A 144,179-nucleotide genomic window follows, 5' to 3' on the forward strand; every position below is an offset into this window, starting at 1 on the left:
AAGACCAAGGAGCTCTCCAAACAGGTCAGGGACAAAGTTGTGGAGAAGTACAGATCAGGGTTGGGTTATAAAAGCTTATCCCAAACTTTGAACATCCCATGGAGCACCATTAAATCCATTCTTTAAAAATGGAAAGAATATGGCACCACAACAAACCTGCCAAGAGAGTGCCGCCCACCAAAACTCATGGACCAGGCAAGGATGACATTAATCAGAGAGGCAACAGAGAGACCAAAGATAACCCTGAAAGAGCTGCAAAGCTCCACAGCGGAGATTGGAGTATCTGTCCATAGGACCATTTTAAGCCGTACACTCCACAGAGTTGGGCTTTACAGAAGAGTGGCAAGAAAAAAAGCCATTGCTTAAAACTTCTACTTCATCCCAATCCCGGATCCGGGAGCACCCCCATCAGTAAAAAAGCTGACTAGCATAGCCTAGCATAGCGTCACAAGTAAATACTAGCATCTAAATATCATTAAATCACAAGTCCAAGACACCAGATGAAAGATACACATCTTGTGAATCCAGCCATAATTTCAGATTTTTAAAATGTTTCACAGGGAAGACACAATATGTAAATCTATTAGCTAACCACGTTAGCAAAAGACACCACTTCCATACTCCACCATTTTCTTACTGCATCAGTAGCTATCACAAATTCGACCAAATAAAGATATAAATAGCCACTAACCAAGAAACAACCTCATCAGATGACAGTCTGATAACATATTTATTGTATAACATATGTTTTGTTCAAAAAATGTGCATATTTCAGGTATAAATCATAGTTTACCATTGCAGCCACCATCACAACTCTCACCAAAGCAACTAGAATAACTACAGAGACCAACGTGAATTACCTAAATACTCATCATAAAACATTTATGAAAAATACACAGCGTACAGCAAATGAAAGACAAAGATTTTGTGAATCCAGCCATTATTTCAGATTTTTTAAGTGTTTTACAGCGAAAACACAATATAGCATTATATTAGCTTTCTACAATAGCCAACCACACAACAGCATTGATTCAAGCCAACAATAGCGATAACGTATAAACCAGCAAAAGATATGAATTTTTTCACTAACCTTCTCAAACTTCTTCAGATGACAGTCCTATAACATCATATTACACAATACATATAGAGTTTGTTCGAAAATGTGCATATTTAGCGGCACAAATCGTGGTTATACAATGAGAATAGTAGCCAAGCTGCCAACAATATGTCGGGAGAAGTCTTGGAAGAGGCACCTAATCTAATCAGTAACTAATCATAAACTTGACTAAAAAATACAGGTTGGACAGCAAATGAAAGATACATTAGTTCTTAATGCAACCGCTGTGTTAGATTTTTAAAATTAATGTTACTACGACATACAGCGTGCATTAAAGCGAGACCGCACCGAAATGAATAGCGGAATATGAGTTTTACATTTTTCAACAGAACAACGAATTAACATCATAAATAGTTCTTACTTTTTGATGAGCTCCCATCAGAATCTTGGGCAAGTTGTCCTTTGTCCAAAAGAATCGTTGCTCGGTTGTAGATTGTTGCTTTCAACTTTGGAATTAGCAGTAAACATTAGCCATGTGGCTAAGACGTGTCCAACTCACTAGAACGCAGCACAAATAAATATCCGAAAATCGCAATATACTGATATAAACTGATATAACTCGGTTTAAAATAACAACATTATGATGTCTTTAACACCTATATCGAATAAAATCAGAGCCGGATATATCTAAGGGCTATAACGGGAGCTTTCTAGAACGCCATCCTGAGGTCTGTCTTGCGTCATGGCGAATGGTGGAAAGGGAGGACACCACGTTCCGAGCCTATTTATAAGGCCTCAGATCTGCCTAGCAACTCCATTCCAATTCTCACTATTTGCTGACATCCAGGGGAAGGCGTATGCAGTGCATCTCAACCAATAGAAGACAGGCCAATTAATAAACTGACCTCAGAACAGCTTGCAGATTTCAGATTTCTCACTTCCTCATAGGAAAATTGCTCCAACTCGAGTTCTGTTTTACTCACAGATATAATTCAAACGGTTTTAGAAACTAGAGAGTGTTTTCTATCCAATAGTAATAATAATATGCATATTGTACGAGCAAGAATTGAGTACGAGGCAGTTTAATTTGGGAACAAATTTTTTACAAAGTGCAAACAGCACCCCCTATTGACAAAAGGTTAAAGAAAAGGCATGTGGAAGAAGGTACTCTGGTCAGATGAGACTAAATTTGAGCTTTTTGGCCCTCAAGGAAAATGCTATGTCTAACACCTCTCATCACGCCGAAAACACTATCCCCACGTTTTTCATCGGCAGGGACTGGGAAACTGGTCAGAATTGAAGGAATGATGGATGGGCGCTAAATACAAGGAAATTCTTGAGGGAAACCTGTTTCAGTCTTCCAGAGATTTAAGACTGGGACAGAGGTTCACCTTCCAGCAGGACAATGACCCTAAGCATACTGCTCAAGCAACGCTCAAGTTGTATAAGGGGAAACATTTAAATGTCTTGGAATGGCCTAGTCAAAGCCCAAAGCCTAATCCAATTGAGCATCTGTGGTATGACTTAAAGACTGCTGTACACGAGCGGAACCCGTCCAACTTGAAGGAGCTGGAGCAGTTTTGCCTTGAAGAACGGGCAAATATCCCAGTGGCTAGATGTGCCAAGCTTATAGAGACATACCTCAAGAGACTTGCAGCTGTAATTGCTGCAAAAGGAGGTTCTACAAAGTATTAACTTTGGGGGGGGGGGGGGGGGGGGGGTGAATAAGTTATGCACGCTCAAGTTTTCAGTTTTTTTTGTCTTATTTCTTATTTGTTTCACAATAAAACATATTCTTAATCTTCAAAGTGGTAGGCATGTTGTGTAACTCAAATGATACAAACCCCCCAAAAATCCATTTTAATTCCAGGTTGTAAGTCAACAAAATAGAAAAAATGCCAAGGGGGGTGAATACTTTCGGCAAGCCACTTTATTGAAAACCAGAAAATATTACATAGAAAATATAAATATGTTGGTTTATTATTTTCCCATCATCATCCACTGCATGTGAATGATAAACATAATTCACTGGATAACTTCCAATTACTCAACTATCATTATGCCGTAACAGAGGAAACATTATTATGGAAATGAGTAATGAGCATTCTTTTTGGACAGGACTAAATTTCAAAATGTTAGTTCCTGTTTTATTGTTCGTTCTGAATGTGAACCTGGCCTCATTCAACGTTCTCCTAAGTATTTCCAATCTGCTGTTGTCCTATAGCGTCCCCTCTAGGGATCCAGGAGGAACAGCAGTCCCATACAGATGACCAGCAGTAGAAACAACAGGTCAACTCACTCTCATATAAAGTGCGCTCCTTCAACAACCAGGTGTAGTGTATCCTGGGATGCGGTTGGAGGTACAGGTGAAGGTTGTCTTGAATTCAGCTCTCACTCGACCCACATAGGACAGAACTGTTAAATCAGGTCAACTTTCCAGGGAGATTGATTTACTCTTCACTTCATTGTTACAGCATAATAACCACTGTCGCAATGTCATAACAAAATAGCGAACATATAACACAATGCCAAATACTATGTTACTACACATATAATAAAATGTGGCTCTATATAATTGGGAGTTAACATAATTGTTTTGGTAGTAATGGTAAGAGATTAGAGGTAGTGTTTAATGGTTTTAGGTAGTTGGATACTGACTTGGATAAGTAGATGCTGTTGAGACACTGGAAGGATCAAGGCCTCCCAGAGAGAGAGAGAGCGAGAGAGATCAAGCGAGAGCGAGAGAGAGAGAGAGAGAGAGAAAGCATAAATATATATATATATATATATATATATATATACTGTATATATACATATATATATATATACATTCAACTCATTTCATCAACAAAAAATAGTTTCCCCTCCTCCACAAAACAAACTGCTCCTTCATAATCCCACTTCTCCTCAAACACTGGGAGATCTTTTACAGGCGAGAAGAACTCAAAATCCACTTTTATTCTCGCTTTGACTAATCCTTTAAAAACAGATCTTACATCCTGCCCATATCCCGTGCCTATTTTATGTTTCCTACTCAGATAAATTGACATCTTAGTCCCAAAATAAAATGTAATAGTTGACATTTTCTTTTCTGTTTATTACTATATTGACACCCCCAATGAAAAACAATTTAAAATCTCCCCTACTGTCACGCCCTGATCTGTTTCACCTGTCTTTGTGATTGTCTCCACCCACCTCCAGGTGTCACCTGTTTTCCCCATTAGTACCTGGGTATTTATTCCGGTGTTCCCTGTTTGTCTGTTGCCAGTTCGTCTTGTCTTCTCAACCAGCGTGTTTTTCCGTGCGCCTGCTTTTTCTTATCTCTCTTTTGCTAGTCCTCCCGATTTTGACCCTTGCCTACCTTGACTCTGAACCCACCTGCCTGACCATACTACCTGCCCTGACCTCGAGCCTGCCTGCCACTCTGTACTTCCTGGACTCTGACCTTGTTTATGATCTTTTGCCTGTCCACGACCATTCTCTTGCCTGTCCCTTGGATTATAATAAATATCAGACACTCGAACCATCTGCATCCCGTGTCTGCATCTGGGTCTCGCCCTGTGCCCTTATACCTACAGCTGTAAACAAAGAGAGGCTTTATCCTCTCACACTCCGTAAAACAGTGAACAATTGTTTCTCTTTTGTTACAAAAAGGACATCCATCTCCAACATCTGAGTTAATAACAGATACAAAAGCAATAACTGCAATGATGCCATGCAAAACCATCCATTACATGTCACCAGTGCCCTTTTGTAACGGTGGCTTGTACAGTGCTCTCCATGCTGACTTTACCTTGTCACCAATACCCAGTTTTCCCCTCCAAGAAGTGTCTTTTCTATTCTTCAATTTATCTTTATTCAAAACATTGACACACCCCCTATATAAGTCTTTCCTATTCACCTCATCCAAACCCACCTCTTCCAACCCTCTCAAATTCAGTAATAATGCCTTTCTTTCTGACTCTGGGATATTGGGTGTAATCCCTATTCTTGGAAATTGTACTTTTCATCTTGTACCTTCTTCTTGTGATTATTAAGCAGAAACCACTCTTCTACTGACAGAGCCTTCCTGCAGCTTCCCGACAATTCTTTCCGACCTGACCCCCAAATGTTTAGCCACCCGTCCTCCATCCATTAAGCTGGGCCCAGCCATGACCATTAACTGTTTTAGGGTGATGATTTTCCCTTTCACCAGAATTTTGGAGAAATGTGGAACAGCTGCAGTTGTACAAACCAGTCTTGCCCCATACACCAGAGGTTCCTCCAGCAGCCAATGCACTGACTCCGCTGGAGTGCTTCTGGACACCTTCATTATGCTCCAAATCCTAAGAAGGCCTCTGTAAAACGGAGGTATTCCCTCCCTAGAAATCTGGCTACTATCAAACAAAAGCGAAGCCTTCTTTAAACCTAATCCCGACCTTCTGTAATACAAGACCTGTCACCCCTCTCCAAACCACATTTTCCAGTCCATAAAGCAACCTTTGAATAAACTGAAACCGGAAAGCATCAGCCCTACTAGCAAGATGTACAAGACCTTGATCCCTCTCATCTTTTGACAAATACAAAACACTTTGTGGAACCCAATGATATTTATTCCAAAAGAAATCTACAACAATCACCGGTATCTTAGCCAGAAGTCCAGATGGTGGGTCTAAACATGACAACCGATGCCATAGTGCAGAGGCAACCACATTATTAACAATAATAGTACGCCCCCTGTATGACATACGAGATAACAACCAACGCCATCTCCTCATCCTCCTTTCCACTATTCCAATGTTTTCCCATTGTCCCCTCATCCCCTAGGTACACTCCAAGATACGTAAACCCTCCTTTATACCATTCCAGCCCCTCTGGCAAAGCAATGATCCCTTCAGAACATTTTCCAATCTGTCAAGCACAACTTTTTCCCCAATTTACCTTTGAAGTGGATATTCCCCTAAACCGATCAACCACGAGACTCAAACTATCCACCTCTGCTTGATTTTTCACTAAAATAACTACATCAGCATAAGCTGAGAGACGAATAGGAGGAATATCCTCTGAAAGGTACGCCCCTTCAATGTGACTTCTAATGCTATTTAGTAGTGGCTCTATAGCGATGGCATATAACATTCCTGTCAGAGAACACCACTGCCTAATACCTCTACACACTTTAAATGGAGCACTCAAGCCACCGTTACCTTCCAGTACACTTTCAATGTCACCATATATATCACCCTGATCATGGCAATAAAACCAGAGCTGAAACCAAACGCCTCAAAAGTGTGCCATAAGTATTGATGTTCAACTCGGTCAAATGCCTTTTCCTGATCAATTGAAATTAGACCAGCATCCAACCCAATAGCCTTAGAGACGTCCAAAAACTCCTGAATCAGGAAAATGTTATCCCCTATCTGCCTGCTAGGTCTTATAATCAGTGCACAATAAAGCCACCGGCCTCCAGTTCTTCACCTCCCTAGAGTCACCCTTTTTTGGCAGTAGGGTGAGGACAGCCCTCCTGCAGCTTATCGGTAGTAACCCTCCGGTCAAACTATTGTTAACTACTGCTAGCCAATCCTCTCCCAACATGGCCCAAAAAGACCCAAAACAGTCAATGGGAAGCCCATCAATGCCTGGTGCCCTTCCATTTTCCATGCCTTTTAATGCAGTGTATAGCTCCTGCAAAAACAATGGTTGCTCTAGCTCAACCTGAGCTAATGCAGCCAGCAGTGGGAGTCCATCAAGGAACTGTTGTGTCACTGTTTTATCCTCTTTGTACTCACACTTGTAGAGCTCAGTGTAACGGATGTGAAATGGCTAGCTAGTTAGCGGGTGCGCGCTAGTAGCATTTCAATCAGTTACGTCACTTGCTCTGAGACATTAAGTAGGGTTGCCCCTTGCTCTGCAAGAGCCGCGGCTTTTGTGGAGCGATGGGTAACGATGCTTCGTGGGCAACCGTTGTTGATGTGTGCAGAGGTTCCCTGGTTCGCGCCCGTGTCGGGGCGAGGGGACGACGTAAAGTTGTACTGTTACATCAGCATAGAACTCTACTGTCCTCTTTCTAATTTCACTAGGGCTAGTGAGCTCTTGTCCAACAGCTGATTTGAGGCAACGAATAATTCTTCTTGGTCCATTCTTTTTCTCTAAACCGAAGAAAAATTTGGATTAGGCATCCATTTCAGAGATTCCCTGAAACGTACTTCTCACCAATGCCCCCTGTGCTCTGATACCCAGCAGGTCTGCTAACGCCCCCTGTGCTCTGATACCGAGCAGGTCTGCCAACGCCCCCTGTGCTCTGATACCCAGCCGGTCTGCTAACGCCCCCTGTGCTCTGATACCCAGCAGGTATGCCAACGCCCCCTGTGCTCTGATACCCAGCCGGTCTGCTAACGCCCCCTGTGCTCTGATACCCAGCAGGTCTGCCAACGCCCCCTGTGCTCTGATACCCAGCAGGTCTGCCAACGCCCCCTGTGCTCTGATACCCAGCAGGTCTGCCAACGCCCCCTGTGCTCTGATACCCAGCAGGTCTGCCAACGCCCCCTGTGCTCTGATACCCAGCAGGTCTGCCAACGCCCCCTGTGCTCTGATACCCAGCAGGTCTGCCAACTCCCCCTGTGCTCTGATACCCAGCAGGTCTGCCAATGTGGCTTTTTTTTCTCTTGAGGGCCTAAATATGGCCTCGATTTCCTGTGGTCTCAACCAACGTCAGGAGTTCCGTTATTTCAAACACTAGGGCGTTCATTGATCTGGTGATGTCTCTGGTGACATTCATCGTGTACTGATTACAGAATTGTTGAATCTGGATTTTCCTTATATCCCACCACTGTTGAAGGGATACAAAACTGGCCTTTTGAGATCTCCACCTCTTCCAGAAAAAACATTTCCTGAAGTGAGCATCACTCAATAAATGTATATTAAAATGCCAGTATGCACTTTTGGGTTTTACAGCATTAATGAACATCACCTCTGTTATTTAACAATGATCAGAAGATCCAACTGGGGTTATCACACTTGATTTACAGACCTGAGATTGATGCTCAAAACAATAAAACCTATCTAATCTTGCCAGAGAGATGGTGTTCTCCCTCACATGGGCCCATGTGTACTGCCTCCATGTTGACTCTGTCAAATATCACACAGTTCATGTGTTTTTATTTATTTATTTATTTCACCTTTATTTAACCAGGTAGGCAAGTTGAGAACAAGTTCTCATTTACAATTGCGACCTGGCCAAGATAAAGCATAGCAGTTCGACACATACAACAACACAGTTACACATGGAATAAACAAAACATACAGTCAATAATACAGTAGAAAAATAAGTCTATATACAATGTGAGCAAATGAGGTGAGATAAGGGAGGTAAAGGCAAAAAAGGCCATGGTGGCGAAGTAAATACAATATAGCAAGTAAAACACTGGAATGGTAGATTTGCAGTGGAAGAATGTGCAAAGTAGAATTATGGGGTGCAAAGGAGCAAAATAAATCAATAAATACAGTAGGGGAAGAGGTAGTTGTTTGGGCTAAATTTTAGATGGGCTATGTATAGGTGCAGTAATCTGTGAGCTGCTCTGACAGCTGGTGCTTAAAGCCAGTGAGGGAGATAATTGTTTCCAGTTTCAGAGATTTTTGTAGTTCGTTCCAGTCATTGGCAGCAGAGAACTGGAAGGAGCGGCGGCCAAAGGAGGAATTGGCTTTGGGGGTGACCTGAGAGATATACCTGCTGGAGCGTGTGCTGTAGGTGGGTGCTGCTATGGTGACCAGCGAGCTGAGATAAGGGGGGACTTTACCTAGCAGGGTCTTGTAGATGACCTGGAGCCAGTGGGTCTGGCGACGAGTATGAAGCGAGGGCCAGCCGACGAGAGCATACAGGTCGCAGTGGTGGGTGGTATAAGGAGCTTTGGTTACAAAACGGATGGCACTGTGATAGACTGCATCCAGTTTGCTGAGTAGGTGACGCAACACAGCATGCCTTGTGGAGATTGAGCAATGGAGAGTTGACCCACATCAGCGGCAAAGGTATGTATACATGAAGACAACACGTTAGTACATTACATTAGAGTTGATAGTACACTACTCCTTGTTCAGATTTAAACCCTAATGGCTGCACAGACCCATGGTCCCACGCCTGTTCCTGGGCCAAAAAGCACTTTCAGTATCAATCATTGAACATGCTTTTAAATCAAGTGGTATGAATGAAACTGCCCACCAAGTTGATGTTTGTGTCTCTGCCTCCACCAGGTTGTGGTGCTGTGGGTGGGCACCAATAATCATGGTCACACTGCAGAACAGATCTGTGGAGGCATCATGGCCATAGTCCAACTCATCAAAGACAAGCTGACTTTGCAGAGGACACACTGATTCTGTAGCCGCTGATGTTGTGACTTGTTTATTCAACACTCGTTGCTGTAGGATTAATATATAAGTGCCCTCTCAGAGAAGCCCGTTAGACATTTCTCTTGGCTTCTGTTCTGGAGATGTTCTCCTTGAATTCTTGTAATAAACTGAAAGGATTTAGATTAATATGATTGACTGCTCTCTGTTTTGTTCACCTGGAAAATCCCCTTTACAACCATTAACCTTTTTGATAACACAAACTTAAATTATGAACTGCATACTTTATGGACTCCATTATCATTGCTAACCATATTGTCACATTTGTCCTTTCTAGCATGGGAATCTAGTGACTACAATGCACAGGAGGTTGGTGGGACCTTTAATTTGGGAGAACGGACTTGTGGTAATGGCTGGAGCTGAATCAGTGGAATGCTATCACACACATGGTTTTCAGGTGTTTGATGCCATTCCATTTGCTCCATTCCGGACATTGTTGTGAGCTCTTCGCCTCTCAGCAGCCTCCTGTGCTATCATGTATGTTTCCAACCACAGGGAGTGCTACCCAGGGGTAAGATGCCCAACTCCCTGCGGGAGAGGAACGCCCAGGTTAACAAGCTGGTTCAGGAGGCTGTGTCCTCTCTCCCCCACGCCTCCCTCCTCAATGTGGACCCCGGCTTGGTGCACTCGGACGGCAGCATCTCCCACCAGGACCTGTATGACTACCTCCACCTCACCCCGCAGGGCTACCAGGCTGTGTGCCAGCCGCTACACGCCCACCTCAAGGGCCTGCTGGAGAAACAGGCTGAAAACTGAAGGCCAAAGACCAACTGATGGAGAACTGATGGCCAATGACCAAATTACTCACTACATCAGAGGTAAAAACACTGGTCCTGGAGAGCCACAAGAGTACAGGCTTTTAGCACATTCACTACTTTAAGAACACTTTTTAGTATTTTAGTACAGCCTTTTGTTCCATCCCATGATTCAAATAATATCTAGTCCTTGATTGGTTGAATCACGTTTTATGTTTTAAATACTAGGTTGGAAGTGTAAGTAACCGACGCTGGTGATGAGAAGCAGGTACGGAGAGCCAACATATAATCAGGAACAAACGGGTAACAATACAGGCACAGCTTCAGCACACAGGTGAACAAGGACATGCGACAAGCAATGCTGCAGCAGGGAACAGAGTGGGAAATCAGACAGATATAAAGGAGGTAATGACAGAGGTGATTGAGTCCAATCGCTGACGCACGTGACGGGGAAAAGCAGGTGTGCGTACTGTTGGTGGCAGGAGTGCGTAATCCTGGGGAGGGAGAGCGGGAGCAGGCGTGACAGGAAAAAATCCTGCTCTAAAAAGGCTTTCCTGAACCAGGGTTGGTAACCACTGCACTACTCTATTCTATGGGACGATACTGTAACTTACCACCAAAATGGCTGAGTAGAAGACCACTAAGCACTAATAGGATCAAACATCTGTGTTGCTAGTCAGATTTCACTGCTTATCACCAACTGAGATTTGATTGAGCTGATTTGAGAGATTATCCTTCGCTTTAGTTTCATGCTGTATGGTGGATATGATGAATAATATGCCAGGATCTCTCCTCTGGTTGATAGATACATTATAAGAGCTTCCCCACAAAGGTTAGGAGAATCTGAAAAGCTACCATACTAAAGGTTTGTTTTGTTTCCTCTGTCAAATAACCACATTTCCTGTCTTTTTCTCTTAACTTTGAAAACATGTACAGTCCTATTGATCTGATTTGGTTACTAATAATATAATTTAAAATCCCTTTAATGGTGTCATGTGTTTAAACACGTAGACCATTCACGGAGACGGTGCAATAAGGCATCAGTTCGCTCTACTGTTAAAGCATTACTAATTTCCTGTATCTGTTTACCGCCGTTGCTATTTATTTGTGAAGATTTACCCTGAATGTCTTATTTTGGCTGCACACATATGGGGAAGGGTATGGTGAATGATGAGGGCATTTCAATGTAGCGCTGAGACTGGTGGGTATTTGGCTTGGATATAATACTATAGTCAGTGTGTATGGATGTCTTGTACAGTAGCTGGCTTATACTTGTCTTGCACTCTTTATTCAAAGGCAGTCACCCCACGAGACCCAAGACTCCCTATAAAAGGCTGCTTTGACTGTTTGTATATGTACTGTGTATGTAGGCCTACCAGCCTCTGCACTTGACCATGTTTGTGTTGTTGATCTTGAATGGTGATTGTCAAAATGCAGTGCATTAAAACCAATGAAAGCTTGCAGTGTGTGTGGACATTGCTTTGTTTGCAGCTTCCAACCACTGAATTGTGTCTGCATGATGGCTCTGCTAAGAAGTTTTTTTTAAACCAAAATAATTGGTTTAAACCAAAATAATTTTTAAACCAAAATAATTGACCTTTAGCTGTAGCTTGTCAAAACATCCAGTGTGTTTGATTAATGTACTCAAACTAATGGGTGCAGCAAGAGTACACTTAAACACAACAATGGAGTGATGTATTGGATTGGGATGACCAAACAGTTTTATACCTGCATGTGATGTCCTGAGCACATCCAAGATACGGTACCTGTACGAATTCATTTATGCCTGAGCAGAGAACCACAAGAGAGCTGTCTAGTGACACACTGTACTGTGATGAGACATTGGACCCACTTCTTCGTATGGTTAGTTGGCGTTGTCAGTTGTTAAAAAGTATTTATTTACCTGTTCCACCATATAGCTTCTAACATGCCTGAAAATGGAAGCTCAAGAGACCAAGTGTAAATATCTGTTTTTAAGTTGGTCTTCAGAGCTATCATCGACATGGGGGTGAATGATCCAGCCAATCCAGCGTAGCGGTGTGGATCCCAATACCGTGACTGATTTCATGGAATCCAGCAAGCACCAAACCATTATGCCGTGAAAGAATGTTCATGTCCTGTAATAGTCAATGTGAGATTTGACTAGGTGCAAACAGAACTTCTCTAACCCTTTCACACAAACTGTCATTTTAGTTTGGCCTAATCGCTTGAATGATGATCTGGGCAGCAAATTGACCGATCAGATCAATGATACTTTTATTTCCTCATTACTTTGCTAGAGGAATATTTGATCATTGTCTTAATGTTTGCCAAGGAAACGCAATCAGTGTCTGGCTGACAGTTTCAAGCGGCCTTCAAGTCTTCAGGTGAACATTCAACCTTAAGAATGTTATTTGTTTGCTCTGATAAAGTATATTTATTGAACATAAGCCATGAAGAGTCATGAAGAGTGTTTTGCTATAGACACTTTCACAGGTCAGTATCATAAGGGGCCCTCATCCACCTGTCAGGCTGACTTCACTCATCAGTAGCACTATGAGGTGTTGTTTTGGCCAACGTCCACTCTTTCCAAAACGCTTGGCGTATATAACACAAGCCACAAGGCAGGTGTTGGTTTAGGTAGGGGCACGCGCTTCACACAACATGGCCCTTTCATCTCAGACTGAGACACACGTCTATATAAAGGGCTGAAGTAACTGCAGAGGTTAGTTGTTCATTCAGCAGAAGCTGCAGAGGTTATATTGCACATTCACAAGGATATTGTGGCCATAGGAATGGGATTAAAGATGCTAATGCTGTTCTGTGTATTGGCATTCACCGGTCAAGGACAAGGTAAAATATTGAACATTCTGTTTGATTTACTGTTGAATGTATTTGGCTTCATCATGTACAGTGAGTTAGGTTACACGTAATACAACTGCTACTGGTGTGCATTATTTGAAGTGTCTGTGAAAGCACTACATTTAACTCTTAACTCATAGGGAGTCTTATAGACAAATTGACATGTGAATTTGATTGTTTCTTTCTGATGTTTTGAGTGTTTCATGAAGCGTTGCAGACAGACATAGCCATCTCATAGTAGTTGCATACAGACATCCATCATACATTAATATTCATCATACAGACATATCCATCATACAGAAATATCCATCATACAGACATATTTATCATACAGACATATCCATCATACAGAAATATCCATCATACAGACATATTTATTATACAGACATATCCATCATACAGAAATTACCATCATACAGAAACATCAATCATGCAGAATAATCCATCATACATACAGTGCATTCGGAAGGTATTCAGACCCCTTGACTTTTTCCAGTTTTTGTTATGTTACAGCAGTATTCTAAAATTGATTAAATTGTTTTTTCCCCTCGTCAATCATAAAGACAAAGCGAAAACAGGTTTTTAGACATTTTTGCAAATAAAATACAAATTAAAAACAGATACCTTATTTACATAAGTATTCAGACCCATTGCTATGAGACTCAAAATTGAGCTCAGGTGCAATAATGGCGCCAGAGGGGATGGCTGCTATTTTACGGGCTCCCAACCAACTGTGCTATTTTGTTAGTTTTTTCGCATTGTTTGTAACTCATTTTGTACATAATGTTGCTGCTACCGTCTCTTATGACCGAAAATAGCTTCTGGACATCAGAACATCACGACAATGATGAGACAGCCTATAGGGGGGAGGTCAGAGACCTGGCCGTGTGGTGCCAGGACAACGACCTCTCCCTCAGTGTAAGCAAGACAAAGGAGCTGATCGTGGACTATAGGAAAAGGAGGCCCGAACAGGTCCCCATAAACATTGACGGGGCTGAATAGGAGCGGGTCAAGAGTTTCAAGTTCCTTGGTGTCCACTTCACATCACAAACTATCATGGTCCAAACACACCAAGACAGTTGTGAAGAGGGCACGACAACACCTTTTCCCCCTCAGCAGACTGAAAAGATTTGGCATGGGTCCCCAGAACCTCAAAAAGTTATACAGCTGCACCATTGAGAACATCCTGACCGGTTGCATCACCGCCTGGTATGACAACTGCTCGGCATCTAACCGTGAGGTGCTACAGAGGGTAATGCATATGGCACAGTACATTACTGGGGCCAAGCTTCCTGACATCCAGGACCTAATGTATATACTAGGCTGTGTCAGAGGAAGGCCCAAAAAAGTGTCAAAGACTCCAGTCACCCAAGTCATAGACTGTTCTCTCTGCTACCGCACAGCAAGTGGTAGCAGAGCACCAAGTTTAGGACCAAAAAGGCTCCGTAACAGCTTCTACCCCCAAGCCATAAGACTACTGAACAATTAATCAAATGGCCACCAGGACTATTTACATTGACCCCCGGCCCTTTTGTTTTTTCAGTGCTGCTACTCGCTGTTTATTATCTATGCATAGTCACTTTACATATTACCTTGACTAACCTGTACCCCAGCACATATACTCGGTACCGCTAACCTCTGTATATAGCCTCGTTATTGTACGGAATTTTCTTGTGTTACTTTTTCATATACAGTTGAAGTCGGAAGTTTACATACACTTAGGTTGGAGTCATTAAAACTCGTTTTTCAACCACTTCCCAAATTTCTTGTTAACAAACTACAGTTTTGGCAAGACGGTTAGGACATCTACTTTGTGCATGACACAAGTAATTTTTCCAACAATTGTTTACAGACAGATTATTTCACTTATAACTCACTGCATCACAATTCCAGTGGGTCAGAAGTTTACATAGACTAAGTTGACTATGCCTTTAAACAGCTTGGAAAATTCCAGAAAATGATGTCATGGTTTTAGAAGCTTCTGATAGGCTAATTGACATCATTTGAGTCAATTGGAGGTGTACCTGTGGATGTATTTCAAGGCCTACCTTCAAACTCAGTGCCTCTTTTCTTGACATCATGGAAAAATCAAAAGAAATCAGCCAAGACCTCAGAAAAAAAAGTGTAGAACTCCACAAGTCTGGTTCATCCTTGGGAGCAATTTCCAAATGCCTGAAGGTACCACAATAATCTGTACAAACAATAGCACACAAGTATAAACACCATGGGACCACGCAGCCATCATACCGCTCAGGAAGGAGACACATTCTGTCTCCTAGAGATGAACGTACTTTGGTGCGAAAAGTGCAAATCAATCCCAGAACAACAGCAAAGGACCTTGTGAAGATGCTGGAGGAAACTGGTACAAAAGTATCTATATCCACAGTAAAACGAGTCCTATATCGACATAAACTGAAAGGCCGCTCAGCAAGGAAGAATCCACTGCTCCAAAACTGCCATAAAAAAGCCAGACTACGGTTTGCAACTGCACATGGGGACAAAGATCGTACTTTTTGGAGAAATGTCCACTAGTCTGATGAAACAAAAATAGAACTGTTTGGCCATAATGACCATCGTTTTGTTTGGAGAAAAAAGGGGAGGCTTGCAAGCCGAAGAACACCATCCCAACCATGAAGCATGGCGGTGGCAGCATCATGTTGTGGGGGTGCTTTGCTGCAGGAGGGACTGGTGCACTTCACAAAATAGGTGGCATCATGAGGAAGGGAAATTATGTGGATATATTGAAGCAACATCTCAAGACATTAGTCAGGAAACTAAAGCTTGGTCGCAAATGGGTCTTCCAAATGGACAATGACCCCAAGCTTACATTCAAAGTTGTGGCAAAATGGCTTAAGGACAACAAAGTCAGGGTATTGGAGTGGCCATCACAAATCCTTGACCTCAATCCCATGTAAAACGTGTGGGCAGAACTGAAAAAGCATGTGCGAGCAAGCAGGCCTACAAACCTGACTCAGTTACACCAGTTCTGTCAGGAGGAATGGGCCAAAATTCCCCAAACGTATTGTGGGAAGCTTGTGGAAGGCTACCTGAAATGTTTTACTCAAGTTAAACAATTTAAAGGCAATGCTACCAAGTACTAATTGAGTGTATGTAAACTTCTGACGCACTAGGAATGTGATGAAAGAAATAAAAGCTGAAAAAAATCATTCTCTTGTCACGTTCCTGACCTTATTTCCTTTGTTCTGGATTGTTTAGTTGGTCAGGACGTGAGCTGGGTGGGCATTCTATGTTATGTGTTTCTATGTTGGGTTCATGGTCAACTAGCCTGATATGGTTCTCAATCAGGGGCAGGTGTTTTACGTTTCCTCTGATTGGGAACCATATTAAGGTAGACTGTTTCTCACTGTTTGTTTGTGGGTGATTGTTGCTGTGTCTGTGTTTGTTCGCCACACGGTACTGTTTCGTTTCGTTCGTTCGTTTGTTCCTTCCTGTTCGTGCGTTCATGTTTTATTGTGTTCTCAAGTTCAGGTCTGTTCACGTCGTTTTGTTATTTTGTATTTTGTCAGTGTTCTGTTTTTGTTGGATATCATTAAAATTCGACATCATGAACATTCACCACGCTGCGCCTTGGTCCTCCTCTCTTCCACCTAAAGACGAGCGTTACATCTCTCTACTGTTATTCTGACATTTCACATTCTTAAAATAAAGTGGTGATCCTCACTGACCTAAGACAGGGAATTTTTACTTGGATTAAATGTCAGGAATTGTGAAAAACTGAGTATAAATGTATTTGGCTAAGGTATATGTAAACTTCCGACTTCAACTGTATATTTTTTTAACTTTAGTTTATTTTGGAAATATTATGTTATCTCTATTTCTCGAAATACATTGTTGGTTAAGGACTTGTTAGTATGCATCTCACGGTAAGGTCTACACCTGTTGTATTCAGCATGTGACAAATTACATTTGATTTGATCCTGTTTCCATTGATCATTGTTGAGATGTTTCTACAACATGATTGGAGTACACCTATGGTAAATTCAATTGATTGGACATGATTTGGAAAGGCACACGCCAGTCCATATAACGTCCCACAGTTGACAGCGCATATCAGAGCAAAAACCATGCCATGAGGTTGAAGGAATTGTCCGTAGAGCTCAGAGAGAGGATTGTGTCAAAGCAGAGATCTGGGGAAGGGTACCAATAAATGTCTGCAGCATTGAAGGTCCCCAAGAACACCGTGTCCTCCATCATTCTTAAATTGAAGAAGTTTGGAACCACCAAGACACTTCCTAGAGCTGGCCTCCCGGCCAAACTGAGCAATCAGGGGAAAATTGCCTTGGTCAGGGATGTGACCAAGAACCCGATGGTCACTCTGACAGAGCTCCAGAGTTCCTCTGTGGAGATGGGAGAACCTTTCAGAAGGACAACCATCTCTGCAGCACTCCACCAATCAGGCCCATATGGTAGAGTGGCCAGACAGAAGCCACTCCTCAGTAAAAGGCACATGGCAGCCCACTTGGAGTTTGCCAAAAGGCACCCAAAGGACTCTCAGACCATGAGAAACAAGATTCTCTGCTCTCATGAAACCAAGATTGAAATCTTTGGCCTGCATGCCTAGTGTCACATGTGGAGAAAACCTGGCACAATCCCTAAAGTGAAGCATGGTGGTGGCAGCATCATGCTGTGGGGATGTTTTTCAGTGGCAGGGACTGGGAGACTAGTCAGGACCAAGGGAAAGATGAACGGAGCAAGGTACAGAGAGATCCTTGATGAAAACCTGCTCCAGAGTGCTCAGGACCTTAGACTGGGGGCGAAGGTTTACATTCCAACAGGACACCGACCCTAAGCACACAGCCAAGATAACGCAGAAGTTGCTTTGGGACAAGTCTCTGAATGTCCTTGAATGGCCCGGACTTGAACCCGATCAATCATCTCTGGAGAGACCTGAAAATAGCTGTGCAGTGCCCCTCCCCATCCAACCTGACAGCGCTTGAGAGGATCTGCAGAAAAGAATGGGAGAAACTCCCCAAGTACAGGTGTGCCAACCTTGTAGCGTCAAACCCAAGAAGACTCAAGGCTGTAATCACTGCCAAAGGTGCTATAACAAATGACTGAGTAAATGGTTTGAATACTTATGTAAATGTGATATTTCTTGTTTTTTTTTAATACATTTGCAAAAAATAAAAATAAACAGTTTTGTCATTATGGGGTATTGTGTGTAGATTGATGAGGGGGAAAAAATAATTTTATCAATTTTAGAATATGGCTGTAACGTAAAAACAAAATGTTGAAAAAAATCAAGGGGTCTGAATACTTTCCAAATGCACTGTACATATCCATTCTGATCAACCTTTCTCTCTCTCATCCTCTCTACCAAGGGATTCCTGAAACTGATGTACAGCGTTCCGGTGTCAGTCAAGCTACAGGTACAGTGGAGGACCCAGGGAGAGTTGGAGATCAGATCAACCCCCCCAGACACCATGACAGACTGTGTGACTGTAAGGGTGAGTGATTAGGAACTCAGTGCTATTTGTCCAGTAAGTGGATACAATCCTAGCCTGCTTGTCACTCTGTTTCTGACAGCCCATGATAGTAATGTTTTTGGATGTCAAATAGTTGGCAGAAACTGAATGGTACTCAGACTAATACAGCAGTTTGCTTTGTGTCACTCAGGGAGGAGGAGAGAGGGTTTGAGTGGAGGCTGCCTCTGCCAGGAATCCTACCGCAAGCCCAGGAAGGCCTGTGAGTAGTCCTGTGTTTCTGTAACACTAACAGCAGTACATTGAAGAGTTTCTACAATACTTGTTACCATGGACTCTCCCAAAGTCACCAATCTGTGTATCTCTCTCCCATCCTCTCTGACCTATACGCAATCCAGTTGTGGCAATGTGCCTAAGGAAAGGATTCCAGAATCATTGGAAATACCAGAAGATCATGGAAATGTTAGAGATGTCAAAGGGTGATCAAGGCAAAAACTTCATGAGTATCCCAATTTAAAGAGTTGACCTTTAATAACTACTTTATAAACCTTGTAACCATGTTTCGTAATCTCATGTTGCTCTCTCAAGAAATATGACTAGTTTAAAAAATATATATATATTATATAATTATACTCCTTTGTAATACATTTTTTTTATGTGTATGTGGAGTGATTTCCAATGTATTATTTTAGCATTTTATCATTAGATTTTATATTTCCTTTTGCGTGTATCATGCAACTCTAAATCCCTCTGTTGCTACTTCATTAGATCCACATTATTTCTGTGTTTTACCCCCTTTTCTACCCGATTTCGATCTTGTCTCACGCTGCAATTCCCCAACCGGCTCGGGAGGGTAACGTCGAGTCATGCGTCCTCCGAAACATGACCCGCCAGACCGCACTTCTTAACTGCTTAACAAGGAAGCCAGCTGCACCAATGTCTCGGGGGAAACACCGTTCACCTGACAACCAAGTTCAGACTGCAGGCACCCGGCCCGCCACAAGGAGTTGCTAGAGCGCGACGAGCCAAGTAAAGCCCCCCCCCCCCCCCCGGCAAAACCCTCCCCTAACCCAGTCGACGTTGGGACAATTGTGCGCCGCCCTAGGGGACTCCCAATCACGGCCGGTTGTGATACTGCCCGGGATCGAAAGCGTGTCTGTGGTGAAGCCTCTAGCGCCTGCGATGCAGTGACTTAGACCGCTGCGTCACTCAGGAGGCCCAAGATCCACATTTCTTCACAGCAATTCTGCCGATAAAGAAATCAACCAAGATTGCACCATTCAGTAGGACAGGTGTGAAAAGACAACACTTTATTTAAGACAATAATTACTGAAGAGGAAATATAAACATAAGACAAGAGCACAAGCCTTCATCTCCTCCGAGAATTTACAAGCTTATGCAAAAACAAGCCATATTTTACATAAACACCAGTTAACTGTACTATCAATTGAAATGTTTACCTTTAAGGTATTTACAAGTTAAATACACCTGAATTTGTACTTAAATAACAGAGTTTACATACATGATCAAACACAGAACAACACAGAAAGGGACTTAGTGAATGGACTCCAGGGCAACAGTCATCACAAGGGCAGTGAATATCTAAGAACTTTTAGAAACAGAACTGCTGCTGCTGCTGAGCAGTGGATGTTTGCCCTTTCATTTACCATGTTGAAGACCAGTTTTCAAGATTTTTGTTTTTATTTATAGAGATGATTGACAAAAACACACTGTCGAGGTGGGTTCTATTCTAAGGGGATAGACCCCTCCCTTCTGACCTCTTGTTCTCTCTCCTCACAATGTAAAAGCATTGGAAAGGAGCTAAGCACACTAAACCCAGCCCTATAGTGGCAAGATGGGGCAATTACAATATCAACAAAACCACTTATTTCTATCCAGTCCTTTTTCAGATCAGTGAGGGGAGTCAGTGAGGGTAGAGGGAAGGGAGTGATTGGCTCCCAGCCAGCAGACAAACATGCAGTGTGCTTACTGTGGTGGTCTCAGTGGTTGATCAGAGGCAGAGAGAGAGGGCTAGCAGGGCCGTCAGCATCAGACCAACTCTGGACAGGAATGGAGGGGCAGGCGAGTGGCCTGGGAGAGAAAGAAGAAAGGGAGAGAAGGGGAACAAAGAGATTGGGAGAGGGGGGGACAAAGATAATGGGAGAGGAGGGGGACGAAGATAATGGGAGAGGAGGGGGATGAAAAATGGGAGAGGAGGGGACGAAGAATGGGAGAGGAGGGGGACAAAGCGAATGAGTGAGTACGTTTTTTGAAAAACTGTATTTGTTTTTATTCCTGTCTGTACCCCCCCCCAGTTCAGAAAATGTCTGTATTGCATTTCCATGATGTATGAAAATTATCCCTGCACAAACACGTACGCAAACTAGAACCATATTAAATTCAACGTAATAAAAACAACTTTGTGACATTTAATTACTCGGTACATCCCACCTAGGTCTTACTACAACAACCCACCCACTTACCAGTGACATTCAGACTAATGGTCTTGGACATTGAGATGTTGGTCACAGGGTTCTTGGCCACACAAGTGTAGTCCCCTGCATTCTCCAAGGAGGCGATAACAGACATCATAGGACCAGTCCCAAGCACTGATTGGTTGTTGAATATCCACCCGTACTCGCTGGTTGGCCGGGAGTCGGCAGAGCACTTCAGCGTGACTGTGATTACTGAGCCAATCACCACTGAGACTGGGCCAGAGACATTCACACTCAGAGGGCCATCTACGGAGAGAGGGGGGGGGGGGGGGGGGGGGGGGGCGGTCATAATAGGGAAATAGGGAAATGTCTAAAAAGGATACTTGGGACATCCAACTCTTACATCAACCCATTGAGGTTGAAATTTAAAACAGTTAATGTTAGGGTTTAGGCTAGGGACATTCCAAGTATCCCAGATAGCACTAACCATCATACCAGTGGTGGGTTTCTGACTGTTTCTACATTATATAAAGGTGTATATTTTAAATATTACTAAAACACCAGTACTTACAGTTCACCAGTAGCTGGTATTTAGGGCTGATGTGTGGACCAAAGAGGTTGGTGGCAACGCACTGATAGTTTCCATCGTTAGACACCTTGACTGGACTGAAGTGCAGAGAGTTGTTAGAGATGGTGATGTCAGAGTTCAAGGTGTTGTTCAGGACCAGAGACCGGTTGTCCTTCATCCAGTAGATGGTGTCATAACGCCCGGTGACATCACAGGTCAGGGTTAGGTTGTCAGATGATATTGGTATTTTGTTTCGTTTCACCATCACTGACGTTATAGCCTCTGTGAGGACAGAGGAAGTGTATTGCTTTATGTACGGTATCAAGATTTGTCATTTGATCAAATGGTTAGTTCCAGCGATGCAATAGTTGGATACATAAAACAAATATATAATATATATATATATATATATATATATATATATATGTGTGTGTAAACTCAGCAAAAAAAGAAACGTCCCTTTTTCAGGACCCTGTCTTTCAAAGATGATTCGTAAAATCCAAATAACTTCACAGATCTTCATTGTAAAGGGTTTAAACACTGTTTCCCATGCTTGTTCAATGAACCATGAACAATTAAAGAACATGCACCTGTGGAACGGTCATTAAGACACTAACAGCTTACAGACAGTAGGCAATTAAGGTCACAGTTGTGAAAACTTAGGACACTAAAGAGGCCTTTCTACTGACTCTGAAAAACACCAAAGAAAGATGCCCAGGGTCCCTGCTCATCTGCGTGAACGTGCCTTAGGCATGCTGCAAGGAGGCATGAGGACTGCAGATGTGGCCAGGGCAATACATTGCAATGTCTGTACTGTGAGACGCCTAAGACAGCGCTACAGGGAGCCAGGACGGACAGCTGATCAACCTCGCAGTGGCAGAGCACGTGTAACAACACCAGCACAGGGTCGGTACATCCGAACATCACACCTGCGGGACAAGTACAGGATGGCAACAACAACTGCCCGAGTTACACCAGGAAAGCACAATCCCTCCATCAGTGCTCAGACTGTCCACAATAGGCTGAGAGAGGCTGGACTGAGGGCTTGTAGGCCTGTTGTAAGGCAGGTCCTCACCAGACATTATCGGCAACAACGTCGCCTATGACCACAAACCCACCGTCGCTGGACCAGACAGGACTGGCAAAAAGTGCTCTTCACTGATGAGTAGCGGTTTTGTCTCACTAAGGGTACTGTTCGGATTTCGCGTTTATCTTCAAAGGAATGAGCATTACACCAAGGCCTGTACTCTGGAGCGGGATCGATTTGGAGGTGGAGGGTCCGTCATGGTCTGGGGCGGTGTGTCACAGCATCATCGGACTGAGCTTGTTGTCATTGCAGCCAATCTCAATGCTGTGCGTTACAGGGAAGACATCCTCATCATGTGGTACCCTTCCTACAGGCTCATCCTGACATGACCCTCCAGCATGACAATGCCACCAGCCATACTGCTCGTTCTGTGCGTGATTTCCTGCAAGACAGGAATGTCAGTGTTCTGCCATGGCCAGCAAAGTACCCGGATCTCAATCCCATTGAGCATGTCTGGGACCTGTTGGATCGGAGAGTGAGGGCTAGGGCGATTCCCCCCAGAAATGTCCTGGAACTTGCAGGTGCCTTGGTGGAAGAGTGGGGTAACATCTCACAGCAAGAACTGGCAAATCTGGTGCAGTCCATGAGGAGGAGATGCACTGCAGTACTTAATGCAGCTGGTGGCCACACCAGATACTGACTGTTACTTTTGACCCCCCCTTTTGTTCAGGGAAACATTATTCAATTTCTGTCACATGTCTGTGGAACTTGTTCAGTTTATGTCTCAGTTGTTGAATCTTGTTATGTTCATACAAATATTTACACATGTTAAGTTTGCTGAAAATAAACGCAGTTGACAGTGAGAGGACGTTTCTATTTTTGCTGAGTTTATATATATATAACAAATGGTTGTACGATCTGATGGATTGTAAAATACTGTTTTATATTACTGTTTTATATATTTCCTGTTTTATATCATAATATCCTCTTAGTATGAGTTTTTATATCTTTAGAGATTAAAAGTAGTGTTAGGTTCAAACTCTGTGTATGAGAAGAGTTTAATTATTTAGTGGACTACAGTGGACAGTAGGAAGGCCTCTCCTGACTGATGAGAAGTCTTGTGATATGCACGGAGGAGCACAGATAAATCCTGACTGATGATATGCACGGAGGAGCACAGATAAATCCTGGCTGATGATATGTGCACGGAGGAGCACAGATAAATCCTGACTGATGATATGCACGGAGGAGCACAGATAAATCCTGACTGATGATATGCACGGAGGAGCACAGATAAATCCTGGCTGATGATATGCACGGAGGATTACAGATAAATCCTGGCTGATGATATGCACGGAGGAGCACAGATAAATCCTGGCTGATGATATGCACGGAGGATTACAGATAAATCCTGGCTGATGATATGCACGGAGGAGCACAGATAAATCCTGACTGATGATATGCATGGAGGATTACAGATAAATCCTGGCTGATGATATGCACGGAGGAGCACAGATAAATCCTGGCTGATGATATGTGCACGGAGGAGCACAGATAAATCCTGGCTGATGATATGCACGGAGGAGCACAGATAAATCCTGGCTGATGATATGCACGGAGGAGCACAGATAAATCCTGGCTGATGATATGCACGGAGGAGCACAGATAAATCCTGGCTGATGATATGCACGGAGGAGCACAGATAAATCCTGACTGATGGAAAAGTACATCTTTGTGGAAGGAAGGGGTGAGAGCTCAAGGTATAAGTGAACACTGCACTGTACTGAATGGATGTATTTTGCTGTACATCTTCACTGAGTAAAGATTTGAAATGTTTGGGCTCTTTTGTATAATAAGTATGTTTATTGTAATTCTTATCAGATTGTAAATGAACACAACAAAGCAAAGAATCTGAAGTCTGGCTTACCAATGACGGTGAGCATCTTGGAAGCAGTGCTGTTCCTGCCATTGATGTTGTTGAAGGCCACACAGGTGTACTCCCCTTGACTGGCTAAGGTCAGTGGGCCAGTCTCGTACACTGAGCCAGTTGCTACCTGGGAGCCGTTGAAGAACCATCTGAACTGGCTGGGAGGCTGAGAGGAGGCCAAGCAGTTTAAGGTCAAGTTGTGTCCTGTTTCTCCTATTGCTGGTCCCGTTATAACAGGCATCTCTGGTCCATCTATAATACAAAAGACAATCAGCTAGACCCAACATCTGACTGTCACTCAATAGAGGTTATTGGCCAGAAGGTCAAGGGTCATCAAAATATTTTAATGATGTTAGAGGTGGGATCTAAACATTTACATTGACTTTACTACAATATTTAATAAGGAAGTTCTCAAAGATTCCACCTTAAGCCGTGGGGTTAAAGTTGAACTTTATAGCACTTGTTAACTACGCTCTTGGAAAAAAAGGTGCTATCTAGAACCAAAAAAGGGTTCTTTGGCTGTCCCCACAGAATAACCCTTTGAAAAAAACCTTTTGGTTCCAGGTAGAACCGTTTTGGCTTCCATGTTGCACCCTTTCCACAGAGGGTTATACATGGAACCAAAAAGAGTTCTACCTGGAACCAAAAAGGGTTCTCCTATAGGGGCAGCAGCAAAACCATTTTGGAACCCATTTTTCTAAGGGTGTACTCACAGTTCACGATCAGTCTATAGTTTGGGCTGGTCATGTTACTAAGGGGGTTGGAAGCAGAACACTGATAGTCTCCGTTGTCAGAATGCTGGACAGAGTTGAAGGTCAGTGTTTTGTTGTCCATAGAGAAGTCTGTTCTGTTGTCAGCATACAGAAGCCAGCCGTTCCTCATCCAGTGAATGGAGTAAACCATTCCTGCGGTCTCACATGTCAAAGAGAATCTCTCATTCAGTATTGGCTGGGCTCCAATGACTTTCACCATGGTCATGGTCACAGGTGCTGTGGAAAGTAGGTCAAATGGTTTTTCAGCACTTTATATCTCAACTTCCATCTAATTATACTGTAGGTTCAACAGCACATATACTATCTAAAACCAAATGAACACAAACAAAGTAAAGGAAGTTTTAGTCCCTTGATTTTAAGTAGCAGTTACTGACTCACCAATGACGGTGAGCATCTTGGAGACAGTGCTGTTTCTGACAGTGACGTTGTTAAAGGCCACACAGGTATATTCCTCACGACTGGCTAAGGTCAGTGGGCCAGTCTCGTACACTGAGCCAGTCGCTACCTGGGAGCCATTGAAGAACCAGCTGAACTGGCTGGGAGGCTGAGAGGAGGCAGAGCAGTTGAAGGTCACGGTGTGTCCTGTCATTGCTATATCCGGACTCATGATAACAAGTCTCTCTGGACCATCTGGGAAACACAAAATAATGAAGATAGAAGTATTATATTAGCTATTGGAACTGCCATTAGTGCATTGGCTTGGTCTGACCCCAGCAATACCCAACCATCCCCTTGACTTTATTACATTGGTGTCAGAAGTGGGATCCAAACTTACCCCAACTCCATTACTATGAATTCCATCTTGCGCTCATTATAGGTCAAATGTAGAATTTAATTTGCAGATAAGTTTGGTTTTGGGCAATAATAACCACTCACAGTTGACGATCAGTCTGTATTCTGGGCTGGTCATGTTGCTCATTGGGTTGAAGGCAGAACACTGATAGTCTCCGTTGTCAGAATGCTGGACAGAGTTGAAGGTCAGTGTTTTGTTGTCCATAGAGAAGTCTGTTCTGTTGTCAGCATACAGAGGCCAGCCGTTCCTCTTCCAGTGAATGGAGTAAATGGTTCCAGCAGTGTCACAGGTCAGAGTAAACAAGTAGTCTGCTATTGGCTGGGCACCCATGACTTTTACCATGGCCATGGTTACTGGGACTGTGAAGAAAACATCACTGTCACGAGAATATTGACTACATTCACAATCACTGTATGTTGAATGGCCTATATCTACATGTACAAGTTAAACAGTTTGGATGTCTCTTCTGTCTTACCAATGATGGTGAGCATCTTGGAGACAGTTCTGTTTCTGCCAGTGACATTGTTGAAGGCCACACAGGTGTATTCCCCATGACTGGCTAAGGTCAGTGGGCCAGTCTCATACACTGAGCCAGCCGCCACCTGGGAGCCATTGAAGAACCATCTGAACTGGCTGGGAGGCTGAGAGGAGGCCAAGCAGTTTAAGGTCAAGTTGTGTCCTGTTTCTCCTATTGCTGGTCCCGTTATAACAGGCATCTCTGGTCCATCTATAATACAAAAGACAATCAGCTAGACCCAACATCTGACTGTCACTCAATAGAGGTTATTGGCCAGAAGGTCAAGGGTCATCAAAATATTTTAATGATGTTAGAGTTGGGATCTAAACATTTACATTGACTTTACTACAATATTTATTAAGGAAGTTCTCAAAGATTCCACCTTAAGCCGTGGGGTTAAAGTTGAACTTTATAGCACTTGTTAGCACCTTTTTTTCCAAGAGCGTAGTTATCTAGAACCAAAAAAGGGTTCTTTGGCTGTCCCCACAGAATAACCTTTTGAAAAAGCCCTTTTGGTTCCAGGTAGAACCGTTTTGGCTTCCATGTTGCACCGTTTCCACAGAGGGTTATACATGGAACCAAAAAGAGTTCTACCTGGAACCAAAAAGGTTTCTCCTATGGGGACAGCAGCAAACCCATTTTGGAACCCATTTTTCTAAGAGTATACTCACAGTTCACGATCAGTCTATAGTTTGGGCTGGTCATGTTACTAAGGGGGTTGGAAGCAGAACACTGATAGTCTCCGTTGTCAGAATGCTGGACAGAGTTGAAGGTCAGTGTTTTGTTGTTCATAGAGAAGTCTGTTCTGTTGTCAGCATACAGAAGCCAGCCGTTCTTCATCCAATGAATGGAGTAAACCGTTCCAGTGGTGTCGCAGGTCAGAGAGAATCTCTCATTCAGTATTGGCTGGGCTCCAATGACTTTCACCATGGTCATGGTCACAGGTGCTGTGGAAAGTAGATCAAATGGTTTTTCAGCACTTTATATCTCAACTTCCATCTAATTATACTGTAGGTTCAACAGCACATATACTGTCTAAAACCAAATGAACACAAACAAAGTAAAGGAAGTTTTAGTCCCTTGATTTTAAGTAGCAGTTACTGACTCACCAATGACGGTGAGCATCTTGGAGACAGTGCTGTTTCTGACAGTGACGTTGTTAAAGGCCACACAGGTGTACTCCCCATGACTGGCTAAGGTCAGTGGGCCAGTCTTGTACACTGAGCCAGTCGCTACCTGGGAGCCGTTGAAGAACCAGCTGAACTGGCTGGGAGGCTGAGAGGAGGCAGAGCAGTTGAAGGTCACGATGTGTCCTGTCATTGCTATATTCGGACTCATGATAACAGGTCTCTCTGGACCATCTGGAAACACAAGGTAATGAAGATATTGATAGAGATTAGCTATTGGAACTGCCATTAGTGCATTTGCCTTGGTCTGACCCCATTACTACCCAACCATCCCCTTGGCTTTATTACATTGGTGTCAGAAGTGGGATCAAAACTTACCCCAACTCCATTACTATGAATTCCATCTAGCCTTCATTATAGGTCAAAATTAGAATTAAATTGGCAGATATCAAGTTTGGTTTTGTGCCATAATAACCACTCACAGTTGACGATCAGTCTGTATTCTGGGCTGGTCATGTTGCTGAGGGGGTTAGAGGCAGAACACTGATAGTCTCCGTTGTCAGAATGCTGGACGGAGTTGAAGGTCAGTGTTTTGTTGTTCATAGAGAAGTCTGTTCTGTTGTCAGCATACAGAGGCCAGCCGTTCCTCATCCAATGAATGGAGTAAATTGTTCCAGATGTCTCACAGGTCAGAGAGAATGTCTGGTTCAGTATTGGCTGGGATCCCATGGCTTTCACCATGGTCATAGTGACTGGATCTGTGAAGAAAACGTCAGAGTATCACAAGATATTGACTTCAACCACTGCATGTTGAATGGCCTATATCTACAAGTTAAACAGTTTAGATGTCTCTTCCGTCTTACCAACAACAATGAGCATCTTGGAGACAGTTCTGTTTCTGCCAGTGATGTTGTTGAAGGCCACACAGGTGTACTCCCCATTACTGGCTAAGGTCAGTGGGCCAGTCTTGTACACTGAGCCAGTCGCTACCTGGGAGCCATTGAAGAACCAGCTGAACTGGCTGGGAGGCTGAGAGGAGGCTGAGCAGTTGAAGGTCACGATGTGTCCTGTCATTGCTATATCCGGACTAGTTACAGCAGGTCTCTCTGGTCCAACTATTAATAAACACAAGACAGTATGGTTAATCTTATGGTTTTACTATTTTGACAAAGTTTAGTAAATAAGTAGTCTTCCACAATCCTTGGCTTGTGCAAGTCGGAACAGCTCATAGGAGCAGGAGCCTTCAGTATCTCCTATTTCTGTAGCGTGTTGCAGCTTGATTTACAAGTACATCCCCTGGACAGGATGCTAGTCTATCACAGGCCTTTACCCCCAATCTATCTCCTTAATGCTGAGCGCCAAGTAAAGTCATATTGGGTCCTATTTTTACAGTCGCTAGTATGACTCATCCAGGGATCAAGCTCCCAGTGGTGGAAAAAGTACCCAATTGTCATACTTGAGTTAAAGTAAAGATACCTTCATAAAACATGACTCAAGTAAAAGTGAAAGTCAGCCAGTAAAAAACGACTTGAGTAAAGGTCTAAAAGTATTTGGTTTTAAATCTACTTAAGTATCAAAGTAAATGTAATTCCTAAAATATACTTAAGTATCAAAAGTTAAAGTTAAAGTATAAATCATTTCAATTTCCTTATATTAAACAAATTTGACTGCATAATTTTCTTGTTTTTAAAATTTTACGGATAGCCAGGGTAACACTCAAACATCATATACAAATCAAGCATTTGTGTTTAGTGAGTCCGCCTAATCAGAGGCAGTAGGGATGACCAGGCATGTTCTCTTGATAAGTGCGTTAATTGGACCATTTTTCTGTCCTGCTAAGCATTCAGAATGTAACAAGTACTCTTGGGGTCAGGGAAAATGTAAGGAGTAAAAATTACATCATTTTATTTAGGAATGTAGTGGAGTAAAGGTTGTCCAAAATATAAATTGTATAGTAAAGTACAGATACCCCCAAAAACTACTTAAGTAGTACTTTAAAGTATTTTACTTAAGGACTTTACACCACTTCAAGCTCCCAACATTCTAATCTCAGGGTGGACACTCTTAACTACAAGGCCATTGAATTGGTTTTATCAGACAAAGACTACCAGCTCTTGTAATACTCACAGTTCACCACAAGCTTGTATGTCATGCTGGTCAGGTTGCTAACAGCATTAAAGGCCTCACAGAGATATTCTCCATTGTCAGAAAACTGGATTGGGTTGATAACCATTGTGTTGTTGTCCGTAGAGAAGAATGTTCTGTTGTTTAGGGAGATGAGCTGGCCGTTCATCAGCCAGTGAATGTAGTCTACAGGTCCAGTCACCTCACACCGCAGAGTGAAGGACTGATCCAGTATCGGTAGATTCCCATCACGGTTCAACGACACCGCTGATATCGGCTCTATGGTAAAAAGAAGAGGAGAACTTCACTCGATTGGTGGTAAAAAATACCATGATATAACATTGTATTCATAACCATCAATAATCAAATATTCACTACCAACTATATGACATTTCGTAACGATGAATGTTGCCTTACCCACAATCTTTATCATTGTGCTCATGGTGGCGTATCGGAGTGTGACATTGTTGTAGGCTAAGCAGGTGTAACTTCCTGTCTGGTTCTCCCTGGTGTTCTGCAGGCTGAGCTTCGGGCTTTGCTCATTGAGAAACGTCCCATTAAACCTCCACTTGAAGGACTCAGCGGGTTTGGACTGAGCGGAGCAGGACAGAGTGATGACAGAGCCCGTCTTGTAGGCTGTATGTCCTACGGTCATCTCAGGAACTACCATCATGGTGAGGTTACTTGGGCCATCTATGGGAGGAACAAATTACAATGAAGTGTTGGGTAAACATTACCTAGAATATGTTTATGTCCTGCTCTACTAAATACAGTCTACTAATGATCTCTCCAAATAATGACCTGGATCATGTGATCACAGAGGAATGGTTTGAGATGAAAATAGGCATATTACATCATTACATGGAATGCTGGATGTCAATGACAAGGTACAATCCATGTCTGTTGTGTATGATTAATGTACAGTATACTGCATACTCTGATACTCACATCTAACATTGAGGCCGATGGGCTGGCTGGTGCCATTGCTGATTCCATTGATGACCTCACATCTGAACGGCCCTTCATCGTATCGTGTCACACTGACTATGGTAAGAGTGTTGTAACCAACACCAAGCCAAACTCTGTCACTGGCTGTGACCTCTGAGCTGCCATTCAGCCAGCGGTAGGAGAGGGAGGTGCCAGAGGAGACAGAGCAGGTGAAAATTGCAGTGTCGTTTAATTCCACTAGATCAGTGGCGTTGGCCCTTAGAGTCACGTTTGAAATGGGCTCTGTGGGTGAGAGAGTAGATGGCAGTCAAGATAAGATGGATGTGTCTCAAGAAAGTTTTTTTTGTGTCTTACTGAATTACAACCATATAGTTGATATTGCTTTCACACTGTAAAACTTGTTTTGGAAATCAATCTAAATATGCTATTTTGTTTACTTATCATGGAGACTAAGTTTCAGGATTGAGCCTTGTAGAACCCTTAGTCTCTTTGCACACACATAAAAAGTATTGTGTATGTCTTGAAAAGAACAGTTTGCTCTGTGATCTGTTCAGGTTCATTCTTTTCAAAGGTATTATGTTGGCCAACTTCGCTATAGGTTCAGAAAACATTGACACATTTAAGTGTTAGCTTTCCATGTCAGGAAAATGACTTTTATTATTGTGACAGAGATGAATCACTGATAGATAATGTATGCCCATCAGTGGAGGCTGTTGAGGGGAGGACGGCTCATAATAATGTCTGGAATGGAGTAAATGGAATGGTATCAAAACATGGTTTTCATGTGTTTGATACCATTCAATTCACTCCATTACACTCAATTCCAGCCATTATTATTAGCTGTCCTTCCCTCAACAGCCTCCTCTGATGTGCAAGTATGTTTGCATGTGAACCTGCTTGCAATAAAGTATGTGAATGGGTAAGTAAGTGTGCGGGTGAGCATGTGTGCGCATAAGTGACGATGTGTGCCAGTGAGTGAGAGTCTACAATCATAGAAAGATAAACAGACAGGCAGAGGTCAGTTCCTTACCCTGGACAGACAAAGTCACCACAGCTGTCAGGGCTGGCTCCATTCCCTGCACGGTATATCGTCCTGAGTCGTTGAGTTGGAGAGAGCTTATGGACAGCTCTGAGGAGGAGCTGTTGAATGAGACTCTGCCTCGATAACTTGTACTCACACTAATGCCACCAGGATAGAAAAGTGCGATGATTGTAGTTTCATATGACCAGGTCCCTATGTTGATGTGGCTTTGAGGAACTAGGTTCAGTGTGACATTACTGCCCACAGCTAAGGGGTTCATAGAGGGAACCACCACCTGGCCAGAGACACCTAGAAGAGTATGGATTGATGAGTTTAGTTCATGTTTTGAGATATTATTAATCAGTACAAAAGTCTTTAAAGTTCTTTAAAATATTTTAATTGAGATTAATCAAATCTTTAGACTATGTCACTTTAACAGAAATACAAGCTTTTGTTTAAATTATTGCCTTCAAGTTGAACACACAATTTACAACATGACCTACTATCTATTTCTAATGTCTACTCTAGACATTGTTGTCAATGGCAGATAAATAGAAATCTCCACCTTTCTGACTTGATACTGTTTGACTGATGTGCATCAACCAAACAGAGACATTTGAACAACCTGTTACTTATTTAATCAAGTGTTTGTACCATAAAGCACAAATAGGCATCAATATATTTCCAGAATGAGCTTATTGTCCACTTTACCTGTAGTGAAGTTGAGCAGCACCAGGATGAGAACCCACACCAGAGGATACTCCATAGTTCTGCCACTTATCAAACACCACGGATCAGAAGTGAACGGGACACTTTCCTATTAAACAAATGACTGTCCAGACTTCTTGGTAAATCCGAAAATGTCGATACTGCTCAGTCACAGTCTCCTCTCAATCAGCAAATATTTATTCAGGATCATGTAATGTTGCTGGAGTCAGGTGATGCAAATGTACCTATCCACCCTACCTGTCGCCAGAACACACTCACACACACCTACCCAACTACCCACGCCCTGTTTTGCCCACACACATTTTTCCCACTGTGTTTTCTGTTGACACAAAGGGGTGTTTTCATGTTGATTATGGTTTACTGTAAATCTGATCAACTCTGTCTGTCCTATACGGGTCCTGGGAGAAGGCTGGATGGTACATGGCCAATGAGGCCGGGTATAGGTTCTCTGACCCTGTTGAAACTCATGATCCATCCACAGTGGCTAAGGCAAAGTGGGCTCATAAGACACTGTTCACATTGAACCTGTCAAGAAAACACTTACAGCGCCATGAAAAAGTATTTTCCCCCTTTCGGATGTTCTGTATTTCTGCATAGTTTTGATACTGAATGTTATCAGATCTTCATCCAAAACCCAATATTAGATAAAGGGAACCTGAGTTTACAAAAAAAATTAAATAAATTGATACTTATTTTATTTATTTAATCAAAAAAGTTATGGAACACCCAATTCTCCTGTGTGAAAAAGTAATTGCCCCTTTACACTCAATAACTGGTTGTCCCACCTATACCTGCAATGACTGCAAACAAACTATAGTGCATCAACCAAACAGAGACATTTGAACAACCTGTTACTTATTTAATCAAGCGTTTGTACCATAAAGCACAAATAGGCATCAATATATTTCCAGAATGAGCTTATTGTCCACTTTACCTGTAGTGAAGTTGAGCAGCACCAGGATGAGAACCCACACCAGAGGATACTCCATAGTTCTGCAACTTATTACTGCAACCAAACGCTTCCTGTAGTTGTTGATCAGCCTCTCACATTGTTGTGGAGGAATTTTGTCCCACTCTTCCATGCGTAACTTTTTTTTATTTAACCTTTATTTAACCAGGTAGGCTAGTTGAGAACAAGTCCTTATTTACAACTGTGACCTGGCCAAGATAAAGCAAAGCAGTGCGACACAAACAACAACACCGAGTTACACATGGAATAAACAAACATACAGTCAATAATACAATAAAAAAAGCCTATAACATTTTTGACATGCGTTTTTCTGGATTTTTTTGTTGTTATTCTGTCTCTCACTGTTCAAGTAAACCTACCATTAAAATTATAGACTGATCATTTCTTTGTCAGTGGGCAAACGTACAAAATCAGCAGGGGATCGAATACTTTTTTCCCTCACTGTACAAGGCAATAAGGCAATACATAGGCCATAGTGGTGAAATAATTACAATATAGCAATTATACTCTGGAGTGATAGATGTGCAGAAGATGAATGTGCAAGCAGAGATACTGGGGTGCAAAGTAGCAAAATAAACAAAATAAATAACAGTATGGGGATGAGGTAGTTGGATGGGCTATTTACAGATGAGCTATGTACAGGCGCAGTGATCTGTGAGCTGATCAGACAGCTAGTGCTTAAAGCTAGTGAGGGAGATATGAGTCTCCAGCTTCAGTGATTTTTGAAGTTTGTTCCAGTCATTGGCAGCAGAGAACTAGAAGGAAAGGCGGCCGAACGAGGAATTGGCTTTGGGGGTGACAGTGAAATATACCTGATGGAGCGCTTGCTATGGATGGGTGCTGCTATGGTGACCAGTGAGCTGAGATAAGGCGGGACTTTACCTAGCAAAAATAACTGTTTTAACTCAGAGACTTTTGGGGGTTTTCAAGCATGTACTGCTCGTTTCAAATCCTGCCACAACATCTCAATTGGTATTAGGTCTGGACTTTGACTAGGCCATACCAAAACATCAAATTGTGATTTGCATGCATTATTCATGTTGTAAATGACTATTGTAGCTGGAAACGGCAGATTTTTGTTATGGAACATCTACATAGGCGTACAGAGGTCCATTATCAGCAACCATCACTCCTGTGTTCATTAAATAATACCCTCAAAACACCAGTCTCAACATCAACAGTGAAGCGGCGACTCTGGGATGCTGGCCTTCTAGGCAGAGTTGCAAAGAAAAAGCCATATCTCAGACTGGCCAATCAAAATCAAAGATTAAGATGTGCACAGAACACAGACATTGGACAGAGGAACTCTGCCTAGAAGACCAGCATCCCGGTGTCGCCTCTTCACTGTTGACTTTGAGACTGATGTTTTGAGGGTACTATTTAATGAAGCTGCCAGTTGAGGACTTGTGAGGCATCTGTTTCTCATACTAGACACTCTTATGTACTTGTCCTCTTGCTCAGTTGTGCACCTCCCACTCTTCTTTCTATTCTGGTTAGAGCCAGTTTGTGCTGTTCTGTGAAGGAAGTAGTACACAGCGTTGCACCAGATTTCCAGTTTATTGGCAATTTCTCGCATGGAATAGCCTTCATTTCTCAGAACAAGAATAGACTGATGAGTTTTAGAAGAAAGTGCCCTATTTCTGGTCATTTTGAGCCTGTAATAGATCCCACAAATGCTGATGCTTCTTTAGCCTACTCAACTAGTCTAAAGAAGGCCAGTTTTATTGCTTCTTTAATCAGCACTACAGTTTTCAGCTGTGCTAACATAATTGCAAAAGGGTTTTCTAATGATCAATTAGCCTTTTCAAATGATAAACTTGGATTAGCTAACACAACGTGGCATTGGAACACAGGAGTGATGGTTGCTGATAATGGGCCTCTGTACGCCTATGTAGATATTTCATAACAAAAATCTGCCGTTTCCAGCTACAATAGTGATTTACAACATGAACAATGTCTACACTGTATTTCTAACGGACAAAAAATGTACTTTTCTTTAAAAAACAAAGACATTTCTAAGTGACCCCAAACCTTTGAACGGTAGTGTATATATATAAACTCAGCAAAAAAAGAAGCGTCCCTTTTTCAGGACCCTGTCTTTCTAAGATAATTTGTAAAAATCCAAATAACTTCATAGATCTTCATTGTAAAGGGTTTAAACACTGTTTCCCATGCTTGTTCAATGAACCATAAACAATTAATGAACATGCACCTGTGGAACGGTCGTTAAGACAATAACAGCTTACAGACGGTAGGCAATTAAGGTCACAGTTATGAAAACTTAGGACACTAAAGATGCCTTTTTACTGACTCTGAAAAACAACAAAATAAAGATGCCCAGGGTCCCTGCTCACCTGCGTGAACGTGCCTTAGGCATGCTGCAAGGAGACATGAGAACTGCAGATGTGGCCAGGGCAATGAATTGCAATGTCCGTACTGTGAGATGCCTAAGACAGGGCTACAGGGTGACAGGACGGACAGCTGTTTGTCCTCGCAGTGGCAGAGCACGTGTAACATCATCTGCACAGGATCGGTACATCCGAACATCACAACTGCGGGACAGGTACAGGATGGCAACAACAACTGCCCGGGTTACACCAGGAATGCAAAATCCCTCAATCAGTGCTCAGACTGTCCGCAGTAGGCTGAGAGAGGCTGGACTGAGGGCTTGTAGGCCTGTTGTAAGGCAGGTACTCACCAGACATCACCGGCAACAACATCGCCTATGGGCACAAACCCACCGTCACTGGACGGACTGGCAATAAGACAGGACTGGCAGGACAGGACTGGCAATAAGTGCTCTTCACTGACGAGTCGCGGTTTTGTCTCACCAAGGGTGATGGTTGGATTCACGTTTATCGTCGAAGGAATGAGTGTTACACCGAGGCCTGTATTCTGGAGCGGGATCGATTTGGAGGTGGAGGGTCCGTCATGGTCTGGGGCGGTGTGTCACAGCATCATCGGACTGAGCATGTTGTCATTGTAGGCAATCTCAACGCTGTGCGTTACAGGGAAGACATCCTCCTCCCTCATGTGGTACCCTTCCTGCAGGCTCATCCTGCCATGACCCTCCAGCATGACAATGCCACCAGCCATACTGCTCGTTCTGTGCGTGATTTCCTGCAAGACAGGAATGTCAGTGTTCTGCCATGGCCAGCGAAGAGCCCAGATCTCAATCCCATTGAGCACGTCTGGGACCTGTTGGAGCAGAGGATGTGTGCTCGGGCCATTCCCCCCAGAAATGTCCGGGAACTTGCAGGTGCCTTGGTGGAAGAGTGGGGTAACATCTCACAGCAAGAACTGACACATCTGGTGCAGTCCATGAGGAAGAGATGCACTGCAGTACTTAATGCAGCTGGTGGCCACACCAGATACTGACTATTACTTTTGATTTTGACCCCCCCCCCCCTGTTGTTCAGGGACAAATTATTCAATTTCTGTTAGTCACATGTTTGTGGAACTTGGTCAGTTTATGTCTCAGTTGTTGAATCTTATGTTCATACAAATATTTATACACGTTAAGTTTGCTGAAAATAAACGCAGTTGACAGTGAGAGGACGTTTCTTTTTTCATGAGATGTGTATTCCACCCCTACCTTTATATATATATAAATAGTAACAGTCAAAAGTTTGGACAGACCTACTCAGTGTTTTTCTTTATTTTTACTATTTTATACATTGTAGAATAATAGTGAAGACATCAAAACTATGAAAAAACACAAATGGAATCATGTAGTAACTTCAATGTAGCTACCCTTTGCCTTGATGACAGTTTTGTACACTCTTGGCATTTTCTCAACCAGATTCATGAGGTAGTCACCAGGAATACATTTCAATTAACAGGTGTGCCTTGTTAAAAGTTGATTTGTAGAATTTCTTTCCTTCTTAATGCGTTTGAGCCAATCAGTTGTGTTGTGACAAGATAGAGGTGGTATACAGAAGATAGCCCTATTTGGTAAAAGACGAAGTCCATATTATGGCAAGAACAGTTAAAATAAGCAAAGAGAAACGACAGTCCATCATTACTTTAAGACATGAAGGTCAGTCAATCCAGAAAATGTCAAAAACGTTGAAAGTTTCTTCAAGTGCAGTCGCAAAAACCATCAAGCGCTATGATGGAACTGGCTTACATGAGGACCGCCACAGGAAAGGAAGACTCAGAGTTACCTCTGCTGCACAGGATAATTTCATTAGAGTTAACAGCCTCAGAAATTGCAGCCCATATAAATGCTTAACAGAGTTAAAGTAACAGACACATCTCAACATCAACTGTTCAGAGGACACTGCGTGAATCAGGCCTTCGTGGTCAAATTGCAGCAAAAAAAACACTGCTAAAGGACACCAATAATAAGAAGGGACGTGCTTGGGCCAAGAAACACCAGCAATGAACATTAGACTTGTGGAAATCTGTCCTTTGGTCTGATGAGTCCATATTTGAGATTTTTGGTTCCAACCGCTGTGTCTTTGTGAGACCCAGAGTAGGTGAAAGGATGATCTCTGCATGTATGGTTCCCACTGTGAATTATGGAGATGGAGGTGTGATGGTGTGGGGGTGCTTGCTGTTGACACTGTCTGTGATTTATTTAGAATTCAAGGCACACTTAACCAGCATGGCTACCACAGCATTCTGCAGCTATACGCCATCCTATCTGGTTTGTGCTTAGTGGGAATTAAATAAACAATTACCAAAAATGGGTTCTTCAGATGAAAACGGTTCTTGGCAGAACCCTATCCCTTAGCAAAGAACCCTTTTGGAACTATTTTGTCTAAGAGTGAATATGCCATCTACATCAAAGCTTTTTGCAGTATTTTTATTACTGCGTGTTTGCACTCGGTAATATTGACTGTGATTTAATAGAGACATTAATCCATCTGTCTCTCTGTTTACCCTTTATTATACAAACCCACTAACCACAGGTGTTGCCTCCACACATATCACTCTAGTCACTGTATCTACACGGTCCAGCTGTAACTCTTCTAAAGTCAGATATCATCCTGGTCAGGAGAGATGAATGGGGTTACGATACAAGGAAGTTGGAAATTAGCCAAATGGTCAAATGTTTTTCCAAAACCTGCCATCTATCCCTTGATGGAGAGTAATTTCAATACTAATCTCTGGGCTTCCATATTGGCTTGGGGTTTTGATGTAAATGTACATTAATACAACACAGGTGTCAAACACAACAGATATGTTGTATTGTATCTGGGACTAGAACCCACAACCCACCTGAGAGAGAGTAACACACCTCGACACACACAAGGTCACCTTAACAAACAAAGTGTGACTCGTTGACTTTTACACCACAGCAGATGAAGGGATAGGGAAAGGGGGATACCTAATCAGTTGTGTAACTGAATGCCTTCAACTGAAATGTGTCATTTGCATTTAACCCAACCCCTCTAAATTTCCAGCCGATGCTTGGCATTGCGCATGATGATCTTAGGCTTGAGTGCGGCTGCTCAACCATGGAAACCCATTTTATAAAGCTCCCGACGAACAGTTCTTGTGCTGACGTTGCTTCCAGAGGCAGTTTGGAACTCGATAGTGAGTGTTGCAACCGAGGATAGATAATATTTTTTCGCTATGTGCTTCAGAAACCTGCTGTCCCGTTCTGTGAGCTTGTGTGGCCTACCACTACGCGGCTGAGCTGTTGTTGCCCCTGGATGTTTCCACTTCACAATAACAGCCCTTACAGTTGACCGGGGCAGCTCTAGCAGGACCGAAATTTATCCAACTGACTTTGTTGGAAAAGTGGCATCCTATATATAATGTCTCTAATATGGAATTGTAGTAGATACCCAATGAGGCCTGGTGGTAGAGAGGAACCCGTCGCTTGAAGGGATATTCAGGGAGCCTATGTGTTCTTGAGCAAAATCAATTGATCATGATAAATCATACATCATTGGCCATATGATTGTAGGTGTGTTATTGTGTCACTCCCAAATCACTGTAAAGAGTCAGTCAAAGCTTGACATACTCACTGCTGATATTGAGATAAAGAGGCTCAGCGGTTCCATTGAACTCCACTAAGTCTCCTGTGTTGTTGGCCACCAGTCTCACAGCAGAAACAGGTTCTCTGGGTGAGATAGAGAGGGAGAGAGAGAGAGAGGGAAACACTTAACAGAAACCAGAGGAAACACAATTCTGGGAAAGGATAAAGACAACCAGTTTTGATTACAAACGTGTCTATAACAATGGTGACTTGCAGAATTGTACCGATACATGCCATGAGTATGGCTGACCTTCAAACAACCATACTCAATTCACACAGCTTGATGTATATGATTAAGGCCAACAGCCAAGTCATCAGTCACCTGGCCCTGACAAAATGCCAACACAGACATGGTCATCAATTAAGTCAGCACTTCTATGCACACACACACACAAAAGTACAAACAGAGACAAGGACACACACAGGTGCACACTCAAACGAAACCAGTATCTCTACACCATATCAGACAGGCAGAATTGTTGTATTACACTGCAAGCCATTGTACAACCAGGCTATCTTAACAGTAGTTACAGTGCCTTGCAAAAGTTTTCATCCCCCTTGGTGTTTTTCCTATTTTGTTGCATTACAACCTGTCATTTAAATTGATTTTTATTTGGATTTCATGTAATGGACATACACAAAATAGTCCAAATTGGTGAAGTGAAATTAGAAAAATAACTTGTTTCAAAAAATTCAAAAGATTTCTACAAGGAAAAGTGGTGCGTGCATATGTAGTCACCTCCTTTGCTATGAAGCCCCTAAATAAGATCTGGTGCAACCAATTACCTTCAGAAGTCACATAATTAGTTATTAAATAAAGTCCACTTGTGTGCAATCTAAGTGTCACATGATCTGTCACATGATCTCAGTATATATATTCACCTGTTCTGAAAGGCCCCAGAGTCTGCAACACCACTAAACAAGCTGCACCATGAAGACCAAGGAGCTCTCCAAACAGTTCGGGGACAAAGTTGTGGAGAAGTACAGATCAGGGTTGGGTTATAAAAAATTATCCCTAACTTTGAACATCCCACGGAGCTTATAAATTAGAAATTATATTCCATTACAAAACAATTGAAAGAATAGGGCACCACAACAAACCTGCCAAGAGAGGGCCGCCCACCCAAACTCATGGACCAGGCAAGGAGGGCATTAATCAGAGAGCAACAAAGAGACCAAAGATAACCCTGAAGGAGCTGCAAAGCTCCACAGCGGAGATTGGAGTATCTGTCCATAGGACCACTTTAAGCCGTACACTCCACAGACCTGGCCTTTATGTAAGAGTGGCCAGAAAAAAGCCATTGCTTAAAGAAAAAAATAAGTAAACACGTTTGGTGTTTGCCTAAAAGCATGTGGGAGACTCCCCAAACATATGGAAGAAAGTAATCTGGTCAGATGGGACTAAAATGTAGCTTTTTGGCCATCAAGGAAAACGTTACGTTTGGCGCAACACCACCACCTCGCATGGTGGTGGCAGCATCATGCTGTGGGGATGTTTTTCATCTGCAGGTACTGGGAAACTGGTCAGAATTTAAGGAATGATGGATGGGCGCTAAATACAGGGAAATTCTTGAGGGAAACCTGTTTCAGTCTTCCAGAGATTTCAGACTGGGACGGAGGTTCACCTTCCAGCAGGACAATGACCCTAAGCATACTGCTAAAGCAACACTTGAGTGGTATAAGGGGAAACATTTAAATGTCTTGGAATGGTCTAGTCAAAGCCCAGACCTCAATCCAATTGAGAATCTGTGGTATGACTTAAAGATTTCTGTACACCAGTGGAACCCATCCAACTTGAAGGAGCTGGAGCAGTATTGCCATGAAGAATGGGTAAAAATCCCAGTGGCTAGATGTGCCAAGCTTATAGAGACATACCCCAAGAGACTTGAAGATGTAATTGCTGCAAAAGGTGGCTCTACAAAGTATTGACTTTGGGAGGGTGAATAAGTTATGCACGCTCAAGTTTTCTGTTTATTTGTCTCATTTGTTATTTGTTTCACAATAAAAAATATTCTGCATCTTCAAAGTGGTAGGCATGTTGTGTAAATCAAATGATACAACCCCCCAAAAAATCAATTTTAATTTCATGTTGTAAGGCAACAAAATAGGAAAAATGCCAAGGGGGGTGAATAGTTTTGCAAGCCACTGTATATCTATGGTCAAGGATTTGAAGAGTGTGATGAGTGGAACTTATTTTAGCATCAACTCTGCCATCTCAAATGAATCATAATTTATGACATGTTTTCAGTCAGCACAAAATGAAAAGGAGCATTATTGATTGTTGGTATTGTTCTGTTAAAATATGTAACATAGGGTTTAACAGTAACCTATTCCTGTAACCATACTACGCAGCTTTTATACATGAGATGAGGTCCTCAGGACTGAGCTAAAGGTTCTTTGCATCAAGGAGTGGAGCATGGGAATCAGACAACAATATTAGGATGCAAATTTATTTTCATTTTCAGCGTCACAAGAAAGGTACAATCTCAATAGGACTTTATCATTTCAATGCATCTTCAGCTCCATGAGCTCCGTACAGTTGTCCTACAAGACAGACTTTAACACAGCAATGTCAGATTTCTCACTAACAAATATCACTAGGTTTATACATTTTATTGACAGACAATGTGTTGGTACACTCACGGAGGGAGTGCCCAGGGAGAAGGAGAGCAGTTCTAGGTAGAATATGGGCACCATTGCCTAAAAGCACTACATTCACAATAATTCCTATTAACTTTAAACCACCAGAACTCCCGTCCTCTCAGATCTCCTGATTGACACAAACAGGAAGGCTTCTATACAAAAGGCCACTCAAATACACCTGGCACAGGTAGACCAACAAGGGTGTGTTCAACATAGGTTGACGGTTCTACACCGTTAGAAACAACCTTTCATTTCTACACCGAACAAAAATATAAACGCAACATGTAAAGTGTTGGTCCCATGTTTCATGAGTTGAAATAAAAGATCCCAGAAATGTTCCATGTACACAAAAATCTTATTTCTTTCAAAATTTGTGCACACATCTGTTTACATCTCTGTTAGTGAGCATTTTAGCCTTTGTCAAGATAATCCATTCACGTGACAGGTGTGGCATGTCAAGAAAATGATTAAACAGCATTATCATTGCAGAGTTGCACCTTGTGTTGGGGATAAATAAAGGCCACTCTAAAATGTGCAGTTTTGTAACACAACCCAATGCCACAGATGTCTCAAGTTTTGAGGGAGCGTGCATTTTTTCTTTATTCAAAGCATTTTAGAGAATTTGGCAGTACGTCCGACCGGCCTCATAACCGCAGACCACGTATAACCACACCTCCACATCTGGCTTCTTCACCTGCGGGATCGACTGAGGGGAGGAGGGGCGGGATGTTGAGGAGTATTTATTTCTGTTAAGAAGCCCTTTTGTGGGGAAAAACTCATTCTGATTGGCTGGGCCTGGCTCCCCATTGGCTGGGCCTGGCTCCCCATTGGGTGGGCCTCGCTCCCAAGTGGGTGGGCCTGTGCCCTCCCAGGCCCACCCATGGCTGCGCCTCTGCCCAGTCATGTGAGATCCATAGATTAGGGCTGTTGGGATCAGCTAAACTTTGAACATTGAGATATTAAATTAATGATAGGAAATGAAAGAGACTGAGTTATGTTAGAAGTTTTCTCAGAAGAAAGACAGAAGGCTTTGGAATGTGTTTGATGGAGGAGACGGGAGTGATGTGTTGATACAGGGGAGACAGATGGACATCTGTGTATTAGATGAAAGAGGGGTTGAGGTCCGGAGGTGAGGACAGATTCTCTTAATAGAGTAATAAATGTTTGGAATCCTGTTACCCTCTTTATTAGCTTCCTGTAGAGCCATAAAATGTAAGGATTGGAGAGAAAGGGTAGTGTTTTAAGTAGGATGTATATAAACTGTGAAGTCTGAAATCTTTAGCTGTCTGTTTTCAGCTGTACAGAACCTTTGGGAAGAATAAACTTAGTTAAAGCTTCTCTAGTGTCCGTGAGTTATTTACTCTGAAAAATAAGAACCTAACAGGGCCTAATTAATTTATTTCCTTATATGAACTGTAATTCAGAAAAATCGGAGAAATTGTTGCATGTCTCATTTATATTTTTGCTTGTCAAATGAATCATGAATGCACTATAAGCCCTTAAGGAACATTTTGATTTATTCAACAACAACAAAAAACAGCTTTTATATTGGCAATTAAGACCCACAGGGCCTTCAGGATATTACTTGTCTAATCTAACTAATCTAATAGTGAGCTGGGCTGATGTCTCTGATTCACCTATCACAGTGAGGGTGGAGGTGGCTGTGAGCTGAGGGCTGGTGCTCTGGACCACATAGACCCTGACTCGACCACTGTGATGGAGGTCAGGGTCAGAGTCCCCGTGCTGACGTCCACCGAGGCACTGCCATTGTGGCTCGGGAACACAGCCTGCTGGCCCCCCGACCAGGTCAGGACCTGAGCGTCCCCCACAGCCCAGCTGCTGCTCTGCAGCTGAGTGGCCGGAGACAGCGTCAAGGTCACCGTGTTGCCCCCACAGCCCGGGTTCTCAGAGAGAAGCACATTCTCAGTGCTGGAGCTCAGCACACCTGGAGAAGAGTGGAAAGATGGATCTTTAACATTCAGTGGTCAACAATCCTGGTCCTGGAACAGAACAGAATGTACCCACTTTTGTTCCTCTTCCAGCTAATCAGTTGCCGAATAAGGCATACATTATTCGAATTCACAGATTTTTGTTATTTTGAAGTGATATCATGATGGTCAAATATGAACTTGAGGTCACTAGTCTACATTTGGTAGAGTCTACCTGGTAAATACAACTTTGTAATTTCTTAGGTAATGATATAATACAAATACAATAAACAGGTACTCAATCAAATAAAGTTTTCACAAACTATCTAGTCTAAAACTGTATCCACCTTAGTACAAGTTGTAATGACTAAATTCAATTTTTTCCCAATGTCTCTATCTTACACTTTCATTTCTCCATCTTCTGGACTTGTGAATTCACAGTAAATGAAACTGAAACTTACCTCCCTGAGTTACTTGTATTATTGAAAAATAAGACATGTTACCTTGTATCAAAGCCAGTAGAAGAACATGTGGGACCCTTCCTCTTGTCTCCCCCATTGTGTTTTGGTGGTCTATGAGTGCACCTACTCTTTTATATTGGTATTTTGGGGTCCAGCCCCCTACACAAACTCCTCAGGAAACAAGTTAATATCATATCTTTATATCCCAGTGTCCATCATATAGTACTTGTTCTTGTCAAACTACAAGAGGTCTCATATTTAGTCGTTTTTTCCGCCTACAAACATTTCCTTGGTGGCATGGTGTGAATGACCTATTAAGGTAATCTGGTTGACAAATGGTGACAGAGAGTGTGTGTCATCTCTGAGTCGCCTATCCCCCTTCATCCCTCCTGTCTGACTCCTTCACACTTTGATACAGTATGTAGCCTTATTGTGGCAATGATATTGTAGTAAAGAATCATTGCAAATATTTTCACCTCCACCTCTACGCAGATGACACCATTCTGTGTACTTCTGGCCCTTCTTTGGACACTGTGTTAGCTAACCTCCAGACGAGCTTCAATGCCATACAACTCTCCTTCCATGGCTTCCAACTGCTCTTAAATGCAAGTAAAACTAAATATATGCTCTACAACAGATCGCTGCCTGCACCTGCCCGCCCGTCCAGCATCACTACTCTGGACGGTTCTGACCTAGAATATGTGGACAATTACAAATACCTAGGTGTCTGGTTAGACTGTAAACTTTCCTTCCAGATCCACATTAAGCATCTCCAATCCAAAATTAAATCTAGAATCGGCTTCCTATTTTGCAACAAAGCATCCAATCATGCTGCCAAACATACCCTCGTAAAACTGACTATCCTACCAATCCTTGACTTCGGTGAAATTATTTACAAAATAGCCTCCAACACTCTACTCAGTAAATTGGATGTAGTCTATCACAGTGCCATCCATTTTGTCACCAAAGCCCCATATACTACCCACCACTGCGACCTGTATGCTCTCGTTGGCTGGCCCTCGCTTCATATTCGTCCCCAGACCCACTGACTCCAGGTCATCTACAAGTCTTTGCTAGGTAAAGTCCCGCCTTATCTCAGCTCACTGGTCACCATAGCAGCACCCACCCGTAGCACACGCTCCAGCAGGTATATTTCGCTGGTTCACCCTGAAAGCCTATATCTCCTTTGGCCGCCTTTCCTTCCAGTTCTCTGCTGCCAAAGACTGGAACGAATTGCCAAAATCGGTGAAGCTGGAGACTCAAATCTCCCTCACTAACTTTAAACATCAGCTGTGAGAGCAGCTCACAGATCACTGCAACTGTACATAGTCCATCTGTAAATAGCCCATGCAACTACCTCATCCCCATATTGTTATTTATTTTATTGTTTTACTCCTTCGCACCCCAGTATCTCTACTTGCACATTCATCTTCTGCACATCTATCACTCCAGTGTTTAATTGCTAAATTGTAATTACTTTGCCACTATGGCCTATTTAATGCCTTACCTCCCTAATCTTGTTTGTGTCGCACTGCTTTGCTTTATCTTGACCAGGTCGCAGTTGTAAATGAGAACTTGTTCTCAACTGGCATACCTGGTTAAATAAAGGTGATACCATTTTTTATACATATATATATGTTCTGATGACAGCTTTACTAGATTGGAAAGGGCTAGTCTCTTACAAAAACACCATGACAACAAAATGTGTTAAATGTTTATAATGTAGTCAACAATTACAGAATAGAACGGTCCACACTGTAAATCAAGTATCATATATCGTGTCTGTGATATTGTAACGTAAAACTTTAACATACAGTACCTATATCATTGACATTCCCATTTCACAATTTTCCCAAATATTGAGAAATCTCCCTCTGTTATTCCTGGCAGTGTTTGTGTAACAAGGCAACAACACATTCCCTTCACATCTCCCAGGTCAACACCTGTAGAATTGTGTAATCTGTGGGGACAGGTCCCTATCAGGGAACACCTGAGCACACCTATGTGTGTCTATGCCAGATCAGGTTTGATTTATGAACAGTGGAGGAAAAGGTATGCTGCCTGTCATTATCTCACTGTCCAACCAAGGAGCATGAATAGAGGAGCAAACTGGTCATGCGAAAGACATTCAGCTATTCTATGAAACCAACATAAGTACCCACATGCTGTATTACAAAGCTCTCAGATTGAGGGTAAGAGGTCATATTAACCAACATAAAGCCCTGAGAAAGAGAACAGGCACCCAATGATAACAACATCAAAACATGAGAGCTGAGTTGAACAGTGGGATATTGTACTAATCTCTATTCAGAGCCTGAATGTTCTGCCTGCTCATGTAACAAGTGTTGTATTTCATGTCATTTAATTACACAAAATCTGAACAGTTCCCATGCCTGATATTAGTGTACATTCCTTTTGGTGGTGTAAGTGCCCTTTTTACTGTCGCACACTTCGCTCTCCTTCTGTGTTCCCCCTCATAAACATCCCCTGCCCCCTTACCTCTTCCCTGTCTACCCTGTCTACTGTACACTGTTGTGGAAGAGGTAGGTTACAGTGAAATTATCTCATGGAAATCATAATCAATCCTTCTTAATATTGAGTTAATCCCCCTCGACCTCTGAATGCTCAGCTATGAAAAGCCAACTGACATTTACTCCTGAGGTACTGACCTGTTGCACCCTCTACAACCACTGTGATTATTATTTGAATTTGTTGGTCATTTATGAACGTTTGAACATCTTGAAGAACAATCTGGCCTTAATGGCAATGTACTCTTATAATAACCACCCGGCACAGCCAGAAGAGGACTGGCCACCCTTCAGAGCCTGGTTCCTCTCTTGTTTTCTTCCTAGGTTCCTGCCTGTCTAGGGAGTTTTTCCTAGCCACTGTTCTTCTACATCTGCATTGCTTGCTGTTTTTAGTTTTAGGCTGGGTTTCTGTATAAGCACTTTGTGACATCTGCTGATGTAAAAAGGGCTTCATAAATACATTTGATTTGATTCTGCTCTCAGAACTGCCTCAATTCGTTGGGGCATGGACTCTACATGTTGTCGAAAACGTTCCACAGAGATGCTGGCCCATGTTGACTCCAGTGTTTCCCACAGTTGTGTCAAGTTGGTTGGATGTCCTTTGGTTGGTGGACCATTCTTGATGCACCTGTACATAGCCCATCTATAATTTAGCCCAAACAACTACCTCTTCCCCTACTGTATTTATAGATTTATTTCTATTTCTACTTTGCACATTCTTCCACTGCAAATCTACCATTCCAGTGTTTTACTTGCTATATTGTTTTTACCTCGCCACCATGGCCTTTTTTGCCTTTACCTTCCTTATTTCACCTCATTTGCTCACATTGTATATAGACTTATTTTTCTACTGTATTACTGACTGTATGTTTTGTTTATTCCATGTGTAACTCTGTGTTGTTGTATGTGTCGAATTGCCAGGCTTTATCTTGGCCAGGTCGCAGTTGCAAATGAGAACTTGTTCTCAACTAGCCTACCTGGTTAAATAAAGGTGAAATAAAAAATTAAAATAAAATGCACACGGGAAACTGTTGAGGGTGAAAAAGCAAACAGCATTGCAGTTCATGACACACTCCTGGCACCTACAACCATACCCCGTTCAAAGGCACTTAAATCTTTTGTTTTACCCTCTGAATGACACTCATACACAATCCATGTCTTAATTGTCTCAAGGCTTAAAAATCCTGTCTCCTTTCCTTCATCTACACTGATTGAAGTGGATTTAACAAGTGACATCAATAAGGGTTCATAGCTTTCAACTGGATTCACCTAGTCAGTCTATGTCATGGAAGGAGCAGGTGTTGCTAACATTTTGTACACTCAGTATTGTGAGCGGACCAAGTAATTGGACGTCACTCAAAAGCAGGAAGGTGGAACAAACGAGTCAGGAGTAGGTTTTCTTGATTGAACATAGTTCTATATTGAGGGCATTTGGTCAACACAAACACTCCAACGTAATCAACGAAAATCTCCCAAAGGAAAAAGAAAACATATCTTCTTCTCCAGATCAAAACAGACACACAATATGCTTGTCTTTAAACTACAACAAAAAGTCACGGCATTGTCACCGTCTTAATGGTTCTTCATAGATAGCTCCTCTGTCTCGGTGGCCATCTTCCAGAGATAGTTTCCCTCTCTGCTGGTTCCATACTCTCTCTTATAGGGGAAGGAGAATATCTCATTAGTAGTGTCAGCTGTGCTTAATTGCCTCTGGTTACCTTGTCTCCCATGCCTTGTTGGGCTACCATCCGTGAGCCCAGCCTGCCCTCTGGTGGTCCTTCCACAGTATATATGTAAAAGCTCCGATAATGATTTTATATGGTCCCTGACATATTATTATTATGGCATCCTACAATTATATTGGCATTTTTTAAATCTTGTAATCTATGAATACTGTACATGTTAGCTAGCTACTGTACTTTTTGCTGTACATGGCGTCATTTGACTAGCATGTGTATTCATGTCCCCTTTCCTTGTTCATTTATACTTTCCAGAGGAATTAGTGTACTGTATACTGGCAGCACAGTATTTGTTTATGGATGTTTTTCCTTTCCTTATCAGGTATGTCATGTGCTATGCTTGTTAAAGGTCCAAAGCAGACGTTTTATCTCAATATAAAAACAATTCTGAGTAACAATTAATTACTTTATTGTGATTGTTTTCAATTAAAATGGTCAAAAAGAAACAGCGATAGCTTCTTAGCAAAATGACATTTCTCAAGCAAGAACTGTTCCAGTACTGTCTGAGTGTGGTCTGAGTGGGGAGGTTAGCTGTTATTGGCAGAGAGGTTTGGCAGAGAGAAAATTTGCTGTTATTGGCAGGTAGGTTTGGAACTCTCTTTCTTATTGGTCTATTAAGTAAGACAGCATGTTGATGTCACCATTGAAGGCAAAAAACTCCATCCCACCAAAACAGGCTGACATTTCAGAAAGTCTTTTCAAACAGCTCTTACACTAAACAGACATTATCATCGTTTTCACAATTTCATAGTATTATTCCAAACTCATAGTGTCAATATATATATAAAACAGAGGGAAAACATGTTTTTGACTGCACTGGGCCTTTAGGATATGTGGAACATATATTTACTGTCCAAGGCTAGCTATGTTCACAAGTGCATGGCACTACTGTACTGTACATAACGCCTGGCTGTCATTGGGAAAGTTGGATAGCCTAGGTCCATATGCTACTTTACATTTACATTTCATACTGTACATTGTGTTTCATTATATTGCACTGCTTTGTGAAAGGAGATTATTGTTATATTGCCCTGCCCTGTCTACTGTACTCAGGTGGAAGAGAGGAGTTGGTGTAGAAGGGAAGCACAGCATTTGTTTAAGGAAGTTTTTCCTTTCCTTTTCAGAGAATTAAAGATCAACACAAACCCTGATCCTTTGGTCAAATGTAAGCCAATCAAACACAATGCAGAGGCAACCTACACTGGTTTCACCCACAATATTTTAAATGGCCTGATTTACATATCAGCAGTCTTATTATCTAATACTCAAGGAAATCTAGGGCGTGAATCCTAACTTCTCTTAAATTAATTTTCACTTCCCTTAAATTAATGTCCACAGCCCTGCTCAATGCTATTCCCTGATATAATCCCTAATGGGTGAATATGGTGGCAGACAGGTGCTTAGGATTAGGGTTGAGCTGGGGTGTGAACATGAAGCTAGGGTTAGGGTTAGTCAGGGTCTTGGTTAGGGATAGGCACACTAACTACCAGATACTATTTGAATAATGCTTTGACTTCCAATAGAAGGCAAATGATGTGGTCATAGATAAAGGAGTATATCTAAACAGATGCTGGAGTATGATGCATCCAGTATAGGTTACCCTGTAAATGATAAATAACCAATGGCTTTGTGCCAGTTGTATTCAAATCAAATCTATTTATATAGCCCTTCTTACATCAGCTGATATCTCAAAGTGCTGTACAGAAACCCAGCCTAAAATCCCAAACAGCAAGCAATGCAGGTGTAGAAGCACGGTGGCTAGGAAAAACTCCCTAGAAAGGCCAAAACCTAGGAAGAAACCTAAAGAGGAACCAGGCTATGAGGGGTGGCCAGTCCTCTTCTGGCTGTGCCGGGTGGAGATTAGAACAGAACATGGCCAAGATGTTCAAATGTTCATAAATGACCAGCATGGTCAAATAATAATAATCACAGTAGTTGTCATGGGTGCAACAAGTCTACAGTGTTTTTTCTGTAATAGGGAATTAATGAGCAATGGGTCAGAGAAATGGGAAGAATTTGTCTGTACAGTGAGCCTGAAATATGATACTTGTTATATTGCAAGGATTTCTAATTGGTCAACCACAGGCTAGGGCTGGGTTATAAACTACATCCTGTCCCTTTGTTCACAGGAGAGAATCACAGGCGAGAATCACAGGAGAGAATCACTGAGGGAGAATCACTGAGAACAGGGGAGCATGAACATCTACCATCTACCTCCCTGCATGATTCATCCTCTTTGAATAAGAATACAACTATTTTCCTCCACCTTATTTGCTTTGGGGTCTGTGTTATTGTAGAGTAACATCAACTGCTAACAACTGTCCCACAATCAAGTGATGTTATGGTGTGAAGATGTTGTGATTATAACAGCAGATTTTCATAGGACTTTTCCTTGAAGACAGCAGGGTTGTCTCTGCTCCCTAGTGAGGGGAGGGACAGTACAGTGTACTCTACTGGTACGTCTGGGAGTGGATCTGGAGGTATGGTGGGTCCTTCTTTTAATATAATGTGCCACTGTACAGTAGTTGGCCACTTAACTCTGCCACAATCAAAGACCAAAGATGACAACTCCACACAGACACAGGTATCTATTACCAGTCATTTGGGGGTTTATTTTACAAGGTCATCTCAACAACAACAACAATGTACAGAAATATGAATAATAATAATTGTAACGGTCGTCTTGTGGTGAATGAGTGGACCAAGGCGCAGCGGGTGATGAAGACATAATGAATATTTATTAACAGAACGACAAAACACGAAAACTCTTAAACAAACTACAAAACAAATAAACGACGTAGACTGACCTAAAACATGAGAACTTACAAATACACGAAGAACGCACGAACAGGTACAGACTACAAACAAACGCTACAGTCCCGTGTGGTACGAACATACATACAGACATGGAAGACAATCACCCACCAACAAACAGTGAGAACAGCCTACCTTAATATGGTTCTCAATCAGAGGAAACGTCAAACACCTGCCTCTAATTGAGAACCATATCAGGCAACACATTAAACCCAACATAGAAACACAATACATAGAATGCCCACCCCAACTCACGCCCTGACCAACTAAACACATACAAAAACAAGAGAAAACAGATCAGGAACGTGACATAACCCCCACCTCAAGGTGCGAACTCCGGGCGCACCACCAAAAGTCTAGGGGAGGGTCTGGGTGGGCATCTGTCCACGGTGGCGGCTCAGGCTCTGGGCGTGGTCCCCATCCCACCATAGTCAATCCCCGCTTTTGTAGCCTCCTCCCAATGACCACCCTCCAAATTAACCCCACTGGACTAAGGGGCAGAACCGGACTAAGGGACAGCACCGGAATGAGGGGAAGCTCCGGACTAAGGGGCAGCTCCGGACTGAGGGACGGCAGCTCCGGACTGAGGGACGGCAGCTCCGGACTGAGGGACGGCAGCTCCGGACTGAGGGACGGCTCTGGCTGGTCATGGCTGGCTGACGGCTCTGGCTGGTCATGGCTGGCTGACGGCTCTGGCTGGTCATGGCTGGCTGACGGCTCCGGCTGGTCATGGCTGGCTGACGGCTCTGGCTGGTCATGGCTGGCTGACGGCTCTGGCTGGTCATGGCTGGCTGACGGCTCTGGCTGGTCATGGCTGGCGGACGGCTCTGGCTGCTCCTGTCTGGCGGAAGGCTCTGGCTGCTCCTGTCTGGCGGACGGCTCTAGCGGCTCCTGTCTGGCGGACGGCTCTAGCGGCTCCTGTCTGGCGGACGGCTCTGAAGGCTCAGGACAGACGGGCGGCTTTGAAGGCTCAGTACAGACGGGCGGCTTTGCAGGCTCAGTACAGACGGGCGGCTTTGAAGGCTCAGGACAGACGGGCAGTTCAGGCGGCGCTTGGCAGACGGATAGCTCAGACGGCGTTGGGCAGACGGGCAGTTCATACGGCGTTGGGCAGACGGGCAGTTCAGGCGCCGCTGGGCAGACGGCAGGCTCTGGCCGGCTGAGGCGCACTGTAGGCCTGGTGCGTGGTGCCAGAACTGGAGGTACCGGGCTAAGGACACGCACCTTCAGGCTAGTGCGGGGAGCAGCAACAGGACGCACAGGACTCTGGAGGTGCACAGGAGGCTTGGTGCGTGGTACCGGAACTGGAGGTACTGGGCTGGAGACACACACCACAGGGCTAGTGCGTGGAGGAGGAACAGAGCTCTGGAGATGCACAGGAGGCTTGGTGCGTGGTGCCGGAACTGGTGGTACCGGGCTGAAGACACGCACCATAGGGCTAGTGCGTGGAGGAGGAACAGGGCTCTGGAGACGCACAGGAAGCCTGGTGCGTGGTGTAGGCACTGGTGGTACTGGGCTGGGGCGGGGAGGTGGCGCCGGATATACCGGACCATGCAGGCGTACTGGCTCCCTTGAGCACTGAGCCTGCCCAACCTTACCTGGTTGTATGCTCCCCGTAGCCCGACCAGTGCGGGGAGGTGGAATAACCCACACTGGGCTATGTAGGCGAACCGGGGACACCATGCGTAAGGCTGGTGCCATGTATGCCGGCCCGAGGAGACGCACAGGAAGCCTGGTGCGTGGTGTAGGCACTGGTGGTACTGGGCTGGGGCGGGGAGGTGGCGCCGGATATACCGGACCATGCAGGTGTACTGGCTCCCTTGAGCACTGAGCCTGCCCAACCTTACCTGGTTGTATGCTCCCCGTAGCCCGACCAGTGCGGGGAGGTGGAATAACCCGCACTGGGCTATGTAGGCGAACCGGGGACACCATGCGTAAGGCTGGTGCCATGTATGCCGGCCCGAGGAGACGCACTGGTGGCCAGATGCGTTGGGCCGGCTTCATGACATCCGGCTCAATACTCAATCTAGCCCTGCCAGTGCGGGGAGGTGGAATAACCCGCACCGGGCTATGCACACGTACAGGAGACACCGTGCGCTCTACCGCATAACATGGTGTCTGCCCGTACTCTCGCTCTCCACGGTAAGATCGGGAAGTTGGCGCAGGTCTCCTACCTGACTTCGCCACACTACCCTTTATCCCCCCCCCCCCCCCCCAATACATTTTTGGGCTTGACTAACAGGCTTCCTACCGCGTCGTCGTGCTGCCTCCATTCGCCGGTATCCCTCCTCACACTGTGCCAGAGAATCCCAGGCAGGCTCCGGCACTCTCCTTGGGTCGATCGCCCACCTGTCGATCTCCTCCCACATAGTGTAGCCCAGATCCTTCTCCTGCTTCCGTGCTGCCTCCTCATACCGCTGCCGCTCGGCTTTAGCTGCCTCCAGCTCTTCACGAGGGCGGCGATATTCTCCAGGTTGAGCCCATGGACCTTTACCGTCCAGTATTTCCTCCCATGTCCAGAAATCCTGCGATCGCTGCTGTTGCTTTTTAGTCCGCCGCTTGGTCCTTGGTTGGTGGGTGATTCTGTAACGGTCGTCTTGTGGTGAATGAGCGGACCAAGGCGCAGCGGGTGATGAAGACATAATGAATATTTATTAACAGAACGACGAAACACGAAAACTCTTAAACAAACTACAAAACAAATAAACGACGTAGACTGACCTAAAACATGAGAACTTACAAATACACGAAGAACGCACGAACAGGTACAGACTACAAACAAACGCTACAGTTGTCACGTTCCTGACCGGTTTTCTGTTATATTGTATGTGTTTGACGGTCAGGGCGTGAGTTTGGGTGGGTAGTCTATGTTATGTGTTTCTATGTTGGTTAAAGGGTGACCTGATATGGCTCTCAATTAGAGGCAGGTGGTTTTCATTTCCTCTGATTGAGAGCCATATTAAGGTAGGCGTTTTCACATTGTTTGTTGTGGGTGGTTGTCTCCTGTGTCAGTGTCTGTGTATGTTACGCCACACGGGACTGTTTCGGTTTTGTTTGTTCGTTTGTTTTATGTAGTCAGTTTTCCTGTTCATGCGTTCTTCGTGTTTCATGTAAGTTCGTCGTCCAGGTCTGTCTACGTCGTTTATTGTTTTGTAATTATTCAAGTGTTCGTCGTGTTTTCTGTTTTGTTTATTAAAAATCATGTCTTATCACAACGCTGCATCTTGGTTCAATCCATGCTCCTCCTCTTCGGATGGAGAGGAAGAGGAAAGCCGTTACAGAACCACCCACCAATTCAGAACCAAGCAGCGTGAGTTCGAGCAGTGGCCTGCTACACAGGAATCCTGGACATGGGAGGAAATATTGGACGGAAAAGGTCCATGGGCACAGCCGGGAGAATATCGCCGTCCCAAAGCTGAGCTGGAGACAGCGAAAGCAGAGAGGCGGCGATATGAGGAGGCAGCAAGGAGACGTGGCTGGAAGCCGGAGAATCAAGCTCAAGACCGGAGTTATGAAGGTACGCGGCTAGCACGGAAGCCCGTGAAGAAACCCCAAAAATGTCTTGGGGGGGGGGCTAAGAGGTAGTGGGCCAAGGGCAGGTACGAGACCTGCGAGACCTGCCAGGTACGAGACCTACCTAAATATATTTTTATTTGGATTTCATGCAATGGACATACACAAAATAGTCCAAATTGGTGAAGTGAAATAAGAAAAATAACTTGTTTAAGAAATGTTTTAAAAAATTCAACTGAAAAGTGGTGCGTGCATATATATTCACCCCCTTTGCTATGAAGCCCATAAATCAGATCTGGTGAAACCAATTACCTTCAGAAGTCACATAATTACAGAAATAAAGTCCACCTGTGTGCAATCTAAGTGTCACATGATCTGTCACCTGATCTCAGTATAGATTCTATATAGTACTTCCGGCGCCGACAGAGATGGCCGCCTCGCTTTGCGTTCCTAGGAAACTATGCAGTATTACATTTTTTTATGTGTTATTTCTTACATTGTTACCCCAGGAAATCTTAGGTTTTATTGCATACAGTCGGGAGGAACTATTGGATGTAAGAGCAACGTCAACTCACCAACATTACAACCAGGAATACGACTTTCCCGAAGCGGATCCTCTGTTTGGTCCACCACCCAGGACAATAGATAGGATCCCAGCCGGCGACCCAAAACAACGGCGCCGCAGAAGGGGCAGACGGATGCGGTCTTCTGGTCAGGCTCCGTAGACGGGTGCACCGCTCCCGAGTATACTACTCGCCAATGTCCAGTCTCTTGACAACAAGGTAGACGAAATCCGAGCAAGGGTTGCCTTCCAGAAAGACATCAGAGATTGTAACGTTCTTTGTTTCACTGAAACATGGCTCACTCGGCATACGTCATCAGTCGGTACAGCCACCTGGTTTCTTCACGCATCGCGCCGACAGAAACAAACATCTCTCTGGTAAGAATTAGGGCGGGGGTGTATGCCTTATGACTAACGAGACGTGGTGTGATCATAACAACATACAGGAACTCAAGTCCTTTTGTTCACCTGACCTAGAATTCCTTACAATCAAATGCCGACCGTATTATCTACCAAGAGAATTCTCTTCGATCATAATCACAGTCGTGTATATCCTCCCCAAGCAGACACATCGACGGCCCTGAAAGAACTTCATTTGACTCTATGTAAACTGGAAATCACATATCCTGAGGCTGCATTTATTGTAGCTGGGGATTTTAACAAGGCTAGTCTGAAAACAAGGCTCCCTAAATTTTATCAGCATATCGAATGCGCGACCTGGGCTGGCAAAACCTTGGATCATTGTTATTCTAACTTCCGCGATGCATATAAAGCCATCCCCCACCCTCCTTTCGGAAAATCTGATCACGACTCCATTTTGTTTCTCCCAGCCTATAGACAGAAACTAAAACAGAAAGCGCTCGTGCTCAGGTCTGTTCAACGCTGGTCCGACCAATCGAATTCCACGCTTCAAGATTGCTTCGATCACGTGGACTGGGATATGTTCCGCATAGCGTCGGACAATAACATAGATTAATACGCTGATTCGGTGAGCGAGTTCATTAGCGAGTGCATCGGTGATGTTGTACCCACAGCGTCTATTAAAACATTCCCCAACCAGAAACCGTGGATTGATGGCAGCATTCGCGCAAAACTGAAAGCGCTAACCACTGCTTTTAAGCAGGGCAAGGTGACAGGAAACATGACCGAATACAAACAGTGTAGCTATTCCCTCCGCAAGGCAATCAAACAAGCTAAGTGTCAGTATAGAGACAAAGTAGAGTCGCAATTCAACGGCTCAGACACGAGAGGTATGTGGCAGGGTCTTCAGTCAATCACGGACTACAAAAGGAAAACCAGCCCCGTCGTGGACCAGGATGTCTTGCTCCCAGACAAACTAAACAACTTCTTTTCTCACTTTGAGGACAATATAGTGCCACTGACACAGCCCGCTACCAAAACCTACGGGCTCTCCTTCACTGCAGCTAACGTGAGTAAAACATTTAAACGTGTTAACCTTTGCAAGGCTGCCGGCCCAGACGGCATCCCCAGCCGTGTCCTCAGAGCATGCGCAGACCAGCTGGCTGGTGTGTTTATGGACATATTCAATCAATCCTTATCCCAGTCTGCTGTTCCCACATGATTCAAGAGGGCCACCATCGTTCCTGTTCCCAAGAAAGCTAAGGTAACTGAGCTAAATGACTATCGCCCCGTAGCACTCACTTCCGTCATCATGAAGTGCTTTGAGAGACTAGTCAAGGACCATATCACCTCCACCCTACCTAACACCCTAGACCCACTCCAATTTGCTTACCGCCCCAACAGGTCCACAGACGACGCAATCTCAATCACACTGCACACTGCCCTAACCCATCTAGACAAGAGGAATACCTATGTGAGAATGCTGTTCATCGACTACAGCTCAGCATTTAACACCATAGTACCCTCCAAACTCGTCATTAAGCTCGAGACCCTGGGTCTCGACCCCGCCCTGTGCAACTGGCTCCTGGACTTCCTGACGGGCCGCCCCCAGGTGGTGAGGGTAGGTAACAACATCTCCACCCTGCTGATCCTCAAAACTGGGGCCCCACAAGGGTGCGTTCTCAGCCCTCTCCTGTACTCCCTGTTCACCCATGACTGAGTGGCCATGCACGCCTCCAACTCAATCATCAAGTTTGCAAACGACACTACAGCGGTAGGCTTGATTACCAACAACGACGAGACGGCGTACCGTGAGGTCCATCGGAGTGTGGTGTCATGAAAAAAAAACACTCAATTTCAACAAAACAAAGGAGATGATCCTGGACTTCAGGAAACAGCAGAGGGAGCAGCCCCCTATCCACATCGACGGGACAGCAGTGGAGAAGGTGTAAAGTTTTAAATTCCTCGGCGTACACATGACGGACAAACTGAAATGGTCCACCCACACAGATAGCGGGGTTGAAGAATGCGCAGCAGTGCGACCTCAGGAGGCTGAAGAAATTTGGCTCGTCACCAAAAACACACAAACTTTTACAGATGCACAATCGAGAGCACCCTGTCGGGCTGTATCACCGCCTGGTACGGCAACTGCTCCGCCCACAACCGTAAGGCTCTCCAGAGGGTAGTGTGGTCTGCACAATGCATCACCGGGGGCAAACTACCTGCCCTTCAGGACACCTACACCACCCGATGTCACAGGAAAGCCAAAAAGATCATCAAGGACACCAACCACCCGTGCCACTGCCTGTTCACCCCGATATCATCCAGAAGGCGAAATCAGTACAGGTGCAGAGACTGAAAAACAGCTTATATTTCAAGGCCATCAGACCGTTAAACAGCCATCACTAACATTGAGTGGCTGCTGCCAACATACTGACTCAACTCCAGCCACTTCAATAATGTAAAAATGTATGTGTCACGATCGTCTTGACGTGAATGAGAGGACCAAGGCGCAACATGACTTGAATACATCTTCTTTTTATTACAACGACGAAGATGAACACGTAACACTTATACAAACTAACAAAAACAACAAACGATCGTGAAACTTAAAACGCAAGTGCACACACAAACTACTTACGTTCGACATATACAATGACCCACAAACAGCTAAAGCCTATGATCGCCTTAAATATGGTTCCCAATTAGAGACAACAGAAACCAGCTGTCTCTAATTGAGAACCCATTCAGGCAACCATAGACTTTCCTAGAAAACTCCACACAACCATAGACACAGCTAGATACATACACTCAACACAAACCCATACACTACCACCAACACCCCCTCTACCATATAATACCCCAAACACACACATACCCCATGTCACACCCTGACCTAACTAAAATAATAAAGAAAACAAATAATACTAAGGCCAGGGCGTGACATAACCCCCCCCTTAAGGTGCGAACTCCGGGCGCACCAGCCCATAGTCTAGGGGAGGGTCTGGGTGGGCGTCCTTCCACGGCGGCGGCTCCGGCACTGGTCGTGGTCCCCACCCCACCATAATCACTACCCGCTTACGTAGCCTCCCCAAATGGCCACCCTCCACATTAACCCCACTGGATTAAGGGGCAGCACCGGACCAAGGGGCAGCACCAGGATAAGGGGCAGCACCAGGATAAGGGGCAGCACCAGGATAAGGGGCAGCACCAGGATAAGGGGCAGCACCAGGATAATGGGCAGATCCTGGCTGGATGACGGCTCTGGCGGATCCTGGTTGGACGGCTCATGGCTGGCTGACGGATCTGGCTGCTCATGGCTAGCTGACGGATCCGGCTTCTCATGGCTGGCTGACGGATCTGGACGCTCATGGCTGGCTGACGGATCTGGACGCTCATGGCTGGCTGACGGCTCTGGCAGATCCTGTCTGGTTGGCGGCTCTGGCAGATCCTGTCTGGTTGGCGGCTCTGGCAGATCCTGTCTGGTTGGCGGCTCTGGCAGATCCTGTCTGGTTGGCGGCTCTGGCAGATCCTGACTGACGAATGGCTCTAGCGGCTCCTGACTGACTAACGGCTCTGACGGCTCGGGACAGACGGGCGGCTCTAATGGCTCTGGACAGACGGATGGCTCAGACGGCACTGGGCAGACGGATGGCTCAGATGGCGCTGGGGAGACGGATGGCTCAGATGGCGCTGGGGAGACGGATGGCTCAGACGGCGCTGGGGAGACGGATGGCTCAGACGGCGCTGGGGAGACGGATGGCTCAGACGGCGCTGGGGAGACGGATGGCTCTGGCCGGATGAGGCGCACTGTAGGCCTGGTGCGTGGTGCCGGAACTGGAGGCACCGGGCTAAAGGCACGCACTTTCAGGCTAGTGCGGGGAGAAGGAACAGGGCATACTGGACCCTGGGGACGCACATTAGGCCTAGTGCGTGGGGCCGGAACTGGTGGTACCGGACTGGGGACACGCATCTCAGGGCTAATGCGGGGAGCAGCAACAGGATGCACAGGACTCTGGAGACGCACAGGAGACTTAGTGCGTGGTGCCGGAATTGGTGGTACCGGGCTGGAGACACGCACCATAGGACGAGTGCGTGGAGGAGGAACAGGGCTTTGGAGACACACTGGAAGCCTGTTACGTGGTGTAGGCACTGGTGGAACTGAACTGGGGCGAGGAGGTGGCGCCGGAAATACCGGACCGTGCAGGCGTACTGGTTCCCTTGAACACCGAGCCTGCCCAACCTTACCTGGTTGAATGCTCCCCGTCGCCCGACCAGTGCGGGGAGGTGGAATAACCCGCACCGGGCTATGTAGGCGAACCGGGGACACCATGCGTAAGGCTGGTGCCATGTATACCGGCCCGAGGAGACGCACTGGAGACCAGACGCGTTGAGCCGGCATCATGGCACCTGGCTCAATGCCCAATCTAGCCCTACCAGTGCGGGGAGGTGGAATAACCCGCACCGGGCTATGAACACGTACAGGAGACACCGTGCGCTCTACTGCGTAACACGGTGTCCGCCCGTACTCCCGCTCTCCACGGTTAGCCTGGGAAGTGGGCGCAGGTCTCCTACCTGCCCTCGGCCCACTACCTCTTAGCCCCCCCCCAAGAAATTTTTGGGTAGTACTCGCGGGCCTCCAGCCTTGCCTCCGTGCTGCCTCCTCATATCGCCTCCTCTCGGCTTTCGCTGCCTCCAGCTCTTCACGAGGGAGGCGATATTCTCCCGGTTGTGCCCAAGGTCCCTTTCCATCTAAAATCTCCTCCCATGTCCATGAATCCTTAATGCCTTGATCCTGTTGCCGCTGGTCATGTTGCTTGATCTGGGTTTGGTGGGTCATTCTGTCACGATCGTCTTGACGTGAATGAGAGGACCAAGGCGCAACATGACTTGAATACATCTTCTTTTTATTACAACGACGAAGATGAACACGTAACACTTATACAAACTAACAAAAACAACAAACGATCGTGAAACTTAAAACGCAAGTGCACACACAAACTACTTACGTTCGACATATACAATGACCCACAAACAGCTAAAGCCTATGATCGCCTTAAATATGGTTCCCAATTAGAGACAACAGAAACCAGCTGTCTCTAATTGAGAACCCATTCAGGCAACCATAGACTTTCCTAGAAAACTCCACACAACCATAGACACAGCTAGATACATACACTCAACACAAACCCATACACTACCACCAACACCCCCTCTACCATATAATACCCCAAACACACACATACCCCATGTCACACCCTGACCTAACTAAAATAATAAAGAAAACAAATAATACTAAGGCCAGGGCGTGACAGTATGAAATATGTATCACTAGCCACTTTAAACAATGCCACTTCATATAATGTTTACATATCCTACATTATTCATCTCATATGTATATACTGTACTCTATACCATCTACTGCATCTTGCCTATGCCGTTCGGCCATCGCTCATTCATATATTTTTATGTACATATTCATAGTCATTCCTTTGCACTTGTGTGTATAAGGTAGTTGTTGTGAAATTGTTAGGTTAGATTACTTGTTAGATATTACTGCATGCTCGGAACTAGAAGCACAAGCATTTCGCTACACTCGCATTAACATCTGCTAACCATGTGTATGTGACAAATATAATTTGATTTGATTTGATTCACCTGTTCTGAAAGGCTTGAGAGTCTGCAACATCACTAAACAAGGGGCACCACAAAGCAAGCTGCACCATGAAGACCAAGGAGCTCTCCAAACAGGTCAGGGACAAAGTTGTGGAGAAGTACAGATCAGGGTTGGGTTATAAAAGCTTATCCCAAACTTTGAACATCCCATGGAGCACCATTAAATCCATTCTTTAAAAATGGAAAGAATATGGCACCACAACAAACCTGCCAAGAGAGTGCCGCCCACCAAAACTCATGGACCAGGCAAGGATGACATTAATCAGAGAGGCAACAGAGAGACCAAAGATAACCCTGAAAGAGCTGCAAAGCTCCACAGCGGAGATTGGAGTATCTGTCCATAGGACCATTTTAAGCCGTACACTCCACAGAGTTGGGCTTTACAGAAGAGTGGCAAGAAAAAAAGCCATTGCTTAAAACTTCTACTTCATCCCAATCCCGGATCCGGGAGCACCCCCATCAGTAAAAAAGCTGACTAGCATAGCCTAGCATAGCGTCACAAGTAAATACTAGCATCTAAATATCATTAAATCACAAGTCCAAGACACCAGATGAAAGATACACATCTTGTGAATCCAGCCATCATTTCTGATTTTTAAAATGTTTCACAGGGAAGACACAATATGTAAATCTATTAGCTAACCACGTTAGCAAAAGACACCACTTCCATACTCCACCATTTTCTTACTGCATCAGTAGCTATCACAAATTCGACCAAATAAAGATATAAATAGCCACTAACCAAGAAACAACCTCATCAGATGACAGTCTGATAACATATTTATTGTATAGCATATGTTTTGTTAGAAAAATGTGCATATTTCAGGTATAAATCATAGTTTACCATTGCAGCCACCATCACAACGCTCACCAAAGCAACTAGAATAACTACAGAGACCAACGTGAATTACCTAAATACTCATCATAAAACATTTATGAAAAATACACAGCGTACAGCAAATGAAAGACAAAGATTTTGTGAATCCAGCCATTATTTCAGATTTTTTAAGTGTTTTACAGCGAAAACACAATATAGCATTATATTAGCTTTCTACAATAGCCAACCACACAACAGCATTGATTCAAGCCAACAATAGCGATAACGTATAAACCAGCAAAAGATATGAATTTTTTCACTAACCTTCTCAAACTTCTTCAGATGACAGTCCTATAACATCATATTACACAATACATATAGAGTTTGTTCGAAAATGTGCATATTTAGCGGCACAAATCGTGGTTATACAATGAGAATAGTAGCCAAGCTGCCAACAATATGTCGGGAGAAGTCTTGGGAGAGGCACCTAATCTAATCAGTAACTAATCATAAACTTGACTAAAAAATACAGGTTGGACAGCAAATGAAAGATACATTAGTTCTTAATGCAACCGCTGTGTTAGATTTTTAAAATTAATGTTACTACGACATACAGCGTGCATTAAAGCGAGACCGCACCGAAATGAATAGCGGAATATGAGTTTTACATTTTTCAACAGAACAACGAATTAACATCATAAATAGTTCTTACGTTTTGATGAGCTCCCATCAGAATCTTGGGCAAGTTGTCCTTTGTCCAAAAGAATCGTTGCTCGGTTGTAGATTGTTGCTTTCAACTTTGGAATTAGCAGTAAACATTAGCCATGTGGCTAAGACGTGTCCAACTCACTAGAACGCAGCACAAATAAATATCCGAAAATCGCAATATACTGATATAAACTGATATAACTCGGTTTAAAATAACAACATTATGATGTCTTTAACACCTATATCGAATAAAATCAGAGCCGGATATATCTAAGGGCTATAACGGGAGCTTTCTAGAACGCCATCCTGAGGTCTGTCTTGCGTCTTGGCGAATGGTGGAAAGGGAGGACACCACGTTCCGAGCCTATTTATAAGGCCTCAGATCTGCCTAGCAACTCCATTCCAATTCTCACTATTTGCTGACATCCAGGGGAAGGCGTATGCAGTGCATCTCAACCAATAGAAGACAGGCCAATTAATAAACTGACCTCAGAACAGCTTGCAGATTTCAGATTTCTCACTTCCTCATAGGAAAATTGCTCCAACTCGAGTTCTGTTTTACTCACAGATATAATTCAAACGGTTTTAGAAACTAGAGAGTGTTTTCTATCCAATAGTAATAATAATATGCATATTGTACGAGCAAGAATTGAGTACGAGGCAGTTTAATTTGGGAACAATTTTTTTTCTAAGTGTAAACAGCACCCCCTATTGACAAAAGGTTAAAGAAAAGGCATGTGGAAGAAGGTACTCTGGTCAGATGAGACTAAATTTGAGCTTTTTGGCCCTCAAGGAAAATGCTATGTCTAACACCTCTCATCACGCCGAAAACACTATCCCCACGTTTTTCATCGGCAGGGACTGGGAAACTGGTCAGAATTGAAGGAATGATGGATGGGCGCTAAATACAAGGAAATTCTTGAGGGAAACCTGTTTCAGTCTTCCAGAGATTTAAGACTGGGACAGAGGTTCACCTTCCAGCAGGACAATGACCCTAAGCATACTGCTCAAGCAACGCTCAAGTTGTATAAGGGGAAACATTTAAATGTCTTGGAATGGCCTAGTCAAAGCCCAAAGCCTAATCCAATTGAGCATCTGTGGTATGACTTAAAGACTGCTGTACACGAGCGGAACCCGTCCAACTTGAAGGAGCTGGAGCAGTTTTGCCTTGAAGAACGGGCAAATATCCCAGTGGCTAGATGTGCCAAGCTTATAGAGACATACCTCAAGAGACTTGCAGCTGTAATTGCTGCAAAAGGAGGTTCTACAAAGTATTAACTTTGGGGGGGGGGGGGGGGGGTGAATAAGTTATGCACGCTCAAGTTTTCAGTTTTTTTTGTCTTATTTCTTATTTGTTTCACAATAAAACATATTCTTAATCTTCAAAGTGGTAGGCATGTTGTGTAACTCAAATGATACAAACCCCCCAAAAATCCATTTTAATTCCAGGTTGTAAGTCAACAAAATAGAAAAAATGCCAAGGGGGGTGAATACTTTCGGCAAGCCACTTTATTGAAAACCAGAAAATATTACATAGAAAATATAAATATGTTGGTTTATTATTTTCCCATCATCATCCACTGCATGTGAATGATAAACATAATTCACTGGATAACTTCCAATTACTCAACTATCATTATGCCGTAACAGAGGAAACATTATTATGGAAATGAGTAATGAGCATTCTTTTTGGACAGGACTAAATTTCAAAATGTTAGTTCCTGTTTTATTGTTCGTTCTGAATGTGAACCTGGCCTCATTCAACGTTCTCCTAAGTATTTCCAATCTGCTGTTGTCCTATAGCGTCCCCTCTAGGGATCCAGGAGGAACAGCAGTCCCATACAGATGACCAGCAGTAGAAACAACAGGTCAACTCACTCTCATATAAAGTGCGCTCCTTCAACAACCAGGTGTAGTGTATCCTGGGATGCGGTTGGAGGTACAGGTGAAGGTTGTCTTGAATTCAGCTCTCACTCAACCCACATAGGACAGAACTGTTAAATCAGGTCAACTTTCCAGGGAGATTGATTTACTCTTCACTTCATTGTTACAGCATAATAACCACTGTCGCAATGTCATAACAAAATAGCGAACATATAACACAATGCCAAATACTATGTTACTACACATATAATAAAATGTGGCTCTATATAATTGGGAGTTAACATAATTGTTTTGGTAGTAATGGTAAGAGATTAGAGGTAGTGTTTAATGGTTTTAGGTAGTTGGATACTGACTTGGATAAGTAGATGCTGTTGAGACACTGGAAGGATCAAGGCCTCCCAGAGAGAGAGAGAGCGAGAGAGATCAAGCGAGAGCGAGAGAGAGAGAGAGAGAGAGAAAGCATAAATATATATATATATATATATATATATATATATGTATATACTGTATATATACATATATATATATATACATTCAACTCATTTCATCAACAAAAAATAGTTTCCCCTCCTCCACAAAACAAACTGCTCCTTCATAATCCCACTTCTCCTCAAACACTGGGAGATCTTTTACAGGCGAGAAGAACTCAAAATCCACTTTTATTCTCGCTTTGACTAATCCTTTAAAAACAGATCTTACATCCTGCCCATATCCCGTGCCTATTTTATGTTTCCTACTCAGATAAATTGACATCTTAGTCCCAAAATAAAATGTAATAGTTGACATTTTCTTTTCTGTTTATTACTATATTGACACCCCCAATGAAAAACAATGTTATTTAAAATCTCCCCTACTGTCACGCCCTGATCTGTTTCACCTGTCTTTGTGATTGTCTCCACCCACCTCCAGGTGTCACCTGTTTTCCCCATTAGTACCTGGGTATTTATTCCGGTGTTCCCTGTTTGTCTGTTGCCAGTTCGTCTTGTCTTCTCAACCAGCGTGTTTTTCCGTGCGCCTGCTTTTTCTTATCTCTCTTTTGCTAGTCCTCCCGATTTTGACCCTTGCCTACCTTGACTCTGAACCCACCTGCCTGACCATACTACCTGCCCTGACCTCGAGCCTGCCTGCCACTCTGTACTTCCTGGACTCTGACCTTGTTTATGATCTTTTGCCTGTCCACGACCATTCTCTTGCCTGTCCCTTGGATTATAATAAATATCAGACACTCGAACCATCTGCATCCCGTGTCTGCATCTGGGTCTCGCCCTGTGCCCTTATACCTACAGCTGTAAACAAAGAGAGGCTTTATCCTCTCACACTCCGTAAAACAGTGAACAATTGTTTCTCTTTTGTTACAAAAAGGACATCCATCTCCAACATCTGAGTTAATAACAGATACAAAAGCAATAACTGCAATGATGCCATGCAAAACCATCCATTACATGTCACCAGTGCCCTTTTGTAACGGTGGCTTGTACAGTGCTCTCCATGCTGACTTTACCTTGTCACCAATACCCAGTTTTCCCCTCCAAGAAGTGTCTTTTCTATTCTTCAATTTATCTTTATTCAAAACATTGACACACCCCCTATATAAGTCTTTCCTATTCACCTCATCCAAACCCACCTCTTCCAACCCTCTCAAATTCAGTAATAATGCCTTTCTTTCTGACTCTGGGATATTGGGTGTAATCCCTATTCTTGGAAATTGTACTTTTCATCTTGTACCTTCTTCTTGTGATTATTAAGCAGAAACCACTCTTCTACTGACAGAGCCTTCCTGCAGCTTCCCGACAATTCTTTCCGACCTGACCCCCAAATGTTTAGCCACCCGTCCTCCATCCATTAAGCTGGGCCCAGCCATGACCATTAACTGTTTTAGGGTGATGATTTTCCCTTTCACCAGAATTTTGGAGAAATGTGGAACAGCTGCAGTTGTACAAACCAGTCTTGCCCCATACACCAGAGGTTCCTCCAGCAGCCAATGCACTGACTCCGCTGGAGTGCTTCTGGACACCTTCATTATGCTCCAAATCCTAAGAAGGCCTCTGTAAAACGGAGGTATTCCCTCCCTAGAAATCTGGCTACTATCAAACAAAAGCGAAGCCTTCTTTAAACCTAATCCCGACCTTCTGTAATACAAGACCTGTCACCCCTCTCCAAACCACATTTTCCAGTCCATAAAGCAACCTTTGAATAAACTGAAACCGGAAAGCATCAGCCCTACTAGCAAGATGTACAAGACCTTGATCCCTCTCATCTTTTGACAAATACAAAACACTTTGTGGAACCCAATGATATTTATTCCAAAAGAAATCTACAACAATCACCGGTATCTTAGCCAGAAGTCCAGATGGTGGGTCTAAACATGACAACCGATGCCATAGTGCAGAGGCAACCACATTATTAACAATAATAGTACGCCCCCTGTATGACATACGAGATAACAACCAACGCCATCTCCTCATCCTCCTTTCCACTATTCCTGTCACGTTCTTTCAAAATCGAACCCAGAAGCAGACCAGGACAAGGAGCGTAGAAAGAAGGTGAGTATTTATTTACAAGTAATTGTGAAAGGGTAGATATATCCAGATGGCGTAGCGGGCAGCGGTGGTGAATTGAGGGGAGGAAATAGGTGAATCCAATGGAGTAGCGGAATCCTCCGTCAACCAGGCGGGAATGGGGTGAATGATCCGGGTGAGTAACTGAAGGCAAAACAAACGGAGGTAAGTTCAAGGCAAACAATACGTAAACAAAAACAACAAAACAAATACTATCCAACTTGAGTCTGATACTATGGCACAACATACTGTTCATGGCTAACGATCCGGCAGGGAATGGAAGTCAGGTCAGAGCTTTTGAAGGGGAGAGGTGATGATCAGGACAGGTGTGCAGATTACTGATGGGACACAGGTGCGGGTGAACATCAATCTCCCAACAAGCTAATTCGCCCGGCAACCAGACAGGGTGCGTTCCAGGACACCGGAAACACACTCCAGGACAGACACACAGGCAAACCCAGACTCAGGAAGCGGGATTCGTGACAGTACCCCCCCTCCGACGAACGCCACCGGGCGGACTACCTGGAGCGCCAGGGTGGAGGCGGTAGAAGTCACGAAGCAGGTCGTCATCCAGGATCTGACGCCGAGGAATCCAACTCCTCTCCTCTGGACCATATCCTTCCCAATCCACTAAATACTGGTACCCTCGACCCCGCCGTCTGGAGTCCATGATGCGGCGCACCGTGTAGACAGGACCACCTCCGATCATCCGAGGAGGAGGAGGACGAGGAGGAGGGGGCAACAGAGGACTGAGGTGAACCGGCTTGAGGCAGGAGACATGAAAGGTGGGATGTACTCTAAGAGTTGCAGGCAACTTGAGTCGAACCACAACAGGATTTATGATTCTCTCCACTACAAACGGACCAATGAACTTCGGTGACAACTTTCTCGACTCAGTCCGTAGAGGAAGATCCCGTGTAGCCAACCAAACCTTATCTCCGACCGTATAAGCTGGGGCAGGAATACGGCGACGATTCGCCTGGATCTGATACCGGTCAGACACTCTAAGGAGAGCCTTCCTGGCCCGATGCCAGGTCCGGTGGCAACGACGAATGTGGGTCTGGACAGAGGGAACCGAGAGATCCCTTTCCTGAGAAGGAAACAAAGGAGGTTGGTAACCGTACAGGCATTGGAAGGGGGACATCCCAGTGGCAGATGACGGAAGGGTATTATGGGCATACTCGACCCAGGGTAATTGAGATGACCAAGAGGTAGGATCAGAGGAGACAAGACAACGCAGCGTGGACTCCATCTTCTGGTTGGCTCTCTCCGCCTGACCATTAGATTGTGGATGAAATCCAGAAGTGAGACTGACTGTAGCTCCAATGGCCAAACAGAAAGATCTCCAGACAGCAGAGGTAAACTGAGGACCACGGTCAGAAACAATGTCACTGGGCAATCCGTGGACCCTGAAAACCTCCCTAACCAGGATCTCAGACGTCTCCGTAGCCGATGGAAGCTTGGAGAGAGGGACAAAATGAGCAAACTTGCTGAATCTGTCCACAATGGTCAGAATGACCGTGTTCCCAACAGAAGGGGGCAATCCCGTGACAAAATCCAGGGCCAGATGCGACCAAGGTCGCCGAGGAATAGGTAGGGGGTGAAGAAGCCCAGAGCTGGGCCGATTGGTACTTTTGTTCTGAGCACAAACAGGACATGCGGCAACAAACCTCCGGGTATCTTCTCCCATGGCAGGCCACCAAAATCGTCTGCGCAGTAGCGCCATAGTCCGAGCAACGCCAGGGTGACAAGCTATCTTGCTGGCGTGGGACCACTGAAGAACAGCAGAACGGACCGACTCAGGCACGAACAACCGACCGGGTGGACCGTTACCAGGGCCGGGCTGCGTCCGAAGGGCCGCCATCACATCCTCCTCAATCCTCCATGTAACGGCTCCCACGACAAGGTTCTGGGGAAGAATCGTCTCAGTCTTGGCCCCACTCTCCTCCGTCTTGGAGAACATCCGGGACAAGGCGTCCGCCTTGCCGTTCTTCGACCCAGGTCGGAACGTCAGGGAAAAATTGAAGCGTCCAAAAAACAAAGCCCACCTGGCCTGACGGGAGTTGAGACGTTTCGCCGATTGCACGTAAGCCAGATTCTTGTGGTCAGTCCAGACCACAAACGGTTGCTCCGCTCCCTCCAACCAGTGACGCCACTCCTCCAAGGCAAGCTTCACAGCGAGAAGCTCCCGATTACCCACATCGTAGTTTCTTTCAGCTGGAGAAAGACGACAAGAGTAGAAAGCGCAGGGATGGAGTTTACCGTCAGTGGAGCTACGCTGGGACAGGATGGCGCCCACCCCCACATCAGACGCGTCCACTTCAACAACAAACTGACGGGAAGTGTCAGGTTGAGAGAGAATCGGGGCGTTGGTGAATCGACTCTTCAAGTCCAGAAATGCTCGGTCTGCCTCAGGAGTCCAACAGAACCTTCTGGTGCAAGACGTCAGGGCAGTTAATGGGGCGGCCACCCGGCTGTAATCACGGATAAACCTCCGATAGAAGTTCGCAAACCCCAGGAATCTCTGGAGCTGCAATCTCGTACCGGGCTGGACCCAATCCCGAACCGCCCGAACCTTCTCTTGGTCCATCTTGATCTCTCCCCTGGAGATGATGTACCCGAGAAAGGATGTAGTGTGGGCGTGAAAATCACACTTCTCTGCCTTCACAAACAGACGGTTCTCCAATAACCGCTGCAGGACCTGCTTAACATGCTGGATGTGGCTGGAAAGCTCCTTGGAAAAAATCAGGATGTCATCCAAGTAAACGAACACAAACAGACCGATCATATCCCTCAGCACGTCATTCACCAAACATTGGAACACTGCTGGAGCGTTGGAAAGTCCAAACGGCATCACCAGGTACTCGAAATGTCCCATAGGTGTATTGAATCCAGTCAACCACTCGTCCCCCTCTTTGATCCGAACCAGATGATACGCATTGCGTAGATCAAGCTTCGTAAACACAGTAGCACCCTGTAAAGAATCGAAAGCGGAGCTCATCAAGGGCAAGGGGTACTTGTTCTTGACCGTAATATCATTCAACCCCCGATAATCAATACACGGTCGAAGAGAGCCATCCTTCTTACTCACAAAAAAAAATCCAGCTCCCAGGGGTGATGACGAGGGACGAATGAGACCTGCAGCAAGAGACTCCTTTATGTAGGTTTCCAGGGCTTCCCGCTCAGGTCGAGAAATACTGTATAACCGTCCCTTGGGAAAGGCAGCTCCAGGGAACAGCTTAATCGTACAATCATAAGGTCGGTGGGGAGGAAGTGACTGAGCTTTCTGCTTACTGAACACCTCACCCAACTCGTGATATGTTTCAGGAACCAGGGACAAATCAGGAGAAGCAGACTCAAAGACCCGACTGGGGACAGCATGAGAACAGGCAGTCCTAAGGCAGTTAGCATGGCACTCAATGCTCCAACTAGTTACCTTTCCAGTCACCCAATCGAACGAGGGATTGTGTTCCTTTAGCCAGGGGTATCCAAGAACCAGAGGTACATGGAGGGAAGGCAAAATGAAAAAAGAAATAACCTCTGAATGATTCCCCGACAACAACATCTTAACCGGTTCAGTCCTCATAGTGATCCGTGCCAGAACACTGCCGTTCAGAGTGGTTGCTTCAATGGCTTCCGGTAATTGCTCCTTGGAAAGCCCCAGCTGTTCCACTAAGTCGGCATCAATGAAGCTGTCATCGGCACCTGAATCGATGAAAGCGTTAATCGCTAAACTCTGATCCTTATTTATGAGGGTAGCAGGGAAACGAGGTCTGACAGGACTCTTAAGAGGTTGAAACTGGCTCGCTAACAAACCTCCCAAACTTAACGAGCCGAGCAGTTTAACGGGCGCTGAGGACAAACGGAGATGTAATGTCCCGAACTACCACAGTAGAGGCAGCTGTTGGTCTCACGTCTACGTTGGCGCTCGTCCTTAGTTAACCCGTGCCGCCCCACTTGCATAGGTTCAGGATCTGGCGGCAGAACTCCTCCACTTATCCCGTGTGAAGGAAAATGATCAACCCGTTCTGGTCCATCTCCTGACCCGAATGATAACCGAGTCTCAGATTGATTAGATGGACCCCACTTCTTCTCCCTCCTTCTCTCTCGGACTCTATTATCTACCCGAATAGCTAAGGTGACCAAACTATCTAGGTCACTAGGCTCTGGATAGGAGATCAGCTCGTCCTTGAGTTGCTCCGACAACCCCTGGTAAAAAACCGCTTGTAGTGATTCCTCATTCCAACCACTCTCCACAGCCAATGTCCTGAATTCTATCACAAAGTCTGCCACACTGAGAGTTCCTTGGCGAAGAGAGAACAAACGTTTAGCTGCGTCCTTACCTCGGACTGGATGGTCAAAAAGCTTTCTCATCTCTGCCGTGAAACCCTGGTATGACGTCATGCAGGTGTCCCGTCGTTCCCAAACAGCTGAAGCCCATTCCAGAGCTCTACCACGCAGCAGCTCAATAACAAAAGCTATCCTAGCCTTATCTGTGGCGTAAGAGTAGGGCTGCAGATCAAAAACTAACCCACATTGCAAAAGAAATGAACGGCATCCTCCCAGATCTCCCTCGTACTTATCCGGTGTCGGAACCTTGGGCTCACGGAAGGAACCCGCTCCCGAATCGGCAGGTGATATGGGTGAAACAGGTGGTAGATGATCCACCGGCAACCTGAGCTGATCCTGGATACTCGTTAATCTATCCGATAAGTTTCGGATCGAACCCGCTATCTCGTGTAGCGCCGTCTTGTGTTGTCCCAACATCTTCTCCTGCTGGGTGATTGCATGGCAAACGGAGACCAGGTCCGCTGGGTTCATCACTGGCCGGATCGTTCTGTCACGTTCTTTCAAAATCGAACCCAGAAGCAGACCAGGACAAGGAGCGTAGAAAGAAGGTGAGTATTTATTTACAAGTAATTGTGAAAGGGTAGATATATCCAGATGGCGTAGCGGGCAGCGGTGGTGAATTGAGGGGAGGAAATAGGTGAATCCAATGGAGTAGCGGAATCCTCCGTCAACCAGGCGGGAATGGGGTGAATGATCCGGGTGAGTAACTGAAGGCAAAACAAACGGAGGTAAGTTCAAGGCAAGCAATACGTAAACAAAAACAACAAAACAAATACTATCCAACTTGAGTCTGATACTATGGCACAACATACTGTTCATGGCTAACGATCCGGCAGGGAATGGAAGTCAGGTCAGAGCTTTTGAAGGGGAGAGGTGATGATCAGGACAGGTGTGCAGATTACTGATGGGACACAGGTGCGGGTGAACATCAATCTCCCAACAAGCTAATTCGCCCGGCAACCAGACAGGGTGCGTTCCAGGACACCGGAAACACACTCCAGGACAGACACACAGGCAAACCCAGACTCAGGAAGCGGGATTCGTGACAATTCCAATGTTTTCCCATTGTCCCCTCATCCCCTAGGTACACTCCAAGATACGTAAACCCTCCTTTATACCATTCCAGCCCCTCTGGCAAAGCAATGATCCCTTCAGAACATTTTCCAATCTGTCAAGCACAACTTTTTCCCCAATTTACCTTTGAAGTGGATATTCCCCTAAACCGATCAACCACGAGACTCAAACTATCCACCTCTGCTTGATTTTTCACTAAAATAACTACATCAGCATAAGCTGAGAGACGAATAGGAGGAATATCCTCTGAAAGGTACGCCCCTTCAATGTGACTTCTAATGCTATTTAGTAGTGGCTCTATAGCGATGGCATATAACATTCCTGTCAGAGAACACCACTGCCTAATACCTCTACACACTTTAAATGGAGCACTCAAGCCACCGTTACCTTCCAGTACACTTTCAATGTCACCATATATATCACCCTGATCATGGCAATAAAACCAGAGCTGAAACCAAACGCCTCAAAAGTGTGCCATAAGTATTGATGTTCAACTCGGTCAAATGCCTTTTCCTGATCAATTGAAATTAGACCAGCATCCAACCCAATAGCCTTAGAGACGTCCAAAAACTCCTGAATCAGGAAAATGTTATCCCCTATCTGCCTGCTAGGTCTTATAATCAGTGCACAATAAAGCCACCGGCCTCCAGTTCTTCACCTCCCTAGAGTCACCCTTTTTTGGCAGTAGGGTGAGGACAGCCCTCCTGCAGCTTATCGGTAGTAACCCTCCGGTCAAACTATTGTTAACTACTGCTAGCCAATCCTCTCCCAACATGGCCCAAAAAGACCCAAAACAGTCAATGGGAAGCCCATCAATGCCTGGTGCCCTTCCATTTTCCATGCCTTTTAATGCAGTGTATAGCTCCTGCAAAAACAATGGTTGCTCTAGCTCAACCTGAGCTAATGCAGCCAGCAGTGGGAGTCCATCAAGGAACTGTTGTGTCACTGTTTTATCCTCTTTGTACTCACACTTGTAGAGCTCAGTGTAACGGATGTGAAATGGCTAGCTAGTTAGCGGGTGCGCGCTAGTAGCATTTCAATCAGTTACGTCACTTGCTCTGAGACATTAAGTAGGGTTGCCCCTTGCTCTGCAAGAGCCGCGGCTTTTGTGGAGCGATGGGTAACGATGCTTCGTGGGCAACCGTTGTTGATGTGTGCAGAGGTTCCCTGGTTCGCGCCCGTGTCGGGGCGAGGGGACGACGTAAAGTTGTACTGTTACATCAGCATAGAACTCTACTGTCCTCTTTCTAATTTCACTAGGGCTAGTGAGCTCTTGTCCAACAGCTGATTTGAGGCAACGAATAATTCTTCTTGGTCCATTCTTTTTCTCTAAACCGAAGAAAAATTTGGATTAGGCATCCATTTCAGAGATTCCCTGAAACGTACTTCTCACCAATGCCCCCTGTGCTCTGATACCCAGCAGGTCTGCTAACGCCCCCTGTGCTCTGATACCGAGCAGGTCTGCCAACGCCCCCTGTGCTCTGATACCCAGCCGGTCTGCTAACGCCCCCTGTGCTCTGATACCCAGCAGGTATGCCAACGCCCCCTGTGCTCTGATACCCAGCCGGTCTGCTAACGCCCCCTGTGCTCTGATACCCAGCAGGTCTGCCAACGCCCCCTGTGCTCTGATACCCAGCAGGTCTGCCAACGCCCCCTGTGCTCTGATACCCAGCAGGTCTGCCAACGCCCCCTGTGCTCTGATACCCAGCAGGTCTGCCAACGCCCCCTGTGCTCTGATACCCAGCAGGTCTGCCAACTCCCCCTGTGCTCTGATACCCAGCAGGTCTGCCAATGTGGCTTTTTTTTCTCTTGAGGGCCTAAATATGGCCTCGATTTCCTGTGGTCTCAACCAACGTCAGGAGTTCCGTTATTTCAAACACTAGGGCGTTCATTGATCTGGTGATGTCTCTGGTGACATTCATCGTGTACTGATTACAGAATTGTTGAATCTGGATTTTCCTTATATCCCACCACTGTTGAAGGGATACAAAACTGGCCTTTTGAGATCTCCACCTCTTCCAGAAAAAACATTTCCTGAAGTGAGCATCACTCAATAAATGTATATTAAAATGCCAGTATGCACTTTTGGGTTTTACAGCATTAATGAACATCACCTCTGTTATTTAACAATGATCAGAAGATCCAACTGGGGTTATCACACTTGATTTACAGACCTGAGATTGATGCTCAAAACAATAAAACCTATCTAATCTTGCCAGAGAGATGGTGTTCTCCCTCACATGGGCCCATGTGTACTGCCTCCATGTTGACTCTGTCAAATATCACACAGTTCATGTGTTTTTATTTATTTATTTATTTCACCTTTATTTAACCAGGTAGGCAAGTTGAGAACAAGTTCTCATTTACAATTGCGACCTGGCCAAGATAAAGCATAGCAGTTCGACACATACAACAACACAGTTACACATGGAATAAACAAAACATACAGTCAATAATACAGTAGAAAAATAAGTCTATATACAATGTGAGCAAATGAGGTGAGATAAGGGAGGTAAAGGCAAAAAAGGCCATGGTGGCGAAGTAAATACAATATAGCAAGTAAAACACTGGAATGGTAGATTTGCAGTGGAAGAATGTGCAAAGTAGAATTATGGGGTGCAAAGGAGCAAAATAAATCAATAAATACAGTAGGGGAAGAGGTAGTTGTTTGGGCTAAATTTTAGATGGGCTATGTATAGGTGCAGTAATCTGTGAGCTGCTCTGACAGCTGGTGCTTAAAGCCAGTGAGGGAGATAATTGTTTCCAGTTTCAGAGATTTTTGTAGTTCGTTCCAGTCATTGGCAGCAGAGAACTGGAAGGAGCGGCGGCCAAAGGAGGAATTGGCTTTGGGGATGACCAGAGAGATATACCTGCTGGAGCGTGTGCTGTAGGTGGGTGCTGCTATGGTGACCAGCGAGCTGAGATAAGGGGGGACTTTACCTAGCAGGGTCTTGTAGATGACCTGGAGCCAGTGGGTCTGGCGACGAGTATGAAGCGAGGGCCAGCCGACGAGAGCATACAGGTCGCAGTGGTGGGTGGTATAAGGAGCTTTGGTTACAAAACGGATGGCACTGTGATAGACTGCATCCAGTTTGCTGAGTAGGTGACGCAACACAGCATGCCTTGTGGAGATTGAGCAATGGAGAGTTGACCCACATCAGCGGCAAACACGAAGACAACACGTTAGTACATTACATTAGAGTTGATAGTACACTACTCCTTGTTCAGATTTAAACCCTAATGGCTGCACAGACCCATGGTCCCACGCCTGTTCCTGGGCCAAAAAGCACTTTCAGTATCAATCATTGAACATGCTTTTAAATCAAGTGGTATGAATGAAACTGCCCACCAAGTTGATGTTTGTCTCTCTGCCTCCACCAGGTTGTGGTGCTGTGGGTGGGCACCAATAATCATGGTCACACTGCAGAACAGATCTGTGGAGGCATCATGGCCATAGTCCAACTCATCAAAGACAAGCTGACTTTGCAGAGGACACACTGATTCTGTAGCCGCTGATGTTGTGACTTGTTTATTCAACACTCGTTGCTGTAGGATTAATATATAAGTGCCCTCTCAGAGAAGCCCGTTAGACATTTCTCTTGGCTTCTGTTCTGGAGATGTTCTCCTTGAATTCTTGTAATAAACTGAAGGGATTTAGATTAATATGATTGACTGCTCTCCGTTTTGTTCACCTGGAAAATCCCCTTTACAACCATTAACCTTTTTGATAACACAAACTTAAATTATGAACTGCATACTTTATGGACTCCATTATCATTGCTAACCATATTGGCACATTTGTCCTTTCTAGCATGGGAATCTAGTGACTACAATGCACAGGAGGTTGGTGGGACCTTTAATTTGGGAGAACGGACTTGTGGTAATGGCTGGAGCTGAATCAGTGGAATGCTATCACACACATGGTTTTCAGGTGTTTGATGCCATTCCATTTGCTCCATTCCGGACATTGTTGTGAGCTCTTCGCCTCTCAGCAGCCTCCTGTGCTATCATGTATGTTTCCAACCACAGGGAGTGCTACCCAGGGGTAAGATGCCCAACTCCCTGCGGGAGAGGAACGCCCAGGTTAACAAGCTGGTTCAGGAGGCTGTGTCCTCTCTCCCCCACGCCTCCCTCCTCAATGTGGACCCCGGCTTGGTGCACTCGGACGGCAGCATCTCCCACCAGGACCTGTATGACTACCTCCACCTCACCCCGCAGGGCTACCAGGCTGTGTGCCAGCCGCTACACGCCCACCTCAAGGGCCTGCTGGAGAAACAGGCTGAAAACTGAAGGCCAAAGACCAACTGATGGAGAACTGATGGCCAATGACCAAATGACTCACTACATCAGAGGTAAAAACACTGGTCCTGGAGAGCCACAAGAGTACAGGCTTTTAGCACATTCACTACTTTAAGAACACTTTTTAGTATTTTAGTACAGCCTTTTGTTCCATCCCATGATTCAAATAATATCTAGTCCTTGATTGGTTGAATCACGTTTTATGTTTTAAATACTAGGTTGGAAGTGTAAGTAACCGACGCTGGTGATGAGAAGCAGGTACGGAGAGCCAACATATAATCAGGAACAAACGGGTAACAATACAGGCACAGCTTCAGCACACAGGTGAACAAGGACATGCGACAAGCAATGCTGCAGCAGGGAACAGAGCGGGAAATCAGACAGATATAAAGGAGGTAATGACAGAGGTGATTGAGTCCAATCGCTGATGCACGTGACGGGGAAAAGCAGGTGTGCGTACTGTTGGTGGCAGGAGTGCGTAATCCTGGGGAGGGAGAGCGGGAGCAGGCGTGACAGGAAAAAATCCTGCTCTAAAAAGGCTTTCCTGAACCAGGGTTGGTAACCACTGCACTACTCTATTCTATGGGACGATACTGTAACTTACCACCAAAATGGCTGAGTAGAAGACCACTAAGCACTAATAGGATCAAACATCTGTGTTGCTAATCAGATTTAACCGCTTATCACCAACTGAGATTTGATTGAGCTGATTTGAGAGATTATCCTTCGCTTTAGTTTCATGCTGTATGGTGGATATGATGAATAATATGCCAGGATCTCTCCTCTGGCTGATAGATACATTATAAGAGCTTCCCCACAAAGGTTAGGAGAATCTGAAAAGCTACCATACTAAAGGTTTGTTTTGTTTCCTCTGTCAAAATACCCACATTTCCTGTCTTTTTCTCTTAACTTTGAAAACATGTACAGTCCTATTGATCTGATTTGGTTACTAATAATATAATTTAAAATCCCTTTAATGGTGTCATGTGTTTAAACACGTAGACCATTCACGGCATGCAATAAGGCATCAGTTCGCTCTACTGTTAAAGCATTACTAATTTCCTGTATCTGTTTACCACCGTTGCTATTTATTTGTGAAGATTTACCCTGAATGTCTTATTTTGGCTGCACACATATGGGGAAGGGTATGGTGAATGATGAGGGCATTTCAAAGTAGCGCTGAGACTGGTGGGTATTTGGCTTGGATATAATACTATAGTCAGTGTGTATGGATGTCTTGTACAGTAGCTGGCTTATACTTGTCTTGCACTCTTTATTCAAAGGCAGTCACCCCACGAGACCCAAGACTCCCTATAAAAGGCTGCTTTGACTGTTTGTGTATGTACTGTGTATGTAGGCCTACCAGCCTCTGCACTTGACCATGTTTGTGTTGTTGATCTTGAATGGTGATTGTCAAAATGCAGTGCATTAAAACCAATGAAAGCTTGCAGTGTGTGTGGACATTGCTTTGTTTGCAGCTTCCAACCACTGAATTGTGTCTGCATGATGGCTCTGCTAAGAAGTTTTTTTTAAACCAAAATAATTGACCTTTAGCTGTAGCTTGTCAAAACATCCAGTGTGTTTGATTAATGTACTCAAACTAATGGGTGCAGCAAGAGTACACTTAAACACAACAATGGAGTGATGTATTGGATTGGGATGACCAAACAGTTTTATACCTGCATGTGATGTCCTGAGCACATCCAAGATACGGTACCTGTACGAATTGATTTATGCCTGAGCAGAGAACCACAAGAGAGCTGTCTAGTGACACACTGTACTGTGATGAGACATTGGACCCACTTCTTCGTATGGTTAGTTGGCGTTGTCAGTTGTTAAAAAGTATTTATTTACCTGTTCCACCATATAGCTTCTAACATGCCTGAAAATGGAAGCTCAAGAGACCAAGTGTAAATATCTGTTTTTAAGTTGGTCTTCAGAGCTATCATCGACATGGGGGTGAATGATCCAGCCAATCCAGCGTAGCGGTGTGGAGCCCAATACCGTGACTGATTTAATGGAATCCAGCAAGCACCAAACCATTATGCCGTGAAAGAATGTTCATGTCCTGTGATAGTCAATGTGAGATTTGACTAGGTGCAAACAACTTCTCTAACCCTTTCATGCAAATACACTGTCATTGAGTTTGCTCAAATCGCTTGAATGATGATCTGGGTAGCAAATTGACCGATCAGATCAATGATACTTTTATTTCCTCATTACTTTGCTAGAGGAATATTTGATCATTGTCTTAATGTTTGCCAAGGAAACGCAATCAGTGTCTGGCTAACAGTTTCAAGCGGCCTTCAAGTCTTCAGGTGAACATTCAACCTAAAGAATGGTATTTGTTTGCTCTGATAAAGTATATTTATTGAACATAAGCCATGAAGAGTCATGAAGAGTGTTTTGCTATAGACACTTTCACAGGTCAATATCATAAGGGGCCCTCATCCACCTGTCAGGCTGACTTCACTCATCAGTAGCACTATGAGGTGTTGTTTTGGCCAACGTCCACTCTTTCCAAAACTCTTGGCGTATATAACAAGGCAGGTGTTGGTTTAGGTAGGGGCACGCGCTTCACACAACATGGCCCTTTCATCTCAAACTGAGACACACGTCTATATAAAGGGCTGAAGTAACTGCAGAGGTTAGTTGTTCATTCAGCAGAAGCTGCAGAGGTTATATTGCACATTCACAAGGATATTGTGGCCATAGGAATGGGATTAAAGATGCTAATGCTGTTCTGTGTATTGGCATTCACTGGTCAAGGACAAGGTAAAATATTGAACATTCTGTTTGATTTACTGTTGAATGTATTTGGCTTCATCATGTACAGTGAGTTAGGTTACACGTAATACAACTGCTACTGGTGTGCATTATTTGAAGTGTCTGTGAAAGCACTACATTTAACTCTTAACTCATAGGGAGTCTTATAGACAAATTGACATGTGAATTTGATTGTTTCTTTCTGATGTTTTGAGTGTTTCATGAAGCGTTGCAGACAGACATAGCCATCTCATAGTAGTTGCATACAGACATCCATCATACATTAATATTCACCATACAGACATATCCATCATACAGAAATATCCATCATACAGACATATTTATCATACAGACATATCCATCATACAGAAATATCCATCATACAGACATATTTATTATACAGACATATCCATCATACAGAAATATCCATCATACAGAAACATCAATCATGCAGAATAATCCATGCATTCGGAAAGTATTCAGACCCCTTGACGTTTTCCAGTTTTTGTTATGTTACAGCAGTATTCTAAAATTTATTAAATTGTTTTTCCCCCTCATCAATCATAAAGACAAAGCGAAAACAGGTTTAGACATTTTTGCAAATAAAATACAAATTAAAAACAGATACCTTATTTACATAAGTATTCAGACCCATTGCTATGAGACTCAAAATTGAGCTCAGGTGCAATAATGGCGCCAGAGGGGATGGCTGCTATTTTACGGGCTCCTAACCAACTGTGCTATTTTGTTAGTTTTTTCGCATTGTTTGTAACTCATTTTGTACATAATGTTGCTGCTACCTTCTCTTATGACCGAAAATAGCTTCTGGACATCAGAACATCATGACAATGATGAGACAGCCTATAGGGGGGAGGTTAGAGACCTGGCCGTGTGGTGCCAGGACAACGACCTCTCCCTCAGTGTAAGCAAGACAAAGGAGCTGATCGTGGACTATAGGAAAAGGAGGCCCGAACAGGTCCCCATAAACATTGACGGGGCTGAATAGGAGCGGGTCAAGAGTTTCAAGTTCCTTGGTGTCCACTTCACATCACAAACTATCATGGTCCAAACACACCAAGACAGTTGTGATGAGGGCACGACAACACCTTTTCCCCCTCAGCAGACTGAAAAGATTTGGCATGGGTCCCCAGAACCTCAAAAAGTTATACAGCTGCACCATTGAGAACATCCTGACCGGTTGCATCACTGCCTGGTATGGCAACTGCTCGGCATATAACCGTGAGGTGCTACAGAGGGTAATGCATATGGCACAGTACATTACTGGGGCCAAGCTTCCTGACATCCAGGACCTACTGTATATACTAGGCTGTGTCAGAGGAAGGCCCAAAAAAGTGTCAAAGACTCCAGTCACCCAAGTCATAGACTGTTCTCTCTGCTACCGCACAGCAAGTGGTAGCAGAGCACCAAGTTTAGGACCAAAAAGGCTCCGTAACAGCTTCTACCCCCAAGCCATAAGACTACTGAACAATTAATCAAATGGCCACCAGGACTATTTACATTGACCCCCGGCCCTTTTGTTTTTACAGTGCTGCTACTCGCTGTTTATTATCTATGCATAGTCACTTTACATATTACCTTGACTAACCTGTACCCCAGCACATATACTCGGTACCGCTAACCTCTGTATATAGCCTCGTTATTGTACGGAATTGTCTTGTGTTACTTTTTCATATACAGTTGAAGTCGGAAGTTTACATACACTTAGGTTGGAGTCATTAAAACTCGTTTTTCAACCACTTTCCAAATTTCTTGTTAATAACAAACTACAGTTTTGGCAAGACGGTTAGGACATCTACTTTGTGCATGACACAAGTAATTTTTCCAACAATTGTTTACAGACAGATTATTTCACTTATAACTCACTGCATCACAATTCCAGTGGGTCAGAAGTTTACATAGACTAAGTTGACTATGCCTTTAAACAGCTTGGAAAATTCCAGAAAATTATGTCATGGCTTTAGAAGCTTCTGATAGGCTAATTGACATCATTTGAGTCAATTGGAGGTGTACCTGTGGATGTATTTCAAGGCCTACCTTCAAACTCAGTGCCTCTTTTCTTGACATCATGGAAAAATCAAAAGAAATCAGCCAAGACCTCAGAAAAAAAAGTGTAGACCTCCACAAGTCTGGTTCATCCTTGGGAGCAATTTCCAAATGCCTGAAGGTACCACAATCATCTGTACAAACAATAGCATACAAGTATAAACACCATGGGACCATGCAGCCATCATACCGCTCAGGAAGGAGACACATTCTGTCTCCTAGAGATGAACGTACTTTGGTGCGAAAAGTGCAAATCAATCCCAGAACAACAGCAAAGGACCTTGTGAAGATGCTGGAGGAAACTGGTACAAAAGTATCTATATCCACAGTAAAACGAGTCATATATCGACATAAACTGAAAGGCCGCTCAGCAGGGAAGAATCCACTGCTCCAAAATTGCCATAAAAAAGCCAGACTACGGTTTGCAACTGCACATGGGGTCAAAGATCGTACTTTTTGGAGAAATGTCCACTAGTCTGATGAAACAAAAACAGAACTGTTTGGCCATAATGACCATCGTTATGTTTGGAGAAAAAAGGGGACGCTTGCAAGCCGAAGAACACCATCCCAACCATGAAGCATGGCGGTGGCAGCATCATGTTGTGGGGGTGCTTTGCTGCAGGAGGGACTTGTGCACTTCACAAAATAGGTGGCATCATGAGAAGGGAAATTATGTGGATATATTGAAGCAACATCTCAAAACATTAGTCAGGAAACTAAAGCTTGGTCGCAAATGGGTCTTCCAAATGGACAATGACCCCAAGCATACTTCCAAAGTTGTGGCAAAATGGCTTAAGGACAATAAAGTCAAGGTATTGGAGTGGCCATCACAAAGCCTTGACCTCAATCCCATGTAAAATGTGTGGGCAGAACTGAAAAAGCATGTGCGAGCAAGCAGGCCTACAAACCTGACTCAGTTACACCAGCTCTGTCAGGAGGAATGGGCCAAAATTCCCCAAACTTATTGTGGGAAGCTTGCGGAAGGCTACCTGAAATGTTTTACTCAAGTTAAACAATTTAAAGGCAATGCTACCAAGTACTAATTGAGTGTATGTAAACTTCGGACGCACTAGGAATGTGATGAAAGAAATAAAAGCTGAAAAAAATAATTCTCTCTACTGTTATTCTGACATTTCACATTCTTAAAATAAAGTGGTGATCCTCACTGACCTAAGACAGGGAATTTTTATTTAGAATAAATGTCAGGAATTGTGAAAAACTGAGTATAAATGTATTTGGCTAAGGTATATGTAAACTTCCGACTTCAACTGTATATTTTTTTAACTTTAGTTTATTTTGGAAATATTATGTTATCTCTATTTCTCAAAATACATTGTTGGTTAAGGACTTGTTAGTATGCATCTCACGGTGAGGTCTACACCTGTTGTATTCAGCATGTGACAAATTACATTTGATTTGATCCTGTTTCCATTGATCATTGTTGAGATGTTTCTACAACATGATTGGAGTACACCTATGGTAAATTCAATTGATTGGACATGATTTGGAAAGGCACACGCCAGTCCATATAACGTCCCACATTTGACAGCGCATATCAGAGCAAAAACCATCCCATGAGGTTGAAGGAATTGTCCGTAGAGCTCAGAGAGAGGATTCTGTCAATGCAGAGATCTGGGGAAGGGTACCAATAAATGTCTGCAGCATTGAAGGTCCCCAAGAACACCGTGTCCTCCATCATTCTTAAATTGAAGAAGTTTGGAACCACCAAGACACTTCCTAGAGCTGGCCGCCCGGCCAAACTGAGCAATCAGGGGAAAATTGCCTTGGTCAGGGATGTGACCAAGAACCCGATGGTCACTCTGACAGAGCTCCAGAGTTCCTCTGTGGAGATCGGAGAACCTTCCAGAAGGACAACCATCTCTGCAGCACTCCACCAATCAGGCCCATATGGTAGAGTGGCCAGACAGAAGCCACTCCTCAGTAAAAGGCACATGGCAGCCCACATGGAGTTTGCCAAAAGGCACCCAAAGGACTCTCAGACCATGAGAAACAAGATTCTCTGCTCTCATGAAACCAAGATTGAAATCTTTGGCCTGCATGCCTTGTGTCACATGTGGAGAAAACCTGGCACAATCCCTAAAGTGAAGCATGGTGGTGGCAGCATCATGCTGTGGGGATGTTTTTCAGTGGCAGGGACTGGTTGACTAGTCAGGATCAAGGGAAAGATGAACGGAGCAAGGTACAGAGAGATCCTTGATGAAAACCTGCTCCAGAGTGCTCAGGACCTTAGAATGGGGCCAAGGTTCACGTTCCAACAGGACACCGACCCTAAGCACACAGCCAAGATAACGCAGAAGTTGCTTTGGGACAAGTCTCTGAATGTCCTTGAATGGCCCGGACTTGAACCCGATCAATCATCTCTGGAGAGACCTGAAAATAGCTGTGCAGTGCCCCTCCCCATCCAACCTGACAGCGCTTGAGAGGATCTGCAGAAAAGAATGGGAGAAACTCCCCAAGTACAGGTGTGCCAACCTTGTAGCGTCATACCCAAGAAGACTCAAGGCTGTAATCACTGCCAAAGGTGCTATAACAAATGACTGAGTAAATGGTTTGAATACTTATGTAAATGTGATATTTTTTATTTTTTTTTATACATTTGCAAAAAATAAAAATAAACAGTTTTGTCATTATGGGGTATTGTGTGTAGATTGATGATGGGGAAAAAATAATTTTATCAATTTTAGAATACGGCTGTAACGTAAAAACAAAATGTTGAAAAAAATCAAGGGGTCTGAATACTTTCCAAATGCACTGTACATATCCATTCTGATCAACCTTTCTCTCTCTCATCCTCTCTACCAAGGGATTCCTGAAACTGATGTACAACGTTCCGGTGTCAGTGCCGCTACAGGTACAGTGTAGTACCCAGGGAGAGTTGGAGACCAGATCAACCCCCCCAGACACCATGACAGACTGTGTGACTGTAAGGGTGAGTGATTAGGAACTCAGTGCTATTTGTCCAGTAAGTGGATACAATCCTAGCCTGCTTGTCACTCTGTTTCTGACAGCCCATGATAGTAATGTTTTTGGATGTCAAATAGTTGGCAGAAACTGAATGGTACTCAGGCTAATACAGCAGTTTGCTTTGTGTCACTCAGGGAGGAGGAGAGAGGGTTTGAGTGGAGGCTGCCTCTGCCAGGAATCCTACCGCAAGCCCAGGAAGGCCTGTGAGTAGTCCTGTGTTTCTGTAACACTAACAGCAGTACATTGAAGAGTTTCTACAACACTTGTTACCATGGACGCTCCCAAAGTCACCAATCTGTGTATCTCTCTCCCATCCTCTCTGACCTATACGCAATCCAGTTGTGGCAATGTGCCTAAGGAAAGGATTCCAGAATCATTGGAAATGCCAGAAGATCATGGAAATGGTAGAGATGTCAAAGGGTGATCAAGGCAAAAACTTCATGAGTATCCCAATTTAAAGAGTTGACCTTTAATAACTACTTTATAAACCTTGTAACCATGTTTCGTAATCTCATGTTGCTCTCTCAAGAAATATGACTAGTTTAAAAAATATATATATATTATATAATTATAGTCCTTTGTAATACCTTTTTTTAATGTGTATGTGGAGTGATTTCCAATGTATTATTTTAGCATTTTATCATTAGATTTTATATTTCCTTTTGCGTGTATCATGCAACTCTAAATCCCTCTGTTGCTACTTCATTAGATCCACATTATTTCTGTGTTTTACCCCCTTTTCTACCCGATTTCGATCTTGTCTCACGCTGCAATTCCCCAACGGGCTCGGGAGGGTAACGTCGAGTCATGCGTCCTCCGAAACATGACCCGCCAGTCCGCACTTCTTAACTGCTTAACAAGGAAGCCAGCTGCACCAATGTCTCGGGGGAAACACCGTTCACCTGACAACCAAGTTCAGACTGCAGGCACCCGGCCCGCCACAAGGAGTTGCTAGAGCGCGACGAGCCAAGTAAAGCCCCCCCCCCCCCCCCCCCCCCCTCCGGCAAAACCCTCCCCTAACCCAGTCGACGTTGGGACAATTGTGCGCCGCCCTATGGGACTCCCAATCACGGCCAGTTGTGATACTGCCCGGGATCGAAAGTGTGTCTGTGGTGAAGCCTCTAGCGCCTGCGATGCAGTGACTTAGACCGCTGCGCCACTCAGGAGGCCCAAGATCCACATTTCTTCACAGCAATTCTGCCGATAAAGAAATCAACCAAGATTGCACCATTCAGTAGGACAGGTGTGAAAAGACAACACTTTATTTAAGACAATAATTACTGAAGAGGAAATATAAACATAAGACAAGAGCACAAGCCTTCATCTCCTCCGAGAATTTACAAGCTTATGCAAAAACAAGCCATATTTTACATAAACACCAGTTAACTGTACTATCAATTGAAATGTTTACCTTTAAGGTATTTACAAGTTAAATACACCTGAATTTGTACTTAAATAACAGAGTTTACATACATGATCAAACACAGAACAACACAGAAAGGGACTTAGTGAATGGACTCCAGGGCAACAGTCAGTCACAAGGGCAGTGAATATCTAAGAACTTTTAGAAACAGAACTGCTGCTGCTGCTGAGCAGTGGATGTTTGCCCCTTCAATTACCTTGTTGAAGACCAGTTTTTAAAAAGAATATCAGTTTATAGAGATGATTGACATAAAAACACACTGTCGAGGTGGGTTCTATTCTAAGGGGATAGACCCCTCCCATCTGACCTCTTGTTGACTCTCTCCTCACAATGTAAAAGCATTGGAAAGGAGCTGAGCACACTAAACCCAGCCCTATAGTGGCAAGATGGGGCAATTACAATATCAACAAAACCACTTATTTCTATCCAGTCCTTTTTCAGATCAGTGAGGGGAGTCAGTGAGGGTAGAGGGAAGGGAGTGATTGGCTCCCAGCCAGCAGACAGACATGCAGTGTGCTTACTGTGGTGGTCTCAGTGGTTGCTCAGAGGCAGAGAGAGAGGGCTAGCAGGGCCGTCAGCATCAGACCAACTCTGGACAGGAATGGAGGGGCGGGTGAGTGGCCTGGGGGAGAAAGAAGAAAGGGAGATAAGGGGAACAAAGAGATTGGGAGAGGGGGGGACAAAGATAATGGGAGAGGAGGGGGACGAAGATAATGGGAGAGGAGGGGGACAAAGCGAATGAGTGAGTACGTTTTTTGAAAAACTGTATTTGTTTTTATTCCTGTCTGTACCCCCCAGTTCAGAAAATTTCTGTATTGCATTTCCATGATGAATGAAAATTATCCCTGCACAAACACGTACGCAAACTAGAACCAAATTAAATCCAACATAATAAAAACAACTTTGTGACATTTAATTACTCGGTACATCCCACCTAGGTCTTAGTATAAGAACCCACCCACTTACCAGTGACATCCAGACTAATGGTCTTGGACATTGAGATGTTGGTCACAGGGTTCTTGGCCACACAAGTGTAGTCCCCTGCATTCTCCAAGGAGGCGATAACAGCCATCAAAGGACCAGTCCCTAGCACTGATTGGTTGTTGAATATCCACCCGTACTCGCTGGTTGGCCGGGAGTCGGCAGAGCACTTCAGCGTGACTGTGATTACTGAGCCAATCACCACTGAGACTGGGCCAGAGACGTTCACACTCAGAGGGCCATCTACGGAGAGAGGGGGGGGGGGGGTCATAATAGGGAAATGTCTATAAAGGATACTTGGGACATCCAACTCTTACATCAACCCATTGAGGTTGAAATTTAAAACAGTTAACGTCAGGGTTTAGGCTAGGGACATTCCAAGTATCCCAGATAGCACTAACCATCATACCAGTGGTGGGTTTCTGACTGTTTCTACATTATATAAACATGCTTATTTTAAATATGACTAAAACACCAGTACTTACAGTTCACCAGTAGCTGGTATTTAGGGCTGGTGTGTGGACCAAAGAGGTTGGTGGCAACGCACTGATAGTTTCCATCGTTAGACACCTTGACTGGACTGAAGTGCAGAGAGTTGTTAGAGATGGTGATGTCAGAGTTCAAGGTGTTGTTCAGGACCAGAGACCGGTTGTCCTTCATCCAGTAGATGGTGTCATAACGCCCGGTGACATCACAGGTCAGGGTTAGGTTGTCAGATGATATTGGTATTTTGTTTCGTTTCACCATCACTGACTTTATAGCCTCTGTGAGGACAGAGGAAGTGTATTGCTTTATGTACAGTATCAAGATTTGTCATTTGATCAAATGTTTAGTTCCAGCGATGCAATAGTTGGATACATAAAACAAATATATATATATATATATATATATATATGTGTGTGTGTAAACTCAGCAAAAAAAGAAACGTCCCTTTTTCAGGACCCTGTCTTACAAAGATAAATAACTTCACATATCTTCATTGTAAAGGGTTTAAACACTGTTTCCCATGCTTGTTCAATGAACCATGAACAATTAAAGAACATGCACCTGTGGAACGGTCATTAAGACACTAACAGCTTACAGACAGTAGGCAATTAAGGTCACAGTTGTGAAAACTTAGGACACTAAAGAGGCCTTTCTACTGACTCTGAAAAACACCAAGGAAAGATGCCCAGGGTCCCTGCTCATCTGCGTGAACGTGCCTTAGGCATGCTGCAAGGAGGCATGAGGACTACAGATGTGGCCAGGGCAATACATTGCAATGTCTGTACTGTGAGACGCCTAAGACAGCGCTACAGGGAGACAGGACGGACAGCTGATCAACCTCGCAGTGGCAGAGCACGTGTAACAACACCAGCACAGGGTCGGTACATCCGAACATCACAGGTACAGGATGGCAACAACAACTGCCCGAGTTACACCAGGAAAGCACAATCCCTCCATCAGTGCTCAGACTGTCCACAATAGGCTGAGAGAGGCTGGACTGAGGGCTTGTAGGCCTGTTGTAAGGCAGGTCCTCACCAGACATTATCGGCAACAATGTCGCCTATGGCCACAAATCCACCGTCGCTGGACCAGACAGGACTGGCAAAAAGTGCTCTTCACTGATGAGTAGCGGTTTTGTCTCACTAAGGGTACTGTTCGGATTTCGCGTTTATCTTCAAAGGAATGAGCATTACACCAAGGCCTGTACTCTGGAGCGGGAGATATAGGCCATTCATCGATCGATTTGGAGGTGGAGGGTCCGTCAAGGTCTGGGGCAGTGTGTCACAGCATCATCGGACTGAGCTTGTTGTCATTGCAGCCAATCTCAATGCTGTGCGTTATAGGGAAGACATCCTCATCATGTGGTACCCTTCCTACAGCCTCATCCTGACATGACCCTCCAGCATGACAATGCCACCAGCCATACTGCTCGTTCTGTGCGTGATTTCCTGCAAACAGGAATGTCAGTGTTCTGCCATGGCCAGCAAAGTGCCCGGATCTCAATCCCATTGAGCATGTCTGGGACCTGTTGGATCGGAGAGTGAGGGCTAGGGCGATTCCCCCCAGAAATGTCCTAGAACTTGCAAGTGCCTTGGTGGAAGAGTGGGGTAACATCTCACAGCAAGAACTGGCAAATCTGGTGCAGTCCATGAGGAAGAGATGCACTGCAGTACTTAATGCAGCTGGTGGCCACACCAGATACTGACTGTTACTTTTGACCCCCCTTTTGTTCAGGGAAACATTATTCAATTTCTGTTAGTCACATGTCTGTGGAACTTGTTCAGTTTATGTCTCAGTTGTTGAATCTTGTTATGTTCATACAAATATTTACACATGTTAAGTTTGCTGAAAATTAACGCAGTTGACAGTGAGAGGACGTTTCAATTTTTGCTGAGTTTATATATATATAAAACAAATGGTTGTACGATCTGATGGATTGTAAAATACTGTTTTATATTACTGTTTTATATATTTCCTGTTTTATATCATAATATCCTCTTAGTATGAGTTTTTATATCTTTAGAGATTAAAAGTAGTGTTAGGTTCAAACTCTGTGTATGAGAAGAGTTTAATTATTTAGTGGACTGCAGTGTACAGTAGGAATGTATACTCCCAAGGCCTCTCCTGACTGATGAGAAGTCCTGTGATATGCACGGAGGAGCACACATAAATCCTGACTGATGATATGCACGGAGGAGCACAGATAAATCCTGACTGATGATATGCACGGAGGAGCACAGATAAATCCTGGCTGATGATATGTGCACGGAGGAGCACAGACAAATCCTGACTGATGATATGCACGGAGGAGCACAGATAAATCCTGGCTGATGATATGCACGGAGGATTACAGATAAATCCTGGCGGATGATATGCACGGAGGAGCACAGATAAATCCTGACTGATGATATGCACGGAGGAGCACAGATAAATCCTGGCTGATGATATGCACGGAGGAGCACAGATAAATCCTGGCTGATGATATGCACAGAGGAGCACAGATAAATCCTGGCTGATGATATGCACAGAGGAGCACAGATAAATCCTGACTGATGATATGCACGGAGGAGCACAGATAAATCCTGGCTGATGGAAAAGCACATCTTTGTGGAAGGAGGGGGTGAGAGCTCAAGGTATAAGTGAACACTGCACTGTACTGAATTGATGTACACTGCTCAAAAAAATAAAGGGAACACTTAAACAACACAATGTAACTCCAAGTGAATCACACTTCTGTGAAATCAAACTGTCCACTTAGGAAGCAACACTGATTGACAATAAATTTCACATGCTGTTGTGCAAATGGAATAGACAAAAGGTGGAAATTATAGGCAATTAGCAAGACACCCCCAAAAACGGAATGGTTCTGCAGGTGGTGACCACAGACCACTTCTCAGTTCCTATGCTTCCTGGCTGATGTTTTGGTCACTTTTGAATGCTGGCAGTGCTTTCACTCTAGTGGTAGCATGAGACGGAGTCTACAACCCACACAAGTGGCTCAGGTAGTGCAGTTCATCCAAGATGGCACATCAATGCGAGCTGTGGCAAAAAGGTTTGCTGTGTCTGTCAGCGTAGTGTCCAGAGCATGGAGGCGCTACCAGGAGACAGGCCAGTACATCAGGAGACGTGGAGGAGGCCGTAGGAGGGCAACAACCCAGCAGCAGTACCGCTACCTCCGCCTTAGTGCAAGGAGGTGCACTGCCAGAGCCCTGCAAAATGACCTCCAGCAGGCCACAAATGTGCATGAGTCAGCATATGGTCTCACAAGGGGTATGAGGATCTCATCTCGGTACCTAATGGCAGTCAGGCTACCTCTGGCGAGCACATGGAGGGCTGTGCGGCCCCACAAAGAAATGCCACCCCACACCATGACTGACCCACCGCCAAACCGGTCATACTGGAGGATGTTGCAGGCAGCAGAACGTTCTCCACGGCGTCTCCAGACTCTGTCACGTCTGTCACATGTGCTCATGTGCTCAGTGTGAACCTGCTTTCATCTGTGAAGAGCACAGGGCGCCAGTGGCGAATTTGCCAATCTTGGTGTTCTCTGGCAAATGCCAAACGTCCTGCACGGTGTTGGGCTGTAAGCACAACCCCCACCTGTGGACGTCGGGCCCTCATACCACCCTCATGGAGTCTGTTTCTGACCGTTTGAGCAGACACATGCACATTTGTGGCCTGCTGGAGGTCATTTTGCAGGGCTCTGGCAGTGCACCTCCTTGCACTAAGGCGGAGGTAGCGGTCCTGCTGCTGGGTTGTTGCCCTCCTACGGCCTCCTCCACGTCTCCTGATGTACTGGCCTGTCTCCTGGTAGCGCCTCCATGCTCTGGACACTACGCTGACAGACACAGCAAACCTTTTTGCCACAGCTCGCATTGATGTGCCATCTTGGATGAACTGCACTACCTGAGCCACTTGTGTGGGTTGTAGACTCCGTCTCATGCTACCACTAGAGTGAAAGCACTGCCAGCATTCAAAAGTGACCAAAACATCAGCCAGGAAGCATAGGAACTGAGAAGTGGTCTGTGGTCACCACCTGCAGAACCATTCCGTTTTTGGGGGTGTCTTGCTAATTGCCTATAATTTCCACCTTTTGTCTATTCCATTTGCACAACAGCATGTGAAATTTATTGTCAATCAGTGTTGCTTCCTAAGTGGACAGTTTGATTTCACAGAAGTGTGATTCACTTGGAGTTACATTGTGTTGTTTAAGTGTTCCCTTTATTTTTTTGAGCAGTGTATTTTGCTGTACATCTTCACTGAGTAAAGATTTGAAATGTTTGGGCTCTTTTGTATAATAAGTATGTGTCAGGTTTTGGCCAGGACTGTTCAGGTTTTGGTCACTAGATGTCCCCATTGCACCTTTTTTGTACATTTTGTTTTTCCTTGCTCTAATTATTGTTTGCACCTGTGTGTCATTCCCTTGTTAGTATTTAAACCCTGTGTGTTCCTCAGTTCCTTGCTCAGTGTTTGTATGTTAGCACCCAGCCCCAGCCCAAGCCTTGTTCTGAACATATGATTCTCTTATTGGATTTTCCAGAGGTTCTCTGGTTTAGTTCTTGTGTATTTTTGAGTAGTCTTTTGAGGTTTGTTTTTCCCTGCTGTTTTTACCACTTTGGAGTTTCTTTGTATTTTGGAGGATATCCATTTTGTGCTTCTTGGCTTTATGTTTGGACATTGTGGATTTAGATTCTTTGCCTGAAGATTTTGTTCTTTAATTAAACCACCATCTCTAGTACTGCTGTGTCTGCCTCATCTTCTGGGTTCTGACGATTATTAGTGACTGTTTCTCGCACCGGGTCCTGACAGAAACACTGAGCCATTATAATGAACCCAGAGGCAGTCAGTACCCAGGATTTTTGTTCCATCCTGTCCCACCACGAGGGGACTGTCCAACGCCACGAAGCTGCTCTGGTTCAGCAAGAGGCCTTAATGGCTAGACATTCTCAACTTCTGTCAGAGATGCTGACTTCCATAAAGCAGATTTCTGATCGACTTTCCCCGGCAACCGCTTCTGCTCCAGTTCATCAGATTCAAGTGCCCCTGGCAGTTAACTCCCTGGCTGAACCTCGTCTGCCGCCTCCCCAACGGTTCTCAGGTGATCCGAGTGTTTGTAAGGGGTTTTTCACCCAATGTTCTCTCTCCTTTGAGCTACAACCATCGTCGTTTCCCACCGACCGGTCCAAGATAGCATATATCATCACCCTGCTGTCGGAAAAAGCCCTAGCCTGGGCTACTGCTGTGTGGGATGCCCAAAGTCCCTGCTGTGCCAGCTACTCTACCTTTGCTGAAGAATTCAAGCGAGTGTTTCAAGGTCCTACCAACGGCTCTGACTCAGCCAAACAGCTCCTGACTCTCCGCCAAGGTCGGCGCAGCGTGACGGACTATGCCATCCAGTTCCGCACTGTGGCAGCAGCAAGTGGCTGGAACGACGAGGCGCTCACAGTGTGTTTTTTGAAGGGTCTTTCTGACACCATCCAAGATGAACTGGCCACTCGGGAACCACCGGACAACCTCGAGTCCCTTATCAAGTTGGCTTCGCGCATAGACCAGCGTCTGAGAGAGAGACCTCAACCGTAGACCTCTCACCCTAGCTCCTATCGGTTCCAGCTCCGAGTCTCCACCTTTATCCTCGCTGGCTCCACCAGAACCCATGCAGGTTGGACGCATCTCCCAGGCTGAGAGAGACCGCCGGATGAGGGAGCGATGCTGTCTATATTGCGGCAAACCGGGCCATTTCCGCTCCACGTGTCCCGGGCTCCAGGGAAACGCACTCTCCCGTGCAGGCCTGGGAGGACTGTAACGGGAAACATAACCTCCTCCCATCCATCCAACTCCCGCCTGCTCATTCCAGTTACCCTTTCCTGGGACGACCACGAGTTTCCTCTTCAAGCCTTGGTAGACTCTGGAGCCGCAGGTAACTTCATGGATGAGATCTGGGCGAAGGAGAATGGCGTTCCTTCTGAACCTCTAAGTGACCCCATAAGGGTTACTACGTTGGATAGAAGCCCTTTGGGATCTGGACTTGTCACTCGTGCCACTACCCCCTTGCGACTTTCATTTTCCCAACACCAGGAAGTGATGAACTTTCATCTGATCTCCTGTTCCGAGTTCCCTCTCGTCCTTGGTTACCCCTGGCTTCACAGCCATAACCCTCACATCGACTGGTCTGTGGGCACTATCAAGCAGTGGGGTCCTACGTGCCAAGCCACTTGTATCTTCCCGAGTTCCCCGAGTTCCCCTCCCGAGTCTCTAGAATCCATCGACCTGTCCCGAGTTCCCGAGTGTTACCATGACCTCAAACCGGTATTTAGCAAACAGAGGGCCACCAAACTACCACCCCATAGACCTTACGATTGCACCATCGACCTGTTTCCAGGGACCTGCCCTCCCAGGGGTCGGATCTTTTCCCTTTCTCCTCCCGAACGAGCTGCTATGGATACCTACATCAAGGACGCTCTGGCAGCAGGCCTCATGCGTCCATCTACCTCGCCGGCGGGAGCAGGGTTTTTCTTTGTGGCCAAGAAAGACGGTGGATTACGACCTTGCATCGACTACCGGGGACTCAATGCCATAACCGTCCGTAACCGCTACCCGCTACCCCTTATGGCCACAGCCTTTGAGCTGCTCCAGGAAGCAGTTGTCTTCACTAAGCTTGACCTGCGGAACGCATACCATCTTGTGCGGATCAAACCCGGGGACGAGTGGAAGACCGCTTTCAACACGCCTACTGGTCACTACGAATACTCGGTGATGCCCTTCGGCCTGACCAACGCCCCGGCTGTGTTCCAAGCGCTCATAAACGATGTGCTTAGGGATATGCTTAACATCTTCGTGTTTGTTTACTTGGATGACATCCTCATCTTTTCGAGCTCCCTTCAAGAACACACTAAGCATGTCAGACAAGTGCTCAAACGCCTCCTAGACAGCCATTTGTACGTTAAGCCGGAAAAGTGTGAATTCCATTCCTCTCGAGTACAATTCCTGGGATTTATAGTAGAACCCGGTCGAGTCCAGATGGACCCCAAGAAGGTAGGGGCGGTAGCGGATTGGCCCACCCCCAAGTCCGTTAAGGAAGTTCAGCGTTTCCTGGGCTTCACCAACTTTTACCGCAAGTTCATCAAGAACTTCAGCTCGGTGGCAGCCCCTCTCTCAGCTGTAACCAAGGGTGGCAACACAAGGTTTCTGTGGGGAAGAGAAGCTGAGACGGCCTTCCAAGGACTCAAGCAGCGCATCCTCTCTGCTCCCATCCTGACACTACCAACGGCGGATGAACCTTTTGTGGTGGAGGTAGACGCATCAGAGGTTGGTGTTGGAGCTGTCCTGTCTCAGAGGGGTGAAGACAAGAAGCTTCATCCTTGCGCCTTCTTCTCTCACCGGCTTACCCCGGCCGAGAGGAATTACGATGTGGGGGATCGTGAACTCCTAGCGGTTAAGATGGCATTGAAGGAATGGAGACACTGGCTCGAGGGGGCTTCTCAACCGTTTCAAGTGCTTACGGACCACAAAAATCTGGAGTATATCCAGCAGGCGAAGCGGTTGAACTCCAGACAAGCTCGATGGTCTCTTTTCTTCAGCCGATTTCAGTTTATCCTCACCTATAGACCCAGGTCGAAGAATCTCAAACCGGACGCCTTGTCACGAATCTACTCTCCTGCCATTCGAGAAGATACTGACATGACTGTCCTTCCTGCCGCTAAGATCGTGGCTCCGATCTCGTGGCAAGTGGAGGATACCGTGAAACAAGCTCAAGCCATCGAACCGGGCCCTGGAGGAGGTCCTGCCAATCGGTTGTTTGTTCCCAAGGCAGCAAGGTCCCAAGTCCTTCTGTGGGGGCACTCCTCTCGCCTCACCTGTCACCCGGGCGTAGGTCGCACCTTGGAGTTCATCCAGCGTAAGTTCTGGTGGCCCACCATAAAAGAAGACGTTGCTACTTTCGTCAAGGCCTGTTCCGTGTGCTGCCAGGGCAAATCTTCTCACCTCCGCCCTCAAGGACTCCTTCACCCTTTATCTATTCCCCACCGACCCTGGTCCCATATCTCGTTGGACTTTATTACTGGCCTTCCTCCGTCCCATGGTAATACTACGATCCTAGTCATCATCGACAGGTTTTCTAAGGCGGCCAGGTTTGTTCCCTTGACCAAATTACCTTCTGCCAAGGAAACAGCTGAGTTGGTGATTAACCATGTGTTCCGAGTCTTTGGCATTCCGCAAGATATGGTTTCCGACAGAGGTCCCCAGTTCGCCTCAAGGTTTTGGAAGGCCTTCTGCCAACTCATAGGGGCCACGGCCAGTTTATCTTCAGGGTACCATCCAGAGTCCAACGGCCAAACTGAGAGGATGAATCAGGAGCTGGAAACCACCCTCAGATGTATGGTTTCCAACAACCCGTCCACATGGTCATCCTTCATTGTTTGGGCCGAGTACGCGCACAACACCTTGTGCTCCTCCTCCACTGGTATATCCCCGCATGAGTGTCAGTTTGGCTATGCTCCTCTATTGTTCCCGGACCAGGAGGCAGAAGTCAGAGTGCCTTCAGCCTCGAGGTTCATCAGACGCTGTCGGCTAACGTGGAAGAAGGCACGTCTTAATCTTCTGCGTTCCTCACAGCAGTACCAACGACAAGCCAACAGACGTCGCCGTCCCGGTCCTACCCTGTACCCCGGCCAGAGAGTATGGCTCTCAACAAAGAACTTACCGCTACGGGTGGAGTCTCGCAAGCTGTCCCAGAGATTCATCGGTCCCTTTAAGATTGCCAGGAGAGTCAATCCCGTTACTTTTCGCCTGCACTTACCCAGATCCCTTAAGATCAATCCAACATTTCACATTTCTTTATTAAAACCTGTTGTTTTTTCTCCCCTTATCCCGGCAGGCAGACCTCCCCCTCCGCCCCGTGTCATCGGTGGCCAGTCGGCTTATACCGTCCACCGGATACTGGATTCCCGCCGGGTGCAGCGGTCCTGGCAGTATCTGGTGGACTGGGAAGGCTACGGTCCCGAGGAGCGCTCCTGGGTTCCTGCCAAGGACATACTGGACCCTGACCTCATTCGTCAGTTCAGGACCCTCCACCCTGAGAAGGCTGGTAGGAACGTCAGGAGCCGTTCCTAGGAGGGGGATTCTGTCAGGTTTTGGCCAGGACTGTTCAGGTTTTGGTCACTAGATGTCCCCATTGCACCTTTTTTGTACCTTTTGTTTTTCCTTGCTCTAATTATTGTTTGCACCTGTGTCATTCCCTTGTTAGTATTTAAACCCTGTGTGTTCCTCAGTTCCTTGCTCAGTGTTTGTATGTTAGCACCCAGCCCCAGCCCAAGCCTTGTTCTGAACATATGATTCTCTTATTGGATTTTCCAGAGGTTCTCTGGTTTAGTTCTTGTGTATTTTTGAGTAGTCTTTTGAGGTTTGTTTTTCCCTGCTGTTTTTACCACTTTGGAGTTTCTTTGTATTTTGGAGGATATCCATTTTGTGCTTCTTGGCTTTATGTTTGGACATTGTGGATTTAGATTCTTTGCCTGAAGATTTTGTTCTTTAATTAAACCACCATCTCTAGTACTGCTGTGTCTGCCTCATCTTCTGGGTTCTGACGATTATTAGTGACTGTTTCTCGCACCGGGTCCTGACAGTATGTTTATTGTAATTCTTATCAGATTGTAAATGAACACAACAAAGCAAAGAATCTGAAGTCTAGCTTACCAATGACGGTGAGCATCTTGGAAGCAGTGCTGTTCCTGCCATTGATGTTGTTGAAGGCCACACAGGTGTACTCCCCATGACTGGTTAAGGTTAGTGGGCCAGTCTCGTACACTGAGCCAGTTGCTACCTGGGAGCCGTTGAAGAACCAGCTGAACTGGCTGGGAGGCTGAGAGGAGGCCAAGCAGTTTAAGGTCAAGTTGTGTCCTGTTTCTCCTATTGCTGGTCCCGTTATAACAGGCATCTCTGGTCCATCTATAATACAAAAGACAATCAGCTAGGCCCAACTTCTGACTGTCACTCAATAGAGGTTATTGGCCAGAAGGTCAAGGGTCATCAAAATATTTGAATGATGTTAGAGGTGGGATCTAAACATTTACATTGACTTTACTACAATATTTATTAAGGAAGTTCTCAAAGATTCCACCTTAAGCCGTGGGGTTAAAGTTGAACTTTATAGGACTTGTTAACTACGCTCTTGGAAAAAAAAAAGGTGCTATCTAGAACCAAAAAAGGGTTCTTTGGCTGTCCCCACAGAATAACCCTTTGAAAAAACCCTTTTGGTTCCAGGTAGAACCGTTTTGGCTTCCATGTTGCACCCTTTCCACAGAGGGTTATACATGGAACCAAAAAGAGTTCTACCTGGAACCAAAAAGGGTTCTCCTATAGGGGCAGCAGCAAAACCATTTTGGAACCCATTTTTCTAAGGGTGTACTCACAGTTCACGATCAGTCTATAGTTTGGGCTGGTCATGTTACTAAGGGGGTTGGAAGCAGAACACTGATAGTCTCCGTTGTCAGAATGCTGGACAGAGTTGAAGGTCAGTGTTTTGTTGTCCATAGAGAAGTCTGTTCTGTTGTCAGCATACAGAGGCCAGCCGTTCTTCATCCAGTGAATGGAGTAAACCGTTCCAGCGGTGTCACAGGTCAAAGAGAATCTCTCCTTCAGTATTGGCTGGGCTCCAATGACTTTCACCACGGTCATGGTCACAGGTGCTGTGGAAAGTAGGTCAAATGGTTTTTCAGCACTTTATATCTCAACTTCCATCTAATTATACTGTAGGTTCAACAGCACATATACTGTCTAAAACCAAATTAACACAAACAAAGTAAAGGAAGTTTTAGTCCCTTGATTTTAAGTAGCAGTTACTGACTCACCAATGACGGTGAGCATCTTGGAGACAGTGCTGTTTCTGACAGTGACGTTGTTAAAGGCCACACAGGTATATTCCTCACGACTGGCTAAGGTCAGTGAGCCAGTCTCGTACACTGAGCCAGCCGCCACCTGGGAGCCGTTGAAGAACCAGCTGAACTGGCTGGGAGGCTGAGAGGAGGCTGAGCAGTTGAAGGTCACAATGTATCCTGTCATTGCTATATCCGGACTCATGATAACAAGTCTCTCTGGACCATCTGGGAAACACAAAATAATGAAGATAGAAGTATTATATTAGCTATTGGAACTGCCATTAGTGCATTGGCTTGGTCTGACCCCAGCAATACCCAACCATCCCCTTGACTTTATTATATTGGTGTCAGAAGTGGCATCCAAACTTACCCCAACTCCATTACTATGAATTCCATCTTGCGCTCATTATAGGTCAAATGTAGAATTTAATTTGCAGATAAGTTTGGTTTTGGGCAATAATAACTACTCACAGTTGACGATCAGTCTGTAGTTTGGGCTGGTCATGTTGCTGAGGGGGTTGGAGGCAGAACACTGATAGTCTCCGTTGTCAGAATGCTGGATGGATTTGAATGTCAGTGTATTGTTGTTCATAGAAAAGTCTGTTCTGTTGTCAGCATACAGAGGCCAGCCGTTCTTCATCCAGTGAATGGAGTAAATGGTTCCAGTGGTCTCACAGGTCAGAACAAACATGTAGTCTGCTATTGGCTGGGCACCCATGACTTTCACCATGGCCATGGTTACTGGGACTGTGAAGAAAACATCAGTGTCACAATAATATTGACTAAATTCACAATCACTGTATGTTGAATGGCCTATATCTACATGTACAAGTTAAACAGTTTGGATGTCTCTTCTGTCTTACCAATGATGGTGAGCATCTTGGAGACAGTTCTGTTTCTGCCAGTGATGTTGTTAAAGGCCACACAGGTGTACTCCCCATGACTGGCTAAGGTCAGTGGGCCAGTCTCATACTCTGAGCCAGTCGCCACCTGGGAGCCGTTGAAGAACCAGCTGAACTGGCTGGGAGGCTGAGAGGAGGCCAAGCAGTTTAAGGTCAAGTTGTGTCCTGTTACTCCTATTGCTGGTCCCGTTATAACAGGCATCTCTGGTCCATCTATAATACAAAAAACAATCAGCTAGACCCAACATCTGACTGTCAATAGAGGTTATTGGCCAGAAGGTCAAGGGTCTTCAAAATATTTTAATGATGTTAGAGTTGGGATCTAAACATTTACATTGACTTTACTACAATATTTATTAAGGAAGTTCTCAAAGATTCCACCTTAAGCCGTGGGGTTAAAGTTGAACTTTATAGCACTTGTTAGCACCTTTTTTTCCAAGAGCGTAGTTATCTAGAACCAAAAAAGGGTTCTTTGGCTGTCCCCACAGAATAACCCTTTGAAAAAAACCTTTTGGTTCCAGGTAGAACTGTTTTGGCTTCCATGTTGCACCCTTTCCACAGAGGGTTATACATGGAACCAAAAAGAGTTCTACCTGGAACCAAAAAGGGTTCTCTTATGGGGACAGCAGCAAACCCATTTTGGAACCCATTTTTCTAAGAGTGTACTCACAGTTGCCGATCAGTCTATAGTTTGGGCTGGTCATGTTACTAAGGGGGTTGGAAGCAGAACACTGATAGTCTCCGTTGTCAGAATGCTGGACAGAGTTGAAGGTCAGTGTTTTGTTGTCCATAGAGAAGTCTGTTCTGTTGTCAGCATACAGAGGCCAGCCATTCCTCATCCAGTGAATGGAGTAAACCGTTCCAGCGGTGTCACAGGTCAAAGAGAATCTCTCCTTCAGTATTGGCTGGGCTCCAATGACTTTCACAATGGTCATGGTCACAGGTGCTGTGGAAAGTAGGTCAAATGGTTTTTCAGCACTTTATATCTCAACTTCCATCTAATTATACTGTAGGTTCAACAGCACATATACTGTCTAAAACCAAATTAACACAAACAAAGTAAAGGAAGTTTTAGTCCCTTGATTTTAAGTAGCAGTTACTGACTCACCAATGACGGTGAGCATCTTGGAGACAGTGCTGTTTCTGACAGTGACGTTGTTAAAGGCCACACAGGTATATTCCTCACGACTGGCTAAGGTCAGTGGGCCAGTCTCGTACACTGAGCCAGCCGCCACCTGGGAGCCGTTGAAGAACCAGCTGAACTGGCTGGGAGGCTGAGAGGAGGCTGAGCAGTTGAAGGTCACAATGTATCCTGTCATTGCTATATTCGGACTCATGATAACAGGTCTCTCTGGACCATCTGGAAACACAAGGTAATGAAGATATTGATAGAGATTAGCTATTGGAACTGCCATTAGTGCATTAGTCCATCCCCTTGGCTTTATTACATTGGTGTCAGAAGTGGCATCAAAACTTACCCCAACTCCATTACTATGAATTCCATCTAGCCTTCATTATAGGTCAAAATTAGAATTAAATGGCAGATATCAAGTTTGGTTTTGTGCCATAATAACTACTCACAGTTCACGATCAGTCTATAGTTTGGGCTGGTCATGTTACTAAGGGGGTTGGAAGCAGAACACTGATAGTCTCCGTTGTCAGAATGCTGGACAGAGTTGAAGGTCAGTGTTTTGTTGTCCATAGAGAAGTCTGTTCTGTTGTCAGCATACAGAGGCCAGCCGTTCCTCATCCAATGAATGGAGTAAATTGTTCCAGTGGTCTCACAGGTCAGAGAGAATGTCTGGTTCAGTATTGGCTGGGATCCCATGGCTTTCACCATGGTCATAGTGACTGGATCTGTGAAGAAAACGTTAGAGTATCACAAGATATTGACTTCAACCACTGTATGTTGAATGGCCTATATCTACAAGTTAAACAGTTTAGATGTCTCTTCCGTCTTACCAACAACAGTGAGCATCTTGGAGACAGTTCTGTTTCTGCCAGTGACGTTGTTGAAGGCCACACAGGTGTACTCCCCATTACTGGCTAAGGTCAATGGGACAGTCTCATACTCTGAGCCAGTCGCCACCTGGGAGCCATTGAAGAACCAGCTGAACTGACTGAGAGGCTGAGAGGAGGCTGAGCAGTTGAAGGTCACGATGTGTTCTGTCATTGCTATATCCGGACTAGTTACAGCAGGTCTCTCTGGTCCAACTATTAATAAACACAAGACAGTATGGTTAATCTTATGGTTTTACTATTTTGACAAAGTTTAGTAAATAAGTAGTCTTCCACAATCCTTGGCTTGTGCAAGTCGGAACAGCTCATAGGAGCAGGAGCCTTCAGTATCTCCTATTTCTGTAGCGTGTTGCAGCTTGATTTACAAGTACATCCCCTGGACAGGTCGCTAGTCAATCACAGGCCTTTACCCCCAAACTATATCCTTAATGCTGAGCGCCAAGTAAAGACATATTGGGTCCTATTTTTACAGTCGCTGGTATGACTCATCCAGGGATCAAGCTCCTAGTGGTGGAAAAAGTACCCAATTGTCATACTTGAGTTAAAGTAAAGATACCTTCATAAAACATGACTCAAGTAAAAGTGAAAGTCAGCCAGTAAAAAACGACTTGAGTAAAGGTCTAAAAGTATTTGGTTTGAAATCTACTTAAGTATCAAAGTAAATGTAATTCCTAAAATATACTTAAGTATCAAAAGTTAAAGTTAAAGTATAAATCATTTCAATTTCCTTATATTAAACAAATTTTACTGCATCATTTTCTTGTTTTAAAATTTTACAGATAGCCAGGGGAACACTCAAACACCATATACAAATCAAGCATTTGTGTTTAGTGAGTCCGCCTAATCAGAGGCAGTAGGGATGACCAGGCATGTTCTCTTGATAAGTGCATTAATTGGACCATTTTTCTGTCCTGCTAAGCATTCAGAATGTAACAAGTACTCTTGGGGTCAGGGAAAATGTAAGGAGTAAAAAGTACATAATTTTATTTAGGAATGTAATGGAGTAAAGGTTGTCCAAAATATAAATAGTAAAGTAAAGTACAGATACCCCCAAAAACTACTTAAGTAGTACTTTAAAGTATTTTACTTAAGGACTTTACACCACTTCAAGCTCCCAACCTTCTAATCTCAGGGTGGACACTCTTAACTACAAGGCCATTGAATTGGTTTTATCAGACAAAGACTACCAGCTCTTGTAATACTCACAGTTCACCACAAGCTTGTATGTCATGCTGGTCAGGTTGCTAACAGCATTAAAGGCCTCACATAGATATTCTCCATTGTCAGACAACTGGATTGGGTTGATAACCATTGTGTTGTTGTCCGTAGAGAAGAATGTTCTGTTGTTTAGGGAGATGAGCTGGCCGTTCATCAGCCAGTGAATGTAGTCTACAGGTCCAGTCACCTCACACCGCAGAGTGAAGGACTGATCCAGTATCGGTAGATTCCCATCACGGTTCAACGACACCGCTGATATCGGCTCTATGGTAAAAAGAAGAGGAGAACTTCACTCGATTGGTGGTAAAAAATACCATGATATAACATTGTATTCATAACCATCAATAATCAAATATTCACTACCAACTATGTGACATTTCGTAACGATGAATGTTGCCTCACCCACGATCTTTATCATTGTGGTCATGGTGGCGTATCGGAGTGTGACATTGTTGTAGGCTAAGCAGGCGTAACTTCCTGTCTGGTTCTCTCTGGTGTTCTGCAGGCTGAGCTGTGGGCTTTGCTCATTGAGGAACGTCCCATTAAACCTCCACTTGAAGGACTCAGTGGGTTTGGACTGAGCGGAGCAGGACAGAGTGATGACAGAGCCCGTCTTGTAGGCTGTATGTCCTACGGTCATCTCAGGAACTACCATCATGGTGAGGTTACTTGGGCCATCTATGGGAGGAACAAATAACAATGAAGTGTTGGGTAAACATTACCTAGAATATGTTTCTGTCCTGCTCTACTGAATACAGTCTACTAATGATCTCTCCAAATAATGATCTGGATCATGTGATCACAGAGGAATGGTTTGAGATGAAAATAGGCATATTACATCATTGCATGGAATGCTGGATCTCAATGACAAGGTACAATCCATGTCTGTTGTGTATGATTAATGTACAGTATACTGCATACTCTGATACTCACATCTAACATTGAGGCCGATGGGCTGGCTGGTGCCATTGCTGATTCCATTGATGACCTCACATCTGAACGGCCCTTCATCGTATCGTGTCACACTGACTATGGTAAGAGTGTTGTACCCAACACCAAGCCAAACTCTGTCACTGGCTGTGACCTCTGAGCTGCCATTCAGCCAGCGGTAGGAGAGGGAGGTGCCAGAGGAGACAGAGCAGGTGAAAATTGCAGTGTCGTTTAATTCCACTAGATCAGTGGCGTTGGCCCTTAGAGTCACGTTTGAAATGGGCTCTGTGGGTGAGAGAGTAGATGGCAGTCAAGATAAGATGGATGTGTCTCAAGAAAGTTTTTTTTGTGTCTTACTGAATTACAACCATATAGTTGATATTGCTTTCACACTGTAAAACTTGTTTTGGAAATCAATCTAAATATGCTATTTTGTTTACTTATCATGGAGACTAAGTTTCAGGATTGAGCCTTGTAGAGCCCTTAGTCTCTTTGCACACACATAAAAAGTATTGTGTATGTCTTGAAAAGAACAGTTTGCTCTGTGATCTGTTCAGGTTCATTCTTTTCAAAGGTATTATGTTGGCCAACTTCGCTATAGGTTCAGAAAACATTGACACATTTAAGTGTTAGCTTTCCATGTCAGGAAAATGACTTTTATTATTGTGACAGAGATGAATCACTGATAGATAATGTATGCCCATCAGTGGAGGCTGGTGAGGGGAGGACGGCTCATAATAATGTCTGGAATGGAGTAAATGGAATGGTATCAAAACATGGTTTTCATGTGTTTGATACCATTCAATTCACTCCATTACACTCAATTCCAGCCATTATTATTAGCTGTCCTTCCCGCAACAGCCTCCTCTGATGTGCAAGTATGTTTGCATGTGAACCTGCTTGCAATAAAGTATGTGAATGGGTAAGTAAGTGTGCGGGTGAGCATGTGTGCGCATAAGTGACGATGTGTGCCAGTGAGTGAGAGTCTACAATCATAGAAAGATAAACAGACAGTTCCTTACCCTGGACAGACAAAGTCACCACAGCTGTCAGGGCTGGCTCCATTCCCTGCACGGTATATCGTCCTGAGTCGTTGAGTTGGAGAGAGCTTATGGACAGCTCTGAGGAGGAGCTGTTGAATGAGACTCTGCCTCGATAACTTGTACTCACACTAATGCCACCAGGATAGAAAAGTGCGATGATTGTAGTTTCATATGACCAGGTCCCTATGTTGATGTGGCTTTGAGGAACTAGGTTCAGTGTGACATTACTGCCCACAGCTAAGGGGTTCATAGAGGGAACCACCACCTGGCCAGAGACACCTAGAAGAGTATGGATTGATGAGTTTAGTTCATGTTTTGAGATATTATTAATCAGTACAAAAGTCTTTAAAGTTCTTTAAAATATTTTAATTGAGATTAATCAAATCTTTAGACTATGGCACTTTAACAGAAATACAAGCTTTTGTTTAAATTATTGCCTTCAAGTTGAACACACAATTTACAACATGACCTACTATCTATTTCTAATGTCTACTCTAGACATTGTTGTCAATGGCAGATAAATAGAAATCTCCACCTTTCTGACTTGATACTGTTTGACTGATGTGCATCAACCAAACAGAGACATTTGAACAACCTGTTACTTATTTAATCAAGCGTTTGTACCATAAAGCACAAATAGTTCATCAATATATTTCCAGAATGAGCTTATTGTCCTCTTTACCTGTAGTGAAGTTGAGCAGCACCAGGATGAGAACCCACACCAGAGGATACTCCATAGTTCTGCCACTTATCAAACACCACGGATCAGAAGTGAACGGGACACTTTCCTATTAAACAAATGACTGTCCAGACTTCTTGGTAAATCCGAAAATGTCGATACTGCTCAGTCACAGTCTCCTCTCAATCAGCAAATATTTATTCAGGATCATGTAATGTTGCTGGAGTCAGGTGATGCAAATGTACCTATCCACCCTACCTGTCGCCAGAACACACTCACACACACCTACCCAACTACCCACGCCCTGTTTTGCCCACACACATTTTCCCCACTGTGTTTTCTGTTGACACACAGGGGTGTTTTCAAGTTGATTATGGTTTACTGTAAATCTGGTCAACTCTGTCTGTACTATACGGGTCCTGGGAGAAGGCTGGATGGTACATGGCCAATGAGGCCGGGTATAGGTTCTCTGACCCTGTCGAAACTCATGATCTATCAACAGTGGCTAAGGCAAAGTGGGCTCATAAGACACTGTTCACATTGAACCTGTCAAGAAAACACTTACAGTGCCATGAAAAAGTATTTGCCGCCTTTCTGACTTTCTATATTTTTGCATAGTTTTGATACTGAATGTTATCAGATCTTCAACCAAAACCCAATTTTAGAAAAAGGGAGCCTGCGTTTACAAATAACAAAATAAATTGATACTTATTTTATTTATTTAATTAAAAAAGTTATGCAACACCCAATTCCTCTGTGTGAAAAAGTAATTGCTCCTTTACACCCAATACCTGGTTGTGCCACTTTTAGCTGCAATGACTGCAACCAAACGCAATCAGTCTCTCACCTCAATGTGGAGGAATTTTGGCCCACTCTTCCTACTCAGATATTTTTTTGGGTTTCAAGCATGAACTGCTCATTTCAAGTCCTGGCACAGCATCTCAATTGGGATTAGGTCTGGACTTTGACTAGGCCATTCCAAAACATCAGGTTGTGTTCTGCATAATTTCCTTGCTGCATGACTCAGCTGCGCTTCAGCTTCAGCTCACAGCTAGATGACATTCTCCTGTGGAATTCTCTGAAATGGAGCAGAATTCCTGGTTCCTTCTGTTAAGGTACGTTGTCCAGATCCTGAGGCACCAAAGCATCCCCAAACCATCACACTACCACTACCATGCTTGACCATTGGTATGAGGTTCTTATTGTGGAATGCAGTGTTTGGTTTTCGCCAGGCATAATGGGACCCATCTCATCCAAAAAGGTATACTTTTGAATCATCTGTCCATAGAACATTCTTCCAAAAGTCTTGATGATCATCCAGGTGCATCCAGATGATTTTTGCCAAACTTGAATCAACGTTTTGGATGACATGGATCCCATTATGCCTGGCGAACCATCAAGACTCTTCCTGGAGCTGGCCCCCTGGCCAAACTGAGCAATCGGGGAAGAAGGTCCTTGGTCAGGAAGGTTACTAAGTACACAATGGTCACTCTGACAGAGCTCCAGAGTTCCTCTGTGGAGATTGGTAGAACCTTCTAGAAGGAAAACCATGTCTGCAGCACTCCCGCAATCAGGCCTTTATGGTAGGGTGGCCATTTGGAAGCCACTCCTCAGCCCGCTTGGAGTTTGCAAAAGGAACCTAAAAAGTCTCAGACCATGAGATACAAGATTCTCTGGTCTGATAAAACCAAGATTGAACTCGCGTCACGTCTGGAGGAAACCTGGCAACATCCTTTGGTGAAACATGGTGGTGGTAGCATCATGGTGTGGGGATGTTTTTCAGCGGCAGGGACTGGGAGACTAGTCAGGATGGAGGGAAAGATGAACAGAGAAAAGTACAGAGTGATCCTTGATGAAAACCTGCTCCAGAGTGCTCAGGACCTCAGACTGGGGTGACAGTTTACCTTCCAACAGGACAACGACCCTAAGCACACAGTGAAGACAACACCGGAGTGGCTTAGGAACAAGTCTCTAAATGTCCTTGAGTGGCCCAGCCAGAGGCCAGACTTGAACCCAATCGAACATCTCTGGAGAGACCTGAAAATAGCTGTGCAGCGACACTCCCCATCCAACCTGACAGAGCTTGATAGGATCTGCAGAGAAGAGCGGGAGAAACTCCCCAAGTACAGGTGTGCCAGGCTTGTAGCATCATACCCAAGAAGAATCGAGGCTGAAATCGCTGCAAAAGGTGCTTCAACAACGTTTTGAGTAAAGTGTCTGAATACTTATGTAAATGTGATATTTCAGTTTTTTATTTTTAATACATTTGCAAAAGATTCTAAAAACCTGTTTTTGCTGTACATGTACAAATATTCCCATATAGGTACAATTTCCATATAGATATAGATATTTAGGTAAACAGTAATGCTCAGGCACTATTCAATTAAATTCAAAGGGACTTTATTTAAACAGCCACATTAAGTTAAATAAACAATCAACAATAGTGAGAAGACACAAAACAACATCAACAAAAAACTATTTGAATTTAACTTTAAATATTACACTCACAAAAGTTTAAAAAATATAGACATTTCAAGTCTTATTTCACTATTTAATAGAAATACAAAAATACTATAAAATAGCTTATTCATCTAGAACCCTTCTTGACTTCCAAAGAACCATCAAAGAACCCTTTCCTTAGATGGATGGTAAAAAGGTTTTAGGTAGAACCCTTTCCTTAGAAGGATGGTAAAAAGGTTTTAGGTAGAACCCTTTCCTTAGAAGGATGGTAAAAAGGTTTTAGGTAGACCCCTTTCTTAGAAGGATGGTAAAAAGGTTTTAGGTAGAACCCTTTCCTTAGAAGGATGGTAAAAAGGTTTTAGGTAGAACCCTTTCCTTAGAAGGATGGTAAAAAGGTTTTAGGTAGACCCCTTTCTTAGAAGGATGGTAAAAAGGTTTTAGGTAGAACCCTTTCCTTAGAAGGATGGTAAAAAGGTTTTAGGTAGAACCCTTTCCTTAGAAGGATGGTAAAAAGGTTTTAGGTAGACCCCTTTCTTAGAAGGATGGTAAAAAGGTTTTAGGTAGAACCCTTTCCTTAGAAGGATGGTAAAAAGGTTTTAGGTAGACCCCTTTCTTAGAAGGATGGTAAAAAGGTTTTAGGTAGAACCCTTTCCTTAGAAGGATGGTAAAAAGGTTTTAGGTAGAACCCTTTCCTTAGAAGGATGGTAAAAAGGTTTTAGGTAGACCCCTTTCTTAGAAGGATGGTAAAAAGGTTTTAGGTAGACCCCTTTCTTAGAAGGATGGTAAAAAGGTTTTAGGTAGAACCCTTTCCTTAGAAGGATGGTAAAAAGATTTTAGGTAGAACCCTTTCCTTAGAAGGATGGTAAAAAGGTTTTAGGTAGAAACCTTTCTTAGAAGGATGGCAAAAGGTTTTAGGTAGAAGCCTTTGCCTTACAAAGAACCCTCGTCTTCGAAAAAGGGTTCTTCAGATGAAAATGGTTATTGGCAGAACCCTATCCCTTAGCAAAGAACCCTTTTGGAATCCTTTTGTCTAAGAGTGAATATGCCATCTACATCAAAGCCTTTTGCTGTTCCTTTATTATTGCATGTTTGCTCATGGACTGCTTCGCACTCAGTAATATTGACTGGGATTTAATAGAGACATGAATCCGTCTGTCTCTCTGTTTACCCTTTATTATACAAACCCACTAACCACAGGTTCTGCCTCCACACACAGCACTCTAGTCACTGTTTACTGTATCTACACGGTCCAGCTGTAAATAACTCTAAGGTCAGACATAAATACCGTAACCATCCAGGACTGGAGAGATGAACAGGGTTGCGATAGGAAGGAAGTTCGAAATTTACCAAATGGTAAAATGTATTTTCAAAAAATGCCACCTACAGTAGGGCAAAAAAGTATTTAGTCAGCCACCAATTGTGCAAGTTCTCTCACTTAAAAAAATGAGAGAGGCCTGTAATCTTCATCATAGGTACACTTCAACTATGACAGACAAAATGAGAAAAAGAAATCTAGAAAATAACATTGTAGGATTTTTTATGAATTTATTTGCAAATTATGGTGGAAAATAAGTATACTTTTTTGCCCCACTGTATATAGCCCTTCGTACATCAGCTGATATCTCAAAGTGCTGTACAGAAACCCAGCCTAAAACCCCAAATAGCAAGCAATACAGGTGTAGAAGCAAGGTGACTAGGAAAAACTCCCTAGAAAGGCCAAAACCTAGGAAGAAACCTAGAGAGGAACCAGGCTATGAGGGGTGGCCAGTCCTCTTCTGGCTGTGCCGGGTGGAGATTATAACAGAACACGGCCAAGATGTTCAAATGTTCATAAATGACCAGCATGGTCAAATAATAATAATCACAGTAGTTGTCGAGGGTGCAGCAAGTCAGCACCTCAGGAGTAAATGTCAGTTGGCTTTTCATAGCCGATCATTAAGAGTATCTCTACCACTCCTGCGGTCTCTAGAGATTTGAAAACAGCAGGTCTGGGACAGGTAGCACGTCCGGTGAACAGGTCAGGGTTCCATAGCCGCAGGCAGAACAGTTGAAACTGGAGCAACAGCACGGCCAGGTGGACTGGGGACAGCAAGGAGTCATCATGCAAGGTCGTCCTGAGGCATGGTCCTAGGGCTCAGGTCCTCCGAGAGAGAGAAAGAAAGAGAGAAAGAGAAAATTAGAGAGAGCATACTTAAATTCACACAGGACACCGGATAAGACAGGAGAAATACTCCAGATATAACAGACAGACCCTAGCCCCCCGACACATAAACTACTGCAGCATAAATACTGGAGGCTGAGACAGAAGGGGTCAGGAGACACTGTGGCCCCATCCGATGATACCCCCGGACAGGGCCAAACAGGAAGGATATAACCCCACCCACTTTACCAAAGCACAGCCCCCACACCACTAGAGGGATATCTTCAACCACCAACTTACCATCCTGAGACAAGGCATTGTATAGCCCACAAAGATCTCCGCCACGGCACAACCTAAGGGGGGCGCCAACCCAGACAGGAAGATCACGTCATTGACTCAACCCACTCAAGTGACGCACCCCTCATAGGGATGGCATGAAAGAGCACCAATAAGCCAGTGACTCAGCCCCTGTAATAGGGTTAGAGGCAGAGAATCCCAGTGGAGAGAGGGGAACCGGCCAGGCAGAGACAGCAAGGGCGGTTCGTTGCTCCAGAGCCTTTCCGTTCACCTTCACACTCCTGGGCCAGACTACACTCAATCATATGACCCACTGAAGAGATAAGTCTTCAGTAAAGACTTAAAGGTTGAGACCGAGTCTGCGTCTCTCACATGGGTAGGCAGACCATTCCATAAAAATGGAGATCTATAGGAGAAAGCCCTGCCTCCAGCTGTTTGCTTAGAAATTCTAGGGACAATTAGGAGGCCTGCGTCTTGTGACCGTAGCGTACGTGTAGGTATGTACGGCAGGACCAACTAGGAAAGATAGGTAGGAGCAAACCCATGTAACGCTTTGTAGGTTAACACTAAAACCTTGAAATCAGCCCTTGCCTTAACACTGGAGTAATATGATCAAATTTTAACTAACTGAATTTTATTTAGTGCTTTATCCGGGTAGCCGGAAAGTAGAGCATTGCAGTAGTCTAACCTAGAAGTAACAAAAGCATGGATTAATGTTTCTGCATCATTTTTGGACAGAATTTTTCAGATTTTTGCAATGTTACGTAGATGGAAAAAAGCTGTCCTTGAAACAGTCTTGATATGTTCGTCAAAAGAGAGATCAGGGTCCAGAGTAACGCCGAGGTCCTTCACAGTTTTATTTGAGACGACTTTACAACCATCAAGATTAATTGTCAGATTCAACAGAAGATCTCTTTGTTTCTTGGGACCTAGAACAAGCATCTCTGTTTTGTCCGAGTTTAAAAGTAGAGTTTCACAAAGTAAGTTTTCAGCCATCCACTTCCTTATGTCTGAAACACAGGCTTCTAGCGAGGGCAATTTTGGGGCTTCACCATGTTTCATTGAAATGTACAGCTGTGTGTCATCCGCATAGCAGTGAAAGTTAACATTATGTTTTCGAATGACATCCCCAAGAGGTGAAATATATAGTGAAAACAATAGTGGTCCTAAAACGGAACCTTGAGGAACACCGAAATGTACAGTATCTGGGACTAGAACCCACAACGAGACCTGTAATCATCTGCACAATACAAGCGGCACGAAAGCCAAAACAACAAGGCACAGGTACTCACACAACCAACGGACATCGGAACAATAATCAACAGCCCAATGGAGAACAAAGGGCAAATTTATACCAATACAATCAGTGGGAAAAAGGAACTAGGTGTGCATAATTAGACAGTTCAGTGCCTAGAGGCCGGTGACGTCCAAAACTGGTGCACGGAATGAGTAACAGTACCAGAGGGTTCCGTGACGTTGAGGGTCTTTTCATCTACTGTATATCGGGTAAACCATTTAGAAATTACAGCACTTTTTGCATATGATTAAATGTAGAAATGTTTAGAAACATACTCTATTCTTATTTACAATAAAAGTGACTCCAAAATGACACAATACATTATTTACCATTAATTTCTATTGGGCACAAAATAATAGAAAACACAACCAAAACAAATAGCAAATGCATCCAACAAGTTTGTAGAGTCACACGATTGATGTAGTCATTGCATGCTAGGAATATGGGACCAAATACTCAACTTTTGACTTCTTTAATACTCATAAGTGAATTTGTCCCAATACTTTTGGTCCCCTAAAATGGGGGGGACTATTTACAAAAAGTGCTGTAATTTCTAAACGATGTGTCACGACTTCCGCCGAAGTCGGTCCCTCTCCTTGTTCGGGCGGCGTTCGGCGGTCGAAGTCACCGACCTTCTAGCCATCGCTGATCCTCTTTTCATTTTCCTTTGGTTTTGTCTCATCTTCCATCACACCTGGTTCCAATCCCATCAATTACATGTTGTGTATTCAACCCTCTGTTCCCCCTCATGTCCTTGTCGGTGATTGTTTATTGTAAGTGCTTGTGCATCCGTTTTTTTGTTTTTAAACTGCGCCGTTTGGAAACACAGTTTTTGCTCTCCTGCGTCTGACTTCTCTGCCGCCAGTACGCACTCCTTACACGATGTACCCTATATGGAAAAGTGCTGGAGTACAGAGCCAATACAACAACAGTGTCGTTGTCCCAATACTTTTGGAGCTCACTGTATATCTCACTATCTAACCAAACACGCAGACTATATTTAGGAGTAGTAGTATCAGGTGTCTGAGTGTTACTGCTGGGCATGAGGGCCAAGAACAAGATAACTACCACATAGAATTATTGTAATTCTGTCGATAATCTTTAGAGCTAAAGTTATAATTTGAAGGTATTTAATAGTTTCTTCCAAGAACACTATGTCATGAGTTTTGTTTGTAAAGCTAAAAACATCCAGAACTTTGTGACCATCTTCGTGTTCCTGACAGGTAAATGACATTCGTCTGAATAATGGTATATTGGTCCTACCCAGCAGATTCAGCTCACATGCTGTGTTGCTGTGAAGAGTCATTCCTTATGAATGTCACCAACATGTTGGCAGATGTAAACACTGAACAGGGTCAAGGGCATATAACACACTGCTTTATAACTATGGTTAAGGTTTTGAAGTGTGTGATGCTTGGAACTTTTTTTAGCATCATCTATACTGTCTCAAATGAGGCATGCTTTTTGACTAGTTTTCAGTCAGCACAAAATAATAAGGAGTATTAGTGATGTGTTAGTATTGTTCTGTTAAATAAACACATACCTTTCCCTTCCATATACTGTAAGAATATGTCGAATGAATATACTGTGTACCATTTTGGAACATTTAGATTTATTTAAAATAATAATTTGTTTAAAACAACTTTTATCAAAACAATTAAGAACTTTATATTCAAGTCAGAGTCCTATTCCAACAAGAATGCTTGATATATTTTGGTTATTCCACCAGGTCTCTAGAAAATGACAGTACTGAGGGGTGTTAAAATACTGTACATGATATATGACTCCTCATTGTGATACTAATCTGGAAGAATAAACCTTCAATAAAGAAAAAAGAAAAAAAGTTTTGCTAAAATGTTCAGAGAAATAATTCCATTGACAGCATGATAGTGTAATTAGAGAAATATTCTGTATCAGGATGCAATTACAGCAGAAATGTTCCTTCTCAGGATGACAGGTCCAGAAATGTTCCTTCTCAGGATGACAGGTCCAGAAATGTTCCTTCTCAGGATGACAGGTCCAGAAATGTTCCTTCTCAGGATGACAGGTCCAGAAATGTTCCTTCTCAGGATGACAGGTCCAGAAATGTTCCTTCTCAGGATGACAGGTCCAGAAATGTTCCTTCTCAGGATGACAGGTCCAGAAATGTTCCTTCTCAGGATGACAGGTCCAGAAATGTTCCTTCTCAGGATGACAGGTCCAGAAATCCGTGGAAAATATTTGTAAGAAATTGTGAAAGAGTCATGAGTCAGTTTCCCTAAGTTTTGCTCCTGTAAATACCATGGTATTATTCTCTGTTAATATTTGACAAAATATATATTTAAATAGTTGATTATGGTGCAATGTATTTTCTCTTTCTATATATTTCAAGCCAGTGGGGACACACACCCTCCCGATAACATAGCCATTCTACTTTTATCACAGCAAGTACACTGTAGTATAGAATTAAACAAGAGTGACCATGTTCGGTTTTATCAATATCTATGACATTATTTCACCATAATATAAAACTCAAATAGTTTTGTTTCAGTCAATTACCTAATGTATTCACATTGCCCTGGACCATGGCACTACGTACAGGAAATGAGTGTTTAAATAAATATATTTTATGGGTTCACTTAACTGAATGCATTTCTTGACATTGATCTCCAACTGTACTGACACTGACCCACTGCTGATGGTGATCTGTCTGGTGACGTTACTGTATCTCATGGTTCTGTTGTTGAAGACCATGAAGGACACACTGTCTGGACCATCTGTGTATGGAGATATGCATTACTATCATAACTCAACAGACAGTGTTGGTACACTACATGACCATAAGTATGTGGACACCGGCTTGTCAAACATCTCATTCCAAAATCATGGGATTTAATATGGAGTTGGTCCCCCCTTTGCTGCTATAACAGCCTCCCTCTTCTGGGAAGGTTTCCCACTAGATGTTGGAACATTGCTGCGCGGACTTGCTTCCTTTCAGCCACAAAAGCATTAGTGATGTCGGGCACTGATGCTGGGCGATTAGGCCTGTCTCGCAGTCGGCATTCCAATTCATCCCAAAGGTGTTCGATGGGGTTGAGGTCAGGGCTCTGTACAGGCCAGTCAAGTTCTTCCACGCCGATCTCAACAAATAATTTTTGTATGGACCTCGCTTTGTGCACAGGAACATTGTCATGCTGAAGAGGAGAGACGATTTTTTCACGCTACGTGCTTCTGCACTCGGCGGTCCCGCTCTGTGAGGTTTTGTGTCCTACCACTACACGACCGAGCCGCTGTTGCTCCTAGACGTTTCTACTTCACATTAACAGCCCTTACAGTTAACTAGGGCAGCTCTAGCAGGACAGACACTTAACCAACTGACTTTGTTGGAAAGGTGGCATCCTATGGCGGTGCCACGTTGAAAGTCACTGAGCTCTTCAGTAAGGCCATTATACTGCCAATGTTTGTCTATGGAGATTGCATGGCTGTGTGCTCGATTTTAAACACCTGTTAGTAATGGGTGCGGCTGAAATAGCCGAATCCACTAATTTGAAGGGGTGTCCACATACTTTTGTATATACGGTGTATCTACTATGGAAATGTAGTAGATACCCAATGAGGCCTGGTGGTTGAGAGGAACCAGTTGCTTAAAGAGATATTCAGGGAAACTATGTGTTTTTGAGCAAAATCAATTGATCATGATAAATCATACATCATTGGCCATATGATTGTAGCTGTGTTATTGTGTCACTCCCAAATCACTGTAAAGAGTCAGTCAAAGCTTGACATACTCACTGCTGATATTGAGATAAAGAGGCTCAGCGGTTCCATTGAACTCCACTAAGTTGTCTGTGTTGTTGGTCACCAGTCTCACAGCAGAAACAGGTCATGTGGGTGAGATAGAGAGAGATAGAGAGAGGGGGATGGGATACTTAACAGAAACCAGAGGGAACACCATGCTGGAAAAGGACAAAGACAACCAGTTTTGATTACAAACGTGTCTATAACAATGGTGACTTGCAGAATTATACCGATACTTGCCATGAGTATGGCTGACCTTCAAACAACCATACTCAATTCACACAGCTTGATGTAGATGATTAAGGCCAACAGCCAAGTCATCAGTCACCTGGCCCTGACAAAATGTCAACACAGACATGGTCATCAATTAAGTCAGCATTTCTATGCACACACACAAAAGTACAAACAGAGACAAGGACACACACAGGTGCACACTCAAATTAAACCAGTATCTCTACGTCATATCAGACAGGCAGAATTGTTGTATTACACTGCAAGTCATGGTACAAGCCAGGCTATCTTAACAGCCCGGTGTCGGTACACTTATGACAACAGCCACTTCAAGTGCAGGGCGCGAAATTCAAAATATATTTTTTTTAAATATTTAACTTTCACACATTAACAAGTCCAATACAGCAAATGAAAGGTACACATCTTGTGAATCCAGCCAACATGTCCGATTTTTAAAATGTTTTACAGCGAAAACAGCACGTATATTTATGTTAGCTCACCACCAAATACAAAAAAGGACAGACATTTTTCACAGCACAGGTAGCATGCACAAAGCCAACCTAACTAACCAAGAACCAACCAAACTAACCAACAAACAACTTCATCAGATGACAGTCTTATAACATGTTATACAATAAATCTATGTTTGTTCGAAAAATGTGCATATTTCAGGTATAAATCATAGTTTACATTGCAGCTACAATCAGAAATTGCACCGAAAGCAGCCATAATAATTACAGACACCAACGTCAAATACCTAATTACTCATCATAAAACATTTCTGAAAAATACATAGTGTACAGCAAATGAAAGACAGGCATCTTGTGATTCCAGCCAATATTTCCGATTTCTTAAGTGTTTTACAGCGAAAACACAATATAGCGTTATATTAGCTTACCACAATAGCCAAAAATACAAGCCATTTCCCAGCAGTAAAAGTTAGCGATCGTGACAAACCAGTAAAAGATATATAATTTTTGACTAACCTTGATATTCTTCATCAGATGACAGTCCTATAACATCAGGTTATACATACACTTATGTTTTGTTCGAAAATGTGCATATTTAGAGCTGAAATCAGTGGTTATACAATGTGCTAACGTAGCATCTTTTTCCCACAACGTCCGGATATTTTTCTGACACTTTTTCTGACACACATATTCTGACCAAATAGCTATTCATAAACATAACTAAAAAATACATGTTGTATAGGAAATTATAGATCCATTAGTTCTTAATGAAATCGCCGTGTTAGAATTCTAAAAAATTACTTCATTACGACATCCAGCTTCGGTATAGCTAGAGTACCCAAAAGTTGGGCGCCGACGACTAGTTCACATGTACGACAGATATATGAAATAGCATCATAAAATGTTTCTTACTTTTGCTGATCTTTCATCAGAATGTTGGACAAGGTGTCCTTTGTCAAGAACAATCGTTGTTTGGATTTAGAACGTCCATTTTCCCTCTTGAATTAGCAAGCGCACTAGCCAAGTGGCGCGAATCTCTCCATCGTCAACAAAGTCAGAGAACGAAACACGGCAAATCTCCCGAAAAAATTTCAATAATCTGATTAAACTATATTGAAAAAACATACTTTACGATGATATGGTCACATGTATCAAATAAAATCAAAGCCGGAGATAGTAGTCGCCTATAACGGCAGCTAAACAGAAGGCAAATCCATGTACCTCCTCGCGCTCTCCAGAAAACAGGAAATGGGGGACACGTCATACAAAGAGCTTGTATTCCACTTCAGACCAAGATAAACACTACATTTCTTCTCTCACCGCCTCTTGACATCCAGGGGAAGGTCTATGAAGTGCATGTATACTAATACGTATCATGCCCATTTATAGGCAGGAAGTAGAACAGAGCCTCGATTTCAGACTTTCCACTTCCTGGTCAGGAAGTTTGTGCCAAATGAGTTCTGTTTGACTCACAGATATAATTCAAACGGTTTTAGAAACTAGAGAGTGTTTTCTATCCAATAGTAATAATAATATGCATATTGTACGAGCAAGAATTGAGTACGAGGCCGTTTGAAATGGGCACCTTTTATCTGGCTACTCAATACTGCCCCTGCAGCCCAAACAGGTTAACAGTAGTTACAGTATAGACCCACAGGGCCTGCAGGATATTACTAATCTAACTAATCTAATAGTAAGATCAGCTGATGTGTCTGATGTGTCTCACCTATCACAGTGAGGGTGGAAGTGGCTGTGAGCTGTGGGCTGGTGCTCTGGACCACATAGACCCCCGAGTTGACCTCTTTAATGGAGGTTAGGGTCAATGTGTTGTCCCCACAGCCTGGGTTCTCAGAGGGAAGCACCTCCACAGTGCTGGAGCTCAGCACACCAGGTGAAGAGGGGAAAGATGGGTCTTTAGCATCCAGTGGTCAACAATCCTGGTCCTGGAACACAACAGGGTGTACCCACTTTTGTTCCTCTGCCAGCCATCAGTTGCTGATCAAGACATACATCCCTCTCTTTCTAAAATTATCCGCCAAAATTGTTGCAACCCCTATTACTAGCCTGTTCAACCTCTCTTTCATATCGAATGAGATCCCCAAAGATTGGAAATCTGCCGCGGTCATCCCCCTCTTCAAAGGGGGAGACACTCTTGACCCAAACTGCTACTGACCTATATCTATCTTACCCTGCCTTTCTAAGGTCTTTGAAAGCCAAGTTAACAAACAGACAACTGACCATTTCGAATCCCACCCTACCTTCTCCGCTATGCAATCTGGTTTCTGAGCTGGTCATGGGTGCACCTCAGCCACGCTCAAGGTCCTGAACGATATCATAACCACCATCGATAAGAGACAATACTGTGCAGCTGTATTCATTGACCTGGCCAAGGTTTTCGACTCTGTCAATCACCACATTCTTATCGGCAGACTCAACAGCCTTGGTTTCTCAAATGACTGCCTCGCCAAGTTCACCAACTACTTCTCAGACAGAGTTCAGTGTGTCAAATCGGAGTTCACCAGTTCACATGCACGACAGATATTAGAAATAGCATCATAAAATGTTTCTTACTTTTGGTGATCTTCCGTCAGAATGTTGGACAAGGTGTCCTTTGTCCAGAAGAGTCGTTGTTTTGATATGGAACGGCAAATATCCCTCTTCATTTAGCATGGGCACTTGCCAAGTGGTACGGATCTCTCCAACGTCAACAAAGTCAGAGAACGGAACACGGCAAAACTCCCGAAAAAATTTCAATAATCTGATTAAACTATATTGAAAAAACATACGTTACTATGATATGGTCACATGTATCAAATAAAATCTAAGACGGAGATGTTAGTCGTTCATAACGACAGCTAAACAGAAGGCATATCCATGTCCAAGTCGCGCGCTTCAGAGTACCGGAAGTGGACGGTCACGTCAAAGAAATAGCTTTTATTCCACCTCAGACCAAGATTTCCCTTGCAGCCATAACAGGTTAAATGCAAGTAAAACTAAATGCATGCTCTTCAACCGATCGCTGCCTGCACCCGCCCGCCCGTCTAGCATCACTACTCTGGACGGTTCTGACTTAGAATATGTGGACAACTACAAATACCTAGGTGTCTGGTTAGACTGTAAACTCTCCTTCCAGACTCACATTAAGCATCTCCAATCCAAAATGAAATCTAGAATTGGCTTCCTATTTCGCAACAAAGCATCCTTCACTCATGCTGCCAAACATACCCTCGTAAAACTGACTATCCTACCGATCCTTGACTTCGGCGATGCCATTTCCAAAATAGCCTCCAACACTTTACTCAGCAAATTGGATGTAGTCTATCACAGTGCCATCCGTTTTGTCACCAAAGCCCCATATGCTACTAACCACTGCGACCTGTATGCTCTCGTTGGCTGTATCTCATTTCATATTTGTCGCCATATCCACTGGCTCCAGGTCATCTATAAGTCTTTGCTAGGTAAAGCCCCGCCTTATCTCAGCTCACTGGTCACCATAGCAGCACCCACTCGTAGCACGCTCTCCAGCAGGTATATTTCACTGGTCACCCCCAAAGCCAATTCCTCCTTTGGCCGCCTTTCCTTTCAGTTCTCTGCTGCCAATGACTGGAACGAATTGCAAAAATCACTGAAGCTGGAGACCCATAACTCCCTCACTAACTTTAAGCACCAGCTGTCAGAGCAGCTCACAGATCCCTGCACCTGTACATAGCCCATCCAACTACCTCATCCCCATACTGTTATTTATTTATTACATTTTTTTGCTCCTTTGCACCACAGTATCTCTACTTGCATATTCATCTTCTGCGCATCTATCACTCCAGTGTTTAATTGCTAAACTAATTATTTCGCCACTATGGCCTATTTATTACCTTACCTCCCTTGTCTCCACCTCATTTCCTCATTTGTATATAGACTTTTTTTTATTGTGTTATTGACTGTATGTTTTGTTTATTCCATGTGTAACTCTGTGTTGTTGTTTGTGTTGCACTGCTTTGCTTTATCTTGGCCAGGTCACAGTTGTAAATGAGAACATGTTCTCAACTAGCCTACCTGGTTAAATAAAGGTGAAATAAAAATAAATACAAATTAACATGTATATCTATGGTCAAGGGTTTGAAGTGCGTGATGAGTGGAACTTTTTTTTAGCAGCAACTCTCAAATGAATCATAATTTATGACATGTTTTTGGTATTGTTCTGTTAAAACATGTAACTTAGGGGGTTTAACAGTAACCTATTCCTGTAACCATACTACACAGCTTCTATATGTGAGGTGAGGTCCTCAGGACTGAGCTAAAGGTTCTTTGCATGAAGGAGTGGAGCATGGGAATCAGACAACAATATTAGGATGCAACAATTTATTGTCGTTTTCAGCGTCACAAGAAAGGTACAATCTCAATAGGACTTTATCATTTCAATGCATCTTCAGATCCATGAGGTCCGTACAGTTGTCCTACAAGACAGACTTCAACAGAGCAATGTCAGATTTCTCACAACCAAATACCACTAGGTTCATACGTTTTATTTACATACTCAAACAGACAATGTTTTGGAACACTCATGGAGGGAGTGTCCAGGGAGAAGCAGAGCAGATCGAGGTGGAAGATGGGTGCCAATGCCTAAAAGCACTACATTCACAATGATTCCTATTTCTTATATGAACTTTTTTTTAAACACCATCTCTGCTCCCGTCCTCTCAGTTAGAGGATCCCCTGATTGACACAAACAGGAAGGCTTCTATACAAAAGGCCACTCAAATACACCTGGCACAGGTAGACTAACAAGGGTGTGTTAGAAACACATTTCTGTGTTGGTCACAGAAATGGATTCCTTTGGGTGGTGGACCATTCTTGATTCATATTTGGACCTGTCATAGAAACACATACCTTTCCTTTCTACACTGAACAAAAATATAAACGCAACATGTAAAGTGTTGGTCACAGAAATGTATTTCTGTAAAATGTTTACAGTTTTCTGTAAAATTTGTTTACTTCCCTGTTAGTGAGCATTTTAGCATTTTTCAAGATAATCCATCCACCTGACAGGTGTGGCGTATCAAGAAAATGATTAAACAGCATGATCATTACACAGGTGCACTTTGTGTAATAAAAGGCCATTCTAAAATGTGCAGTAAGTCCGACCGGCCTCACAACCACAGATCACGTGTAACCAAGCCAGCCCAGGACCTACAAGTCTGGCTTCTTCACCTGCAGGATCAACTCAGGGGAGGGGAGGCGGGTGGGGTGCTGAGGAGGATTTATTTCTGTCAAAAAGCCCTTTTGTGGGGGAAAACTCATTCTAATTGGCTGGGCCTGGCTCCTCATTGACTGCGCCTCTGCCCAGTCATGTGAAAACTTAGGGAAACTGGCTAATGACCATTCTTTCCCAATCTTTTACAAGTATTTTCCACAGATTTTTGGACCTGTCATCCTGAGAAGGAACATTTCTGCTGTAATTGCAAAGGAATGATTTATCTGAAAACAGTTTGTATTGTATTTTTTCTTTATTCAAGTTCTATTTATCCAGATTAGTATCACTGAGAGGAATCATATAACATGTATTTCAACACCCCTCAGTACTGTAATTATCTTAAGACCTGGTGGAATAACAAAAATATGTCAAACATTCTTGTTGTAATATGACTTGAACATACAGTAAATATCTTAATTGCCTATATGAAAGCAGATGTTTGTGGTTGTTATTGAATAAATCCAAACGTTCCGTAAGGGTACACAGTGCATTCATGATTTGCAGACAAATTTGACATGTTCTATTATTTCTACTGCTTTTTTATTCTTCTCTGTTAATATTTGGCAAAACACTAGGAACACCTTCTTAATAATTAATTGCACCCTGTTTTGGCCTCAGAACTGCCTTATTCGTTGGGGCATGGACTACAAGGTGTCAAAAGCGTTCCACAGGGATGCTGGCCCATGTTGACTCCAATGCTTCCCACAGTTGTGTCAAGTAAGCTGGATTCCTTTGGCTGGTGGACCATTCTTGATTCACATGGGAAACTGTTGAGCGTGAAAACCCCAGAATCATTGCAGTTCTTGACACTCAAACTGTGGGACTGGGACCTACTACCATACCCCTGTTGTGTCTTTGGCTATGCCGGATTAAGTGATATGACATGCTATTCTATAAAATCCTTTCTTCGTAATTAATATTACCTGATTGAGCTAATCATGTAAATGTAATTAACTAGAGAGGCGGGGCACCACAAAATAATATTTATAGAACTATTATCTTCCGAATAAACTCTTAAAGACCTAGTAATATTTTACATCAATAGCAGTCAATATTAATCATCACCTTATTTCAGTCTCATCTGAAAGTTGTAAATTCTTGGTTATCTTCACGGACCCTGGCTAACAAGTTGAATCAGCAATGCAAAATTGGGTTTAATTATTTACTTACTAAATACCTAACTAATCACACAGAATTACATATACACAGAATGAATCATACCTTGATTACACATTTCGTCATAAAGGAAAACGTCCCTAGCGGGCGGAACAGATATGACAGCTGGTACACAAAAGAAAAGGGGGCTGGGTTTGAGTGAAAGAGCGGGAAGACTTGAGGAACCAAGGGAGAAGCCATGCTATCGTAAATACAGTATCCTATGCATTCTATATTACCGCCCATTTGGAAAAGGAAAATGCAATAAATATTTACTCTGAGCTGCGCTTCGGTAGGTTGGTTGGTGGTAGATGGAAGGCCGTGTTGCCCAACCGAGTCCTTTGTCCTTTGAAGAATGTCTCTGCTGGTAAATTGGATACGTTGTAGTAACGTCGTTGTGTGGTAGAGGGGATACTCTGTTCTTTCCTAATTTACTTTTGTAGCTGCTGTTGCTAACTCAACGTCTAGGCGGTATCACTTCTGTAGTGAATAAAAGTTCAAAGTTCATACCATTCGCAACCAAAGCTCATGCTGATGTTGGCTTAGTTCTGTAGTTGACATGTTAGTCCTTTTCAACGTAGGGACCGTCGTCCTCACATCCTTGGAACAGGAGGTAAAATTTTCGTCAAGGGCTTAAATAGTGGAGGGAGAAAAGGGGTGTGTTTCATAATTTACAACCTATGTCTCTTTACGTGGGCAGGCCACTGAGTCGGGCCTAATTCACTCATGAAAACCCAGTTCTTACATTTTAGAAGCTAAAATCACATTTAATCCCATCACGAATAATTTCATATTCAAACATTTAAATTGAACAACAATTCCATGTGAATCCGATAACTCTGATGTGTAGACCTTCCACTGTAGAGTTTGTCACCCTATCATTGATGAGAATGTGCCAGATGACAACCGAACTGACATCCTATTCATTAAGTACCACCGCATATGTTCAATTGGTCGGATTACCAGAATATAGTTCATTTCCCCCCACCTTCTGATGTTCCCAGAATCTCTATGTCAACCAAGGGGTTTTCAAATTTCACATCAGTAGGGTAGAGAGAGGAAAAAGGGAGGAAGAGGTATTTATGACTGTCATAAACCTACCCCCAGGCCAACGTCATGACACCCCATTCAAAGGCACTTAAATATTTTGTCTTACCCATTCACCCTCTGAATGGCACACATACACAATCCATGTCTCAATTGTCTCAAGGATTAAAAATCCGTATTTAATTTGTCTCCTCCCCTTCATCTACACTGATTGAAGTGGATGTACTGTAACAAGTGACATCGATAAGAGATCATTGCACAAGAGTGACCATGTTCGGTTATAGCAATATCTATGACATTATTTCACCATATTATAAAACAATTTTTTTGTCAATTGCATAATTTATTCACATTGTCCTGGCCCATGGCACTACGTAAATTAAATTAACGTTTGAATAAATATATTTTATGGGTTCACTTAACTGAAAGCATTTTTTGGTCTGTGTGTTATTTTTCAGTCAGTGAGACTTGCTTTCCCATTGGCGTTCAGAAGAGGACCCCAGAAAATGAGGAGAGGAGAAGGAGCCAGACACTGACCCCCAGCTGTTCTGACACTGACCCACTGCTGATGGTGATCTGTCTGGTGACGTTGATGTAGCTCATGGTCCTGTTGTTGAAGGCCAGGCAGGAGCATAGGCCACTCTGGCTCGCCACAGCACTGTATAGCTTCAGATCTAGACTCGTCCAATTCAGATGCTTCCCATTGAAAGTCCATTGAAACTCAGCCTGAGGGTTGGACTGGGCAGAGCAGGACATGGTCAGAATAGACCCGATCAGGAAAGAGGTAGTGGTGTTTAGCCCGTTGACTGTGAAGGACACACCGTCTGAACTGTCTGTGTAGGGAGATAGGAATTACTGTCATGATACCCAAGTAGGCCTGGTGGTAGAGAGGAACCCGTGGCTTGAAGGGATATTCAGGGAGCCGATGTGTTATAGTACAAAATCAATTGATCATGATAGATCATACATCACTGGCCGTATGATTGTAGCTATGTTATTGTGTCATTACCAAATCACTGTAAAGTGTCAGTCAAAGCTTGACGTGGACTGCAGCCAAAATATGTGAATTCATCAAGTGAGTGTGTGTGCATACTCTCATACTCACAGCTGATACTGAGATGTAGAGGCTCAGTGGTTCCATTACTGACGCGTTGAAAGCATTACAGCTAAACGGCCCACCATTGTATCGAGTCACATTGACTATGGTGAGAGTGCTGTTCCCATCACTAAGCTGAATTCCATTACTGGCTGTGACTCAGAGTTGCGGTAAGAGGTAAGAGAGGGAGGAGCCAGAGGAAGAGCAAAACAGACTGACATAGCTTTGAATTCCAATAAATCGCCTTTGTTGTTGGCCACCAGTCTCACAGTAGAAACAGGTTCTGTGGGTGAAAGAGAGAGAGAGAGAGAGAGAGAGAGAGAGAGAGAGAGAGAGAGAGAGAGAGAGAGAGAGAGAGAGAGAGAGAGAGAGAGAGAGAGAGAGAGAGAGAGAGAGAGAGAGAGATTGTTACAGGGAAAGAAAGAGAGGGAAAACACATAACAGAAACCAGTAGGAACACCATGCGGGAAAAGGGACAAAGACAACCTGTTTCCATTACGCCCATTGTTTTAGTTGATTTTTTTGCTGTCAGCCCATCTTTAGGCCATACTTGTCTGTAGCCATGATGACTTGCAGAATCATATCTAAATATGTTATAGCCCTTTCAGCAGTAGTGAGAAAAGTACCCAATTGTCATACTTGAGTAAAAGTAAAGATACATTCTTAGAAAATGACTCAAGTAAAAGTAAAAGTAACCCAGTAAAATTCTACTTGAGTAAAAGTCTAAAAGTATCTGGTTTTAAATATACTTTAGTATCAAAAGTATATGTAATTTCAAAAATATACATAAGTATAAAAAGTCAAATTATAAATAATTTAAAATGCCTTATATTAAGCATACCAGACGGCACCACTTTCTTGTTTTTTTTTTTACATTTATGGATAGCCAGGGGCACACTCCAACATTCAGACATCATTACAAATGAAGCCTGTGTGTTTAATGAGTCCAAATCAGAGGCAGGGGGGATGACCAGGGATGTTCTGTTGATAAGTGCGTGAATTGGACCCTTGTCCTGTCCTGCTAAGCATTCAAAATGTAACAAGTACTTTTGGGAGTCAAGGAAAATATATGGACTAAAAAGTAAATTATTTTCTTAAGGAATGTAGTGAAGTAAAAGTAAAAGTAGTTACAAATATAGAGTAAAGTACAGATACCAAAAAAACTACTTAAGTAGTACTTCAAAGTATTTTTACTTAAGAACTTTACACCACTGCGTTTCAGTATGATTGTCTTTTAGTTCAATTAAAACCGCTTGAGGTAATTTTATGAAGGCTACTAGTTGTTTGTGAGCCTTGTATTTTTTATAATAGTATGAGAAAGTCAATGTTATGCTTGATCAAAGACCAACAGCCAAATCATCAGTCACCTGGCCCAGAGAAAATGCCAACACAGACATTGTCAACAGTGTAGTCAGCATTTCCATGCATACTATTGATGCGCGGGTTGACTCATAACCCGCAGTCCCCGCAGTTATATCTGTGGGGTGGGTTCAGGGTCATTAAGTATTGTGTGGCTGAAGGGACGGTGGGTTCAGGGTCATTATGTATTGTGTGGCTGAAGGGACGGTGGGTTCAGGGTCATTATGTATTGTGTGGCTGAAGGGACGGTGGGTTCAGGGTCATTAAGTATTGTGTGGGTGAAGGGACGGTGGGTTCAGGGTCATTAAGTATTGTGTGGATGAAGGGACGGTGGGTTCAGGGTCATTATGTATTGTGTGGATGAAGGGACGGTGGGTTCAGGGTCATTATGTATTGTGTGGCTGAAGGGACGGTGGGTTCAGGGTCATTATGTATTGTGTGGCTGAAGGGACGGTGGGTTCAGGGTCATTATGTATTGTGTGGCTGAAGGGACGGTGGGTTCAGGGTCATTAAGTATTGTGTGGATGAAGGGACGGTGGGTTCAGGGTCATTAAGTATTGTGTGGATGAAGGGACGGTGGGTTCAGGGTCATTAAGTATTGTGTGGCTGAAGGGACGGTGGGTTCAGGGTCATTATGTATTGTGTGGCTGAAGGGACGGTGGGTTCAGGGTCATTAAGTATTGTGTGGATGAAGGGACGGTGGGTTCAGGGTCATTATGTATTGTGTGGATGAAGGGACGGTGGGTTCAGGGTCATTAAGTATTGTGTGGCTGAAGGGACGGTGGGTTCAGGGTCATTATGTATTGTGTGGATGAAGGGACGGTGGGTTCAGGGTCATTATGTATTGTGTGGCTGAAGGGACGGTGGGTTCAGGGTCATTATGTATTGTGTGGCTGAAGGGACGGTGGGTTCAGGGTCATTATGTATTGTGTGGATGAAGGGACGGTGGGTTCAGGGTCATTATGTATTGTGTGGCTGAAGGGACGGTGGGTTCAGGGTCATTAAGTATTGTGTGGATGAAGGGACGGTGGGTTCAGGGTCATTATGTATTGTGTGGATGAAGGGACGGTGGGTTCAGGGTCATTAAGTATTGTGTGGATGAAGGGACGGTGGGTTCAGGGTCATTATGTATTGTGTGGCTGAAGGGACGGTGGGTTCAGGGTCATTATGTATTGTGTGGCTGAAGGGACGGTGGGTTCAGGGTCATTATGTATTGTGTGGATGAAGGGACGGTGGGTTCAGGGTCATTATGTATTGTGTGGCTGAAGGGACGGTGGGTTCAGGGTCATTAAGTATTGTGTGGATGAAGGGACGGTGGGTTCAGGGTCATTAAGTATTGTGTGGCTGAAGGGACGGTGGGTTCAGGGTCATTAAGTATTGTGTGGATGAAGGGACGGTGGGTTCAGGGTCATTATGTATTGTGTGGCTGAAGGGACGGTGGGTTCAGGGTCATTAAGTATTGTGTGGGTGAAGGGACGGTGGGTTCAGGGTCATTAAGTATTGTGTGGATGAAGGGACGGTGGGTTCAGGGTCATTAAGTATTGTGTGGCTGAAGGGACGGTGGGTTCAGGGTCATTATGTATTGTGTGGATGAAGGGACGGTGGGTTCAGGGTCATTATGTATTGTGTGGATGAAGGGACGGTGGGTTCAGGGTCATTAAGTATTGTGTGGCTGAAGGGACGGTGGGTTCAGGGTCATTATGTATTGTGTGGATGAAGGGACGGTGGGTTCAGGGTCATTAAGTATTGTGTGGATGAAGGGACGGTGGGTTCAGGGTCATTAAGTATTGTGTGGGTGAAGGGACGGTGGGTTCAGGGTCATTATGTATTGTGTGGATGAAGGGACGGTGGGTTCAGGGTCATTATGTATTGTGTGGCTGAAGGGACGGTGGGTTCAGGGTCATTAAGTATTGTGTGGCTGAAGGGACGGTGGGTTCAGGGTCATTAAGTATTGTGTGGATGAAGGGACGGTGGGTTCAGGGTCATTATGTATTGTGTGGGTGAAGGGACGGTGGGTTCAGGGTCATTAAGTATTGTGTGGATGAAGGGACGGTGGGTTCAGGGTCATTATGTATTGTGTGGGTGAAGGGACGGTGGGTTCAGGGTCATTAAGTATTGTGTGGATGAAGGGACGGTGGGTTCAGGGTCATTATGTATTGTGTGGCTGAAGGGACGGTGGGTTCAGGGTCATTAAGTATTGTGTGGATGAAGGGACGGTGGGTTCAGGGTCATTAAGTATTGTGTGGCTGAAGGGACGGTGGGTTCAGGGTCATTATGTATTGTGTGGATGAAGGGACGGTGGGTTCAGGGTCATTAAGTATTGTGTGGATGAAGGGACGGTGGGTTCAGGGTCATTAAGTATTGTGTGGCTGAAGGGACGGTGGGTTCAGGGTCATTATGTATTGTGTGGCTGAAGGGACGGTGGGTTCAGGGTCATTAAGTATTGTGTGGATGAAGGGACGGTGGGTTCAGGGTCATTAAGTATTGTGTGGGTGAAGGGACGGTGGGTTCAGGGTCATTATGTATTGTGTGGATGAAGGGACGGTGGGTTCAGGGTCATTATGTATTGTGTGGATGAAGGGACGGTGGGTTCAGGGTCATTAAGTATTGTGTGGATGAAGGGACGGTGGGTTCAGGGTCATTATGTATTGTGTGGGTGAAGGGACGGTGGGTTCAGGGTCATTAAGTATTGTGTGGGTGAAGGGACGGTGGGTTCAGGGTCATTAAGTATTGTGTGGCTGAAGGGACGGTGGGTTCAGGGTCATTAAGTATTGTGTGGCTGAAGGGACGGTGGGTTCAGGGTCATTAAGTATTGTGTGGCTGAAGGGACGGTGGGTTCAGGGTCATTATGTATTGTGTGGATGAAGGGACGGTGGGTTCAGGGTCATTAAGTATTGTGTGGATGAAGGGACGGTGGGTTCAGGGTCATTAAGTATTGTGTGGGTGAAGGGACGGTGGGTTCAGGGTCATTAAGTATTGTGTGGATGAAGGGACGGTGGGTTCAGGGTCATTATGTATTGTGTGGATGAAGGGACGGTGGGTTCAGGGTCATTATGTATTGTGTGGATGAAGGGACGGTGGGTTCAGGGTCATTATGTATTGTGTGGATGAAGGGACGGTGGGTTCAGGGTCATTATGTATTGTGTGGCTGAAGGGACGGTGGGTTCAGGGTCATTATGTATTGTGTGGATGAAGGGACGGTGGGTTCAGGGTCATTATGTATTGTGTGGCTGAAGGGACGGTGGGTTCAGGGTCATTAAGTATTGTGTGGATGAAGGGACGGTGGGTTCAGGGTCATTATGTATTGTGTGGCTGAAGGGACGGTGGGTTCAGGGTCATTATGTATTGTGTGGATGAAGGGACGGTGGGTTCAGGGTCATTATGTATTGTGTGGCTGAAGGGACGGTGGGTTCAGGGTCATTATGTATTGTGTGGATGAAGGGACGGTGGGTTCAGGGTCATTATGTATTGTGTGGATGAAGGGACGGTGGGTTCAGGGTCATTAAGTATTGTGTGGATGAAGGGACGGTGGGTTCAGGGTCATTAAGTATTGTGTGGATGAAGGGACGGTGGGTTCAGGGTCATTATGTATTGTGTGGCTGAAGGGACGGTGGGTTCAGGGTCATTATGTATTGTGTGGATGAAGGGACGGTGGGTTCAGGGTCATTATGTATTGTGTGGATGAAGGGACGGTGGGTTCAGGGTCATTAAGTATTGTGTGGCTGAAGGGACGGTGGGTTCAGGGTCATTATGTATTGTGTGGATGAAGGGACGGTGGGTTCAGGGTCATTAAGTATTGTGTGGATGAAGGGACGGTGGGTTCAGGGTCATTATGTATTGTGTGGATGAAGGGACGGTGGGTTCAGGGTCATTAAGTATTGTGTGGATGAAGGGACGGTGGGTTCAGGGTCATTATGTATTGTGTGGATGAAGGGACGGTGGGTTCAGGGTCATTAAGTATTGTGTGGATGAAGGGACGGTGGGTTCAGGGTCATTATGTATTGTGTGGAAGAAGGGACGGTGGGTTCAGGGTCATTAAGTATTGTGTGGATGAAGGGACGGTGGGTTCAGGGTCATTAAGTATTGTGTGGATGAAGGGACGGTGGGTTCAGGGTCATTATGTATTGTGTGGATGAAGGGACGGTGGGTTCAGGGTCATTAAGTATTGTGTGGCTGAAGGGACGGTGGGTTCAGGGTCATTATGTATTGTGTGGCTGAAGGGACGGTGGGTTCAGGGTCATTATGTATTGTGTGGCTGAAGGGACGGTGGGTTCAGGGTCATTAAGTATTGTGTGGATGAAGGGACGGTGGGTTCAGGGTCATTAAGTATTGTGTGGCTGAAGGGACGGTGGGTGGCGGGCGATTTGAATAAAGAGAAAACAATACCTTCAAAAATCTATAAATCTCTAATTATTGTGCAGTTTTTATCTATAGGCTACATTGAGGTTTTTCTTTAGTTATTTTAGGCTGTCGGGCATTAGTGCATAAACCTAAACTTCAGGGCTTAACTGTACATGAGCCAGATACACACCAATCATCAAATAATGCTTTTGGGAACAGGAAGAAAAAGTTAACATCAAGCCAGGGAGGCAGAAGGGACATTGTCGAAGTTGAACTTAATAAGACAAAAGCTGCGGAAGGAGAGTTGAAAATAAAGAGAAGGGAGGGCCAGAAAAGTAATGTTTGGGAAAGATTTGGTGAAGTGGTAAAAGCAGTGTGATGTTATGTGATTTATGTGTGATGTTATGTGTGATGATTGTGAAGCGCTATACAAATTCCACAGTCACAAGACTGGACTTCAAATAGGCCCATGGCAAGTCAAGGGAACTGTAGCCTACTACTCAGATGGGTTCAATGGAAAATGAAACCTGGACACTGACTGTAGGTCTATAACCTCTCACATAGCCTTAATATTAACTCCTGCAGAATTAAGTATTTCTTGCAGTAAAATGATACACCAAATGTAGGCACAATTTTGACTTGTGAACAGAAGTGGAGAAATATGATGTATTTATTTCTGCATCTTGAGATGCTGTTAGCATCATAAAATCTGATAGTATTTCAACCACAGAAAATATGCATCGAAGCCGAACTGAAATGTTTTCAGAAACACATTGGATCGTTTTCACAGATTTCAATGTCCTTTCACCTGGTCAAACGGATGTAATTTGGACATTTTACACAGAAAATCTTCCTGTTTCTTTAGCGTCATTGTATTTACTCCCCAGATCCTAAACGTCTTTGCTCTGCAAAAAAAAGATAACAGAGAAAAGTTTCCCGATGTCAACTATACTGAACAAAAATATAAACGCAACATTTAAAGGATTTGTCGTATGTTTTCATGAGCTGAAATAAAAGATCACATGAATGTTTCATTACAAACAAAAACTTTATCTCCAAAAAATGTAGCCTAATTTTTTTACATCCCTGTTAGTGAGCATTTCTCCATTGCCAAAATAATCCACCATCTAACAGGTGTGGCATATCAAGAAGCAGATTAAACAGCATGATCATTACACAGGTACACCTTGTGCTGGGGACAATAAAAGGCCACTCTAAAATGTGCAGTTTTGTCACACAACACAATGCCACAGATGTCTCAAGTTTTGAGGGAGCGTGCAATTGGCATGCTGACTGCAGGGATGTCCACCAGAGCTGTTGCCAGATAATTTAATGTTAAATTCTCTACCATAAGCTGCCTCCAACATCATTTTAGAGAATTAGGCACGTCAGCCCAGGACCTCCACATCCGGGTTCATCACTGCGGGATCGTCTGAGACCAGCCACCCAGACAGCTGATGAAACTGAGGAGTATTTCTGTCTGTAATAAAGCCTTTTTGCTGGGAAAACATAATTCTGACTGGCTAGGCCTGGGCCCCAAGGCACAAGCCTGTGCCCCTCCCAGGCCTACCCATGGCTGTGCCCCAAGGCACAAGCCTATGCCTCTGCCAGGCCTACCCATGGCTGCGCACCAAGGCACAAGCCTATGCCCCTGCCAGGCCTACCCATGGCTGCGCCCCAAGGCACAAGCCTATGCCCCTCCCAGGCCTACCCATGGCTGCGCCCCAAGGCACAAGCCTGTGCCCCTGCCAGGCCTACCCATGGCTGCGCCCCAAGGCACAAGCCTGTGCCCCTCCCAGGCCTACCCATGGCTGCGCCCCAAGGCACAAGCCTGTGCCCCTCCCAGGCCTACCCATGGCTGCGCCCCAAGGCACAAGCCTGTGCCCCTGCCAGGCCTACCCATGGCTGCGCCCCAAGGCACAAGCCTGTGCCCCTCCCAGGCCTACCCATGGCTGCGCACCTGACAATTCATTAGGGCCTCAATTGACTGATTTCCTTACATGATCTGTAACTCAGTAAAATCGTTGAAATTGTTGCAAGGAGCGTTTATATTTTTGTTCAGGGTGGATTGAAGCATTCATTTTATCGATCTATTATATTATTTTGTTGAGCAAGGGTTTATAACATATAACGACAAAAGAGAAGCTGCATGTATCTAATTATAGAGAAGTTGACTGACTAATAAATAGCCAACCAAAATGTCAGAAATTATAAGCAGAAACATACATGCAGCTTCTCTTTTGTCGTTATTCCGTATAAATCAGGCAAAAAACCATCCTGCACCCTCTGTCAAAAAAATCATTATTCCGTATTTGACTGTAGCCTACAGTGCATTTCTATATTTGCGGGTCAGGGTTGGGTGCGGGCCTCAGATTTTCAATTTATCACATCTAGTCGGGCAGTTGCGGAAGAATTATTAGCAATTGCGGGCAGATGCGGGTGAATAACAGCCGACCCGCGCACCACTAATGCACACATACATACAGTGCAGTTGGAAAGCATTCAGACCCCTTGACTTTTTCCACATTTTGTTACGTTACAGCCTTGTTTTAAAATGGAATAAATTCACATTTTTACTCATCAATCTACACACAATTCCCCATAATGTCAAAGTGAAAACAGGTTTTAAGATTTTTTTGCCAATTTATAAAAAAATAAAAACAGAAATACCTTATTTACATAAGTATTCAGACCCTTTGCTATGATACTCAAAATTGAGCTCAGGTGCATCCTGTTTCTATTGCTCATCCTTGAGATGTTTCTACAACTTGATTGGAGTCCACCTGTGGTAAATTCATTTGATTGGGCATGATTTGGAAAGGCGCACATGTGTCTGTGTAAGGTCCCACAGTTGACAGTGCATGTCAGAGCAAAAACCAAGCGATGAGGTCGAAGGAATTGTTCGTAGATCTCAGAGACTGGATTGTGTCGAGAAACAGATCGGGGGAAGGGTACCAAAAAATGTCTGCAGCATTGAAGATCCCTAAGAACACAGTGGCCTCCATCATTCTAAAATGGAAGAAGTTTGGAACCACCAAGACTCTTCCTAGAGCTGGCCGCCCGGCCAAACTGAGCAATCAGGGGAAAAGTGCCTTGGTCAGGGGTGTGACAGATGTGGTCAGGGATGTCACTCTGACAGAGCTCCAGAGTTCCTCTGTGGAGATGGGAGAACCTTCCAGAAGGACAACCAAGATTGAACTCTTTGGCCTGAATACCAAGCATTGCTCCCCATCCAACCTGACAGAGTTTGAGAGGATCTGCAGAGAAGAATGGCAGAAACTCCCCAAATACAGGTGTGCCAAGATTGTAGAGCCATCCCCAAGAAAACTTAAGGCTGTAATCGCTCCAAAGGTGCTTCAACAAAGTGCGGAGTAAAGGGTCTGAATACTTATGCAAATGTAATATTTTTAATACATTTGCAAAAGTTTCTAAAAACCTGTTTTTGCTTTGTCATTATGGGGTATTGTGTGTAGATTGATGAAATTAGTATTGAAGATTTTATGAATAAGGCTGTAACGTAACAAAATGTGGAAAAAGTCAAGGGGTCTGAATACTTCCCGAACACGCAGGTGCACACTCAAACTAAACCAGTATCTCTACGCCATAGCAGACTGGCAGAATTGTTGTATTACACTAGGTTATCTTAATAGCAGTTACATTATGGACCCACAGGGCCTTCAGGATATTACTTGTCTAATCTAACTAATCTAATAGTGAGCTGGGCTGATTTCTCTGACTCACCCAACACAGTGAGGGTGGAGGTGGCTGTGAGCTGAGGGCTGGTGCTCTGGACCACATAGACCCCTGAGTCGACCACTGTGATGGAGGTCAGGGTCAGAGTCCCCATGCTGACGTCCACCGAGGCACTGCCGTTGTGGCTCAGGAACACAGCCTGCTGGCCCCCCGACCAGGTCAGGATCTGAACGTCGCCCACAGCCCAGCTGCTGCTCTGCAGCTGAGTGGCCGGAGACAGCCTCAAGGTCACCGTGTTGCCCCCACAGACCGGGTTCTCAGAGAGAAGCACATTCTCAGTGCTGGAGCTCAGCACACCTGGAGAAGAGTGGAAAGATGGGTCTTTAGCATCCAGTGGTCAACAATCCTGGTCCTGGAACACAACAGGATGTACCCACTTTTGTTCCTCTTCCAGCTAATCAGTTGCTGAATAAGACATACACTATTCGAATTCACAGATTTTTGTTATTTTGAAGTGATATCATGATGGTCAAATATGAACTTGAGGTCACTAGTCTTTAACATGCAATATTTATGGGACATTTGGTAGAGTCTACCTGGTAAATACAACTTTGTAATTTCTTAGGTAATGATATAATACAAATACAATAAACAGGTACTCAATCAAATAAAGTTTTCACAAACTATCTAGTCTAAAACTGTATCCACTTTAGTACAAGTTGTAATTAATGAATTCACATTTTACTGTAAACGTCTCTATTTTACACTTTCATTTCTCCATCTTCTGGACTTGAAATTCACAGTAAATGAAACTGAAACTTACCTCCCTGAGTTACTTGTATTATTGAAAAATAAGACATGTTACCTTGTATCAAAGCCAGTAGAAGAACATGTGGGACCCTTCCTCTTGTCTCCCCCATTGTGTTTTGGTGGTCTATGAGTGCACCTACTCTTTTATATTGGTATTTTGGGGTCCAGCCCCCTACACAAACTCCTCAGGAAACAAGTTAATATCATATCTTTATATGCCAGTGTCCATCATATAGTACTTGTTCTTGTCAAACTATAAAGAGGGCTCACATATTATCGTTTTTTATTTCTACAAATATTTTCCTTGGTGGCATAGTTTGAATGACAAATTAGGGGAATCTGATTGACAATGATGACAGAGAGTGTGTGTCATCTCTGAGTCGCCTATCCCCCTTCATCCCTCCTGTCTGCCTCCTTCACACTTTGATACAGCATGTAGCTTTATTGTGGCAATGGCATTGTAGTAAAGAATCATTACAAATATTTTCACTGATCAATTAGACATAAAAAAACATATAAATTCGATTATTTCTATAGTATTTAATTGTGTGTAGTTTAAGTCTATATTTTCTGACGACAGCTTTACTGGTTTGGAACAGGGCTAAAGTCTCACAAAAACACCATGACAACAAAATGTGTTAAATGTTTATAATGTAGTCAACAATTACAGAATAGAACGGCCCACACTGTAAATCAAGTATCATATATCGTGTCTGTGATATTGTAACGTAAAACTTTAACATACAGTACCTATATCATTGACATTCCCATTTCACAATTTTCCCAAATATTGAGAAATCTCCCTCTGTTATTCCTGGCAGTGTTTGTGTAACAAGGCAAAAACACATTCCCTTCACATCTCCCAGGTCAACACCTGTAGAATTGTGTAATCTGTGGGGACAGGTCCCTATCAGGGAACACCTGAGCACACCTATGTGTGTCTATGCCAGATCAGGTTTGATTTATGAACAGTGGAGGAAAAGGTATGCTGCCTGTCATTATCTCACTGTCCAACCAAGGAGCATGAATAGAGGAGCAAACTGGTCATGCGAAAGACATTCAGCTATTCTATGAAACCAACATAAGTACCCACATGCTGTATTACAAAGCTCTCAGATTGAGGGTAAGAGGTCATATTAACCAACATAAAGCCCTGAGAAAGAGAACAGGCACCCAATGATAACAACATCAAAACATGAGAGCTGAGTTGAACAGTGGGATTTTGTACTAATCTCTATTCAGAGCCTGAATGTTCTGCCTGCTCATGTAACAAGTGTTGTATTTCATGTTATATATTTACACAAAATCTGAACAGTTCCCATGTCTGATATTAGTGTACATTCCTTTTGGTGGTGTAAGTGCCCTTTTTTAATGTTGCACACTTCCTTCTCCTTCTGTGTTCCCCCCCATTAACATGCCCTGCCTTCTTACATCTTCCCTGTCTACGCTGTCTACTCTACACATGTAGAAGAGGTAAGTCGCAGTGAAATTGTCCCATGGAAATCATAAACAATCCTTCCTAATATTGAGTTGCACCCTGTTTTGCCCTCAGAACAGTCTCAATTCGTCAGGCATGGACTCTACAAGGTCTCGAAAGCATTCCACAGGGATGCTGGCCCATGTTGACTCCAATGTGTCCAACAGTTGTGTCAAGTTGGCACAATGTCCTTTAGGTGGTGGACTTTTCTTGATACACACAGGAAACTGTTGCGCAGGAAAAACCCAGCAGCGTTGCAGTTCTTGACACAATCAAACCGGTGCGCCTGGCAGCTACTACCATACCCCGTTCAAAGGCATTTAAATATTTTCTTCTGCTCATTCACCCCCTGAATGGCACTCATACACAATCCATGTATTAATTGACTCAAGGCTTAAAAACCCTTCTTTATCCTGTCCGCCACCGTGCATCTCTACTGATTGAAGTGGATTTAATAAGTTACATCAATAAGGAACCATAGCTTTCACCTGGATTCACCTAGTCAGTCTATGTTATTGAAGGACTTTTGTACACTCAGTATGTATGTAAAAGCACCATTAATTAATGTATATGGTCCTGACATATTATTATTATGTCATCCTACCATTATATTGGGAGATTCATGCATTTCATGTATTTATATATTTTTTTTATCTTGTAATCTATGAATACTGTACATGTTAGCTAGCTACTGTACTTTTTGCTGTACATGGCGTCATTGGACTAGCATGTGTATTCATGTCCCCTTTCCTTGTTAATTTATACTTTCCAGAGGAATTAGTGTACTGTATACGGGCAGCACAGCATTTGTTTATGGATGTTTTTCCTTTCCTTATCAGGTATGTCATGTGCTATGCTTGTTAAAGGTCCGAAGCAGACGTTTTATCTCAATATCAAAACAATTCTGAGTAACAATTCATTACTTTATTGTGATTGTTTTCAATTAAAATGGTCAAAAAGAAACAGCGATAGCATCTTAGCAAAAGGACATTTCTCAAGCAAGATTTTTGCTAGAACTGTTTGGGAGTGGTAGTGTGGAAATATATATAAAACACAGTAGAATCTAGTTTTTGACTGCACTGGGCCTTTAAGATATTTGGACAATATATTTACTGTCCAAGGCTAGCTATGTTCACAAGTGCATGGCACTACTGTACTGTACGTAACGCCTGGCTGTCATTGGGAAAGTTGGATAGCCTAGGTCCATATGCTACTGTACATTTACATTTCATACTGTACATTGTGTTTCATTATATTGTACTGCTTTGTGAAAGGAGATTATTGTTATATTGCCCTGCCCTGTCTACTGTACTCAGGTGGAAGAGAGGAGTTGGTGTAGAAGGGAAGCACAGCATTTTTTTAAGGAAGTTTTTACTTTCCTTTTCAGAGAATTAAAGATCAACACCAACCCTGATCCTTTGGTCAAATGTAAGCCAATCAAACACAATGCAGAGGCAATCTACACCGGTCACACCCACAATTTGGCCTGATTTACAGTATGTCTGTATAATTCATATCAATATTACTCAATGTAATAAAGGGGGTGATCATAAATTCCCCTAATATAATGTAATAATAAACCTAACCCTAACTACATGTCCACAGCCCTGCTCAATGCTATTCCCTGATAGAATCCCTAATGGGTGAATATGGTGGCAGACAGGTGCTTAGGATTAGGGTTGAGCTGGGGTGTGAACATGAAGCTAGGGTTAGGGTTAGTCAGGGTCATGGTTAGGGATAGGTACACTAACTACCAGATACTATTTGAATAATGCTTTGACTTCCAATAGAAGGCAAGTGATATGGTCATAGATAAAGGAGTATATCTAAACAGATGCTGGAGTATGATGCATCCAGTATAGGTTACCCTGTAAATGATAAATAACCAATGGCTTTGTGCCAGTTGTATTGATAAATGAACGCCTCCTCTCTCCTTGTGCCATTTCCAGGTTTAAGGTTAGCTTCATAATCTAGTTTGTGGTATTCTGGGTCCATGACAAATGGTGTCCATTGTTCAATTTCACCATGTCATGCCCTGACCAAACAGGGTAGGTAAACATGGCCTGAGGTTGACAATACCTTATCACACAGAAAGGGATTTGCCAACAGACATTTGAATGTGTGTGATTGTGTTGGACACGGGGCTAGGACTGAGGCAACGACTTGTTCAACTTGTACATCAGGTTAGCCTTTGCAATAAATAGGGTTCTGTAGCTATATGAGCCTACACACTGACAGCCTACAGTATACTATCATGTTATGAAACAACTTCTGTGTATGTAGGTCAGGCTAGTCTCATAATACCACTCTCACATAAACAAGTGATGTTATGGTGTGAAGATGGTGTGATTATAACAGCAGCTTTTCATAGGACTATTTCCTTGACACTCAACACCCTGAGGAGACAGCAGGTTTGTCTCTGCTCCCTAGTGAGGGGAGGGACAGTACAGTGTACTCTACTGGTACGTCTGGGAGTGGATCTGGAGGTATGGTGGGTCCTTCTTTTAATATAATGTGCCACTGTACAGTAGTTGGCCACTTACCCCTGTCAATCAAAGACCAAAAGTGACAACTCTATACAGAGACAGGTATCCACAGTTGAAGTCGGAAGTTTACATACACTTAGGTTGGAGTCATTAAAACTCGTTTTTCAACCACTCCACACATTTCTTGTTAACAAGCTATAGCTTTGGCAAGTCGGTTAGGACATCTACTTTGTGCATGACACAAGTAATTTTTCCAACAATTGTTTACAGACAGATTATTTCACTTATAATTCACTGTATCACAATTCCAGCGGGTCAGACATTTACATACCCTAAGATGACTGTACCTTTAAACAGCTTGGGAAATTCCAGAAAATGATGTCATGGCTTTAGAAGCTTCTGATCATTTGAGTCAGTTGGAGGTGTACCTGTGGATGTATTGCAAGGCCTACCTTCAAACTCAGTGCCTCTTTGCTTGACATCATGGGAAAATCAAAAGAAATCAGCCAAGACCCCAGAAAAAAATTGTAGGCCTCCACAAGTCTGGTTCATCCTTGGGAGCAATTTCCAAATGCCTGACGGTACCACGCTCATCTGTAGAGCAACAGTACGCAAGTATAAACACCATGGGACCACGCAGCCGTCATACCGCTCAGGAAGGAGATGCATTCTGCCTTCTAGAGATGAACGTACTTTGGTGCGAAAAGTGCAAATCAATCCCAGAACAACAGCAATGGACCTTGTGAAGATGCTGGAGGAAACAGGTTCAAAAGTATCTATATCCACAGGAAAACGAGTCCTATATCGACACAACCTGAAAGGCCGTTCAGCAAGGACGAAGCCACTGCTCCAAAACCGCCATAAAAAAAGCCAGACTACGGTTTGCAACTGCACATGGGGACAAAGATTGTACTTTTTGGGGAAATGTCCTCTGGTCTGATGAAACAAAATAGAACTGTTTGGCGATAATGACCATCGTTATGTTTGGAGGAAAAAGGGGGATGCTTGCAAGCCAAAGAACACCATCCCAACCATGAAGCATGGGGGTGGCAGCATCATGTTGTGGGGTCGCTTGCTGCAGTAGGGACTGGTGCACTTCACAAAATAGATGGCATCATGAGGCGGAAAATTGTGAATATTTTTTATTTTATTTTATTTAACCTTTATTTAACCAGGAAGTGTAAAGGCTTTCTTCCAGGGGTGAAGGAGAGGACCAAAGTGCAGCGCGGCTAGTGTTAAACATGTTTAATACAAGAACAAGTGAAACACTACAAACATAAAAAATAACAAATGTGCAAAACCGATACAGACCTATCTGGTGCAGAACACAAACACAGAGACAGGTAACAAACACCCACAAAATCCCAACACAAAACAAGCCTCCTATATATGAGTCTCAATCAGAGACAACGACTACCATCTGTCTCTGATTGAGAACCCACACTAGGCTGACATAGAAACAGACAAACTAGACACACAACATAGAATTCCCACCCAGCTCACGTCCTGACCAACTAAACACATACAAAACAACAGAAAACAGGTCAGGAACGTGACAGGAAGGGCTCATTGAGATTTAAAATCTCTTTTTCAAGAGCGTGCTGGCCAAGATAGGCAGCATCAAGTCATAACAAAAATTACAGACAAACAACATGAAAAACATGAAAACATGAAAACATGAAAACATGAAAAAGTAATCTAGTAAAAACATAGAATTCACAAGAGTATAACAAAATCAAAAACAGCAAATTAAAAACATTGACACGTCAGGGAATCAGTCTCAAGATCATTCATCAGTGATTTAAAAATACCAATCGGGACGAGTTCTTCCAGTTTAAAAGTATTTTGTAAGGCGTTCCAAGACGATGGCGCAGAGTACATAAAAGCCCTTTTACCAAATTCAGTTCGGACATTTGGAACAGTTAAAAGTATACCAGTGCCTGAGCCTACGAGTGACTAGAGAAGGCCAGCCAACCCTGGTATACAAAGTGCAGTGGTGCGTAAGGGTTTTGCAGTTTAAAATAAATCTCAAAGTGCCATGGTAAAGGGTGTCAATTGATCTCAAACACTGAGCGGAAGCATTCATATATAAAATATCCCCATAGTCTAGTAAAGGCATAAATGTAGCTGATACTAGCCTACTTCTGGATTCAAAAGAATAACAGGCCTTATTCCTAAAATAAACAGCTTCAATTTTTTTGTAAGTTGTTGAATATGCAATTTAAAAGAGAGGCCGTCATCAATTAAAATTCCAAGACATTTATATGAGGTTACAACCTCAATCTCCTTGCCCGGACAGGTAGTAATAGGTGAAAGGTTCAGAGGTCTATTTCTTGCTTTAGAAAACACCATTAGTTTAGTTTTGTCAGTATTGAGGATAAGCTTCATTTGACACAAGGTATGTTGAACAGTATAAAAATCAGTTTGCAAGTTCTGGAAAGCTTTTGTAAGAGACGAGGCACAACAGTAAATAACAGTATCATCAGCATAAAAATTCAGTTGCGCATTTTGGACATTTTTGTCTAAATCATTTATATAAATAGTGAATAAGAGAGGACCAAGTACAGAGCCTTGGGGCACACCATTAACTTCTTGCGACTACAGGGGGTGCTGTTCCGAATTAGCATTTTGTCGTCTCCAAATTAAACTGCCTAGTACTCAATTCTTGCTCGTACAATATGCATATTATTAATTCTATTGGATAGAAAACACTTTCTAGTTTCATACAACGTTGAAATTATGTCTGTGGGTGACCCAGAACTCTTTCTACAGCGAAATCCATGACAGACAGTGAAAGGTCTGAGAGCGAAGCTCTGGTTTCAGATCAGTTTTTAAGGTCTCTGTCTATCCTATGGAACGACACGAACTGCACCCGCCTTCCCCTGGATGTCAGTAACCAATGAGAAGTGGAATGGGCCTTCTAGGTAGCTCTCAGAGGTTATAAAAGACCAAGGAGTGAGAGTAGCCCCCCTTTCGACGCTCGCCCTTACGCAGGAAGGGACCTCCGGATGCCATTTTCACAGGCTCGGTTATCAACTTGAAATGTATCCGTCTGTAATTTAATTCGATATAGGACTTAGAAACATCATAAGGTAGTTAATTTAAACCGTTTTATAGCAATTTATATCCGTTTAGTGCGATTTTGATGCATTTCTATGTGAAGCACCGGGCACATTTCGGGGTCCCGGTCGAACGTTAGCGGGCATTTAGACGGACAAAGGACATCTTTCGACCAAAAGAAGATTAAACCCAAGAAAGAATACATTGCCCAAGAATCTGATGGAAGAACAGCTCAAAGTAAGCAATATTTAATATGATAAATCGTTGTTCTGTCGAAATATTTTAAACGCATATTTCGCCATTTTGTTTGGTATAGCTTCACTTGGCGAACCCTGTATTGAAAAGTAAGGATAATTTTAAAAATGTAAGTCAGCGGTTGCATTAAGAACTAATTTGTCTTTCGATTCCTGTCAACTCTGTATTTTTTAGTCAAGTATATGATTAGCTTTCGATTAAACTAGATCACTCTGAAAGCTGACGTCCCTCATTTTGATGCTTGAGTTGTGACTATTTCCATTGTATAACCACGGTTTTGTATGGCTAAATATGCACATTTTCGAACAAACTGTATATGTATGTTGTAAAATGATGTTACAGGAGTGTCATCGGAAGAATTCTGAGAAGGTTAGTGAAAAAATTAATATATTTTGGCGATGATAACGTTATAGCTCCCTTTGCCTTGAATTCATGCTCTACTAACGTTTGCACATGTGGTATGCTAACTTATCGATTTATTGTGTTTTCGCTGAAAAACGCTTAGAAAATCTGAAATATGGTCTGAAATCACAAGAACTGTGTCTTTCCATTGCTATGCTTTGTCTATTTTTATGAAATGTTTTATGATGAGTAAATTGGTCATACACGTTGCTCTATCTAGTAATTCTAGTCGATTTGTGATGGTCGGTGCAATTGTAAACTGTGATTTCTACCTGAAATATGCACTTTTTTCTAACAACACCTATCCTATACCATAAATATGTTATCAGACTGTCATCTGATGAGTTTTTTTCTTGGTTTGTTGCTATCAATATCTTAGTTTAGCCGAATTGGTGATAGCTAGTGGTGGAGAGAGAAAATGGTGGACAAAGAAAGATGGTGTATTTTGCTAACGTGGTTAGCTAATAGATTTACATATTGTGTCTTCCCTGTAAAACATTTTAAAAAACAGAAATGATGGGTTTATTCACAAGATCTGTATCTTTCATCTGGTGTCTTGGACTTGTGATTTAATGATATTTAGATGCTACTATTTACTTGTGAAGCTATGCTAGCGATGCTAATCAGTGTGGGGGGGGGTGGGGGGTGATCCCGGATACGGGGTTGATACTCGTGAAAGGTTAACTTCTTGCCACTATAGGGGGTGCTGTTTCGCATTAGCATAATTTGGTCTACAGATTAAACTGCCTAGTACTCAATTCTTGCTCGTACAATATGCATATTATTGTTATTATTGGATAGAAAACACTCTCTAGTTTCTATAGCCGTTTGAATTATGTCTCTGAGTGGAACAGAACTCATTCTACAGCACTTTTCCTGACAGGGAGTGAGATTTCAGAAATCTTGGCCTCTGGTCCCAGGTCAGTTTTAAAGTCCCTGTAAATGCTATCAGGATACAAACACTGCCCACGCCTTCCTCTAGATGTCAGTAAGAGGTGACAATTTGAATGGAGTCGATTGCGCAATCAGGGCCTGTATAAAAGAGCACAAGGCGGAAGTGGCTTTCTTTTCCTGCTGCGCCTGACGCACGAAGGACGTCGGACTGGCTCTCTTTCCAAGCTTTGGTTTAGCCACTTATATATCGCCGGTCATGTTTTTACTCGTTATAGGTGTTAAAAACATCATAAGGTAGTTAATTTAAACCGTTTTATAGCAATTTATATCCGTTTAGTGCGATTTTGAGGCAATTCTTTGTGATGCACTTTGAAGCGCCGGGCACGTTTCCAGTACCGGTCGAACGTTAGTGGGCATTTCGACGGACAAGAGGACCTCTTTCGACCAAAAGACGATTAGACCGGAGAAAGGATACATTG

General features: G+C 43.9%; 4 protein-coding genes across 4 annotated transcripts; 2 read left to right on the forward strand and 2 right to left on the reverse strand.

Moving 5' to 3' along the window:
• Positions 1–9,155: 9,155 nt before the first annotated feature.
• On the forward strand, positions 9,156–10,189 carry LOC120047237 (platelet-activating factor acetylhydrolase IB subunit alpha1-like). Its single transcript, XM_038992765.1, has 3 exons — positions 9,156–9,194; positions 9,281–9,376; positions 9,920–10,189. Exons 1-3 carry the CDS (start codon positions 9,156–9,158, stop codon positions 10,187–10,189), a joined length of 405 nt encoding a protein of 134 aa, XP_038848693.1.
• Positions 10,190–20,484: 10,295 nt separating this feature from the next.
• On the reverse strand, positions 20,485–26,344 carry LOC120047238 (carcinoembryonic antigen-related cell adhesion molecule 20-like). The gene is made up of 7 exons (XM_038992766.1): positions 26,080–26,344; positions 25,582–25,833; positions 25,144–25,335; positions 24,431–24,682; positions 21,480–21,758; positions 20,957–21,181; positions 20,485–20,564 (listed from the first exon to the last, which is right to left on the reverse strand). The coding sequence occupies exons 1-7, from the start codon at positions 26,342–26,344 to the stop codon at positions 20,485–20,487; spliced, it is 1,545 nt and encodes a 514-aa protein (XP_038848694.1).
• An 83-nt stretch (positions 26,345–26,427) lies between these two features.
• Positions 26,428–32,499, reverse strand: LOC120047239 (carcinoembryonic antigen-related cell adhesion molecule 5-like). Its single transcript, XM_038992767.1, has 9 exons — positions 32,445–32,499; positions 30,713–30,994; positions 30,182–30,457; positions 29,768–30,043; positions 28,504–28,755; positions 28,123–28,398; positions 27,623–27,874; positions 27,185–27,460; positions 26,428–26,723 (listed from the first exon to the last, which is right to left on the reverse strand). Exons 1-9 carry the CDS (start codon positions 32,497–32,499, stop codon positions 26,428–26,430), a joined length of 2,241 nt encoding a protein of 746 aa, XP_038848695.1.
• A 40,845-nt stretch (positions 32,500–73,344) lies between these two features.
• On the forward strand, positions 73,345–77,446 carry LOC120047240 (platelet-activating factor acetylhydrolase IB subunit alpha1-like). The gene is made up of 3 exons (XM_038992769.1): positions 73,345–73,362; positions 76,421–76,516; positions 77,060–77,446. The coding sequence occupies exons 1-3, from the start codon at positions 73,345–73,347 to the stop codon at positions 77,327–77,329; spliced, it is 384 nt and encodes a 127-aa protein (XP_038848697.1). The 3' UTR covers positions 77,330–77,446.
• Positions 77,447–144,179: the final 66,733 nt, after the last annotated feature.

Source organism: Salvelinus namaycush, chromosome 5, assembly GCF_016432855.1.
Source record: "Salvelinus namaycush isolate Seneca chromosome 5, SaNama_1.0, whole genome shotgun sequence".
Taxonomy (NCBI): domain Eukaryota; kingdom Metazoa; phylum Chordata; class Actinopteri; order Salmoniformes; family Salmonidae; genus Salvelinus; species Salvelinus namaycush.

What these genes read in the sequence shown, in the direction of transcription:
- LOC120047240 (XM_038992769.1), top strand. An exon ending in TCCAACTCATCAAAGACAAG is followed by an intron (nt 76,517 to 77,059) that starts CTGACTTTGCAG and finishes CATGTATGTTTC; the next exon opens with CAACCACAGGGAGTGCTACC.
- LOC120047239 (XM_038992767.1), bottom strand. Translation starts at nt 32,499, where the DNA reads ATGGAGTATCCTCTGGTGTGGGTTCTCATCCTGGTGCTGCTCAACTTC. An exon ending in ATACAAGCTTGTGGTGAACT is followed by an intron (nt 28,756 to 29,767) that starts GTGAGTATTACA and finishes GTTTATTAATAG; the next exon opens with TTGGACCAGAGAGACCTGCT. An exon ending in CAAGATGCTCATTGTTGTTG is followed by an intron (nt 28,399 to 28,503) that starts GTAAGACGGAAG and finishes TTTTCTTCACAG; the next exon opens with ATCCAGTCACTATGACCATG.
- LOC120047238 (XM_038992766.1), bottom strand. Translation starts at nt 26,344, where the DNA reads ATGGCCATGGTAAAAGTCATGGGTGCCCAGCCAATAGCAGACTACTTG. An exon ending in CTATAGACTGATCGTGAACT is followed by an intron (nt 24,683 to 25,143) that starts GTGAGTACACCC and finishes TTTGTATTATAG; the next exon opens with ATGGACCAGAGATGCCTGTT. An exon ending in CATTAGTCTGAATGTCACTG is followed by an intron (nt 20,565 to 20,956) that starts GTAAGTGGGTGG and finishes TTTCTCTCCCAG; the next exon opens with GCCACTCGCCTGCCCCTCCA.
- LOC120047237 (XM_038992765.1), top strand. Translation starts at nt 9,156, where the DNA reads ATGGTCCCACGCCTGTTCCTGGGCCAAAAAGCACTTTCA. An exon ending in TGGGCCAAAAAGCACTTTCA is followed by an intron (nt 9,195 to 9,280) that starts GTATCAATCATT and finishes TGCCTCCACCAG; the next exon opens with GTTGTGGTGCTGTGGGTGGG. An exon ending in TCCAACTCATCAAAGACAAG is followed by an intron (nt 9,377 to 9,919) that starts CTGACTTTGCAG and finishes CATGTATGTTTC; the next exon opens with CAACCACAGGGAGTGCTACC.